General features: G+C 39.1%; 3 protein-coding genes, 1 long non-coding RNA gene and 1 pseudogene across 5 annotated transcripts in view; 4 read left to right on the top strand and 1 right to left on the bottom strand.

The window, feature by feature from the left end:
• Nucleotides 1–19,797: 19,797 nt before the first annotated feature.
• On the bottom strand, nucleotides 19,798–27,674 carry LOC132654686 (uncharacterized). 2 transcript variants are annotated; one of them, XR_009592364.1, is made up of 3 exons: nucleotides 27,253–27,674; nucleotides 25,318–25,533; nucleotides 19,798–20,389 (listed from the first exon to the last, which is right to left on the bottom strand). It is a non-coding gene; the product is annotated as an uncharacterized LOC132654686 (long non-coding RNA). The 2 variants fall into 2 exon arrangements; XR_009592365.1 differs by lacking the exon at nucleotides 19,798–20,389 and adding an exon at nucleotides 21,779–22,045.
• A 3,410-nt stretch (nucleotides 27,675–31,084) lies between these two features.
• LOC110559900 (phospholipid scramblase 1) lies at nucleotides 31,085–49,852 on the top strand. Its single transcript, XM_021655544.2, has 8 exons — nucleotides 31,085–31,345; nucleotides 38,133–38,213; nucleotides 41,312–41,619; nucleotides 42,943–42,985; nucleotides 44,974–45,194; nucleotides 45,312–45,473; nucleotides 48,107–48,268; nucleotides 49,411–49,852. Exons 2-8 carry the CDS (start codon nucleotides 38,135–38,137, stop codon nucleotides 49,465–49,467), a joined length of 1,032 nt encoding a protein of 343 aa, XP_021511219.1. The 5' UTR covers nucleotides 31,085–31,345; nucleotides 38,133–38,134; the 3' UTR covers nucleotides 49,468–49,852.
• A 4,678-nt stretch (nucleotides 49,853–54,530) lies between these two features.
• Nucleotides 54,531–79,216, top strand: LOC110559897 (phospholipid scramblase 2). The gene is made up of 8 exons (XM_021655541.2): nucleotides 54,531–54,753; nucleotides 61,396–61,476; nucleotides 67,283–67,515; nucleotides 69,263–69,305; nucleotides 72,154–72,374; nucleotides 72,492–72,653; nucleotides 76,300–76,461; nucleotides 78,941–79,216. Exons 2-8 carry the CDS (start codon nucleotides 61,404–61,406, stop codon nucleotides 78,968–78,970), a joined length of 924 nt encoding a protein of 307 aa, XP_021511216.1. The 5' UTR covers nucleotides 54,531–54,753; nucleotides 61,396–61,403; the 3' UTR covers nucleotides 78,971–79,216.
• A 34,466-nt stretch (nucleotides 79,217–113,682) lies between these two features.
• Nucleotides 113,683–118,979, top strand: LOC110559898 (small ribosomal subunit protein uS2-like; annotated as a pseudogene).
• A 639-nt stretch (nucleotides 118,980–119,618) lies between these two features.
• The window catches only part of LOC110559899 (phospholipid scramblase 1-like), a 16,646-nt gene continuing 7,404 nt past the window's right edge, over nucleotides 119,619–128,860 (top strand). The window contains exons 1-2 of the mRNA XM_060385527.1: nucleotides 119,619–119,709; nucleotides 124,306–124,539. Coding sequence (XP_060241510.1) covers nucleotides 124,483–124,539 — 57 coding nt within the window. The 5' untranslated portion in view covers nucleotides 119,619–119,709; nucleotides 124,306–124,482. The remainder of the gene's footprint in view (nucleotides 119,710–124,305; nucleotides 124,540–128,860) is intronic.

Here is a 128,860-nt window from a genome sequence, read left to right as displayed (position 1 = left end):
GCCCAGATATATTTGGTTCTTGTGGAGTTCCTGTTCTCTCCAGGTCTTACTAACTCTCTCTTCTTTCATATGATTCCCTGCACTATGCCCAAAGTTTGGCCATGAGTCTCAGCATCTGCTTTGATACACTGCTAGGTAGAATCTTTCAGAGGCCCTCTATGGTAGGTTCCTATCCTGCTTCTCGGTGTCTCCTACTTCCAATGTCCATCCCACTTGTCTTTCTAAGTAAGGATTTCTTTCAGTGGCATGTTATTTAATCTCTAAGAGCTTGTATCTTTTTAAAAATTATTCTGCTACTGACTTTAGGTTTTATTCCATTGTAACTAGATAGGATTCAAAGTTATTTCAATTTCCTCAAGTTCTTGAGAATTGCTTTGTGTCCCAATATATGTGTAGTTTACTACCTAATTGTATTTGTTTTATGAAACTGGCTGCCCTTGAGTTCGGTGCACATATGTTTAAGAATGTAATGTCCTTTTAGTAGATTGTTCCTTTGATCAGAATGAAATGACCTTTACGTCTACTGATTTAATAATCAGTAACTGGGTTTTACCTTTATTGTATACGTTTTAGTATTGCAGTCAATGCCAGTTTGTTTCTTGGTTTCATTTGTTTGGAATACTTTTTCCCATTCTTTTTCTCCCAAGTAGTACCTGTTCTTGAATGTAAAATATGTTTCTTATAGACAACAAAAAGTTGGATCATATTTCTAAATCCAATTGGCTAGCCTATATCTTTTAAGAGGGGAGTTAAGGCCATTTGCCATTACTATTTGAAGTTATTGTTGAAAGTTTTATGATGATTATTGTCATTTTATTGCTTTTGTGGTGTTAGTTTTCTTCGTGCTGATTTGCACACTAGTTATTGTAGCATCATTTGTTTTCTTCCAGTTACCTCTTGGATATGGTTATACTTTCTGTTCAGTCTGAAGAATCCCTTTCAGTATTCTCTGTGGGGCTTCTTTTATGGATATGAATTCCTTTAGCTTGTTTCCAATTACAGTAATTTCTCTTTTTCCTTTAATTTTGACAGATGGTTTTGCCAAATATTACAGCCTAGTTTGATAAATGTGGTCTTAGGACTTGAAGATCATTGCTATAAGCTCTTCTGACTTTTAAAGTTTTCATTGGGACAAAAAAAAAAACCAGCTGTTATTATGATAGGTTTGCCTTTGTGCATGACTTTTGACTTTTCTCTATATAAAATGTTTTGATATGACTTGGGATTTTTTTTCCTGATCTTATAACTCTAAGGGTATCTATTTCCCTAGATTTGGAGAGTTTTCATCCATTAGCTTTTTGAAGATATGTTGAATGCATTGACCAGGACTTCCTCTTCATTTTCTAACTTTATAACTCATACCATCCCAAAGACCCTGAATATTACATTGGTGATGTTTTAAAAAAAATTGTATCTTTTTAATTGCATGATTCCATTCTTCTGCCTTATTTTTAGTCATGATATTATGTCTTCTACATAGCCCGTTCTGTTGGTGAGGCTTTCCACTGATTTTTTTAATTGGCTTACTGAATCTTTCTTTTCAAGTAAATTTCAGTTTAGGTTTTCTTCTGTGTTTCTGTAAATTGAATTCAATCTTCATATTTTAAATTCTTTATTGTATATTTACAGCCATTGTTTTGTGTTTTCTTGGACTTAAATCAGAATTTACTCTGTCCTCTTTAGGTTCATTCAGGTGATTACCCATATTCTCCTTGAACTTGAACTCTTTGAATATGTTTATAATTGTTTTTTTTTTTAATCTGCATCTTGGGATTGATCTACATTATCTGGTTGAAAAATATTGTTATAGGATTGATCATTTTTTTGAGTATATATTGTCTTGTTTTTTCATATTAGTTGTGTTATTTTTTTTTATATACAGGAACCTGGAAATCTAGAGTTAATGCTGTTGTTTCTTTTGTTATGGATTTCTTGCCTACTTATGTTGAATGGTGGTTTCATTCTCTTTTTGCTGTTACCCTAACTTGGCTGGTTTTGAAGAAGGTAGGGGGTACTTGAAAGTCAATCTTTTGATCACTCAGTGTTGTTTGTAAGTGGAGAGGCTAGGGTGATTCCAGTTCAGGGGCTAATATTCTGTTGTTATTTGAAAAAAAAAAAATCCCAATTGTTTGATTTTACCAGTAAAGACTCAGGAGTCAGACTTTGGAGTGAAAACCTACTAGCTCAGAGAGGCAGAGAAAGCCCTCAGCTGATCTTCCTACTCAGCCAATGTCCCAGAAGGAAAAGCCTTTCTACTCAGCTCACATTCCAGAAGAAAAAAGCCAAAACCCAAAAAGCCAAAAGTCCAAAGCTTGCTAGCTCAGCTGACAGCCCATAAGGAAAAGGCCTGCTAGCTCACCTAGACAGTTTTGGGGAAAAAGACCTTAGCTCATGTCCCAGGTGGAAAAGCCCAAATCTAAATCTCCTTCTTCGTCACAAAGTCTTAAATATCCTTCTCTCAAAGTCCCCTCTTTCTGTTTAATCCCTGTCAGCTGGTTACTCATTCTGCCTCTTGACCTAGCTTTATTTATTTATTTATTTATTTAACTTTATTTATTTAGCTCTTGGTTACAGACAACTCTTGGATTAAAGGTGTGTGCTAGGGTTGAGTCATATACAACCACCTGTTTAAAATAAACAGAAAGTTCTTGGTTTAGAATTGTATGTTAGAGCTGAGCCACTCCACAACTAGAAACAGATCTTTACAGTTCATAATTTCAGGGTCCAAAATGTCATCGAATATCCTGTAACAGAGTCCCAGGGATCTTACTGGCTTCGTGTATACCTGCTTGAGCAAGGTCCTGCGGGCATACAATGTCGGGTCCTGTGTAATAATATTGGTGGACCCATGAGGACTATTTGGGCAAGGTCCATGACAAGCAGTAGGAAGGGTGTGAGGTATCCAACCACTTTCAGTCTTTCGTGTAGCTTCTTGGGCTGACTTAGAACAGAAAGGATGGGTCTGGGTGGGTCCAAGAATGTCTTTCTAACCTAGAGCCACCTCTGTGGCTGTTGGACACTCTCCAGGGCAGGAGTATGTGTGTAGGAAGAACCAAAGGGTCTTAGTCTTATAATGAGTTACTGTCTGTGTAGATGCTTGGGCAAGATTCAGAATCAGGTAGCTAGTCAGAGCAGAGCAGGACCAATAATTTTTATCACCTGTTAGTGTGTTCAGCTGCTAGGGTAAGGTCCTAGGGTAAGGCCAAGGGTTTCACAACTTGTTTTTTCAGACCCTATATCTTATCTCAGAAGAAGAAGAAAAAATAACACCCTTAAATAAAAATCATTGAAAAAAAATTACATACACTTTGTGTATATGGAATTTATTTGTGCCACTGCAATCAAATGAAGATTGGACTCGGTCATGGATGTTGTGGCTGCTCCTAACTGAAGATGATGTGTGGAATTACACTTCAACTCGAGAGCACAGCACAGTGAGATGATGTGAGAAACAAGGTGGGGACAACAAAACCACTGGGTGTCACTGCCTGCTACAGGTTGTCAGCCCTTAACCCCTAGCCAGGGCTACACTACAGGGAGAGATTTTGTCTCGAACCACGCCCACCTCCAAAAACAGGTGATGTCTAGATGTTGCAGATAGACATAAGAATTAAATTGACTGAAATCCTGAAAAGTTAAATTGATTGAAAAGCAGGAAATTACAGTGGATGTTGTTTAGTGAGCCGCTGCTTTGTGACTGACCATCGCTGTTGGTGCCATAATCATATCAAAATTTAGTCTCTGGGAAGTTTCTACTTAGAAATATCCACTTTAAAAAGTTTGTCAACACTGGAAGTATAAAAGATAGGAAACTTTAAAATTTGGTATTCTGCCTGACAGAAAATTAAAACATGATTTAAAAAAAGTCTCATAAATATATAAAAGTGAGCAGTAATAAATATTATAGAATATGATACTAGGATTTTTGCACATTTCTCATGCTACTTTTGTTTACCATCACATTGCCTTTTCGAAATTAATTCAGCATGAACTAAATAATCAGCAAATATAATCTGAGTATTTTATTACCTATACTTTATTCTATTTTAGGCTACATCTTTAAGTACCTTGAATAATTGAAACAGAAAATACAGGGGAGGAGTGTAAAGAATTGAACAGTTCTTACTTTTAAAATTATGCCACGTATTTACAATCCAATAATCTAGGCAGGTAAAAGTAATTATGTTTTTAATAATTTTTCCATGCTGCAGATGGCAGCAACACTTCACATTAACATGGACACACTGTGGCTAAGCAAGAGGAATGTGGGGAAAGCACATTTCTGTTAGCAATTCACTTTGTGCTTTCTGTAATCTATGAAAGGCATACAGGTTTCGTTAGTGGGATGGTGAACTTTGATGTTCATTTTCTTATCAACAGAGAGGCAGACTTTTTCTAGCTGCAAAATAGGTTTTGTACTTTCTGCTTTCAGAGCATACACATAATGCAATTTCAATCAATTTTGTAAGCACACATGCTCCTTATTTTTCCTTGAAAACTGACTAGCATTAGTCTAACAAGTAAAGAGAGAACAACCAGAAAGATCAAGCTAAGGAACTGGGTGCGATGGCTCACCTCTGTGATCCCAGGACCAGAGAAGTTTTGGTAGGAAAATTGCAGAAAGTACAAGGCCAACCTCTTATGCATAGTGAGTAAATACCAAGGAGCTGAAATGTCACAGCAAGACTCTCTGTTTAAAATAAGAAAAATTCAAGCGTAAAAGTGAAAATAGATCCCAAAATATGATTCCTGCTTGTCACTAAGACATTTCATTTGTTTTGTTCTGTTTTGTTTGTTTTTTGAGGCATGATTACTCTGTGTAACTCATAGAAAGAAATACACACATCATAGGAAACAGAAAGACATGTCTTAAGGATTTTTGGCATAAGCCTCACTACACAGGAGAGCTAATGGCCCTCACAATCTCTCAGAATACTCTTGGCAGAACTCTGGAAATTTGGGTAATTTGTTTCAGAACACAAATTTAACCACTGTTTCTTGGTCTTCTGGGTAAGAATAAGTCTTGTTTATTTTAGTTGGTTAATGTAGTTTCAGACTGTTTTTTGTCAAAATTAATTAAAGTTAGCTAGCTGAAGCTTTTATATACATGACACAGAGGAAGAAATGAAAGAAAGTAAATAACATGAAAAGGTAAAATTTCTGTTTGCAATAGCAGAAACAGCTTCATATTTATCTGTAAGCCCCATAAAGTGTGTTTGGTGTGATTAAAAGGGTGACAGAAAAAATACCTCTACTCTCCAGGCCTGAGTCTACTCTAAAAATAATAGTTTCTTTAGCTTTGCTCCATCTAGCAGAAATACATGTATTAAAGAAAATTATATCCATAGACTTCTATTCTTAAATATCTGTAAACTAAGTACTGTTATAATATCTATGCACACACATTCATATACATACACATGCATACACATATATACATTTAAATACATGTCGTGATGGCTAATTTTTTATTGCCAGTCTGGCTATATCTGAAATTAATTAAAACCCAAGCATCTGGACACACTGGTGAAGGACTCTTCTTTTTTGGATTATTTGAAATATAAGACTTACCCTAGCTGGGCTGGTGGTGGTGCAGCATGTGGGTGGCAGACGCAGGTGGATATCTGTGAGTTTGAGGTCAGCCTGGTCCACAGAGCCAGGAGAGTCAGCAGGGCTGCATAAAGAAACCCTGTCTTAAAAACAAAACAAATGAACAAACAAACAAAACCTACCCTAAATGTGGATCATTTTAGATCAGAAGACACACTCTAGATCTGGTCCATACCCCTTGGTGGCAGCCAACATAGATGGCGGCCCACACAAAAGAACCTGAAAGAAGGAAGGCTTTTCTTTCTGCACACTTCCCCTCCCTTACGCTGGAGGGTCCACCTATCCTGTTCCTGGACTCCCCTTTGCTTGTGACAGAACCTACTTCTTCAGAATTCCACCATGGACTGCAAATAGGGAGTTTTCTAGGACATTCCTGGAACCTCAGCACCAGATTGTGACAGCTACGACATCTATTGTCTCACAGACTGAACAATTTCAAGATCCTTGGCCATCAGGATCCATCAGGAGACAGTCATTGTTGGACTACTTTGTTCACAGCCTTATAAGCCACTGTAATAAGTCCTTTTTCTGGATATTTATGTATAGATGGCATATACATACATACAAATATATATAAATATGTATATGCATGCATCTATAAATACATATATAAAGATGTGATAATATATATATGCATATACAAATATGTATAATATACACATGCAGAGAGAGAGAACCAAGATCCAATAGATTCCAGATCATGTACAACTAGATCTTTATTTCTTGATCTGTTGTTGCAATAAGAAACAAATAATAAGCTGGGGTACTGCAGACAATAAAACCCTTAAAAACATCAATCACCTGTAAAGTGAAAAAAATAGAGACATTTGTACATTCATTAAGGTATACCAGAAGGTTGTAAAAAGTGAAAGAAAAGAAAGAACTCATGGAAACAAACTCACTATGCTACATACTTATGACTGTGATAATTTAAGATCAAACCTCAAATAAAATTGAAATAGTGTCTTGAATTTAGAGTTTGGGCTCAATTTCTTAAGAAATGGTCTACAGAATGAGCAAAGTCTACATATTCATTGTTTAGTTATTTTTCTAAGATTAACTTTATTTTAAATTTGTGTGTGTGTGTATGTTTGTGGTGTCTGTGTCTGTCTGTCTGTGGATATGCGCATATGAATGCATGTACTTCAGATAGCCAGAGATGTGAATCCCCTGGACAGAACAGGCTGTTGTGAGCCACCCAAAAAGAATGCCGAAAATTGAACTCCAGTTCTCTGCAAAAGCAGTATATACTGTTAGTGCTGAGATGGTTCTCCAACACAATTTTCCAAACTTTAGTTGAATTTAATGTAAATATAATGAAGGGCTGGGCCTGGTAGAGTACACCTTTAATCCCAGCACTCAGGGAGGCAGAAGCAGGCAGATCACTGTGAGTTCAAGGCCAACCTGGTCTACAAAATGAGTCCAGGACATCCAAGGCTACACAGAAAAACCCTGTCTTGAAAAAATTGTAATAACAATAATAATAAAAATTTCTCCCTTCCTCTTCTCTCAGCAACATCTCCCACAGTTCTTCATCACCCTCTCAAAATTATATGTGTATATATAATATATTTTTTCTCATATATATTTAATATATATAGTATATATTATGATATAGTATATATGATATAGTATATATTATGATATATAATATATACTATATATATTAACATATTATATACTCAACCTTCTGAGTCTGTACAACCTTTGAGTCCTTTTAGTGTTCTTGTACATATATGTCTTTATGGTTGACCGCTTGGTAGGACCTAGAAACGATCATACTGAGTGAGGTATCCCAAAAGCAGAAAGACACACATGGTATATACTCACTTATATAAACCTATAAGATAGGATAAATATACTGAAATCTATCCACCTAAAAAAGATAAACAAGAAAGAGGACCCAGGGTAAGATAATAAATCCTCACTTAGAAAGACAAATGGGATGGACATTGGATGTAGGAGCAAACAAGAAACAGGACAGGAGCCTACTAAAGAGGGCCTCTGAAAGACTCTACCTAGCAGTGTATCAAAGCAGATACTAAGACTCATAACCAAACCTCCTGCAGAGTGCAGAGAATAAAAAAAAAAAGTGTGGGGGGGGGAGTTAATACCACCTGGAGAGGACAGGAGTTCCACAAGGACCAAATATATCTGGGCACAGGGGGTCTTTTATGAGACTGTTTCTCCAAACAAGGACCATGTATAGATGCAACCTAGAGCCCCTGCCCAGATGTAGCCCTTGGTAGCTCAGTATCCAAGTGGGTACCCTAATAACGGGAACAGGGACTGTTTCTGACATGAACTCGATGGCAGACTCTTTGACACCCCTCCCCCCCAGGGAGGAGCAGCCTTGCTAGGCCACAGAGGAGGAATTTGCAACCAGTCCTGAAGACACCTGATAAACCAGTATCAGATGTAAGGGGAGGAGGTTCTCCCTTATCAGTGGACTTGGAAAGGGGCAGGGAGGAGATGAAGGTGGGAGGGTGGGCTTGGGAGGGAAAGAGGGAGTGGGATACAGCAGGGATACAAAGTTAACAAACTGTAACTAATATTAAAAAAATAAAAATTAAAAAAAAATAAGAAAAACCTTGTCATGCTGATCACTGCTGTGATTCATAGGCAGCAAAGCTGGGTAGGACTATTTAATGGCTTCCTCCTTTGGCAACTTGTATAGCACCTTCCAGTGCTATTAAAACCAGTCCTCATGAAGGAGACTTTGGATCAGATTCATGTGAATTGTTCCAAATCCCACATCTAAAGTACATGGGAACTTTTCTTCAGCTTCTGGAAGGCAACCAAGGGCAACAGGAATTGCCTGTATTGTCTTGGAATGTCTCTTGGACCACCTTGATCAGCAACTCAAAAGGAAGTTTCTCAAGCCTAATGTTACTTTTGTTAGATAGTCTATGACTCTCAAGGTAAGCATCATCATGCCAAGTGCTATAACATAAGTGTGTGTATAATTTTAGAGATAAATATAAAATAATGATTCCTTCTGTCTTTTACAAACATTGTAAGTATTATTTATTCCCCTCCTCTTCCTGTCCAATCTTCCAATTCTTAAACAGAGGTAAACAGTAGCAATAAGATAACAATAACAAAACAGAAAGGAGAGATTGACCAAAGGCATATGGATTAGACATTCATTATATTATTCCTTGCTGATGTGTTTCCTTAGTAAATGTCCCAAAAGCAAGAAACAGGAGCCAGATTTGTGTATTAGAAAAAGAAATGTCAGAGGCTATGCTTTTCCCATTTTATTTTATGAAACTATAAATATTTTAAAGGTATAATCCATATGATTCAAAGGGTATAAAAATTGACAAAGACTATTAATTATTTACTTAAGTAGTGTTACTCTTTCTGAAACAAATGAAAATATGATAACATTTATATGCATTGAAAGTGTCATCAACAGAGAAACAGATAAAGATGGTATATATACATATAGAGAGAGCATTGTTTGCTGGGAAATTAGTGTATTAGAAACATTTTAACTATTTATTTTATTTGTGATGTGTGCATGTAAACCACATAAGTTGTGAGTACCCTCAGAGACCAGAAGAGGGCATCTGTGGGTCCCCTGGACCTGCATTAACAGGAGTTGTGGTAAGTAGGACCTATGTATTCCTATGAAGGGAGCTTGAGTTATTGGAAAAACAGGAAGAATCCTTTTGCTATGGGTCATCAACCCAGCCCTGAAATACAGAATTTAAATGAAATGAGTAGGGCACAGAAAGGTGAATATTACATGTTTTCTCTTATTTGTGGGTCCTATAATTTTTCATATATGTAAGCCACACATACACAATTTGACATGAATGCAGAAGAGGGACTAAAAAAGAGAAGGAGACTACTGGGAAGATGAAAAGAGAAAAGCATGCTAGAGAAGCATATGGTCAAGGTATGCTTAAAAGAAATGTCTCTATGGAATCCCACAGTAAGAATGACGGGCATATGCCAAAAATAATTCAACCTGGATACTTGGCTTCCTGTCTCACCTTCTGACCTATCTCGAATAACTTGGCTATTGCAATTTACTCTGTCTTCACCAGGAATTAGAAGCTAGTTTCAATGCAAGCTTAGCTTCCCAAAAAGGAAAGAAAAGCTATGACCGATGGGAGTGTTCCAGCGCCACCACAGGACTTCTAGGAACAATGGCGCAAGGCTACTCCTCTGCCAGGCCACAGACACACAAAAGGAGCAACAATCTAGACTAGGAATACCTAAAGCAACCGTCTCATCAAACAAATACAAAAGAAGCATAGACAGTCTCAATTTGGGAATAGTATCCCAGAGGGGAGAAACATGTCTTAGTGAACCATGGCTTGTTCAAAGAAGCAAAGGCTGAAGAAGGTCTTGAAAACAAAAAGGAAGATGATAACACATGGCATTTTGAAACAATATCCTGGCCACAAAGGTTAGGAAACGTAGAATAAGTCCAAGGTTGGACAGACAGTGGCCTGCTGATGTCTTATCTAAGACTTTATATAAGGCTGAGGTGGCCTCTCTAAAACCCAGTGCTTCCAGTGCTCTTGCGACAGCTGCCATTAGGCACTTATAACCATGAACTCTCTTTTCAAAACTCAAATTCCTTTTTACCTGTTCACTTTTTAAAGAAGTTGACAGCATTGCCAGCACTTTGATCCTGACAACATTCCCATTTCTTTCAGATTCTCTAGAAAAGCAAAATGCAAAACAAAAAATGTTTTAAATGAATGTGTGGAGAATTATCAGGGGATTGGACAACAAGACTTGTGAAAACATTACGTGTTCCTGCATTGAAAAAATAAATCACACAGACATCCCCCAACCAAAAGTTCTCTTTACCTCCATTAGTAAATGGATTCAAAACCCCAAAGTCCCAGAAAAGTTAAAGTACATATCCAAATAGGTAATAGGTCATCTGTCCTATCAAAAAGTCCTGTAAAGTAGATAAGAACTAGATAACCCTGGAAGGTGAGAGGAGAGAAAGACTCCATGCTAGTGGGATGCTGGGACTGCAGAGACCTCAGGCTCAAGCCTGAGGTTTATAAGCTTTCCCTGAAGACCTTCAAGGCAGATATTTTCTTAGAGCAATGCTGAAACTCACAGACATCTTGTTACCTGTGCACCTCTCTGCCACTCGCAGAGCCCCTGGACAGCTCCAGTAGCATCAGTAGGATAGCCATAGCCATAGAAGCTCCCGGAGTAATGCAAAGACAAATCAAGGAAATCAAGGCCAAACTGAAGAACACAGACTGGTTCCCTGGCAAGCATGGAGATCCCGCCGTGGCTACAGTCAGAGCTGGTTATCCAAAGGCCTGACAAGAGTGAACTCAGGAACTATTCCAGAAGCTATCATCTTTCACATTTTTTTCCCACACCCATCAAATTGTTCTGGGCCTTCGAAATTTCTGTTAATGTAGCTGGTAACACTCAGCAAACTAGGGTTATCTAATCATGTAATCACCCTTCACAGAGGAGTTGAAAAGAGGGACACCTCACATCTGATACATTCCAGGGATGCACCCTCCCTTTCAAAACCATTCAATTCCTGCTCTTCAACTGACAGAAGCATCTCCATTCTTGGCTTTGTAGTCCAACACTCCATTCAGTAACTCAGTTTTGTTCACCACTCCAGGAAATGTGACATCAAGTACTGACTGGCTTTATGCCACAGAACATTCTCCTTCATCGAACTCATCTTCCACTTAGATCTGGCTGCTGTCACGAGGAAGACCCAAAACTCATGGTAGATTTGGAGTATCACAACTTGATGAAGATGGCCTTACCAGTGTCTCTATGGTAACTCCCTCATGAAAATGAAAACTGGGTTGAGGGGGCAGTCTTGAGACATATTTTAAAGTTGCTTCCTGTTTCCTGACTGCCACAGCTTTGAAAACCAGATTCACACGGGGAAAGTCTTTAAACATTTCTTTTATAGCTACGATAACATGACATTTCACTCTATATTTAAGAGAAATATCTAGACTCAGCTACAAATTCTAGTTTGACCTGATTTCTAAGCATTGTTTTACACTGCCACAAGTGTTTTCTTCCATGACTCCTTCCTCTGTATGCACCAGATTTGCAATTAAGAAATTAATTTCCATTGATACAGAACTTTTGGTATGTGACATTTTCATTGAATGATCAAGCTTGGTTGTTAAAAAATAAAAATAAAAAATATTTCGAGGGCCTTATGCTCCAAATGCAGATATTTTAAGAGCAAAGTTGTCAAATATTAAACACAGATTGCAGAAATGTTAGCTGCATTAATGGGGCATCTCCCAGGAAGACCACAGTGCCCACTGGGTTGGTAAAGAGCACAGAGATAAACCATTCCAGAGATGGTTTTAGGGAACATCTGAATGATTTCAGTTGAGTAACCACATATATAGGGGAAGCCTATTGGTTATCATACTACCTCAGATTGGATAGTGAGTGCTCTTACCACCAGGAGCTCTGCAGAATCAGAGAAAAGGAGCCATAATGAATGTAGACAGGCCCGCTACAGGTTACTTCAGAATTCAGTGTTCTGACTTCTGGGAATCCTCAGGAGTATAGTGTTGTATGCTTCTTATTTAGAAGCATGCCAGGCAGGCTGACCACTAGGTCACATCGGCATTTTCTACTTTAATAGACCTTGGACCATTCAGCAAGTAGGAAAGCATTAGGTTAAAATGTTAAGTATTTTCTGTGCTTTTTGAAATATATAATACTTTTATACCCAGACTAATTTCTTTTGCTTTTCTTTTTTTGTTTGTTTTTGTTTTACTTTGTTTTGTTTTATTGTTTTCCGAGACAGGGTTTCTCTGTGTAGCCTTGGCTATTCTAGACTCACTTTGTACACCAGGCTGGCCGCAAAATCACGGAGATCCACCTGCCTCTGCCTCCCTGATTAATTTTTAGATGTGAGCTGAGATGCACCTAGCCACGCCTTAAGACTGCAGTATTTCTAAATAAATACAACATTGTGTTGTACTTTGAAATAAATTATTTTTCTTAAAAATAAACATTTAGTCCATCAGAACCATTACCAACAATAAAATGATACAAGTCAAATGTACGAAACATGTTATTGTTTTGTAATATAATGAAAGTACATTTTAATATGTTTAATTATATTGCATTATATATAATATATTTATTTCATTTAACATTGTTTAAATATAATTTAATTATTTTAGATTATATACACATAATATATATACCATATATAAACTGAATGTAAAGAATAAAGTATAATGGATAAAAACATGTAAGCAATAACTATAAAAAGTTATACTTGGCATATTCTGCAAATAAATTGCTACATGAGGAAGTAAAACACATTTCTGTTTGCAAAGTGATAAGCCTGTTATAATTCTATCCACATGACCTAACAACACAGGACTCACTGTGTGCATCTACTAATGCACAAACCCCTTTCACAAACGCGTCACATTTTCCCACCTGTCCAGACAGGCTTTGCCACTTAATTATGAAAGGCTTTCTGTTTCAAAGTTAGTTTCTCCTTTTCATTCAAACTACATTACCATCCTCATTCTCGTAAGCTTCTTGTGAAAACAACCGTGCTCTCATTCCCCTTTACTAGCCTGAGCTGACTCTGGGCAGGCTCTGACACAGGACTGTTGTTTTGTTTCTGTTTCTGCTTGTTTTTAATCTGTTCCCGTTGGACCTGGAACACTTTGTCTTACATATAGTTAATTTCAGTAAGGAATTTTTTTGGTTTGTTTTTTGTAATTTTTTTTTTAAATTAAGCAAGAATTTAGTGAAATCGTCTAAAATAATCTTCAGCACTTTAATAGCAGGTGTGTGAACAGTCTTTGTAAAAGAAGAAAAGAAGGCTTTCACTTAAGTAAAAGTTCCAGTGATGATTTCTGTCGATGACAAAGGGGTGGCTGTGATACTATGTGTGTCAAGGATCCTGTTTCCCGTAAGTGACAAATAATGCTACAGTTATAAATTCAAACTTTAGTATAGCACGGAATGTCGGGAGCTGTGACTCAGCGGCCTGCTTTGATATTTAAATCTCGGCGGAGAGATGGCTTTTGGAGGCCTTTTACTAATGGCAGAGGAGAACTTGCAAGTCCATCTCCTTTTGTTTGTGACAACAGGTGGGATAGCTTGTGAGGGTTACACCTCTTCCTCAGGCTCCTTGTGCAAATTAACCTATTGTTCTGAGATGTTTTACTGGCTAAAGTAACTCCTCAAATAATAAAGTGGTCAGAAGGCTGGAGGCAGAGGATGAGGCAGCACTTGAGACTTGCTGCCTGCTGCAGCAGTCTGCCTTTTGCTATGGCTGTCGAGTCTGGACCTTTTAAAAGTTTCCTGTGTGCTGTGTGTTTATTTTATTAATTTTAATCCTCACACCCAACTCAAGAACCGTTCGACTCTGCCCCGCTGGCCCCGGCAACGGAAGCTGAGGTCATCTAGAAAAGAATGACTAAGAGTATAGAGTCCACCTTCCCTGAGAAATCAGTAACAAGAGATAAGCATGTTCAGGAGGGCTGCTCTTTTTTTTTTTTTTTTTTTTTTTCCTTAGGGAAAAGGAATGAATCTGGGGAAAGGGGAGATGGAGGAGAAATGGAAAGAGTGGAGGAAGGGGAAACCATGGTTAGGATGTAATGTATGAGAACTGAAACAAGAAAGAAAAAGAATTAACAATCTATGTCACCACAAAGGAAATGTGACCTGTATTGAGTCACTCAGTGCCTCAGTGCATTGACCTTAACACTAAATGACACAATGGCTGTAAATTTCTCTTAGGACTTTCCTGAAGGTTAAGTAAACCACCAAAATAGTTCTGTGCTTAGAGTAATTCATGAAACACAATTAAAACTAAGAACATACAAGCTTCTACTTTTGTTTTTGGGTTTTTGGTGTGGTTTTTAATTTTTTTACTTTTTTGGTTTTGTTTGTTTGTTTGTTGTTTTGGTTTTGGTTTTTTGAGACAGGATTTCTCTGGGTAGCCTAGGCTGTCCTCGAACTAGCTCAGTAGACCAGGCTGGCCTTGAACTCACAGAGATCTACCTACCTACGCCTTCCAAATGCTGGGATTAAAGGAGTGCACCACCACCACTCAGCAGCTTCTACTTTCTTTATCCTTCCAAAGTGGGCAAACTGATAAAACAAAACAAAACAGAAGGATCATTTCTTCAGTAAGAAAAAGTTTGTGATAATTAGAATTCTCTTGCCTCCTAAGAATGAAGTAGTTTAACTTCCAGCTTAGAGGCCCTCAATGTGGAGTTTTCAGGGGACATATTCTAATCTCGGGAAGAAGTCAGGCTGTCATCTTCTAGGTGACAAGCAGAAAGCTGATGCTTGGAATGTGGTTGTCACCAAGGATGGCAGAGTGCCAGCAAGGTCCTGCTGAACATTCTGTCACTCTCTTGGGTAGGAACAGTCCTTACCTCCTTCCCACGTGGAAAGGTTGGGATGACTCATATCTGAGATCTGCATGCTGGGAGCTGGCCACGGGAAGTCTCAGGCTCTCTCAAACCCAGAGTTCATTCACTTCATAAAGTGCCTAAAACCTACCTCGTAGTAGAAAGGCAAAGGCAGGGAACAACCAGGCAGGAAATAATGAGGACAGCTATTGAAAGCATGAAATGTTTTAAACCTCTGCAACAGAAAAACAGCATGTATAGTAAACTAATGATGTTTTTTTTTTCCTTGCTTAGAAATAAATCTACCAGAGAAGCTTAGAGAAAACCGTGTGCCTCATTTTGTGTTGTGTACACTTATCTTAGAAGAAAAAATGTGGAGAATGTGCTGAAGAACACAGAAATACCAGCACTCTACACAGCGCTAAGAAAGTAAGCCCAAACAATTCTCTGGGAAGGGAAGGACTGTGTCACTAGTTATAAGCACATGGGAAAATGTCAAAGTACGGGATGTAGTGTCACATTCCATATTTAGCAAACGCCACAGGCTTTTAAACTAATTGTTAGTGTTGACACATAATATCCATAAATGTATACTGAGCTATGTGGCATACTTATATTGAATTAAAAGCAAACTACCCTGGATAACTGAACGTAATGCGCAAAAGGTAGGTTTCAGGTTTAGAGATGGAGGCTAATGGGAGGGGAGGGCATGGAGTAATGCCATGCTGAGCCCATCTTGGACCTCTCATGAAAACAAATATGGTAATAAGAAGAAAGATGGAAAAGAAGAAATTAAGAATTCATGAAAAACATAAGAAGAAAGGAAATTTCCTGAAAAATTAAAGCATTAATGTAATCTGTTCTGATTTTCTCCTTCCATATTTTTGATTTATCAACTCGAGGTAAGCTGCGTATATTGGAAATAATTACAGTGAAAATATGAACACATATTCTAAAAGTAAAATGTAAAGCCCGGAAGATAGAGAATGCAGATTGACAATCTGACCAGTGGTGGGACACACCTAAATCCTAGCACTCGGGAGTTTGAGTACAGCTTTGTCTACAGAGTGAGTTCCAGGACAGCCAAGGCTGTTACACAGAAAGTCCCTGTGTCAAAAACCAAGAGAGAGAACGAGGGGAGGAGGGGAGGGGAAGGAAGGGGAGGAGAGAGAAAGGGAGGAAACGGAAGGGGTGAGGTGGGGTGAGGCAGGGCATGGCGGGGCCAGGTGAGGCAAGAATGCAGATAGTTTTCTGAAGACTTCAAACTCTATTCAATCCAGTTAATTAGACATGGTTATCCTGAATTATAATTACACTTTTGGAGACTAAATAAAACTGGCTTATGGAAACTGCAGAAGTTTTGCTCTAGTCGCTGAGATGCTGGGACAATTTAACAGGTGAACAAGAGTTTCTAGAGCATAGGATAGAGGCTTTTAGGACCAGCCTAAGCAAACCCCTTAGTAAGATGGGTGATATGAAAAGATGTGGAGACAATCTGCCTTCACACATATGATGATGACGACAGAGGAAGTCTTACCAGCCTCTCCCTTCTGCTTATCATGTTTCTACACAATAAAATGAATTCAAATGAAATAAAGTTTGAAAAGAAAACTGAAGTCATAAGCTCTATGTTGCTTCATTAGAAACCATGGGACTAATTTAATATGTTGTTTGCTAAAGGAATAAAATCTTCTTTCACAACTTACTGTTTCTTCTGGCTGATTTGGTGTGTCGACTTGACACAAGCTAGAGTCATCAGAGAGGAAGGAGCCTCAATTGAGGAAATGTCTCTGTGAGATCCAGCCATAAGACATTTTCTCAATTAGTGATCAATGTGGGGGGACCCAGCCTATTATGGGTGGGACCATCTCTGGGGCGGTGGTTCTGGATTCTATAAGAACACGGGCTGAGCAAGCCACATGCAGTAAGCCAGTCAGCAGTACCTTTTTTTCAAGGCCTCTGAATCAGTTCTTGCCTCCAGGTTCCAGCCCTGCTTGAGTTCCTGTCCTGACATCCCCCAATGATCTGAAATGTAAGCCAAAAAAACCCTTTCCTCCCCAACTTGCTTTTTTTGGTCATGGTGTTTCATCATACAATAGAAACTCTAAGACATCGCTTGAGAATGTGTTATGCCAGGTTCACGGGACCCTCAGAGACCACCAGGAGATGACTCGATGCAATTGCAAGAGAGCTTTATTATGAGAGCGATCGAACTCCGGACCCAAGTCTCATTGGCACAGCAGTAGAGAAGTAGGACCCCGAGCTCTGGGTGAACAGGATTTTTAAAGGGAAAGTCTGTGAGCGGAGGGTTTCCATGGCAGCAAGCAGGGGGGCACAAGCCTTGGCGTTACAGAATTGGGTGAAGTTTAGCAGGGCGGGGTGACCTTTTCTGAGGCACATAATCACAATGGCTAAGGCATATAATCACAATGGCTATTTTTCTAAACCACATGTGAAACATTGGGGAGAATTTTCCCACCCAATTCTCAACCAATTCCCATTGATTATTGCCAGGGAGTTTGTCTCTATTTTCTATGAAGCATTTCTTCTGTTATACTTTCTGGAGGCTGTTGCTAGGAGAGTTAACTTTGTTTTCTGCCAGTGTACATTCTGTGATATTTCCTGGTGCCTGAATTCAGTTCCCAGTCAAGATCTTTATTTCAAAATGGAGTTATATTCAGGCTATCTTATGCTCTTCAAATGTTATTTATGAAGAGTGTGTTTTGATCAAATCCACGTCCCACTCTAATCCCTCCAACTTTCCCCATAAATCCTCCATCACTTTCTTCTCCCAATTTTCTGTATTCCTTCTTCCAGCCACTGAGTTCACTTAGTCGGGAATGTCATCAAACAACCAGGGACTGCAGCCCTGAAGAAAATTAACCCTCCCTTCTCCAGCAGCCACAAACCACAGTAACTCCTCAGTTAGAGGTATGACATGTCTCATCCCCCAACCTTGCTGGATTTTTGCCTGACTGGATCTTGTACAGGCCTTATGTGTTCAGTCAAAGCCATTTTGGGTTCATGTGTGCGATGGTCCTTTCATACCCAGAAAACACTTATTCACAGCTGTTATCCACTATTTCTTGCCTTTACAAACTTTCTGCCCCATCTTCTCTGATGATCTTTAAAGCTTAGTAAATGGGGGTGTGATACAAATGGCCCATTTAGACTAAGTAATCCAGTTTCTTCATACTGACTAATTATGAATCTCTGTGTTAAGTGTCATCTACTTCAAAACTAAGCTTCTCTGATGAGGGTTGAGGTAAGCACCAATCGACAAGTGTAGAGTTAAGTATTTAGGGAATGGTTTAATCTATGTACATTTAGCCAAGTAATAATAGTTGGTTCTCCTTTGGGGCTAAGAATCTACTCAGCCATGGGTTCATAGGCCAATTAACAACACCAACCATGGTTCTGTTTTGTGAACAGACTTTAAAATTCAATCAGAAAGTGGTGGCTTACTCTGTACCATTCCTGCCACTACTGAATCAGGCTGGCTGTTATTGTGGCTCACAGGGGTCATGGCTGAGTGAGAATGTTGATGACTTCCTATCAAGAGAAAAAGAGTATTTTATCCCGAGACAACAACAAACAGTTTTAAAGTTCAATGACAACATAGCCCATTTAAAAATCGCCACAAACAATCAAAGCGGTGGACACCTTTAACCCCAGCACTCGGGAGGCAGAGGCAGGCAGATTGCTGTGAGTTCGAGGCCAGCCTGGTCTACAAAGTGAGTCCAGGACAGCCAAGGCTACATAGAGAAACCCTTTCTCGAAAACCGAAAGAAAGAAAGAAAGAAAGAAAGAAAGAAAGAAAGAAAGAAAGAAGGAAAGAAAGTAAAATGTTACCACAAAACTATAAACTGAAAAACAATATAGTTTTTAAATGCACAAGCAGTAAGCTTTAAAAACATAAAACCATAAAGAAGGTCATTTAAAAAGGTGTGGCTATGTGTAGACTGTATTAAGTATCTTGAACTTTGTATTATAATTATGCTTGTATTATCTAGTTATAATAGTTATCTTGATGAATACATGGGATAGATATAACTGTAAAACGAAGAGTGAGGGAGCAGAGAGAAGGCTTAGGGATGGAGAATATAGAACAATATTACAGAAGACCCCAGTTCAGTCTTCAGCGTCCCTGTCAGGTGGCTCACAATCACCAGTAACTCCAGCCCCAGGGAACCTGACACAACTATACACATATGTAGATCTCCCACAGGCATAGGCACATATACATAGTTAAAAATAAAATAAACCCTTTGAAAATAAAAGTAAAATAGAACTTCAGAGTAAGTACTATAAAGCCAAACAATTAAAATACAGAAGTATTGGACTGACATATTGTGCTTAAGGAATAAAGTTAAATATGAGGCAAATTACACAGCTCATACATATATAAGGAGATTTCACTTTTGTGTTGTCAGCTTAAATCAATGAAGATAATTAAGTAGCATTACTATAATTAGACAATAAGTGAACAAAGAAAGAAGCAGCCAGAATCCTCCTGAATGTACAAATTAAATATTGCACAAAATGGAAAATGGACTGCAATGAACACAGTTTAAAAAACAAAAAGGATATATATATATATATATATATATATATATATATATATATATATAATGTATTATATTATATATATGGAAGCTAACAATGAAAGACAGAAAGGATATATATTATATAACCTATAATAAAATATATACATAATATAATAAATTAAATAAAAATTATATATATAAAATTTTATTTTATATATAATATACATGAAAGCTACCAATGAAAAACTTGGAAAACGCCAGCTATCAAACAACAGCCCAAAAGTTTAGACCAATTTTCACATTTGTAGGATGATAAAGTCTTAAAATAAAATTTTAAAGTATCAAAAAATTACTAGTGCCTTTAAAAAATATTTTCAGTCAGTCATAAAATCCTTCAAGTGATCGAAATAAGTGAATAATTGGCCATCCAGGATGTTGAATTTCAGTGGAAGTCACAGTCATCAATAATGATAGTGGATTTTACCTTCTCAGCAAGGAGGCTATTTTAGCTGTGATACCAATGACTGCAGATGTGCAGTTGAGAGGGAGGAACACAGATGGTTTCCGTAACGACCCCTACCTCTCCATCCCAGCCAAAGAAAAATCAAAAGCCTAGACAGGAAGCTACCATAGGGAACTATTAAGAAGTGTGATGAGGATGATGAAGAGGGGCTCTCCACAGCTGACGGCTTCTGGCAGAGGCGCAGGAGAGGAAGGACTCTATTCTGTTTAAGGGGCAGGCCACTGAGAGCTTGCCTCTTCTTCCTCCTCCTTCATTTTTTTTTTCTTTTTCACTTCTTTTTGGGAGAAGGGTGGGGGTCAGGTCACAGTGGGGCAGGACTGGAGCTAGAAGGGCTGCGAAGAGATTGTGATGGGGAGCATTATGTGAAAGTTCCAGAGACTCTCTAAAAGGTTTATGTGGGAGGAAAAAAAAGAATTTCACCTCCTCAAGGAGAATTAAAGGCATACTAAAATGGTTTGTTGGCTTTCAACTTAGCAATACAAGCTTTATCTGCTTATTCAAGTGCCTTAGCTGTCTGATTTTCATAGTGTATATCACTGTGAAAAGCTCAGCAGTTATAAACATTTAAAGTTCAACCGTGTTTAAAGCAATATCAGTCCTCTAAAAGTAGTTTAGAAAGCTCTGGTATTAAAAAGAAATAAGCAAAAAGATAATCTTTCCTGAAGTTTTTGTAAGTTAGTAAGAATTGAAAATGGGAATGTATGTGTGTGTATTGGTGGTGGTGGTGGTGGGGGTTTGTGTGTGATGTGTGTGAAATCATCATAGAACAAAAGATTTAGAAAGCTGTGGGTCCCTGCCACTAGCCCAGGCTCTGCTCAACAGTCTCTGCCTGCCTTGAGTTGCAGTACAGGGCATTCCCAGAGCCTCTAACAACCTGCATCCACCCACACATCACACAATTCTTGATACAACAGAAGAGCCATAATCAGTGTTTGGTTAGTGAAAGTCAATCTTAACTTCCTCAGAACAACATATGCCCGTGTTCTCTTTTATCTTTATCTCAGTGAGTGTAAATAAAAATACCTCACACGTACATTTGATCTGAATGACTCACTAGTGAGCATTATGATTAAAATTGTTGGGTGATTCAGAATACCAGGAAGTTAATACTGCCTTTGGGATTCGATGTGGATACACGCCCTGGGAGTTACAAAGATAGCTGGTTATGTACAGGTAACACAGAAGAGCAATTTGAAAATTTTATGGATTCCATTAAAAACAACAACAACAGCCACATATGGACTAGGCACGTAGCACAATCAGTAGTTGTTTCATGGTACGCATTAGGCCTCGGGTTTGAGCCCCAGTGCCGCAAAAACAAACTCAGGGCTGTAATCCCAGCACTGGGACGTGCAGGCAGAAGGATTAGAGAAATTTAAAGTTTGGCTATGTAGGGAGTTTGAGGCCATTCTAGTTCTAAAATCTTACAGAAAAACAATGCCAAAAACACCCAAACAAACACAAATAAAGCCAAATTTGCTGATTTTTCCTGTGGCTACAATTAAAAGATCTAAAAGTGGAACGATAAAAGAACAAAAAACAAAATAAACAACTAAACCAACCAAACAAACAACATTTGGCTCACTTAAAGGTAACATATCTTGTAGTACATGATTTCTAAATAATATCTATTACATGAAAAAATATAAAGGTCATTGTTATGATCTAAATCAGACACTGTGCAACAGTCTGTGGTTACAAAGAGGTTTATTATGGGAAAGGTGAAACTGAGGCAGTGGAAGAGCTTAGAAGAGAGAGAATACAGTGGGGAGGGAGACAGACTGAGAATCAGAGGGACAAACAGAGGAAGAGGCAAAGAGAAGAGGAGGAGAGAGAGAGAGAGAGAGAGAGGGAGGGAGAAGGGATGGCAGGATGGCGGGCAGATTATATACTGAGCACCTGGTGCAGGTGATGACATAGATCACAGGTGGTGACATCAGACCTTGCCGGAATCCTAGCAGTCCCTAAGGGCAGGTCAGTTGAATTGCCTGCAGGACAACATAACAGGCATGAAGTTGGGTGGGGGAGAGGAGTAGATCTGGGATGAGTGAGATATTAATATGATCAAAATATATCATCTGCATGTACAAAATTATAAATAAAGAAATAGATAACATTTTAAAAGTAAATTAGAAAGAAAGGAAGAAAGAAGAAACAAAGGAAGGAAGGACAGAAGGAAGGAGAAACAAATAAGGAAGGAAGGAAGGAAGAAGGAAAGAAGGAAAGAAGGAAGGAAGGAAGGAAGGAAGGAAGGAAGGAAGGAAGGAAGGAAGGAAGGAAAGAAGGAAGGAAGGAAGGAAAGAAGGAAGGAAGGAAGGAAAGAAGGAAGGAAGGAAGGAAGGAAGGAAGGAAGGAAGGAAGGAAGGAAGGAAAGAGAAACAAGAAAAGGAAGGAAGGAAGTCTCAGTCACCCACTGCCTACCCCTGTGCCTAGCCTAACATCCTATAACTCTCAAAACTTTAAACTGTATTCTTAGTAGACCCATACCTTTACTCAAACAAAAGCTAAGAATGTCATCTTAAGCTAGGAGAACCTTCCCCCACTCTTCTGGAACCTCCTAAGCTGTGGTATCTAGCAACACATTTGCTGGACACTTAGTTTTTTAACATTCTTTGTTTTGTCTAATAAAATCTCCTGCAAGCACATTCACAGTGGACCGCTGTATTTGGGGAAACCTAATCTGTTTACCCGGGCCCTGGCTACTCTGCTTTTGTCTCCAGAACAAACTATCTCTACTTCATTTGAGGTGAGGACTGTGTGTTTTTCTCACAAAAGCATGTGGGAACTCAAGTCAATGGAATTAACTTTTCATAACTGGATGTGTTTATGCTAGCAGAGCAGAAAGCAAGATATTATCGCTGTAAGAGCACTGGCCCCGAGAGTAATAAACAACTTCAACTCCTTCAGCTGTGGTCACATCTTCAACTCTGCCCTAATATCAGAACAAAATGTAACCTAAAGCACGTAGAATTGCTTTCGTTTGTTGCTTGCTTTCGTTCCTTGCTTGCCACGAACATTCGGAGCAAAGAATTTCTCATAAATACTGCCTAGGAAATCTAACAAAAAGTATACAACCAAAGACCAAATATCTGTTTAGACATTATACATATTTTAAGGTAATACAGACACATTTTGTTTTCATATCTTCACCATTGCCTTCTTTCCCAGCATTATCCTCTGGAGTATCTCTGTCCACACAGCAGTGTGGCAAAATAAGAAAGTTCCTAATTATGACATATCAGTGACCTGTAGCATCTGGGTTTCCATTGTTGTTGAGAAAATATTCACATTTAAAGTTTTAAGTGTTTACATCTAACAGATTCTTTATGTGAAACTAACCTGATTCTTGAGCCCAATTGTAAAATTGTAAAATGGTCAAATTAAAATGTGGAGTGGAAGAAGTGATGGAAGCAGTGCTCAGGGCTGTCCAAAGAGAACATCTGCTGAGGATCTGATGTTATCAAGGCTCTGAAGTACACAGAGGCTTGAGCAATGTCCACAAAACACGCCTTAAAAGCTTTCAGATTAAACTATTGAAGCTAATGATCTCACGTTGGCCTATCTCTAATAGTGCTTTAAAAATTTTAGAAGTATATAAAAATATACTCTCTTTTATTTAATAAAGTAGCATCACCTTATAATATTTTAAATACTTTTCGCTAAAAACAAAACAAATAAAAACAAGATTTGGGCTACGGATGTAGCTCAGTGGAAGAGAGCCTGCCTTGCATTCACAGATACATGCAGGAGAATGCAAGCTGGAGAAAAATGCTAAGCCCTGGAAATTTTCAACATTCAAATAATGTCCCAAATATATATATATCCCAGCACTCTCCCGCCCTGAGTGCTAGATTCAAAGACGTGTGCCACCAGGTCCACTCCCAATTTTTTTTTTTTTTACAAAAATTTTACTCCAATACAAAAATGTCTAAATTTTGGTTTTAGAATTAAAAACACAGATAACCCATGTATCATTCAATATAAAATGGGATTGGATACTACTAAATTACGAATATGAATCTGTTGGGTTTGGAGTGGAAGCCGAGAAAACTCACTTCAGAGAAAGAAGCTTAAGATGCTAGTTCAGGATCTGAACCATGTCCCCAAAGGGAGATTGCACGACATTTTTAAAGGCTACGAACACAAAGCGAGAGGGAGCAGGGTGGGCTGTTGCGTTGATCAGTCATACTTTGATACAAGGGGTTGAGCAAGGAAGTTAACTGTGTGACTGGGTCTTTCCAGACCACTGGAAACTCCGTTATGAACTGTTTTGATCCTGCATCAAGACGGAACTTGTTTCTGAGATGGCTAGACATAGAAAATTATCTTCCAACATATCTTATATTTAAAGCTAATCTTAAGCACACATTTGTTTTTTTATCTAATAGAGGAATAAGTTATTGATTGCCAGAAATGTGGAAGTGCTAAACTATACTGACTAACTATTTTGTTGAGGTGACAATACTCTCTTCTAACAAGTGAGTAGCAAGGCTTCAATGAGTTTTTTTCCCTCTAGTTAAAGAAAAAAAAAAAAGAATTGAATTGGAGCATTACATAGGAGGACATGTCTTAACTTTGCTAGCTATACTAGGGATCTTGACCTGGCTAGATGCTCAGGCATGCTTTTCTGCTCAGTAGTTAATATTTCTAGAGACAAAAGTAGATTATCTCCAGGATATTCTAGTTTGATGTAGACTCTTCCAATCTGAAATCAGACAGGAGCCTCCTTTCCAGATTTCTCTGTGATTTGATTATGTCTGAATACTGGTGCTGTTTATTATACCTGACAGATATGGGGCTCTTAACCTTCCTAGAGGTTGTCCTTAAAAGGCATGAATTTCTTTGCTTGGAATTTCTAAGATGGAAGAGCGTTCCCTAGCTAAATTCTGTTGTGTTCAAGCCAAGGACACTGGAGGTGCTGAGGAGTCATTTAACTGGGCTGCCTAGTTCCAAGTCTAAAAAGTTTTAAGAAATAGACAGCACTTAGTGCATCTCAGTTCACCCTACATTGGTTTACTGAACTGTATAACTAAAGAGGTAGAATTGGACCAGCATAGGATTTAAAGATCCGAGCATTGGTTGCTCTTCCAAAGGTACTGAGTTCAATTCCCAGTCACCACTTGGTGGCTACAACGATCTATAATGAGATCTGGTGCTCTCTTCTGGAGTGCAGGTATACACGCAAGCAGAACATTGTATACATAATAAATAAATAAATAAATCTTAAAAAAATGTTTAAAACATTAGAGATCTTCCTTACCAACATGGAGATGCATGAATGTTGGCCTGGACAGAACACACACGCAGGGAAAGACAAAGCCACTGTCCTGGTTACTTGTGGTTTCTTTCCATCCAGGTTCTCAGTCTTTTGGACTAACCCGTTGGTTCTCCTGGGGCCTCCAGACAACAGTGAGCAAAGGATGAAACTTCTCAGTCTCCATAATCACAGGTAACAATCACTTACATTGGATCTGTCCTGTAGAAATGCATACATGTATCCTAGTGAGTATAATTTTCTGGAGAATCCTGACACATATATCTAAATATTCGATTCTGCAGCTGGGAGATCACAAATTGCCCATAGGACTTTAACAAGTCTAAAAATTGGGCACAAGAGAGATGACTAAGAGATTAAGTCCATGTACTGCAAATTGCAGATGGCCCAGGCTTGGCTCACTGTGCCCACATCAGGCAGCTCACCATCACCTTTAATAAACATAAGCATACTTTAACAATTAATAAATATTTTATAAATGTTTAGTTCAATGCCATATTAAAGCGCTCCTCTGTTGCAGGATATTTGATCCCATTGTGAACCCCAAAACTGTGAACTGTAAAACCCTGTTTTTTTGGTGTGGTTCAACCTTAACACACACCTTTAATCCAAGAACATCCTGTTTATTGTAAACTGGTGATTATGGTGTGGCTCAGCCAGCCCTAGCACACAACTTTAATCCAAGAGCTTTCTGTACACAGGATTTAATAAAGTTAACACTAGGTCAAGAGGCAGCGCAAGACACCAGCTGACACGGATTGAAGAGTAGGAGGGATTTTGAGTTGAGATTTATTTAAGACAGTATGGAGAAGGAAAAAGCTCTGGCTTTAGCTTAGGCTTCAGCTCCTTGGATCCCTGGCATTTTGGGCTTTGACCTAGCAAACCTTTGTCTTACTACTGGGCTGTCAGCTAAGCTAGTGAAATTTGGGGGTTTTTGCATTCAGAATGAGCTGAGAAAGAAGGTCATCTAGATGCTTTCTCTGCCTCTCTGAGCTAGCAAGTTTTCACCCCAGCATCTGGCTCCTGAGTCTTTATTGGTAAAATAGAGCGGTTGGGATTTTCCTTCTTTTAAACAACACTCCTCTTTTAAGGAGTTTTGCTATATAATTCTGGTTAATGGCCTGAAAATAGTTATCATTGCTTTTAAGTAAACAACAGTATTTATATTTTCTGAATTGTTTATAGTTAGACATTTTTCTCTAAACAACTGAGACAGACTATATCTTAGCATTCCAGTAAAATTGTGTGTAGCCTTTTCACTTTTAGAATCTCTGGCAGCTATTAAACATAAGTATAATTTTGAGAAAATCTGTTCAAAAAAAAATCTTGTTCATTTTCAGAATTTTTTGCTTTCCTCCAAACCTAATGTTAATTATATTTCAGGTAGCCATTTGGCTGTTTTTCTATCTTAAATAAGTAGGAAACTTTAGGCCTTAGATTCATTGTGTTTGATTTTGTGATTTGCATTGCGAGTGAATGTCAATGGGCACAAGCAAAGTAAAACACTAAAACAGTTAAACTCTCCGGTGGTGTGTGATAAAATCACAACAGGCTCCGGTTGGCAAAAAAATGCAACTCCTGTCTCCACCAGAGCAACCAGATAAAGCAACACGCCTCTCCCACCACCTCTGAGGACTAGGAGGAGTGTTTTGCCTGAAGGAAAAAAGAAAAAAAGAGCACTGAGGCCTTGAGGTAGAAACTACGCGGTGAGGTTCTATCCTCTTTGCACTTGTGATGTCCAGTCACAAGGGTTTGGTCACGACATAGGATTATACCGAATGATTTCTTATTGTTCCTTTTTCTTCTACGCAATTGGAGAGGAAGAGTGCAAAATAAACTAGACATTGTGGTTCACGCTGAGCTTTGTGCGGGCCTCTTTCATTGTTTCTAGGTGTAGCTTATGTAACTAGGTACTATTACCTTAGGAGAAAAGCGGGTCCACCTCAGATCAACCACATTCTTTTTGTTTCCCTCCAGCTTACAAATCGTCGTCATCATCATCATCATGTGGATCACTTCCTCATGAAGAGTCTCAGCTTTTCTACTTTCCGCATCCCTTTGTCCACACCTCCCCTCTTACAGGAAGAAGTAAAAGATCCATGATTTTTAAACATGAGTGTGTGCCATATTCCAATTCTTGACCCATCTCCCCACTGCTGTAACATCTTAGAGTGTTGATTAGTCTGTGAGTTCGGCTGGTCTTGAAATCAGAGAACTGTCTCTGCCTGCCAAGCTCTGGGATTAAGCACCACCCTGCCCAATACCTGACTCTGTAACATTTTAGAGTGCTGATTAGTCTATTAGGCAGGCTCAATTCTGTGTCACGTGCTGGTTCCTCACTCCAAAAAAAAAAAAAAAAAAAAGGCTAGTAGTATCTTAAGAACAAAGTTGTCCTCACTTTGACATCCTGAAAGATTACAAATTTCATCAATCTAGGTCTACCCAAAATCTCTTTTGTAATGTCTTCTGAATTTGAGCATGGTTCATTGTTTAAGTTAGAACCAGACCTGTGACAATTCTTTTTCCCTCTCAGAAGTTATTTAGTTACCAAGAATGGCTTATTCCTTTTATTCAGTGTATACTAATTTTACAAGATGAATTGTCATTGTGACATTTTCATATATGCACGTACTGTGTCTGGATTGTATTCACGTTTGCCAGCTCCTCTTTTTTCAAATTTACTAAGTATCATCTCAGTATCTCAGTTTAGTATTGCACTCTTTTGGTCTTGAAATATCAATAAAATAATCTCCTTTGCTTGTTTCTCTATTCCTACAAATCGCTCTTCACCTAAACTAGTCTTTATAAACTAGAACCTAATAGTGTCTCTCTTGTTCTTAAAGTTACATCACACCTTCTAACACCTTCTACAATAAACTGGAATGTCTCCTTTCCAAGCCCTTAGACATAATAGCCCCCTTTCAACTTCTGTGAGTTAGGTTAGATGATGCTAGTAGCTGTAACATATTTTCCCCACACACATGGGTATCAAGGTGGGCTCTTTCTGACTGATGAGCAGCTCTTAGCACTGAATAGAAGAGAATATGAGCAAGTATTTCAGAATGGAGAGATCCTTCTGCTTTGCCAAAACATGAGAGGTCTTACCATCTGCAAAAGGATAATGAAAGAACAATGGGACCATGAAGGTACATCTAGTTTTCAGATTGCTGGCTTGAAGGTAACAAATTAGTTTCTGTTTTCTTAGATGACACTATTTCAGTCACATCTGGAAACAAAGAAATATATCTCTATGCAAACAGTCACTGCTCAGTAACAATTACATTCCAGTAGAGGAAGGAAATCAAGTTTTAAACTCTGTTGCAAACTGAGGAATCTCTGTTGATTCTGTCCATACCTTCTGCTGACACTATGCATATTTGTGTTCTTGAAATACACCAGTGCCTGTCTTTGCATTAGTTCTGCCTTCTGCTCTGCTCATGGCAACTTCCTCCTTTTTCCTTTAAAATTTACTTGAACTATTTATTATAGAAAGTTATCATTACTCTTCTTTCTTAAAAAAAAACTTTTGTGTAATCTACATGATTTTGTTGTAATAACTGTTTGGATAATCTTGATATACTTCTATACATTATTATTTTTAAATGTCAAATTTCTATTTTGCAATGGGACCTGAGAAGCACTGGACTAAAGTATCCGGCTTATTTGGAAAAAGAAATTTTTACAAGCTTCAGGAAATAGTTCTGTTAAGTAAAAAAACTTAAGATTTATAAATACATATGCTTAAATACTTGATTGCTCATTTATTCAATTTTGTTTTAATTTTAGTGGAAATTCCCAGATGTTAGTACTTCTCCCCACCCCCAGGAAAGTTAGTCCTTTCTCTTTCCAGGAAGATTACACCCTGCATTTCCAAGCTTTTCTTGAAACTGATGACCCTTTAACCTACTTCAGACTGTGTAATATGAACAGAAGTGATATGTGGTATCAATTCATTGCAGGGCTCCCAAAACCTCTATATGTGGATAAGCTCTTTCTCTTTCTTTGCGATGGATCCTATGTTAAAGCCTCAAATAACCTGTAGTGCTATATAGTAAAGATTATAGAGCCTGGGCTTAGAATACTGCTAGGAAGCAGAATTCCTCCTCCATCACCCCTGCCCCCACGCACACACACACCACCACCAGCACCAGTGCCAGCACCAGCACCAGCAGCACCCAGGAACATCTCCATTCAGTAGCTACCTATTTAATATTATATTGTATTATTATCTTCATTATGCTACTAAAGTTTGGAAGGTGTTATTACCCAAATATTACCAAAAATAATTTGACCTCCTTACTAATAAGGAATTAGTGCTAGCGATAAGACGTTTAAATCATTTGCTAAGGTTAGTTTTTCTAAATTGAAAACGTAGGCGCAGCTGAGGTAGCAAGCCATCAGGAGGGGAAACAAACACAAAGTAACTACCCTGCAGCTGCTTCCCAGGAAGCCCTGTGTCACTTATTCCCCTATGACCAGGACAGTCTTGGAGCTCCTGGCAACAGCAGTCAGCCTAGGAAACAGAACAGAGGTGAAAACAGTACGAAGACTCTTTCTTAGGCTGCATTTGTTTTCAGCTCTACAAACTTCTACCTATAAATAAACTTCAGCTGCTTAAGGTTTGTTTTTGGGTGGGTGTTTGTTTCAGGACTCACAGGTAGCTGTAACTACACTGTAAAATCCAAATGAAATGAACCCTTCCACGCAGAAGGAGACAGTAGCAAGGAGCCTTGCTCGGACTGAGAGTGAAATCAGGTGAAGGATAATGATAAATATCCTGAGTTGCTAACAGCAAGCCTGTTGAAGTGACACATCGCGTTGAGCTGTGTGAGCTCAGAGTCCGTTTCTCCAGCACTGGAGGGCTGTGCTCCCAGGCTCTCTTCATACACAACCTTCACTTTTCTCAAGACTTGCTCTCCTGTGGCTAAAAATACCATGCGAATTCCATGCAGGGTTGCTTTCTATGGAAGAACAGTATATTCTATGCACGCCTGTGTTTATGTGTGTCCAGAAATGCATACACTTATGCAAGTAGTTATTCCTTCCTGCGATGCTCTCCAGACTTTCTGTACTTAGAAACGCACCGGTCAGAGGGAGAGGAGAATGGCTCTCACTAATCAAAATTCACCTGTGACCCTTCCATCATCCTTTCATAAACACAGCTCCCCAAGGAATACCAAGGGATTCATAAAACGCAAGGCAGGAAAAAAATTACCTTCCGTGTCATAGGGAAATTTCTTAGAAATGTCCCCACCAGGCATACTAAATCAGAAACTCTGAAGGCATGACCTTCAAACGTCGTTTTAGCTGGGTGATTCTTCTCCGGCTGTAATTTGAGAGCCACCTTTGTACCATACACAAGCAGATGCTGATTTTCTGGTGAGCCGGCAACGGTTCGAAGCGAACGAGAATGTTTTCTAGTTAAGATGGTACTTTTCTACAGACCGTAATGAGAAAATGAAGACTGCTAACAGCAAAAGGCACCAAAAGATTACACAAAAGCCGTAAGATTTTCTCAAAAAGAGAAAAATGCGGCAAGGGAAAGCTTTCAACAAACTTGAGAGTGCAAACAGGGCGGATGGAACAGATGTGGTAACCGATTTTACCACTTAAGAAAGTATGCAGAGCAGGAAAATAATCTTGGGGAAGCCCAAAAGCGGAGAAGTTGAGTTCGGGCAAGGTAAGGGAAGTTCCCAACAGAGGCCACTCCCCAGGTAATGAATAACCTCCCCTCCCAAGGCCTTGAAAGCCCCACTTCCTTTTTCTGATAGTCCGAGAGCTACTGGCAGGCGGGGCGGGGAAGGTGGACTGCGTGGCCTGGCCTCCGGGCGCAGCTGGAGGCTTCTGGAGCTCAGGCTGAGGTCGCCTCACTCAGGGTCCCTCTGCGAAGCTCCGGGGAAAGCTGTGCTGCCGCTGCGCCTCCACAAGGGATTGGGACTCAGGACTGGTCGGAGCCCGCTGTCCACAGTCCCGACTTGAGCTCAGCACCGCTGCTAAGCAGGAGGAACATCAGGTGAGCACCGCGGTGTGTGTGCGCACCGGGGCAGGGTACAGGGATGGGGCGCCGGCTGGGGGGGGAGTGGGGGGGTGGATGGGGATGATTGGGGATGCCGGAGGTGGGGTGGGGAAGGCGAACAGGAGCAAGGGCTGCGGACGCTTTGCTCAGGCGGCGGAGGTTTGGGTCTGGAGACGGGGGAAAGTGGCCGAAAGACCTGCGCTGGCGACCCCGGAAGTGGACAGGGAACCCAGCCAGAAGCCCGGCTGTCCCCGCTGCTGCTCAGAGATCCGTGCTGGTGTCACTGGTGTCCCCGTGGGCTCTTCGGTTCAGCACACTGTTTCACAGCCTAGAGCAGCCTTGAATCATGCCAGAAGCTGCGCTCGCTTTGTAACCTCAGTGGTAGTAGTACCCATGTCAAAGGTGCAGAGCCCAAGCCGGACTCCCGGTTCAGGAAAAGGGAAGCGAAAAAAAACAAAGGGGAATCTTTCAAGGCGTTCTTTAGCCCAAGTGTGCCCTGGGATTGTGGCTGGAATCCAAACTGTGCTTAGCGTTCGAGAAAACGAAAGTAGGGATTAGAAAGTAGGTGAAGGACAAATGGCTAAGACCACCCTAACTGCGGATTTGGGCTTCTGTTTTTACTTTAGCGTCGGACTCTGACCTTGTTTTTTCATATACGTTCATCTTTGCCCCGAAATTGTTCACTAGTACAAGACTTAAAGATTTAGGTCACCTTTAAAAATACTGTCACTTGGGAGGAAGAGGGAGTCGATCTCCGAGTTCGAGGCCAGCCTAGTCTACTGAGCAAGTTCCAGGACTACTTAGAGAAACCCCGTCTCTCGACAAAAACACAGAAAGAGTTAAGTAAGTCACTTTTGCATAAGTTAATATAAGTTGCTAAAGGAACCAAGTGAAAACTGGCTTTTATTATATCAACTACTTCAAAAAGTCCCCATGCCCACGTCTACACCCCCCCCCCGCCCCCGGTTCCTGTGTGGCTTGATTTGTATAATCTCATTCCTGGAAGTTGGATCTGGCCACCTCCCTATTTAGTAATTGGAGCTAACAAGTGAAGTTTACTGGAAAGTGAAGCAATTCGGGGGCGTTTCCTTCTCAAGTTCTCCTTACAATAGCGGCTCTCCACCTGGGTACATACAACAATTGTGCCGCTTTGAATAATGAACTAAGAAATGGTGGGGCGGTGGAGTGGACAGAGTCCCTGCATCTGGACAGAGGCTTGAGGGAGTTCAGTGTCAGGTGGAGACACTTCCTGTGTGAGTGTCTACAGTGCCCCTGTTCTCCGCTAAGGAGCTCTCATTTCAATGTTCTACATTATATATTTAGTTTTCTTATTAGCCCTGGGTCTCCAGGTTTACTGAGGAAGTGATTGTATAGAGCTTTGCATGGTCGATAAATATAGAAATACAGATTTTATTCCATCTATATAGATCATATAGACAGTATATATATATGCACATACATATGTATATTATAGTATAGACTCTATACTGCGCATGAATACCTCCTTGAAAAAACAGGGTGTTCACAAAGTGTCTGTCTCTTTAGGAAATATTTATAGAATATTTAGTACAGCCTTAAATAAGCAGGGCCCAATAGAACCAACTCTAGTTAATGTGTGCTAACAAGTGTGGTGTGTTTTTTTTTTAATTTTTATTTTTCAAATTAAATTTTGGCAAACAAAACAAAACAAAAAAAGCCTTACCTAGCCACTAAACTATTGACCAGAAGAATAAACTGGAATCCTAGGCTTTGCTGTCTGAAATAACTGAGATCCCTTTTGAAATACTTGCTAACAAAAGTCAGAAGCCTTTTTATTTTTTTTTTTCTTCCAGTGAACCAGAGATAAGAATATAAAGACGTGAAAATGAGCATCTTAATTCAGCTAGCTAGTGAACTGAGTGGCATTAAACAACAGCTTTGGTTCTGTTTGTTTAGGTGCTTCATTTATAAGTAAGGAAAAAACAAAACAAGCAAGCAAACAAACAAACAAACAAAAACACAACTCCTCAAATTAATGAGCGAGCATTGGGCTTCCCCGAACACCATTTTGAAATCATGCAGGAACCCAGCAAAAGCAACTGGGCTTTGAGAGGTATTTTTGCTTCTTTAAGTTTACGTCTTATATCTGTCGAACACTTGACCACTATATTTTCAGTGGATTTTAGTTGCTGTATAATCTATTTTCATTCAGTGCTTACATGTTTCATTTGCAGTTTTAAGGTTTTTTTTTTTTTTTCCTTTTTGTGAGCATGAAAAAGTGATGTGGATTTTTTGAAGGAAACTTTCTATCACAAGGGTCATACTTCTTGTACAAGTTTACAGTCAGGGGTGTTGGTTCCCCAGATGCTCACCAATGCCTTGAAGCACCCATTTGTGGAAATATATTTGCATATCTATCTGCCTCAGTTTGACTGTCGCCCAACTCACAGTTTGACAGGTGAAATGTGTTTTATTTGAAATACTTTTCAGACTTTTCCCAATGCGCAAGTCGACCTAAAAACATAAATGAAAGTACCTAAAATTTATTGGATTTTTGACTAACGCACAGCCAAGAGTACCTGAAAATTATTTGATATGTGACCTTACTATAAGGATTTTGCCTTACCACTTGACCTACTGCAATTTTGTTTTTCTTTAGCCACCATGAAATCTCTCGTTCAATTGCTCAGCAGTTTTAAAGCTATGAGGTGTTTCTGAACTGTGTCAGGGCTTATATTGACATTTGGGCAGTGAAGAGAAATGTGAGCTGGTTTGTCTTTTGCACTGGATGACTTATAGAGAGGCATTTGTTTTCATGCATTAACAGCAAATTCTAGTTAAATAGCCTCAACTAGTTTGTACTTATTTTATAAGCACAGGTAATTTTGTAAGATTCCAAAAATGCTTTTAAAAGCAATAGACATTTCAAGATCTCCAGAGACAGGTGTTCACTGGACCTCATGTGAATTGTGAAGACATGATCATCGTCACTCATGGTTTTTCCCTGCCCCAGATAGGAATGTTTTACAGTTAAGAAACAAAACAAAACAAAACAAAACAAAACAAAACAAAAAAACAGAAAAGAACGGAGAAGATAGCTCAATAGCTCAGCAGATAAAGTACATGTTATACAAGCACGAAGATTGCAGGTTGGAATCCTAAGACTCTCTACATAGACTCCCAATGGGTGTGGCTACTACCTACAACTCCAGCTTGCAGGAATCAGAGACCATGGCTCTTGCCAGCGTCAAGCTGATTAGATAGACTAGGTAAAATTGGCAGGCTTTACCTCTGTAAATAAAATGAAATGCGATGGAGGAAGAGGCCAGATGTCAACTTTGGGACTGTAAGCGATAGTCCATGTCTACACAATTCAAACATACATGTACAAATGCATGAATGTCTCATGCACACTTAAAAGAAAAAGAAATGTCTTAATTAAAATTGTTAAGTTGAAAAAAAAACTAGAAAAGAAATGGGGTTTGTGGTTATAATAACAAAAACATTATACATAGTTGTATTTTATAAATACTTTCATGTATATGGTGTCTCAATTTCCTCTAAATGTGTCACATAATCTAGTTACAAAGAAGAAAGTAGTAATCAGGGTATTTCTTGAAGTTCCTCATTTGTTCTGGGTAATTGTAAATCACTTGTGCAGTTTACGTATGTTTATTACATACTTTTCTCCCTTTGGGTACATCAGAAGTACTCCTTTTTTATACAAACCTGAAACTTACGAATAAAACAACAGCAGAAAACATTGATTAACAATCAGCACATGCTTCAACTAGGAACACAATTCCAAGTTATTTTCAAAGCTGGGCTGTGGTTCTCCTTTGCCTGGGGGGCGGGAGGGGGGCTGTTGGCCACCAGCCCAGGAAGCAGGAGGAGCAGAAGGTGAGATGAAGGACTCTGAGATGACCCCTCTCCCCCCAGCACCATGAGCATGACAGAACAGCCTCTGGGAATCACTTCTACGGGGTAGTTCAGCTTCATTTGGGGATAACAAAGGCTGTTTCCTCCTTGGAGGATGGGTAGGGGGCTCCAGGGATAGCTGTACATAATTGGTTTCGGACTAGGCACTTCAAGGATGCTTGATTTGCATTTGACAGCAGGATCCTATCAGATGAACGGGAACACAGTACCTAATTATCCTTTAGGCGCAAGGAGGTGAACGCTAGCAAGAAACTGTGTGAAAGGCCTTATACCAGACATGGTTAGAGGCATCTGTGCCTAAAGACACTGTCCAGATGATGTCAGGCGGAGAGATAGGAGGCCCTGCCGGGGGAGAGGGAGTCCTCCATCTAGTGCCAAGTTCAGAATGGCTTTCCGGACTGGGAGGACTGCAACCTCAAACAGCAGGGTCCTCCCAACACTGGGGTGACTTGTGTAATGACAAAGCTCAACCAAGGAGTTATTTCTAGAGCTAAGGAGAGAAGTCTGAGTAGGCACCCATGTGATGAATGTCTTCATTTGTTTGACACATGGGGCTCTGTTTTAAGTGACACGTGTACAGGCTTAGTGGCAACCAAATGATTTTGCTCTGTATCCCACACATACGGTTTTAAAGCTTGAGATGTTGTTCACAGTCCAGATGAAGGAGAACCCAAATTTTCTTCTGCAGCAATTTTTCCAGTGGTTGCCTCTCCTCACAAGCATAGATAAGACCTCAATATTTTGGAATAGAGTAGTAAGAAAACATCAAAGACAGATCAACGAGTGCTGTTTGGGAATTTCTGTGCAATGAGGAAGTGTTCTTTAGCCCCGAGACAAATGAACCCAGTGTAACCTTAGTTGGTTACAGCTTGAAGACAGAACATTACGCCACCAAATTCTTAAGGTCCACCTGACATGGCTTAGGAATTCCCCTCCTCTTTCTCATATGTCCTTCATTCCTGGCTTCACAGAAATTCCTAGACTAAAGCAACGGCATTCTATGAAGAAATATTTGTAAAACAAAGCTCCCGTAGACAAGCTGACTAGAGAAACCGGCAGGAATTTGCAAGCTCTAGGTTCAGTGAAATACCTGCCTCAGTAAATAGAGTGAAATGCAATTGAGGGAGATACCAGAGTCAACTTCAACCCTCTACAGATAGTCCATGTCTACACACATGTAGTCATACAATAGCCATATGTAAGCATACATGTACACATTATTTTCTTTTCTCTGTAAGTGGTATGTATGCATGTGTAGATGTATGTTTACACATGGGTATTGTATAGTTTGCATGTATACCACACAGTGAAAAGAAAAAAAAATGTTTTAACTAAAATAGTTTAAAGCTTGAGATGTTGAGCTGGCTTATCTTGAACACTGAATGAGTTAGGGAGAGGGATCTGTTCTTATTTTATAGTTAAAAATTCAGTAACTATGAAAGGATTTTTCCCCCAGTTCTAAGCAAGAAATATAGAGTTGTCTGAGTGGATGCAAGATAAAAATAGCCGAAAATATAATCCCTTAAAACTTTTGTGTAGTTGAGCCCATAGCCTTTTGTATGCTAAGTGTATTAAAAGGTAGTATAAGAATGGGGACACGGGGCTAGAGGGATGGGTCAGTGGTTAAGAATACCTACTTATCTTGCAGAGGACCAAAGTCTGGGACCCAGCACCTACTACTGCTAACTCCAGAGCATGCAGAGCCCTTTGCTGGCCTCCTCATGTAGCAGGCACACACAATGCACATACATGCATATATGTAAGAAAAACCACTCAAACACAAACAACAAAAATAAATCATTCTTAAAAACATGAAAGGTGCAGATAGAAACTTGAAGGACACTTAGCACACATATTAAATAATGAATACCACCTATTTCTACACCAAGGTTTGTCTTTCAGTTTGTTGCATCTGTTAAGGTATTCTTGGCATATTTTACAAAACTGATACTTCTTTCATAATAAAAATTTGATGTTAAGAAAAGTGACCATGGGATTCTGTATGTGTAAACTTTCTAATATGTATTCACATAATGGATTCTGAAGGATCTTTCTTTCTTTCTTTCTTTCTTTCTTTCTTTCTTTCTTTCTTTCTTCCTTTCTTTCTCTTTCTCTTTCTTTGTCTCTCTCTCTCTCTTTCTTTCTTTTCTGACAGGGTTTCTCTGTGTAGCCCTGGCTGTCCTGGACTCACTTTGTAAACCAGGCTGGCCCCAAACTCACAGATATCCTCCTGTCTCTGCCTCCCTGAGTGCTGGGATTACAGGCATGTGCCACTGTGCCCAGCTCACTTAGTTTTCTTAATGACTTTTATATCAATCAAAACAATCAATCAAACTTTTGTATCAGTCAAACAAAATTAAAGCCATTGGAATATTAGTTTGTGTAGACTTGAGCTATTTACCTGCTAGCAGTTCATTTAGCTTAGAAAAATTCATTTCACTACTGTGACACAATCACTTTTTTTATTATTATATTCATATAGGTATGTTTGTGCCTAATGAGAAATAAAATGTGTATATGAGTAAGTGTACATACAAGTATATATGTGTCTGTATGTATACATAAAAGTAAGATAAAATATTCTCAAGTTATAGTTATCTGATAGGCCTATGATTTTTCTAAGATACTCATGCTAAATTTCCAAACCATAAAACACTTGTCATTCTTTGAACTGTATGAATCAATTTTCACAGTATGTTTAAAACAAGAGTCTTTCATGTCAGCTTTTTTACAGGCAGCACTCATGTGTTGAATCTACTTTGCCTGCTTCCTTTCAGCATCACACATGATCTGGGTACTGTGTCCTTGTCTTCCCTGATGAACATCTCATTTAAGCTGACATATACTTTCCCTCTCTGAATTGCAGGCATGCAACCTGAGGCTCCTTACCCAGGAACACATTTGCCAGCTGGATATGGCCCTCAGTATCCACCAGCAGCATACCAAGGTAAAATTCCTTGTTGCAGAAGGAAAAAATAACACATCAGTTGACATTTGGAAGGGAGAGAAAGAAAAAAGAGTGGGGGCACAGGTGTCTTTATTTTACTAATTCTTCTTCAAGAAATTACATTAAAGGAATTTTGACAGTTTAACTTTTTTGATTTTCTTTTGTTCCATGTGTTTTCCATGAGTCTTTTTTTTTTTTTTAATAGAGGGCAGGAAGGGTTGCAAAGGAGAGCTGTGACATCTGGAGTATGTTTATATTGAGCAAACATGTTTCGCTTAGAACACATAATTAAGAGTCAATTTTGTCAACTGCTCGTCTGTCTGTGTTCATGTCTTGAGAGCTAGGGAAATTTTCCCTGAGTGTTTTTGGGTCATGTAGGACTGGGAAGTCACTGTAAAGCAACAAACAAATGAGGAGACTGCTCATCACCGGAAGCTACCTAGGGTTCTTGTTTTCACTTTGTGACACGTATGATAGACAGCTTTCTTCTTAGCCAAGCCTAGAGGTGCCAGTCTGTAATCCCAGAAGCATAGCAAGCTGAAGCAAGAAGGTGGTGAGTTCAAGGCCAGCCAGACATTTAGCAAAAGCCTGACTCAACATGAAAAACACAGATGAGACTTGGATGAAGCAAATTTGTAGAATGCTTACCTTGCATGGCTGAGAACGTAAGTTCAATCCCCACTACTAAAAAAGAAAAAGAAAAAAGAAAAAAATCCTTTCATGCTGTAATTATGATGATTCTTGGTGTTCATGTCTCAGAAAAGTAGATGAATCCTATCATTATATGTCTTATTTTGAACCAATGCATAAAGTAATTGAAAGATTTTCATTTCGCAAATGCAGTTCTCAGGATTATTCGACCTTTGCAAATGCCCAGGTAGATGGTTTACTCAGATTTTCCAATAGCAGGTTTTCCATATCTTAAAACAAACAAACAAGCAAACAAACAAAACAGCTTGGGGGTTAGTATGTTCTTATTGCATGGAAGGGTGTATGCATTCTGGTTTGATTTTTTTTTTTTTTTTTTTTTTTTCTGAGCAAACAGAATGTCCTAGAAACTGCTCTGTGGGGCCTAGATCTTATCCAGATGTTTGTAATATATTAAGGACTATGATCCGGCTAAGGGCCAAGGCTCTAACTTGTAATTATCAACCATGACTTCACGTAAGAGTGACTTAAATGTATCAGGAACAGGATACTAGCAGACCTGTGAGCTCAGGAACATTTACCAGGTACTTCCACTCTGAAGACAAGGCTTGAAAACCTCTGCTCTGAGTTCATAAAGAACTGGTGTTGGGTAAATTTCCAGCAAGTTATAAAATGCAAGGTGGAGGGAAAATGGTTCAGTTCATGTCATAGTTAGAGTAGGTAAACTTGTCTCCCTATTTTCTCATTGTGAGGGGTTTGACATTCTCTTTCATTCCTCCTCAATCACCTCTCATCAGGCCTTCACACTGAGAACTTCCTTTCTTAGGTGTCAGCATAAAGTAATCTGTATGAAGTAACCACCTTCTTTGCCGCCCTCTTGCCCATAGATGTTATCCTTCACATCAGTGCACATTTTTGTTTGTTAATGTACCAAAAGTTGACTGTAAGCCTCATGAGACAGTTTTCCTTCTTGTACCCCTGAATTCTACACAAGAACCTGCCATATATTTATCTTTAATGACCCTTTGCTATGACAGAAATTGTGAGGGCAATTAAAGTTCTTTGTGAGGCATAGTAATTTTTCTAAGCCTTGTTTTGAATGAGGCATGAATTTGTCAGAAGTCTTCTATTTATCCATTGTGGATTCTCAGTATTAAACTTTACTCTTTCAGTGTGAAATCATTGATGCACATAGCACAGTATCAATATATTATATTGATAAACATATCAATATATCAATAAAATATATTCTGTTTCTATGTAGCAAATACTCTGTAGATAGACTTAGGAAACTCATTGTAATCATTCCTTCATAGAAAATATGAAACATACATGCATTAATTCCCTCCTGTTCTCTAGCTTTTAATCATTTAAGCATTTCTATGGAGCTGAAGAGTTGGCTTAGTGGTTAAAAGCATTTGTTGCTCTTGCAGGGGACCTGGGTTTGATTCCCAGTGCCCAAATGTTGTCTCACAATGGTCTGTATGTCCAGCCTCAGGGATCTGATGCCCTCCTCTGAGTGCCACAGGCAACATGCATGGACCTGGTGCACATACATGTATGCAGGCAGAAATCCCATACACATAAGTAAAATGATAATGCTACTGGAAAATTGTCTCATAATTTTTACATTGCTTGGTTAATCACCTAAATTTTCTAAAGCTTATATGGTGCTAAATTGTGAGATTTAAATGTAAAACCTTAAGAAAATGGAGATGAGATCTGTTATTTTTTTCAATGTGCATAAGTGCAGAGGAATACACTGGATTACACTTGTCTCTTGGCAGACAGGTATCTGGGTGTACTAGAAAGAACGATTTGTCTTTAATTATGTATTAGGATTTCATTTATATATTTAGTTTATACTAGGAAATTCTCAGCAGTGGCATGGAATATTTAGGTTAAGCAATTCTTTCTTTCCTGGAACCTATTGTTCTTCCTGGGTGATGTTTAGTAACAGCCTTGGATTCCAGCCAGGGGATCACAGCACCATCCGTCTCCCCAATTCAAGCAGATAAACAATAGTCCATGTATTCCTAGTTCTCTGCCAGGGAGAGTTCATGTCATAGTTAGAGTAGGTAAACTTGTCTCCCTATTTTCTCATTGTGAGGGGTGTGTGTATGTAGATATGTGCTTTCTGAAACACTAGAATTATGTTCTCTATTCAGGGTGCTTTGGGTCCTTGAAACCCTTGCTTAGAGCCTTCGCTTGGGGTGTGCTATCCCCGAATGCCAGAAGGTTTATGCCGTGGCTATAGGACTGAGCTTATTTTATTTTCCATTCTCAGTCATTAGAACACAGTTTCTGACAGATAAAAAGTTGCAGCATGACGTAGGTCCTGTATCTATAGGGTTTCTGATATGAGAATTCAGTTTGTAGATAATTGGAGTACTTTTAGTGAACTGGTTTTTCTGTGCAATTATGATCTATTTCACTTGCTTTTATTTCAGGACCTCCAGGCCAGAACGGCTATCCCACACCTCAGGGTGGCTACCAAGGGCCCCAGGGTCCCTACCCAGGGCCCCAAGCTCCCTACCCAGGGCCCCAAGCTCCCTACCCAGGGCCCCAGGGTCCCTACCCAGGACCACAAGATGGCTACCCAGTCCCGCCAGGAGGTTATGCAGGTGCTGGCCCAAGTGGCTTTCCTGTCCAAAATCAGCCCGCATATAACCATCCCGGTGGGCCTGGAGGGACCCCATGGATGCCGGCACCACCTCCTCCACTGAACTGCCCACCTGGGCTGGAATACTTAACTCAGGCAAGTGTAAATGCACAAACTGCTCATGGGAAAAAAAAATCCAAACAAACAAATGTATGCTTCAAGTTTTTAAGGTGGTGTATAGACCAAATAAAATAAAATTACGAAAGTATGAAAAAAGTTTTCTACTAGCAGATACTTCTAATTTTTATAGAACAGATTCACTTTTTAAGAAAAATATTAATGTCCAAAGTAATTGTGTATTCCGTAATTTTGGGTTTACCTAGACGATAGTTATTAAGCACCATTTTCAATTCAGTTTCCTAATCAGTTCCTGTATTATTTAATCATTATAGAAAAATCTCTGAAATACAGATATTATAATTGTTTCTCAGAAGAAAACAAATATTGTACAAAAACTTATATACCCCTTTTCATGGTAGTGGTCCTGGCCTTCTAATCTGGACTTTGGTACTAAACTCAGTGTTTTTTCATGTTGACCCCAATTCATGCCCTCATAATATGACTTATTTTTTTTTAAGATTTATTTATTTATTATGTATACAATGTTCTGCCTGCATGTAGATCTGCAGGCCCGTAGAGGGCACCAGACCTCATTATAGATGATTGTGAGCCATTATGTGGTTGCTGGGAATTGAACTCATGACCTCTGGAAGAGCAGCCATTGCTCTTACCCTCCGAGCCATTTCTCCAGCCCAATGACTTATATTTTTAACACCAATAAAGCTCTTATATATGCTGTTGCTTATAACCTTTGAATGATGGAGTTTTTTAAATCCTACCAATAAAGATAATAGGCTAAGAATATGCTTCACTACATGATCATGAGTTATAGGAGGATGACTTTTAGCATTTATTTGATGAAGGAAATTAGATGAATTAGTAGCCGTTAATATGTTCAGTTGATAAACATGTAAACAAATGGCCTGTGATAACCACCCAGTTCCCAGTCAATGGGGCATCTCGGTGGATACTCTGTGTGAACTTAATTTTCCATAGGGCACTCAAAAGAATAGGACGGAGAAAATTTTAGCAATTATCTGACCATGGAATGACTTCAAGATAGATTTTTATGAAATTAGGGCCCTTTACGAACCAGAAAAAAAAAATGTAGCTGTACTACAAATGATGACATCAGTCACCCATGAATATTCCTTGAAAAACTTTTCTTTTAGAAAGAATGTTGCTTTATACACACAGGAATTTGCTGTTAATCAGTTTTGGCCAAAATGCTATCTTGTAGTAAATGATTTCCACAAATGTCTTGCAATTTTTAGAATATTATCTTTTATATAAAGAAAAAAAACAATACAAATATGAGACATTGAAAACTGATTTCAAGCACATTCTTTTCTTTAACAGATTGATCAGATTCTGGTTCATCAGCAAGTTGAACTTCTGGAAGGTTTGTATCAGTACTTGTAGAAACAGAAGCAGATCACACAAAAACAGGCCTGTCAGGTGTCTCTCCTACCGCACACTCTGGTGGGAGGTTCAGCCAGGCCATCACAGCTGTCTCTCTTGCAGTGGTTCTCAACTGTTCTAATGCTGCAACCCTTTAATACAGTTTTTCTTACATTTATATTGCTTTAAGATATTGTGGACTGCATTTGTAAATCACAAAATATAAGTCATTCTAAAGTACACTCTTTTCCAGTGTTTACTTCTTTTTAAAATCAAGGCTGTCCTTGATTTTCTTATTTTTTTTACAAAATGAATTTTTAATTTAGTTTTTCATATTATGTGTAACACAAAAATAATGAAATTACTCAGGTTTTACATTTTGAGTATACATCACTGGTTACTGAGTTTGCTGTATTCAAATCTAAATATGCAAGAAAGATATAAACATAAAATTGTTTTGGTGGTTTCAGTTTTCTTTTTTTTTTTTCAGTAATCACAAGGAAAATTAGAGATTCAAGATTTTTGAGGTTAAGATAGTAAAAGAGGAGCCCTGCCCATTCCTGTAATCCCAGCACTCCAGGAGGCAGAGGCCGGTGAATTGCTGTGAGTTTGAGGCCAACCTGGTCTACAAAGTGAGTTCAGCCAGGACAGCCAAGGCTACACAGACCCCATCTCAAAAGAAAAAAAAAAAAAAAACAACAACAAAAAACAAAAACCACCTAAAACAGCGGTAGATTGGATAATGATTGTCTGGAAACTCTGCTGCTAATGAAAAGCCCTGAGCTTGGTGCAAAATGGCCGACTCCCTTTGTCAGCAAGACTTCCTCTTCACTCCCTTGGGGTGATCCCTGACCCCCTACCCTCACCTGAGGAAAGTCACGTAGTCATTAGGGAAATCATAGGTTCAACTCTCTTTCTTCCAGTAGAGCCTATTCAGAAATAGGCTGGGATTTCCCCCTTTGTAAATGAGGCATCTCAGTACCCTAGCCCCTCAGCCAATGACCTTTGGCCTCTCCGGATTTCTCTACCTCCTCCCCAAAGTTCTGTATATTCCCCTCACCCCTGGAATAAAGTTGATCTGCCTCCCTGCAGCTGGTCCCAGATCATTACATAGTGCTCATGGTCCTCAAAGTCCCTGCTCCACCTCATGCCTTTGCTCCCTTTTGTCTTCACGGACCAATGGCCACAATTTCTGGCAGTGGGGTGGGGGTGGAAGGCAGGAGACCAACAAACAATTATCTTCTAAAAATGATTTGAGTGGCAGATAGTGTTGAAAGAAAAGAAGTTCTCATGAATGTTGAACTCGGAGACTGTCTCAGCCCCACCAAAGGTACTTCACTGAGTTCATCAGGACAGAGAACATCTCCAGATTACCAGAACTTGCACGTAGATAGTGTGGGGTACTTTGAGCTTCTACAAATTTTAAATAATTACCCGTGATTTTGGACAGTCTTCTGATGAACCATGACCCCAGCATAAATGTCCATAGCTCAAGGAAGGACATTTATTCTGTCTTTCCTGGCTGAACCAAAATAAAAGATTCCAATGTCAAAGCCAATGTGGCGAGACGCAGCATTTGAAACTGGGTGACAGGACTTAGCACTGTGCTATCGGCCCATGGTGTCATAGCCTTTGTAGGCTGTGATTTGAAGATAGGGCTGCTAAGAGCCTCCTGTATACATCTAGCTCCACCTTCCCACTCAGCCCTGCACCACCCCCAGACACTGAAGGCCCTCTTGTGCCAGAGTCTGTGGGGGTAGAGATTCAGCTTCCACTCTTTCAAGGTCTCCCATATGTACTTCATTGATTCCTACCTGACTAGTCTTCCTCCTTTCCCTCTGCCATTTTCTGCGTCCAGATCATCTAGGCACTGCTTGCCTCCCCTCTCCTGCTGCTCCTTGTAATGTCATGCACAGCAACCCACTGCTATCTTAGGAGAGTCGTTATTCCTAACAAACTAGTGAATGTGATTTCCCTGTATGCTTTCAGCCTTAATTGGCTTTGAGACAAATAACAAATACGAAATCAAGAACAGCCTCGGGCAGAGAGTTTACTTTGCCGTGGAAGATACTGACTGCTGCACTCGAAACTGCTGCGGAGCAGCCAGGCCTTTCACCATGAGGATCCTGGATAACCTGGGCCGAGAAGTCATGACTCTGGAGAGACCCCTGAGATGCAGTAGCTGTTGCTTCCCCTGCTGCCTGCAGGAGGTCAGTGTGACGCTCCCATAGCAGCTTGAGAAGAAGTTCAACAAGAGTTTTCAAGCACGCATTAAACCTGGACTGTGTGGCTATGGTTACACTCAACATGCACTCTTGCTTTTGTAGATAGAGATTCAAGCTCCTCCTGGTGTGCCAGTTGGTTATGTGACTCAGACCTGGCACCCGTGTCTGCCAAAGTTCACTCTCCAAAATGAGAAAAGGCAGGATATTCTAAAAATTGTTGGTCCGTGTATTGTGTGTAGCTGCTGCTCCGACATTGACTTTGAGGTAAGAAGCATCACAATGTGTTTTCCTGATATAAAAAAGAATATAGGATGTTACTATTGCATTACCTAAACATTGTGAACCCATGTGTGCTCATCTGATGAAGGATTAACCATTACTCTGAATAACGGTCAGTGTAGATAAAAAGCAGAGGTCTGTAGAGAGGGTGGAAAAAAAGGAAAGAAAGGTTAAAACCTTTGTATGTTTTACTGAGGAGATAGCCCGGTTGATAAAGTGTTTGCTCTCCAGGTAAAATAATCTGTATTTGGATCTCTAGCATCTATGTAAAAAGCATGGCATAGCAGCAAATGCCCAGTTCAGTACTGGCAAGATGGGGACAAAAGGTTGTCTGAGGCTAGCAGCCTTGCTGCATCATCCAGTGAGAGACCCTGTCTCAAAAATACAGTGGAAAGCAACAAACCAGTATGTCTAATGACTTGGCTTCCACACAGTGTATGCTGACATGCACATACATAAACACCTGCAGTCATACACACATAAACAGACATTACACACGTAAACACACTAACGTCTGTTTGTTTATACTTTGTATTGCACATTTCAAATAGAAGCATTTACCAAGCCACAGAAGGGGGCTTCCTGGTTCCTTTCTTCTGCACCCCTTGTTCTGCATTATGAGCTCCAGCTATGCTGGGGAAAGTGTGTGCTTTCGGTTTTTAGACCCAGTGTATACTTTCCCTAGAAGAGATAGAACACAGGCATTTACTTATCTTTTCACATGGATGGTGGTGATCCAAACACTGATGATCATACCTTACTAATGGCAATTTCAACACGATTGTTTTAAAAGTCTTACCTTTTCAAGCTCTTACTTTTCACAGGCTCCATTACCCCATAGTAAACAGCGGCTTGAAAATATGCAATAGAAGGTTCCAGAAAGAATACTCTATGAGTTGTAAATTTCATCTACTAACCCCAGGCTGTGCTCCATTCTGCTTGGATGTGAGTCATCTTCCTGCATCCACTCAACTAGGTCCTACACATAAGCATCCTACGTGTCAGTCAAGAAGCCTGCTCGTGTGCTCTCTTACTGCAGTGATCAAGCAGCCTTTCCTCTGTGGCCTTAAAGCTGCCACATGACCTTTGCAGCCTTTATCTCATTGCCTGTGTCTGTTCAATTCCTTCATCAAGGGAAGGACTAATAGAGAATAAGATCTTGTGAGGGAGACAACCGGTCCCATACTTTCATCATAGAGTGTTATCATATTTTTCTGCTTTACCGATGTCTTTTCTAAGAACATTTTCGTTGTCCTGATTTATACAGTAAACACTGCAACAGGAATGTATGAGTGGAAAGCCACTTGGCCCTTCACTCAGTACTGTTTGTCTCATCTTCAGCCCTGTATCAGTCTCGGCTCACGTGTCCCTTTATGACTATCTATAAGTGCTTGAATGGCAGCTATTGCACGTAAAATACTAAGATATTACAAAGCAGGGTCTGTTTTGGACCAGCTTATCACAGCGTCATATCTGGCACAACTTTAATGGTTCATGGCTTCAAACAGACAGTCCTGGGTTCACATGATGGCCTTTAGGTCAGCTGAGTTTCTGTGCATCGATGACAGCTCATGTAAATGGGCTGGGACCACACTTTGACCTTCCATCGGCTCACATCTAGGCCAAGCCATAGTGAACACCCAAGTCCTCTGTCACACCCTGTCATAAAATTAGACGCGTGACAAAACGCAAAGTGCACTAGGCCTACCCTGTGTGTGGAATGCAATTGCTATTGTCTGAGCAATAACCTGTGAGTTCGCTCATGATAGAGGTGCAGTCCTCCTCCAGCCATGTCACAGTGTGAATACCTCTAATGTCCATGTCCACTCGGTGGATCCTGTTTGGAGCAAGGGCTGTAAAGGGAGCTGTTCCCACCTTTGGTGCCCTTGGCATGTGTGGAAAGGGCAGGTCTCCTCCTCACGGCGTGCAAGCCTATGTGTTCCTACTTCAGTGAGCATCCATGTGCCCTCTATGGAGTGGCTTTAGCTTGGGGCCAATCTGTTCTGCTGTATAACAGGGCCCTGGGCTTTCCTGTCACAGAGCCCCCAAATCAGGATCTTTTTACATTGGAAGTCTGACCTCACATGCCTTTCTTCTTGTGTTCTTTATACTCCACTAATTATCAAGTCCTACCCCATCTCTGCCCAGGCAGCCTCTCATGGAGCTTCTTCTTGGTTCTTTCCACTCACTAGCTGATCATTAGCTCTTTCTAGGTTTTTTCATTTCATCAGCCCCCCCCCCCATCCCATGGTTGACAATGAGCTTCTGCAACACTTAGCAACTGTCTTCCTACAATAAATTAAGCTTCTTGGTTGCATTTATTATCTTCCCAATGGCTCTAGACAGGGTATCAGTAAAACATTAAAATTTTTTTTCTATTAAATTTGCATTGAGTGTAAGAATTTATATTTTTTATACTAGCAGGAACAAATGTAAGTTTTTTGTTAGTACACAATAAATAGTTGTAGGGATCTACTTAAATCTGTTGATGCATATCACTTTATATAATTTAATGCAAATATGATTTTCATTGAATTTCAGTTTTGAAAATATGTTTGCCATTTAGTTTTCAGAATGTTTATGACTTTATTTTACTTTTTTATTTTATTGCTACCCAGCTTAAGTCCCTAGATGAAGAATCTGTAGTTGGCAAAATTTCCAAGCAGTGGTCTGGTTTGGTGAAAGAGGCCTTCACAGACGCAGATAACTTTGGGATCCAGTTCCCTCTTGATCTTGATGTGAAGATGAAAGCTGTAATGCTCGGAGCCTGTTTCCTCATAGTAAGTCTGTTCCTGCTAATGTTCTTTCTTTGTCAGTGGCTCTTGTAGTGTCATTCTGAAGTCATTCACCAAACTTGGTGCTCCAAAATGCCTTATGAAATGACTAGGTTTTTATGCTAGTATTTACAGTTTAACTTGGTCTGAAATTTCATTTAACATGACACTGTGGACACAATCTAGGACAGTTTATTGAGAAGACTGTAAACATGCATAAGCCAAAGAAAGTCTTAGGGCTTGGAGTGATTGTCAGATAATCAATTGGTGCTTTGGGGAAGTTGGCAGCCTTTTAGGGCACAGAGTAGATTATTTAGAATTAGTTGCAGGGTTCAGTGGTGCATGCCTGTAATCCCAGTACTTGGGGAGTCAGAGGCAGGTAGAGCTCTGTGAGTTTGTGGCCAGCCTGGTCTACAAAAGTGGCTGCAGGATAGCCAAGGATACACAGAGAAACCCTGTCTCAAAACAAATAAGCAAGCAAATGAAAAGAATTTAGTTAACTTGCTCATTCAAAATTAGGTAGAACTGTTGGTAAACCAAATTTTCAAGTATTAGTCCTGGCGATCGTGTGACAATTGTGTTGAAAAGAAGCAACACTGTGATTGTTCAAGCCAAGGGAAGAGCAAATGGGAGAGACGGGGGAAAAGGAAATAAGAGATCAAAGAATTAAAGTCTATAAGATTGGATAGAAATCAAAGAGGAAAGTTCTAGTTAGACTTTCATAGGCCAAACCGTTCGGGAGGAACAGTAAGCCCATTCAGAAGAAAATTCCTGACCCAGGGCCAGCAAACTTTACCTGTAAAGTTTTCTGACTGAGAAGGCTCCATCAGCTCCAAGTGGAAAGCTGAATCTGGAACTCTTGTCACTAGTAACATTTAGTTACTAGAAAGGACTAGCAAAATTTCAGGAAGTGAGATGGAAAGATTTGAAGGTGTGGGTATAAAAAAGTGGTATCCAGAGAATTGGTAGAGACTGGTAGAGAACAGGGGAGGGGGGAAGTGTTTAACTCAGTGCTATCAGGATGGGAAGGGGGAGGGAGAGCTTACAGAACTACAGTTTCGAATTGTTCCAGTGGTGCTTGGTTTTTGTAACTTTGCTTTGTCTCTGTGGTTGTTGTTGAAACACGTTTCTTTTCTTTTTTTATTCAGGATTTCATGTTTTTTGAAAAAACTGGAAATGAGGAGCAAAGATCAGGAGTATGGTAGTAGTTTCCTGAGATTCCTCATGAGATTTAACAACTACGTACTAATGGACACTAAAGGAACTAAAAGGAACACATAATGACTTCTTTTTTTTCTTTCATTCCACTGAAATAACTTTATTTCAAGTAACCTGTGATGCTATATGTCCTGTTGTACAATGTGCTTTCCAATTTTGTTTGTTTTCTATAATTCTGTCATGTATTTGTTTAAAGTAATTACTGTGAATTTGTGAAAAATGTATTAATTTTTACACATAGAAATGAGCTTGTCTAAGAGAAGATGTTTTGACTTACAATCTTTTATTCATTTTTCATTTTTTATAAAAACTTAAGTGTTATTGTAATTTAATATGAAATAACATATTAAATGTAATTATAATTTACACAAAGACCTGCTATTATTTTACAAATACTACCTTTTTAAGACCTTTAAAAACTGGTCCTATTTTTTTTCCTTAGGGTAATATAGTCACTTGTCAATACACAGAGATACTCCGTCTCAAAAAACCAAAAGTAACAGTAAATGTGTTTTCTTTCTCTCATTAGAAAATCAGAATAGTTATTGTTAGGGTCCAGAATATGCTAAAAGAATGACCCCAAACTCAAGTGGCGTGCAAACAATAAAAGGCATTTATTCTGCAGAAGTTCAGCATGCAGGGATCACTGGCCAGGCAGAATGCCTACCCCAAGATGGGCACTCAGGCTCTATTTAAGTCAACTAGGGGAATTTCAGGGACAGTTACGTCATCTTTATTTTGATTGTTGCAGGCCAAAAGCAAGGGTTTGAGGGCATTGAGGATTGGCTAGAGCTTGATTAGGGGTTGGGACCTCTGTAGAGTGGTTCAAACCGTCCCAAAATTGTAGGTGCCTATTGGGGCAACTTGACTTCCATCAGGCTTGGCCTGTGCTCTGTAGGCTATGTGACTCTGATCATGCATTAGGGGTCTCTCAAGCGGGTAGCTAAACAACCTTATCTCCCTAGGCCAAATGTCTCAGCCGAACCCATTTCTGCAGGTTTTTTTGTTTTGTTTTGTTTTGGTTTGGTTTTTTCCTGTAACTGAAGTTTCTTTTTCGGAGGAACATAAAACTCAGACTTGTTCTATCTCATTAAGAAAATGAAACCTGTTAAAAAGTCGGTCAGGCTCATTATGTAAATCTGCTTATTTTTCATACCATAATATATAGTAATGTATTACAAAATACATAATATAATTTGATATATAATACAATAGTTATGTGTAATATATTTTCATATACATATACAATTATTTTCTCATGTACTGTTTAGCTCCTGTATTCTAACATTTTAGAATAACTAGTCAGGCCTTTTGTCAGTGATTGTTATCTGAGATTTTTAATGGGTTGTTTTTTTGAAGGATTCTCAGAGCCTTTGCTTAACTTAGTCACAAGACACACAGGCACACCCAATGGGCAAACTAGGAATTCTCATATTGTTGAGATTTGCTTAAGGTGATGAGTCTTTCAAGACAACTCTATCAGATAACTGACTTGCTAAAGGTGTCTTTTGTGTAACAAAAAGGAGACTCTGCAAAAAGGGCTTAGGGTTCAGTCCGGGAGAGGCTGATGCCCCTGCCGCTTGAGAAGCCTAAATTCTTCCTCTCCCATCACTAGTCCCGTGTAATGTGGACATCTGACATAGGATTGCTAGTGGAGAAACACATAAATGCAGCATTCCTTAGAAATCTTATGAAGGTCGTGCGTTTTCCTTGACAGGAAAATCAATTACTTCTTTTTCATTTACACCCCCCCTCATTGGTCATCTAGTTCCTGATTAACCCAAACAAACCTACAAATGATCAAAGTCCCCTTCTAGGGCTCCCTTGCCGCTCTGCCCTGCCCTAACTCCCAGGCTGCTCTGGCTCATGTGCCTCATCCAGCTGCTACCTGTCCTTTCAAAACTGGTAAGGCTCATTCTGCCATTTGCTGTTCCAATACTCCCAGAGACACACCCCAACAAACCTTTCTACCTGCAAAGTGATTTAGTTTTGTGCTTTCAATGTGCCCTTGCCTACAGTTTTCCCCACCTCTGAGGTGTTGAGGGTGAAATCGAGGTCCTTTGGAAGAGCTAAGCACTCTCAGTTCAGCTACGTCCTTGGCTATACTTTTATTTTTAGGTGAAATGTGGTGTAGTGAGAGTTTTGGCTTGTTTAAAAACCCAGTTATGTGAATATGGTTTTGTTTTAATCCCAGGTGTGGGATGAGAGGCTGCCTCACAGCAGGTGATTATGGTGTGCCTCCGGCATGATTTTTGCCAGCTGCAGATAGTTACATTTGGAATTCTGGGGACTCTTGAGAGGGCATGACTGCTAGAGCTCGGAGACGGGCAGGGGCTCTCTGAAGAGAAGGCTGCTCCCTCTGCTATTCCCGGCTGCTGTCGTCGTGGTTTGACAACAGCAAGAAGAAGAAGTTGGAGATGTCTTGACAAGATCGGACTTGCTCTTAGGAAACTGACAACCCTAATCAATAGCAAATTGTCTTTAGAGGTATATTCCCCCTTTCCAACCTTCTTTCTCTCCTACCTAGTGTTGAGGGGTGGAAAGGGATTAGGGTGGAATGAGGGTTGGAAGGGAGTTAGAAGTGTATGTACCAGTGTCCTTTAGGCCTGGGACAAACAGCTCCATGTTCTAGCATTCCTTAGTCCCTGTCTGCTGCTGGACATGGCTGGCAAACCCTGTCCTCTACCCTGAACTTTCCAGGGCAGAAACTTCCCTTCCTCCTCACCATGTAATCCAGACATTTTATTGTTGTTTGTCTGTTTGTCTGTCTGTCTCTCTCTCTCTCATCTCCTTGTAGCCAAGAGCTGCATCCAATGAACCTTCATTTTTATGCTTTAAATTCTCTTGCATGAGAAGCAGTCTAACATCCTCCCTTCCTCCCTCACCACTCCTTCCTAGATCTTCTTTTTTATTTAATTAGAGGAACAGGGAGGAATGTGAGTTCCCACGTCTTGATGCACTAGTCCACTGCTAGGTTGCTTAGGAACCTGTGATGTCATCACTGACTGCCACCAGGGACCCGGGATAAAAGAACCCCTGCTTCTTACTTTCCTCTCTCTCTTCTCCTGGGAGGGGGAGCACCATTTCTCTCTCTCTTTCTCTTTCTTTCCACCTCCATCCAATACATCTCTCAAGAAAAATGTATGTGGCATTTTAAAATATATCATTACAAGTACTAAAATAAAATGCCAACAATGTAGTCTATCCATTTAGTGAAGAGTTTAATTACTACTTATGCAATAACATCTGTACCTCTGTTACAGACCAGTGTTACTTACCATCTAGGGGCCTTGATGGGGTTCGTTTTCTATGCCAGTTACGGAACTAAAAGGCAGGAAAAATCTCAAGCCTGACAGCCAGAAAAGGAGAAATCTCAAACATAGCAGCTAGAAACACCTTTGAAGAAAGACTTTTGTTGGGGGGGAGGGGGGAGGAAAACACAGGGTCGGAGCAGAAACACGGAGGAAAAGACCCTACGAAAAGCAGAGAGGAGGGGATCCTGAAGCTGGAAATCCTCTCTCAAGGGCTGGCTTTTGTCTTCTGTTTTTTTCCTGAGGAGCCTTCCTCCCCTAACCCAGGGTTTGTCAGTTTGAAGGAGGACGGGATGGCTTACAGGCCCACAACTGCATGTTCTGATCTGGCCTCATGAACTTGTTAAGCAAGTCCGTCAGCAGGGGGCCTAAGGATAGGCGTGAAGAGGCCACCAGGCCCTTGTTTTAGGCTGCCAGGTTTGTTTTGTTTTGTCTCTGAGCAAAGGTGAGAAAGAAGCTAGCCTTTGGAAGTTTGTCGCCTTTATTAATGTAGCACGGCCCCGCTGCTCCTTCTCTGTCTGCCTATGAGGGAATCTAACCAGTCCCTCACTGGAATTTCTAGCTGTTAAGAAATTTAACAAATTCTGCAATCATTTTGTGCGGGAGAGGGAAGGGAGACAGGGGAAACAGCCCATAATTACGTTGTGCACTAAGAAAATGAACTTTGGAAATAAGGTCTGTGATGACTAACAATCACGTTTAAAGTTTAGACCTAACTATGGTTAAGAGATCAAAAAGCATAGACAGAGGTATCTGGGAGAGTCCAGAGTAAGCGGGCGTGAGTCGAGGGGAGAGGGGGAGGAAGAGGGGCTGACTGCCAACCAAGAGGGTTGGCCTGAGAGAAGAGACTGGCCAAGAGAGGAAAGGATAGACGAAAAAAATGGTTGGATCAGATGGGGAAGAGCAGGCAGCCCATCTGCTGGGCTGGAGAAGTTTAGGGTAGGGGACAGAGTATATCATCGTACCCCCTAACAGATAGGGACTGAGGGAGAACCTGGCACCCTGCATTGGCTTTGATATCTTAATGGCACCTCAGCCTCTTGTCCTGGATTTGAGACCCAATGCTAAGACTAACTGCTGTCAAACTTGCTTACCCAGCTCAATGATTTCTGCAATGCCATTAAAGACTGTTAAGGTTAGATAGGACTAGATGCCGCATTCGGGAAGCTCTCTCTGTTGCAGTTTTAGCGCCATGTATACTGATGCCAGTATTTAATAAAGACATTTCTTATTAAAATTTACTCATGGTCGTGGGGAATCTTTGAGTGACCCCAGACCATTACAGATCATGCGAGACTCCAACTCAGAGGCCTATTCACCAGAATGTGAACAACAGCCGTCCCATGTTTATGACAAAAAAGAAAAAAGAAAAATAATATAGGCTGGTCATGCTGGCTTCTGCCGGTACTCTGTAGAAGTTAGAAATCTGAAGACTACTGGGAAATAGGCTCAGACTCTCCCAACCCCAAACAAAACAAAAAATAAAAATAAAACTGGAATCTAAAGAAAAAGAGGGGGAGGAAGGGCAAGCATTCCTGAATCTTGTTTGTAAATCAGTCCCAGCGTCTTAAGAATGCAGTGGAGGTCAGAGGCAAGAAAATTCCGGTAAGAGTTCCCAGAAGGATGCATAGCTCACATCATTTCTACCCTTGAGCCTCTGCCAGGATCAGGTGAGGGCCGGAGAGATCCGCCTGCAGCTTGGTTGGGTTCAATTAAGGTGCAGGGGCGTGCCTTTCCGGTGGGGGGGGGGAGGAGAGGAAATGTTTTTCTATGTAAAACGCAAAACTCTGGAAACAAAACCTAACGCCCCAGCGACTGCTGCAAAGTCACTTCGGGGTGCTTTTCTCGCTAACTTTAGCGGACTGTAGCACCTGTGCCTTTCGCCGAGCGGTCTGGAGAGCGGGAGTCACTGTTGGGGCCACGATCCCAGGAACTCAGCTCACGTGGAGCCGCTTAAGAACGGTAAGCCAGCTGCCCTGTCTGTCTCTAGAGGATCTGCGGCTCTCGAGCGACCCAGAAAGCACAGAAACCCTGGGAAAGGGAGTCTGAGAAGGCGGAGGTGGGCACACGCGCCAGATTCTGCCTGCTCAGGTAAAGTGTAGCTCCGTCAGGTTTGCCTATCAAGGCAGGGAAGGAGTTGAGGGTTGTTTTCATGCACCTTTTTAACAAGGAGACAGTTATTTCTTGGAGTCCACATCTTGCCTTTAGATGTGTCCTTTGTCTTTCATTTTCAGGCTGGTCTTTAGGTTGTAAACAGGATTTTCTGTTTTATTGGGGGGAGGAGTAACAGTGAGGGGTCAGCAGCCTTGTCCCCCTGCAGGAGGCGCCTACTGTTTACTTTTGTAAACAATGTTACCTATAGAGACAAAAAGGCCAAATTCCACATTCCCATCCCCGACAGGCATCTGAATAATCAGATGTTGACTATTAGTAGCTGGACCGCGAGTCTTGTGAGGTCTCACCCAAATGTTAGAGATTAACTTCTAATGGTCCAGACATCTCACCTGCAAAGGAGGATAGTTCTAGAAAATGTACTGTTTAGCAAGACAATGGGGTGCCCACATATCTGTCCCCATGTGGACTGTAACGCGCGGAGCACATGAGTTAAGACCAACCAATTGTTCCTACCTGTTTTAGACACCCGTGGCCACTCAGGAGGGTCATTGTATCTGAGAATCTGCTTGCTTCTGTCTCTCTTGCAGCCTGTTTTATTAAACTTTTTTTTTGTAATATATCAATTATGGTCCGGTGACTGCTTTTGCCTCATACTTCTGTTTGTCATCCCTCTGACCAAAGGCTATACCGTTTGGACAGGGTGTTTTCAGGCATTTGGGATACAGAATGCGAAGACGTGGATGTTCATACATAGTAAATCCTGCCTGGGAAGTAGTGGATGGCTGCAGATGGCTCTCTCCTACTCATTTTTCTCCTGCCTAGCCTTCTGCATCACATCCTGTCTGAAGAGATCCCAGGAGGCCCCAGTTCAACTTCATAACACTGTTTCACAGTTCAGTGCAGCCCTCAATCAAGGCCAACACGGAGAGCTTTTAGAGGAACAAGTCACAAAGCCTGCTAGCTAGTGAAGGGTAAATATTAACCGGAGCCCAGACTATTCTTGGCATTCTAGAATGGCAGATGCACAGAAAAGAGCAGGTAGAAGGCAGAGTGGGTTTGCTCTCTATTACTCAGGTTGCCTGAGTGTGACCCTCTCTCTTGCTTTGGGTCTGTGGACCGTGAGCCCGTTTCTTCATGTGTTCTCCTGCAGCTAGTCTCAGAAATTGTGCAACAAGACATTAACTAGTATAAGTTGTTAGAGGACTGAGTGACAGTTGACTTTCATTATGTCAAATATTTAAATACGTGAATAGGAAATGTTTGTATGAATATGTGTGTGTGCCCATTCTCTACAGCTTATATTAAATTTCAAAGTCTGGATGTTATGTGATTAAACCTAACGATTATTTTTATTTTCGGAATTTTGTTTTATTAAGTATTTAAAATACTTCCTACCTTAGGAAAACCTGCATGGCCAGGACAGTAGATTGAAAAGGAAAGGTTCTGTCCTTTGTATGAAAGGCGTCTTAATGGCAGTTACTAAGAAATTTCCTTCGGTTTAGTTTGTTTGGTTTGTTGATTTTCTGCTGTGAAATAAGGACATGAGTGCACAGGATATGAACCATTAATCATCTTAATCCGGGTGATTAGTGAGCTACATGGTATTAAGTAACTACTTTCACCTGATGGGTTTAGTTGTTTCATTTGTGTGGAGGGAAAGAAACAATACCCAAGAGTGAGGGAGCACAGGCTTGTCCAGAAAATGTTTACAGGTATAATCAAATGAAAACAGCTAAGTCAGTTCTTGTTTCTCTTTTTTTAACTTGTTTTTTTTTTTTTTAGGCCCATTTGTCCTAGCTGATATATAATCTACATTCAAAGTTTATGAATAAAATTCTCTAATATCCAGTCCTTAATTGTTTCAAAGCATGTTTGCTTTATCCCCCCCTGCCCCCTTAAGCCTAGAATTTGATAAAAAGTCTTACAGTTTCAAAGAATACATTGCATTTAGCCAGCTCTCTCCACTACAGCACTTCTGGCTTGCACTGTGTCCCCAACAGCTCACTGGTGCTTTTCTAGCCCACGTGTGTTCAAATACAACTGTTCTGGCTCCATAGAACAGCCACCCAAACCACAGTTCTTTTTAGATGTTAATCTTTCAAATGCATAGAATGTATCCACAGAATTGCCAGAAATGCATGAACATTATTTGATTTGCAACATAGTTTCATTATTTTTGCCTCAGTCTCTACTTCTCTTTTCCACAATATAGTAAGACTGAGAAGTCTAACTTATTGGTAGGACATTAGAGACTTAGAATTCTGGGATGGCCTCTAGAACAGAAGAATATTGCAAACTAACCTGTAACACAGGTTACAAATTTGGGACCCTAATCATGTAAACTGGCTTATTTTGTATGTTGAATGACTTGTAATGAGAAATTTGTTCTTAGGAATTCCTCATTAAGTAACTCAGAACTAAATTTTTGTTTTGTTTTATTTTACTTATTTGATTGCCATAACAGTTTTATGATATTCCAAAAGTACTTTCTGAGAGCTGTAAGAGGATTTTCCAAATTCTGAAGAGTAAGTTAAAAAGTTTTTACTAAAGCATAAACTATGAAACATCCCTACACCATTCTCCCTCTCCTTGCTGGGAGAGTGCAGTAATTATCAGACTGCTCAGAACATGAGTTTGGCCTTAAGATTTTCAACAGAACAGAGGCTCAGCTTACGCCCAAACATCTCCCATAATTCAGAAGATGTGTGTGATCATCAAATTGTGCCTAAAATCATGGCTTATTCTACCAGAAACTTCAGAAACACATCATGAAGAGTTCTTCCTAATGTCTCTTTGTAATTCTTTTCTTACATAAGAGTTATTTCACAATGGTGATATATAAATTATTAACCAATTAATTAAACCAGGGATATGCCCAATTCCTTTCAAAACTGAGTGTCATGCCTGAGAAGATCCATTAGGGTTAAGAAGACCAAAAGATCATTGTAATAGCACACAGGAAATAATATAATAGCATAGAAAGAAAGTGTTGTCTGATTCCCTGGCTTTGGTCATCAGCCACAGAGTTGCTTATTTTAATTGGCACAAATACAGGTACATTTACAAAAGCACCTAACCCTTTGAGCCACAGCTCCCAGCATACCATTTAATGCTTGTGATGTCCTATTATTGCTGCATCTAAAGTCCATAGTACAGTGAAGACACTCAAACTTTTTTTCTTCAGCCTTTTTTTCTTCAGCCTTTTTGTAGCATATGCTCCTCTTCACTATCTTATCTGTTAAGACTCATAGAAATGTGACAGTATAGGAAGAAGGAAAAGAGGAATGTGAACAAATGAACATTTTTAGAGTCTATCCTGATCCTTGCCTTGGAAAAGTAAACACCGCTTATTCTCATTTGGAGTGTTTAAGGCCTAGACCAGCAACTGTGTAAGGTCCACCTGACACAGCATGTGTTTATGGATTCCCATCCTTCCAGAGCATGTCCTAAGTTTCCAACTTGCTCTAGACTTCTCAATTTAACATAGCTAAGATGTAAGATGAAACGGTTTTTAAAACTAGAAGAGAAATATTTTCATCTCATAGATATGGATCTATAATCAAAAAATTATAATCCTAATTCAACTGTTAATTAAAAATATATAATTAAAATTTTTAATATAAAACAAGGAAAATTTTCTACATCTCTTCTCATAAAAGCCATTGATAATTTACCTTTAGATATACTTTGGTACTTTTCTGACGTGGAGGCAAGCTGAGACCAACAGGCAGTAATCTTTAAAATTTCTGTTAAAAGTTTTTGTTGAAGTTTACAAACCCTTCATAGCTAAGCATTATCAATAAAGAAAGCTATCTTATAAAAAAAATTGGGGAAGATTAACACTTTACAGACAGGATAAATATGTCACATTCAGAGGGGGCACTACCCATTTCTACCTCTGGTTTTACTGCACTCAGCCCAAAGCTTTCAGAAAATTGTTAATTGTCATGGGCCAGCCACCGATTTCCTAGCCTTTCTGAAAAATGCAGGGCGGGATCAGAGTCAAACGCAAAGCTTTGACTGGCTCGATGAGATGGCTGAAGAACACCAGCTCACGAGTCTGGAATGTGTAGTTCCAGGGCATCTTGTTTGGACCGATCAGTCTGGCGGTGATGTGTTAACGGAAGGGCCTGTTCTGTGCCCATTTAAATCATGGGCACACAGGGAAAGTGTTTTCCGTATTCTCCCTGTTAAGTCTGTTTACCTGTTTTCTGCTACAGTGTTTTATCCTTTAGTCTTTGTTTTGTGGTTTCATTTTTTGATTTTGGTTCGTTTGTTGGTTTGTCTTGGTTTTTCGAGACAGGGTTTCTCTGTGTAGCCCTGGATGTTCTGGAATTCACTCTGTAGAACAGGCTGGCCTCAAACCCAGATTCACCTGCCTTTGCCTCCTAAATTCTGGTATTAAAGGCATATCCTGTCACTGCCTGACTTGTTTTGTGTTTTTGTTTTTTTTTTTTTCTTCTACAGAATCCATACATAATAAATAAGAGAGCTGAGTGATCTTTAAAGGTCCAAAAAAGTGTTACATGCCAAAAATACCAGTTTAAAAGTCAAAATGTATCCTCCTAGGTTTTGTTCTTTTAATTTCATGTCTATTGGTGTTTGGCCTATCTGTATGTCTATGTAAGGGTATCAAATCCTCTAGAACTGGATTTACAGATAGTTGTGAGCTGCTCTATGGTTGCTGGGAATTGAACCAGGGTCCTCTGAAAGTGCAGCTAGTGCTCTTAACTTCTGAGCCATCTCTCCGGGCCCTGTTTTCCTCCCTATTCAATAAGTAAATATAATGTCTACTAGATCCTAATGTCTGTAATGACAGAACCGTCGTCACCCAGAGTATAACCTTTAGTAGCACAGGAAGACGTTCACCACATATTTATTGACAACTTGAGATGGGTAAATGACCCGCCAGAAAGACATGACTATGAAGAAGCAATAGGTTGAAACATTTGTGCATATAGTAAGATGATTCCGGCCATAATATATAGAAGATAACATTCTAATATGTTAGTTGATTATAGCTGGCTAGTGCAGTGTTTAGAAGTCAGTCAGTTATAATTTAGAAACTTTGTACAGTTCAGTAGTGCAGATCCAGAGCAAGCATGAAAATGGCGATATACTGAAGTGTTTACTTTGTTTTCTTGTTTATATGCATGTATGTGTGTGTGACTGTATGTGTATTTACACGTGTTCAGTACCACCAGAGGCCAAAAGAGGGTGTCAGATCCACTGGAGCTGGAATTATAGGCAGTTATTTACTCCCCAATGGGGCTATTGGGAGCAGAACTTGAACAAGCAACAAATACTCTTTAACAGTAGAGGCATCAAAACCCTAAAATTCTGAAAGCAGTGATTACAGACACTTAATTCTTAGTTTAATAAACCATTGACTCCAATTTGTACTCTCCTGGGAAGAGTTAAGGCAGGAACTGGAGTGAATCTAACAAAAATACATTGTGTGAAATTCTCAAAGAATTAATGAAAGTAGTTTATTAAAAAACAATCCACACTTCTACCAGTCCCATCACCACATACAGAGAGTTTTAGTACTTTCTGCTAAATGTCTTATCTATCTGTATGTGCTTTTAAAATTATCTTTGTTCTAAAGTGACCAATGGAAGCATGGGATGGACATTCCAGAAGCAAATTTGTTTCCCTGGAGTTCAGCCCCAGTAACTGAGCGGCTGTTGTGGGGTTCACTTAAGTTCATTGTAAATCAAACACCAGGTAATGCAGGTGACAAAAATATATTACATTCAAGCCACAACTGATTAATAGTTCAGGGCTGCAAAACACAATCAGGAGCTGAATTACAACCCTGGAGGGCTGTCGTACAACACAGTTAAAGGATGAAACCATAGTTTCATAAAGTGAGTGAGAGCGGGGTTAGCTGTAGCATTGTCCAATCGTATTTTGACATAAGGGGTTGAGCAAGGGAGTTTCCATCAGTCAAGATAGGAGTAGGGTCTCAGGCATGAGGACATGAATTTAGTTGCTCTTGCCAGAAAGATGGAGAAGTTGTCCTTGAAATGGCTGGATTCAGACAATTGTCTCCTTACTAGTTGTCCCTGAGATGGCTGGATTCAGACAGTTGTCTCCTTACAAGTTGTCCCTGAGATGTCTGCATTCAGACAGCTGTTTCCTTACAACTGAAGCTGTTCAGCTATTAGGAAGTCCCCAGTTCTCCTAGGGCCTGGAACCCTGAACTTAGTTTTTCCATGAGATTAAGTGGAGCCTGAAAATGAAATGGTAGCACTTAGAATACCTTTCTTTTGCGTGTTCAGCACTACCTCAAGCTACCTAGAAGAGGAGTTGCTGCGGACAGGATTCTGTTACATCTTGGCTCTTTCACAGGCACAGCTCAGTGTGTTGTGTTTACCTTGCATGCTTCACTTCAGCACTGCCCTTGGTCCTGGCACTGCGCACAGTGTTCCTCCTGATGCACACCCCATTTAAGCTGATATGCATGTACCTCTCCCTGAATTGCAGACATCCAAATGGAGGCTCGTCACCCAGGAACACATTTGCCATCGGGATATGTCCCTCAGTATCCACCAGCAGCATTGCAAGGTAATGTACTTGTGGAAGAAGGAAAAAAATAACACTAAACAGTTGATGTTCCTGAGAAGAGAATGAAAAAGGTGGCGACTATGTCTTTATTTTAGTAATTCTTTCTTTTTTCTTAAAATTACATTGAAGAAATGTTAGTGGCCTAACATTTGTTTTGTTTAAGACTCTACATTTTTTTTTCCAAAGAAGTAATTTGTATTAACAAAGGACAGTAAACAATACAAAGAACTAATGGAGTCCATGAATTTATATTTACTTATGAAATATACAGTTGAAAATAAATTAAATCTTGATACAGATAGTAAGTAAAGTGTTTTGACTGGCCGTTCACCTGTCCTGAAAATTGCTTGATGTAATAGTATTTCAAAGATCTAACTGTGGGTGTTTTTGAGCCATGAAGTATTTAGAATTAACTGTACCCAGTGAAAAATAAAAGAAACTTAAAACTGTAGGCTGAGTACAACAGAAATGTCACTACCCCATAGAAACCTCCCATATGCATGCTGCCTACTCTTTTGTCATAAGAAGAGGAAGTTAGTCAGATATCATAATAATAGGATGTTCATTTATCTTTTCAAACAGTAAACTGTTTCAGAGATCTAGACAACCAAATGCGATGGTCAGCATTACTGGACCTTTGTAAATGCAAGTATTGATGGTGTGCCCAGATTTACCAGTAGCAGACTATTTAGATCCTCTGAGAGTACCCTGGGGATTAATATCAAAGGTATTCCAGTGGGCAGAAGGGTACACATGCTTTGTTTTCTTTTCTGAGTAAACAGATTGGCTTGGATGTTGAATGGCCTGTGTAATTGTCTTGGAAAACTCCCTGTGGGTCCCAGATCTTATCCAGATGTTTGCAATTAAAGGAATATGAGCTGGCTAGGCTCCAGAGCTCTAAGGCAGCAGTTCTCAGCCATGGCTGTCATTAATTTTCACTTAAAAATAGTAATACACAGAGTCTTCCCAGGGAAATTAAATCACACCGCTAAACAATGGCTGGTAATATCCGAATAGCCAAGTGGTTCTAATATAGGGCCTGGGTTGAGAACGTCTGTTCTGAGTTCTTATAGATAAAGAACTTCAAGAATTCCTAGCATCTCCCTAATTTAACCCAGGCAACCATAGAACATTTTAATTAACCTTATAGGTAATTTAAACTAGGCATACATGTTAAATTCAGTCACTCTCAGGCTTGCAGCTTAGTTGAAAAAGTAGCGTGTTTTGGTTCCTAAAGTCCAAGACCGTATACAGTGTACATCTTCAGATAACGATGTGTGAAAGTGGTGATGACTTAAAATTTAAAGGTATTTGTGCCACACGCATTGTCCTAAGTGAGGACTTCCCACAGTTAGGCTGGTTAATCTAAGAATTCTCTTAGGATCTAGGAAACAATGCTTTGCGCCTGTGTCTGCTGATTCAACCCAAAACAATCAAAACTGTTTTGGGGAAAAGAACAGTATTTGTATTGAATTTGTACACAAATTTCTTGGCATTATTCCCTACGCAATGAGATGGGGAAATTGTTTAATTCTTTGACATTTCATAGAATTAGTATTTTAAGCAGTGCAGTAGTGATTTCAGGTATGCGTGGTTCATACGTACCGAACATTGGATTTCCTGTCTAAACCGTCTTTCTAGAACCTTTAACCAGACCACTGCACAATTACCATCTCCCTTACACTGGAAAATTAGGTACAGAGAGTTTGGATGAGGCTTCAAACTCTGAATTTTCTGCTCCATAGCTGCCTGGTGTCATGGAATATATTCTCCTATCTTGGGTCTTCCTCTGCCCAAGAGAGGAGATAAGGAGTCTGTGAGCCGGGGTGGGAGGGAAGGGAGTTTGGGGGAGGGAGGAGGAAGGAGTGAGTCAGGCAGGTTGGTCAGGGGACCCTCACAGCTATGACTAGCAGTCAGACTGCTTCTGCAGCTCTGACTTGCCCTAGCCAACCAGGCGCGTCTTTATTTATCCAGGTTTCACAGAACAAAGACACATTAGTGATCACCCAAGATGTACAGATTATGTGTCTGATTTTTCATTACACATCCAAGGTTACAAGTTCAGTCACAATTAGAAAATACAAACAGAACAGGTTTTATTTTTATTATCAGCCCTCTAATTCCAATTTAAAGAATCTAAAGAATATGTCCCCCTGCTTTTAGGCTGGCAGTGTTTGCAGTTTGAAAGTACTCTCTCTAGATAAACAGAAAATATCTGAACCACTCTTTTTATGAATCACAAATATTAATACCTAACTCCTTATACTGTATCTACACTATTAAGTAGGAAAAGTTTTACTTTAGTCAATCTGTCTTATTTACTGAGCTCTATTTTTCCAGGGGTACACTCTGTATGACTCCCTATCTTTAAACTTCATTTTCAGAGAGTTCTAAGCATATGGTAAAAGGAGGCCTTGAATCTGTAACCTATTTTTCTGGCCAGTCAGAGCTGTCCATTGTCTGTTTACCTAGCACCAATTACACTGTTTGAGTTGTTTAGGGGCGGATACCCCGAGAAGACTCCTGGAGTAGTGGGGCCTCATCTAGCTGTGTGCTTAATGATCTCCAGGGCATGAGGAAGACTTCCAAATAGGGCCAGATAAAGTAATGTTTAGAACGCTCCTAAAAAAAAAAAGGCTAAGCCATAATTTTCTTGGGAAAAAGACATAAAACGAGTCACAATGCAGAAAGTCCCCAAGAATGCAACACTCTGAGACCAAATTACAAAAGTGAAAGATAGAATGACAGTGGTTGCAGCATTCGGCTCAGCTTTGCCAGAAATGTGCTGGCTTTATGGCTTTGTTTCCAGTGGATATATATGGCTGTGCTACTCTCCCTAAACTCCTCCATATCTGCTGGTGTATGCTGGAATAACGCGCCAGCTCTTTAGTAAGGAACCAGGTGAACTGTTTCCTGTTGTCTTACTTAGCCATTCCCAGTTGTCATGAAAGACGTCCCCCTCTTTAAGAGTCAGGCCAACTTCGTGTGCAGTCATGGTTTTGACATTCTCTTTCTGTATGGAACATTTCTTACAGACTGTCTCATCAAGTACTTCCACTCCCCTGTCTTAGTTATCAGCATAAACATAATCCATGTAAAGTAACTGACTCATCTACTGCCATACCTCTCATAACTTTCTGTCACATCAGTATGAAATCTCCGCTGTGTTTTAGTGAACTAGAAGTTGTCTGTACGTCTCTCATTCCTACAACAGCACCTGTCATGTATTCAGCCTCTGTAAAGCTTACTTGCTGTGGAAGTTATAAATTGAAAGTGCTACAGCTTGCTTATTTGAATTCAGTAGTCCCTAGTCATTGGAGAAATGAAAATTAAAACTACATCAAATCTCATCTCACCCCATTCTAAATAGTTCACTTCAAAGAGCAGCAATATAGTTGGGATAGGGACTTATGTTTTACTGGTTAATTAATGCTGCTAATAAGAAAATTGGTATTGAAGATCTTTCCAAAAATTAAAAGTGGAACTATCATGTGCCATTCTAAAGGAATCTAAGTCAGCATACCACAAGCATTTACCCATGGTTCTTTCTATACTATTTGTAATATCCAAAATATGGAGCCAGTTTAGATACTTATCAACAGATGAATGGAACACACACACACACACACACACACACACACACACACAATCTTATTCTGTCAGAAAGAAAAGTGAAATTATGTCATTTGTAGACTGTGGATGAAATTAGACAACACTGTATTTAGAGATACAGTCCAGGTTTGGGATTCAGAGACAGGCAGATCTCTGAGTTTGGTGCCAGTTTGACCCACACAGAAAGTTAAAAAGACCTGCCAGTCAGGGCAATATAGTAAGACCATCTCACAAAAGAGTATCAAAAAACAAACAAAACAGACACACACACACAGACACACACACACACACACACACACAGAGAGAGAGAGAGAGAAAGTCAGACTCCTGAAGACAGATAAACCTATTTTTATTATTTTTGTGTGTAGACTCTAGATTTAAGAAACACTACTATAAAAGATGTGCAGAAGTAGACTCGGATATTCTAGGGACTAGTTAGAACTAGTGGGAAGAGGGTGGGTAGTGACAGATGAATTGGGAGCAAAGGATATGATATGTAAGTATGTCATTGTCTCTCACACACACAGAGTCGGGGGGTACAAAATTAGAAGCTACAAAAATGAGAACACAGTACAGTTCATTTATCACAGTTCAGATTTTTAAAAAATCATTTAAAAACCCAATAGTCAGATAGAAAATCACTATGACCCAGAGTAACAGAGAGAAACACTGACTGTTAGACCAAAAAAATGAAGACCCTGATCCAGCTATTCAAGTTAAAAAGGTCTTGGGGTGGGGTACGGGTGTGGTAATCCTAGAATGCCTCTGGGTAGTGTCTCCTAGACCTACACATGTCGACCTAAGACTGGGTTTTGCCTGCTGCTTCTTGAAGATATTTGGGAAGATTTAGAACAGTATTTACTAAAACTGGAGGGAAGGGCACTACTCACAACTAGTGGATAGAACCCATGGTTGCCATTAAACATCAAGGGCCCAGAACATTTCCCTGAAAACAAAGCATCACTCAGCCATGAACATTACCTTACTACTTTTACAATGCCTTGGAATACAAGCAAAGACAGTCTAGTTCATTCTAGTATAAGCCCATTATTTATGTGGATTGACAGATTGCCTAGAGATTTTTGTTTTGTTTTATTAATTCTCATTTCACTTATACATATTCATTTTATTGGGAGATTAAAAAATTCAAAGGACGTTATATACATGTATGAAAACATCATAATAAAATGCATCATTTTGCTACATACTCCACAGAATGAATTTCTAGGTCTGTTTATTACAAATAAAAAAAACCTGAAAAAACTCCATTGGGTGTCAAGATAGTTAAATTTTATAATTTAGCAACCATATGTTATTTGGAAGATATTTTGATTTACAAAAAAGAAAGTAAACGCTGTAAGAGGTAAAATGAATTTATGTAGCTGAGCGGTAGAATAGAGGAAAACGTTAATAAGCTTATACCTTATATATTATACCTTATAATATAGCTTATACCTTATAAGATATAATAAGCTTATGCCTTATACCTGTGAGCATGTGTGACAGTGGTGTCACATGATTGTTCACTGCACTCAGCAACAGGAATGGAACACAGTACAATGAGACACTCAAATTCAACACTTAGAGTGAGCATCTTAGAAAAACTTAACTGTAGCATAGTAACAATTCATATATATCTTAAAGGACACACTCATAAACATGCATACACATATATGTTTCTTAAATTTAGGTTCTACAAAAGATAGAAAATGGAGGCATTTGCCTTTGTGCAGCTGGCTTTTGTCTCAGATGGTGATGTCTTGTTTCATACAGCTTCTTCCAAATGATTTCATGCTACTTTATGGCTGAATAAGCCTCCATTATTTATATCCATAATTCATATCTATGTATATATCTGTATCCATATCAACATATCTATATCTAAATTCATATCTATATCTATGTCTATATGTGTGTGTGTATAACATTTCCTTAATTCCTCTGTTGGTAGGTATCTATGCTGATTCCACATCTTGGCAATTGTGAATAATATAACAAACATGGCTGTGCATTCTTCATCCCTTTTAATTAGAAGCAGGTAAAAATCACAGACACTGCATTGAGAAGTCTTGAATATCACAGACACAGACCGTCCGAGCAGAGACACCTAGTAAATGTCTCGGGTTATTCTCTATGAACTGCTGATACCTTTTCTCTGTGAAGTTGCACATTGTTATTCTTGCTCCTATTTCAGGACCTCCAGAACATACTGGACGCTCCACAGTCCAGACTAACTACCAGGTTTCCCATTCTGCTTATCCGGGGCCTCAGGCTGGCTACGCGGTCTCACCAGCTGGCTGTGAAGGTTATTATGCAACACAGTTTCATAATAAAAATAACCAGTCTATAGTTCTTGTAAATACCCAATGGATGCCAGCACCTCCACCTCTTCTGAACTGCCCGCCTGGGCTAGAATACTTAAATCAGGTAAGTCAACTCACCAAAGAAAGATGGTATTTCTACTTCTAATTTGCTTCAACAACAAATGATTAATTCACTAAAACATGACATGCCTTCTGGTTACTCATAATTCCCCTGGATGAAGTTCACCTTTTAAGCAAATTCTCAATGTGTGAGATAATTGTGTTTTCTATTCCTGTGAATTCAGCCTGTGATAACAGCCAACAGCAGGACCAATTAAACATTATTCTATTCATTGTCCCTAGTACAATCCTTAGAGAAAATATGTGGTGAGGGGGCAAGGTAATTATCACCATTTTTTTTTTTCTTTTCAGAAGTGGAAACTAGTGTCAAAAGATGTTAACTGCTTGGTTCAGGCTCAAAAACCAAGGAACAGTCAGTCATTGTGATTTACTTTTGAAATGTGGACACTGGTACTGAGCAGAAACACTTTTTACTCCAAGACTGACCCAGATCCTTGAAATTTGAGGGAAAAAAAAAACAGTGTAAAAAATGTATTAGTTATTATCATTAAGTGATGCCTAACAGAGTAGTTTTTTTCATGCATATAATATTATAGACTATAGGACTGCTTTGACTCTTCAGAAAATACAGTATTATAAATGCCTCCAGGGAGAGAAGAAAGTGTGGGTTTTGCTGACCTACTAAATTCAGTGATAATGAGTTTTAACAACATGAAGTTTAATAATAACTCTGTGTGAAAAATCAGTGAGATAAAGGAGGGCTGTGAGGTGCTCCCATGAGGAGCCTGTGATATCCAAGCCATCTCCAGCTTGTCTGGTACATACAGCCCCAACATGTCCCCTAGGCGCTCAAACAACAGCCATTGTAAATGTCCATCCCTAAAGAGGACATCATTATCAACACACCAATCAAGCCTCAGGGTCCAGAGGAGGCAGAGGGCATGTAGGAGAATAAGGATGGGGGCAATGGAATGCTGTCTTCTGGGTGTGAATCGTCTGCTGAGCTCGTGAATCACAGCAGCGGTGCTTACCTGCAAAGGCCTGGAGGAGGTGAAACCAGGCAAGACTCCTCCACTGAAGCCAGAAGAGGGAGAGTGTGGCCACTGTTAGCCCCATACCTCTGTACAATTGGGTAGCACTGATTGAACTTATCAGAACATTCAAATAGAAGAAGAAAGAAAACTTTTAATCTTTTTTTTTAATACCCTGGAATATAGTATAATCTGGGCAAGTAAAATATTAAGGAAAGTTATCACTTATTTTAAGTGATAGCATCCTATAAAAATTACTTAAATGGATAAGTAAGTTATCAATCAATCGATCTTGTCTTTTGGAGAGAACATTGATTTGTAATGTTATGGGGATTGCATTATAAATCAACTTCATATGAGGTAAAGACTCTCATTTTGAAATGAACCCTTTAAGCAAAACTAGTGCTGCGTCTGGAGAAATGGCCCAGGAGAATTAAGAACAGTTCCTGTTCTTGCAGAGGACCCAGTTTGGAGTCCCAACAAACACATGGCCACTTACAGCCATCTTTAACTGCAGTTCTCATGAATCTGTCTCCTACTTTTAGCCTCTGTAGGTACTGCATTACAAGTAGCACACTTACTTACATGTAGGCAAAACATTCATACCCAGAGAAAGAAATACATCTTTAAATAAATGCTCCCCCACAAAATATAAAATTTAATGGTATACAAAAAGTAATGCAAAATACGGAATGTTAATAATATTAAGGATTGATAACTGATTTTTAAGCACATGTCATCCTTTTTTTTCTGTAACAGATTGATCAGATTCTGGTTCACCAGCAAGTTGAACTACTGGAAGGTACGTATTGGTTGTGATGACGGTACTTGTAGGAATAGAAGCAGTTCAGGCCTGTCAGTGGTCCCTCTTACAGCACTGTCCTCTGGGAGGTTCCTCCATGAGGTCACAGATGCCTCTCTTCACAACATAGACATTTCAGATATTATCTCCTGTCTATTTCCGAGAACTAGGAGCCAAAGCTTCCTGTGCTGGACGTGCGGAAGTTCCACTGAGCTCTCACTAGGTTAGAACGGAAACAGCTGTACTCCCTTCCTTTGTGCACGCAGCCCTTCCCGACTTTTGCCTCTGAGCTACTCTCTTCCGGTGTGTGGCCAGAGCCTCAGGCAATGGCTTGGCTCCCAGAGGGAATGGTCCATGGTGGGACAGGGACGCTTTACACAGTCCTTGTCAGTACCCTCAGCTTCTGCTGACAGTGCAGAGGAGGCCTATGGAGTCTGCACGCCGTGGGCTGTGGGTTCCCTACTGAAGGGCAAGGCCCTGTTGTGTCGGAGAGGCTGAGCACAGGCCCAGGAGCCTTCTCCTCACACAATGTTCTCAGTGAGCCGAGTGCCTTCAGATACCTCCTCGGATCCAGTCACGCCAGCTGGAAAGAGAAACTTAGGAAAGTAGCTACAGCACCACACCTACAGGGAAAAGGAACCAGCAAAGGTGTATGAACCAGTGTCCTCGTCTAGATGCTCAGGCATTATGGAAACTTCTTCACTGGTATCTAGAAATAACCTCACCGCTTTGCTAAATTCTTTCTCACTGGTGGAAATTAGAGCATAAGTGTTACAAAGTCATGGATTTTAAAAAAAAATACATGCATCACTAAAGTACATTTTTATAATATAAATTATTGGATATTCTCAGAACTCTTAATTTTCTCAACTAATTTCTCTGAAATGGAACTCACTATGGCTTTATAACTTTTTTCAGGTTTTAAAATGTTTTATTATATATGATATTTATTCTTTGCAAAATAAGTGGCAGATATTATATATTATGTAATGTAACCCATCTCTTTTTAGAGTTTTAAGTCTCAATGTATTTGTGACTATATATATATATATATAATCACTAAATATATTCACAACAGACAAGGTAAGTTTCAAATCTATTAGCATTAATATGAAGTATGTTTACATGTATCGGAAAATTTCTTATTCTTCTTCCTCAGAACTTAACATACAATTTTTGATGTTATAAATACTATGAAGGAAATGAAAATTAACAAGGCTTGATATGATCTGAACTCATGACTGAGGGTTGGCTCCTTGGGAAAATGTTAGATGTGGAAGCTTGAGGACCTGTTTTTAGATCCCTGATATCTACCAGAGAACACCTGGAGTCGCAGACAGAGGCATGAAGATCCTAAGGACTCATTGGCCAGCCAGAATAGCCAAAAGGGTGGGCTTCCATTTAAAAAAAAAAAATTAAAAAACAAAAAGGTGGAAACCAACATACTCGGGGATCTAATGCCAGTCTGTGACCTCCACGTATGTTCCCAAGGGTGGCACCCCTGTGAACCTGTGCACCCTGTGCTTGTGAACATGTGACTATACACTTAAACAGAGGCCCAGGCATACACACACAAATACAAACACACTCTCAATAAACAAAAGATTAACGCATGCAATTGGTTTGTTTTTATTTGATAGTAAGGAGGATTAAATGTTTTTATTTGATAGTAAGAAGGAGCACTCAGGATTTCTGAGGTTAAGCTACTAAAATGGCAGTAGATTGGATAAGTGCCGCTCAAAATCAGCTGACTGACTGACAGTTGAATGCTGAGGGAAAGGTGTCCCATGAGGGCAGAGCTCAGGGACTGTGTCAGCCCCACAAAAGGCACTTTAGTGAGCTCAGGATGATAAAGCACAGCTCCGGAGGACCAGCAGTCCTTCACATAGATGGCATAGAGTGGGCTGCTGCAGATTTGAAATGATCAAGATTTTGGCAGACTTCTAACAACCTGAGACTGGAGTCTCAGAAGGTTATAGACAAGGAAGGGCATTTGTTTTGTCTTGGCTTTAAAAAAAAGAGGATTGCAAAATGAGGGTAAATATGGTAAAGGCCATGGTTTGAAGATCTCTGGGTGTCAGCACTTAGCTTTATTCTGTTTGCCCATGACGTGATGGGAAAGGTCATTTAGAATGCTCTTGGTCATAGACGGGAGGTGAATTCAAAGTTCACATCCTGTTAAATACTTCACCTCTTGTCAAAAGCCCCCTCCCTACTGTGAAATATCTTCTTCTAAGCTAAATATGGATTCCCTGGCCTAATGTCCTGTTCTATTTCCACATTTGTTTTTTTCAAAAGAAATCCCTTTTATTGCTTTTGGTCAAATGGTGTGGAAAGGTGTACGTGTGTATGTGTGTGTACATAGATACACACACATATATACACATGTATATGTATGTATTCCTCCAACTATTGATTGCATATTATATATATATATATTTGTGTTAAAATATCCATGGACTATAAACATAACAATCACCGTGTAAGCCCTTAAAGGTATGTTTTGCTAGATTAGATGACAGGACATTTATCCTCATGCCTAGCCCCATGTTCCTCCTCATCAATTGCATGCCATGGACACTTGAGTCCCCTAGTGACAGAGTCCATGGAGGTGAAGGTTCAGCGTGTTCACTTAGGAAGTTTCACATATGGCTGTTGTTCCTTCCTACCTGACTAGTCTTTCTCCTTTCCCACTGCCATTTCCTGAGTCCAGATCACCTCGGCACACTGCCTGCCTCCCATCTCCTGCTGATTCTGGCAGTATCATGCACACCAACCCACTGCTACCTTAGGAGAGAGTCACTATCCCTAACAAAGTGGTAAATGCGATTTCCCTGTATGTTTTCAGTCTTAACAGGTTTTGAAACAAATAATAAATTTGAAATCAAGAACAGCCTCGGGCAGATGGTTTATGTTGCTGTGGAAGATACTGACTGCTGCACTCGAAATTGCTGTGAAGCAGCCAGGCCTTTCACCATGAGGATCCTGGATAACGTGGGCCGAGAAGTCATGACTTTGGAGAGACCTCTGAGATGCAGTAGCTGTTGCTTCCCCTGCTGCCTGCAGGAGGTCAGTGTGACGTTCCCATAGCAGCTTGAGAAGAAGTTCAACAAGAGTTTTCAAGCACGCATTAAACCTGGACTGTATGGCTATGGTTACACTCAACATGCACTCTTGCTTTTGTAGATAGAGATCCAAGCTCCTCCTGGTGTGCCGATAGGCTATGTGATTCAGACCTGGCACCCGTGTCTGCCAAAGCTCACCCTTCAAAATGAAAGGAAGGAGGATGTTCTAAAAATTGTTGGCCCTTGTGTTGCATGTACCTGCTGTTCAGATATTGACTTTGAGGTAAGGAATATCAATCCCCAAAGGACATGTTTTCTTGACTTGGAGAGAATATGTTCCTATATGATGTTATTAATGCATTACTTAAATAGTGGGAGTTGATGTGTGCCCATCTAATTAATGACCTTTTAATTACTCAGAGCACAGGTTATTACTCTATTAAACGTTAGTATAGAGTATCCTCAGTGTCATAGAAATAGGTCAGAGCAAACAAACAAATAAGAAGGAAAAGAAAAAATGTCCAGCATTTTAAAATTCTGTATGTTTTGCTAGTGATTTGGTTGCATGGCCAGACTGTTTGCTGTGTAAATATAAGCACCTGAATTTTTATCATGCCACTGATAGAAAAACCCTAGCGTGAAGATATGCCAAATTCCAGGGCATGGGGGAGTGAGGCTGCCTAGGGCTTTCTGGCCAGCCAGTCTACGTCTATAGGAAGCAGCCAGGCTCAGGCAGGAGCAACCTGGTCTCAAATGATAGGATGGAGAGTGATAAAAGGCATGTAACTTTGACCTCTGGCCTCCATCATACCCAATGTGTCATACATACCATCCCCACCCATGCACAAACATAAATGAATAAATACACACATGTAAACATATATAGACACACAGAGAGAGAGAGAGAGAGAGAGAGAGAGAGAGAGAGAACAAGGGAGAGACTATTCTGTTAACATGGTATTAATTATTTTATACTTAACAGTAACCAAGAAACTTAGAGTAATTCTTGGGCTCGTATTCTTTCTGCTCTTATTCTGCATGTAAACCTCATCAGCTCTTGGGCAAGTCCACAAATTTCGTTATTAGGAATTCCTATCAAAACCCCACTGATGTAATGTTGGTTTCTGTGTGGTGAGTACAGAAGCCACATCTTTTCTCTTCTCTGGTGTTTCATTTTCCAACTTTTCCATTACCCAGAGTGAACCGTGGCTTGGAAATCTGAAATAGAAGATTCCTGAAATAAACAGGGGTTAGGTAGTAAATCACACCCTATTCCCAGTCATGTGAACTAACCCCTGGTTGTGCTCCATCCTGGCTGGATGTGAGTCATCTTCCTGCACACCCTCCACAGTGTCCCTCACCAAAACCCCTTGGGGGTAAGTCAAGAGTCCTGCCCGTGTGCTCTCTCACTGCAGTGATCAAACAGCCCTTTCACCATAGCCTAAAGCAGACACATGACCTGTGCAGCCTTTATCTCACTTCGTCTCATTACCTGCCACTGTTTGATTCACCTCATCAAAGCAAGGATAGACAGGAAGATCCTTTGAGGGAGACAACCGTTCTCATAACTTTCATCATAGAATATTACCATATTTTTTATGTTTTACTAATAGGTTTTTTTTTAACAGTTCCCAGATTCATCAAATAAACTCTGTAACCAAAATACATTAATAAGACTTGATTTCACATACACAGAACACAGTGCCGTTTGCATCTGTAGGCAAGGGTCTTGGCCCATGTAGCCCTTGCATAAAGCACAGTTCTGCTCCTCTGGTCGCTGATAAACCCTTGCAGTAAATTAAACCATTGGAATTTGACTATGTCTGACATTATAAGATTTCAACAACAAATGGTCTAGGTAGCCCCATTGCTCTACTTTTACTGACAAGTATTTAAACATGGGGAGGTTTAAAAACTTTTTTTTTTTTTTTTTTTGCTTATTTATTATTTATTACAATCTATTCACATTCTATCCCGGCTGTAGGAATAATACTAAGGGAAATTTTGCTGGCATGGGCTTAATTAATATTAAAAAAAAACAAAAGCTGGAGTTTCATGATATTCTTAATGATTTTCAGTTTAGTTGTGCCATCTGTTTGTACGGATGGCTTCAAATAGCCTTGAGTGGCTTACACCCCTATTGCTTATTTAGAATGATGCTATCTAGGTCTTCTCTTTGACAGAACTAAGAAACGCCCTCTTGTTCCATTTCCTGTAGGAGCCAGGATAGCAGTGTTCATGTTCTAAAAAATGGGAAATACTTGTATGAGTCACTAACAATAACATGAGGACTCTGAGCAGAGCAATTACAATTATTGATATGCTGGGTCGTTTACTTTGAGATGAAGTTTTCTGGTTCAGATGCCCTGTTTAAAATCCTACCTGGGGTCTGCATAGGTGGCTTAGCAACCAAAGACTCGCTTGTAACCTTGCCGGAGGATCAGAGTTCTAGCCATAGGACTAATGAACGTGGTGGAAGGAGAAAAAGGAAAACAGCCAAGTTGTTCACTTTCACCAAGGTGTACAGGTTTACACACACACAAACATTTCTTAAATTTAGCTAAAAATCCTCTTACTTTGGTTACTCTTGAGTGTAGTTTACAGTTCACATTTCTGATCTTCACCCCCATAAAATTACATCTGAAATAATTGAGTTAATTTTAACTTTTTGCTTTGTAAAAAAAAAAAAAAGGTAAGTAATCATGTGTTTATCTGTGTGGTATTGGGTTTGTGATGTTGGAAAATTGCCACTTTGCTTTTATAATATCTTTCACACTTCAAAACATATGAAGGTTTATTTATTTATGACTGACTAACTATAAAATCTTAACTGACAGCTATTACACATAAAATAGTAAGATATTAAAAAAGAGGATGTTGTTTACGACCAGCTTATCACAACACCATATCTAGCACAACTGTAATGGTTCATGCCGTCAAACAGACAGCACTGTGTTTGCATCACAGCCTTTAGGTCTGCTGAGTTTCTGTGCATCAATGGAAGCCCATGTAGATGGTTCTAACATGGACCACACACGACCTCCCTTTTGCTCATATCCAGGCCAAGCCAGTTAGCCCATGGTGAGCACTCAAGGGCTCTGCCACATGCTTTCGTCAAGTTTGACACACATCAAAACCTAATTTGAAGGAAACAGAAAGTGCACTAGGCCTATCCTTTGCGTGGGATGCAAGCACTATTCTCGGAGCAATGATCTGTGAGTTTTCATGTTAGAGGCAGACTGCAGTACATTTAAGGTGCAGTCCTCCTCCAGCCACATCGAGGTGTGAATACCTCTAATGTCCATGCCCACTTGGTGGATCCTGTCTGGGGCAAGGGCTCTAAGGGAAACTATTCCCACGTTTGGTACCCTTTGCAGGTTTGGAAAGGGCACGTCTCCTTCTTGTTGCATGCAAGCCTATGTGTTCCTACTTCAGTGAGCATCCATGTGCCCTCTATGGAGTGGCTTTAGCTTGGGTCCAATCTGTTCTACTGTATAACAGCCCTGGGCTTTCCTCCCACAGAGCCCCCAAATCAGAATCTTTTTACATGCCTTTCTTCTCGTGTTCTTTATACCCCACTAATTGTCAAGCCCTACCCCATCTGGAAGCCTCCCATGAAGCTTCGTGTTGGTTCTTTCCACTCACTAGCTGATCTTTAGGTCTTTGTGGGCTTTTGCACTTCATGCCTCTCACCCACAGTACTCTACTCCCTAGGTGACAAGGAGCCCCTACCATGTTTAAACTGTCAGCCTATGAAAGCTAAGCTTCTAAAAGCAGATAGCCTAACAGGAGTTTCATTTATCATCTTCCCAATAGCCTCTAGAAATTTAATAAGAAAAACATTTTGAACTTATTTTTAATAAAATATTTGTCTGATTTTATCCCATCTTTGAAAGCAGGTTTGCTTATGATTGCATTTTCATATGTAGATCAAGTCTCTGGATGAGGTGTCCAGAATTGGCAAGATTACCAAGGAGTGGTCTGGATGTATGAAGGAGGCTTTCACGGATTCAGATAACTTTGGGATCCAGTTCCCACTAGATCTTGATGTGAAGATGAAAGCTGTGTCACTTGGGGCCTGTTTCCTCCTGGTAAGTCTCTTCCTGCTAATCCTCATTAGAATTGTTTCATAATTTTGAGCAAACTGTGTATCCCTAACACATTTTACATGACATTTCCACTTTGTTAATAGCTCGTTAAATTGCATTTAATCCTGAAAATAGACCCTGATGACTGCTTTCTCTCTGAGGAGTTTCTACCTTGTCAGAAGACAAAACAAACTTTATTTTTCAGTTTCTTGTCTTTTCTACAGAAGTACAGATTTGGGGCAAGTGTTGAATCTCTATTTAAGTGCAAAAAGTCTGATTGAAATGTAGATGTTCAGTCATTAAATTTATCTAATATATAACTATAAATTTCAGTAACGTTATATATCCAGGCATTTAACATTCATATTTACACATTCATATTTCCACATTCATATTTCTAAGTATCTGGGCAGTTCAAATAAATCAGAAATTCCTGGTCAGTATTTCTATAGTACCATAGCAGATTCCATTGTGCAGGCAATAATAAACGTTACTTAGAAGAAAGCAGCAGTCCTCAGCCTCAGCTACACAACAGAAATACTTAGGAGACATCAAACTCTCCCTAACCAGATTATACCCAAATCTACTAAATTAAACTTTTTGAAGATTTGTTTGTGCTTTTTAGTCTGTGTGTACTTCCCAGCTGGTGCCATTATGTAGCAAGGTTTGAGATGAGATATTTTAAACATTGATTTGTAAATGCAATCTGAAAAAAAATAAAATAAGCGCTTGTGCAGCCCTAAAATTTGTATTCTTTTAGCAAATAGAAAGTAAAATGAAGCTAAAAATAAAACAGGAGGCTTTAAAGGCTGTCATCATAATACCGACTGTGGGTCATGTTTGGACATCAATTCAAGAAAAACTATATTAAAAGTCATTTATGAGATGTTCAAGTAAATATCAACAATGACTGGCTATTTGATAATGTAAAGAATTTGGTATGGTGTCTTAGTAAAAACAATTACCATATCTGTGTCTCTTTAATGTGAACTGGTGTGATCAAGTTTTTTTGTTTGTTTGTTTGTTTGTTTTTGTTTTTGTTTTTAAATAATGTGAGTAGGAGAACAAGGCTGCATGGTGGAGAAACAGATAGACACAGATCACTCAAATTAGTCATTATTACTTAAGCCAAAGGAGCAGGTCCCGAGACTGCTAGTCTTTGACGCTCTGCTAGTCTTTGAGTTATGCTTCTCTTTTTGTAAAAAGGATAAAACCAACATTTTATGGAAAGAGAGTGTTTGTGTTTTGAGTAAGTATTCTTTACACTTAAAAAGTAAATTTAGGGGGCTGGAGAGATGGCTCAGTGGCTAAGAGCACTGTCTGCTTTTCCAGAGTTCCTGAATTCAATTCCCAGCAACCACATTGTAGCTCACAACCATCTATACTGGAATTTGATGCCCTCGTCTGGCATGCAAGTGTACATGCAGATAGAGTACTCATACTACACATATTGAAACATGTTCCATAAATACAAAAATTGACATTTTTGTGTCAGTTTAAAGAAAATGTTTTTTCAGAACCTTTTGAACATCAGGAAACTTTTTTAAAATACAAAGTTATTTAAAACTGGGTATGGGTTGGTTCAAAGCTAGGTAGAATAAAATGCTTGTGAAAACAAGTTTGGAGAGAACTATTAAGTGAACTATGAGAGATGGATTGAAAAAGTAACACAAACATTATAGTATGTAAGTGATCAGCAAAAGAGCTGAGTTATTGCTGTCAGTGGAATAAAAACACATAAGAAATAGGAAATAAATATTTCCATGGGATTTATTGGTTATAGAAGGATGTGACATGGGAATCAGTAGGCAGGTTTAGAAGAGAATTTCCAACAATAAAGCAGAAAGCTTGATGTACATTTCATTCTGAATGAGAAGGCTGTATCAATCCCAAGTCTAGAGTCAGTCTCCTCTTACATCATTAGAAAGAAACTAGAAAAAGTTAAGGATTGGGCAGAAGATTATGACCGCTGGCTGCTTTTCCAGAGGATCTGGGTTCGACTCCCACTGTCCACATAGCAATTCACAGTCTATGCCAACTGCAAATCCAGTTCCTGGGGATCCAATACCATCTTTTGCCCTCCGTGGGCACTACATGCACGCACACACACACACACACACACACACACACACACATATAGACAAAATAGCCATATGTAGACATTAAATCATTGAAAAAGAAAATTTTTAAACTTAAAAAAGATTTCAAGGGAAATATGAGAAGTATTTAGAAAAGATATGAGGGGATTAATTAAACCTGTGCAGACATGAAGTGAAAATAGAACTCTAGAATCTAATTGCTGTTGTATTCAGAAGGGGAGGGTTGAGCTTATTTATAGACTTTTCAACATTTAATCATCACATTTAGTTCATCTTGGATGACATTATATCATCGGGCATTAAATGCCCTTAACTTTCTATTTCTGAGAATAGGTCATCATTTGTCTCCTTAAAACTGTCTCTGTGTTTTTGTTTCTGTGTAGGATTACATGTTTTTTGAAGGCTGTGAGTAGGAACAAAAACCAGCAGTGTGGTGGGGACTAAGGAAAGAAGACGAAGAAGACCTGAAGGCTACACCATGAGACTATGTAAATGGGAAAGCCAGTGCTTTTATGTTTCTTCATTGAAAAGTTTCAGAATTAAGCTGTAATATAATACACGAGGCATAGTGTGATATCTTTATACACTTCAACATATTTACTGAATTCATATTAAAAAACAAAAAAATAGTTTATAAATAAAATATCATGGAAAAGTAAGTTGAGTCATAACCTGTGGTTTGTTTTCTATCTTCTGTTCAATTTAACCCTTGTGACTGTTGATTTTATTATATAATTATGTCTAATTCCATCAAATCTAGTTAGTTTATTTCTTTATAAAAAACAGTCTGATATTGAAAATAAATATTTTGAAAACTTTTTAAAAGTTATTTTTTTTGTTGGCTAGGAAATACTACTGAGTAAAATGCTAATAAGATAAAAATAACATTTTTTATGTCTTGAGGAAATAATATTGTTTTTTTAAGATTTATTTATTTATGTATTTGGGTGTTGGGTCTGCATGTATGCCTGCATGCCTGCATGCCTGCATCCCATTAGAGATGGCTGTGAACTGCCATACGGGCGCTGGGAATTGGACTCAGGACCTCCGGAAGAGAAGTAATGTTCTTAACCACTGAGCCAGCTCTCCAGCCCCGAGTTGAATATTTTTATTAAAATTTCTACTGTTATAAATTTTTATCTCAAAAAGTCCATAACTTGCCAATTTTAAATGTTTTTCAGTGAACAACAATAACAAAAAAGCATGTTTTTCTGCCAAGAACCGGTAACTGTTAAGACTCTCCCTAGTGGCTACAGAGGAAGACCATCTAGACAGTCCTGATGAGACCTGATAAGGGTAGAGTCAAACAATAGGGGAGGAGGACCTGTGCTATCAGTGGACTAGGGGAGAGGCATAGGGAAGGAAGACGGAGGAAGGGTGGGACTGGGAGAAGATGAGGGAGGGGTCTACAACTAGGATACAAAGTGAACAAATTGTAAAAAATAATAAAAAGAAAAATGACAAGAAAAAGACTCACTCATCCTCCTGCTTTTCTATTGGTATAGTGTTTGTCATCGCCATTTACTTTCAATTAATCAAGAGAACCTATCATGGTTATAGTTAGGGAACAATTTGATCTTGGCTATTTCTCAGCTGAGGTTCCCTGGTGACTTCCCAGCTCACTCTAGGTTCATGTCAACTTTGCAATGAAAACTACCCATGACATCAGGGTGTTTTTAATCCCTACAGCAGGGGGAAAAAAAACCAACTAATACAATGTTTATACCAAGATTTGGGGCTGTTCCTTTAATAAACTTTATCATGAACTTCCTAAGTCTTTGGAACTTTGAGCTAAAAAACTCTAAAATGCTGTTAGCAGAGCTTACCTGGTAGAACTTTGAAAGATCAAAAAGCAGTGAAAAATTTGGACTGTTGAGGCCTAGTTTCATAGGGGAACATGGACACATAAGAACAAGGCTAAGGCATTCTTGTTCTATTCTGGCAAAGAGCCTGGCTTTATTGTGACCTCGTCCTGGTTAAGTTTATCCAAATTCAAATGTATTGGCCTAATTTGTATAGAAAAGGAAATTTGAAAGTAGGATGTCATTGAGACTATGAACAACCATTCAGATCACAGCCACTCAGATCTTCAGTGAGAGAAAGCAACAGGTTCAGTAAAAAGACAACAAATGTGAAGTTTGGTGAGGAAAGGTGTATAACAGGGAACAAGAGAGAACAAGTAAAGCATTTACAGTTATTAAAGACATTAATATCAGCTTGGTGCGGTGGCTCACACCTGTAATCCCAGCACCCGGCAGGTAGAAGCAGGTGTATGTATCTCCATGAGGAGTTCGAGGCCAGCCCAAAAGCCACTCCAGGACCGCCAAGGCTACACAGAGGAAACTGCCTTCAAAAACTGGAAACCCCTTCCTCTACACTATGGCAATAATAAAGGTGACACAAGGGCAAGATCTTCAACTTGTAAGAGTGAAAACTTAGAAACCGAGAGAGCCTGAACTGAGGATGTAACATGGGGAATGGGTGTCTCTATTTCTCTAAAGCTACTGCCTAAAAAAGTAAATAAAATACAATTCCAGTGCCAACACACAGACGCTGATAGAGGTGTGGGGAAGGGGAGGGCAGGTTACATGTCCTACTTGTAGCAGAACTTGGCAGTGTCATCCATGTGCTAGTAGTTTGGAAGGCATGGAAGATAAAAGATCTCTCTAGAGTGTAACGGGAAAACAGCTCAGGCTAACCAATATGGAACAATCAGAGTATCTGGAAGGAAGGCTTGATAGACTCATCCATGAAGCTTAAACTGTGAAGCTTAAGTTCCTAGTGGAAAACCCGTCATATTGAAAGTTCCAGGAAAATGGGAGGTGTACAAAGGAGAGTCACAGGCATAGAATGACGCCAGTCCAGGCTAGATGTATGGAAGGCAGGAGAGAGAGATGTGTGAGCCATCCTACCCTTTGGGGTCCAGTTTAGTATACCATAAGCCCTGGTGCCAGATGCTAAAACTTGGGAATGGGTCATTTTTTTTCTGGTGAATTTTGGTTTTGTTTAGTGTGACTGTTCCTAACTAGGACCTAGGTCTTTCATTTTCTAACAGAAATGTTCTCTCTGCCATTGTGTAGGCTGAAAATTTGTAACTGGCTTTTGGTTTTGTGAGAGCTCCAGGTTAAGAGGCCTCAGAGTTTCAAAGTGTTGAAACTATTAATGACGATGGACACTCTGTATAGGAACGAATACATTTGCCTATGAATTTTTGGAGAGAAGAGGTTGTGGGTTAATGGGTTAAGTGTGATTTGTTTGAGGTTCATGTTGACAAGGGGTAGAGCTGGGATTGTTACTGTTAATTGTCAGTGTCACAGAATTTAGAATCACCTGGGAGATGGGCCTTCAAGCATGCCTACAGGGGATTTTCCTCACTGTGTTAACTGATGTGCCAAGAACCGTCTTGACCAGGGACAGACCATGACCTCTTCACGGATCCTGGACTGTGCAAAAGTGAGCTGGGTACTGGGAAACACTCACCGCTCTGTTTCTTGTTCACATATTCAAGTTAATCTTCAACCTCCTTTCCATATTTATATGACTTTAAATGCCCCTGCTTGTGCCAAATGTAGTTTAAAAATTTACCCAGCTTGGAAACTAAGCTCTGGAAAACCAATGCTTAATTCTGTTTCTCTACTAACGAAAATGTGATTTTACCCGTGGATTCTGAGTTTATATCATTAAGGTATTGATGTTTTCTCTGTCTGGCAGGGCTAGAGAATAAACAGGGGCATATTTGTGAGATAAAATTTTGTCTGGTTATGGTGTGTGTGCGCACTTGTTTGAGAATCAGTGGTTGATAACATTTCAGCTTTAATTACACATTGCCAGTAAAATGAGTCATGTAGGAAAAATGCAGAGAAATTTCTTCTTACCCGAACTTTACAGAATAAGTTGGATCTCAGCTGATTTCGTATCCTCTTCAGTCGCTGCTCTCATAACAGAGGGTATTAGTCTATGTAATAACAGGTATTTATTTCTTACAGTTTTAAGTACTGAAGGCCACAGCTCATTCAGTGTCCTGAGAATCCCCATTCTCTGACATTATTGCCACCTTATTGCTACATGATTCTATGCTGGTCACCACAGAAGGGCTCATTAGTTCCCCGGAATACTTTTATAGAGCTATTAATCCCATTCATAAGAGTGGTACCCTCATCACTTAATCCTTTCCTAAATATTCCACCTCCCCATACTTCAGGCTTTAACATACAAACTCATACGGGACATATGTAAGCTGCAACACATTGCCACATACACCTAAAAATTCATGTATAAAAATATACATTCCATCTTTATAATTAGAAAATTCTCATTCCCCACCATCAACTTTAAAATCTGTGTGTATCTCTCACTTAAGTGTCCCCTGAAGCAGGTGGGGATAATAACTTTAGCTGTGGTTCTCAAAGAAGCAAATTCCCTTATGTGAACCCAAGAGGTCAAACAAATTCTATACTTCCAAAGAAAGTGGGGGCGGGGAGGAGGAGGGCAGAGAGTTAACATGGTTCTCAGTAAGTCCAAACACTGAATTTTAAGATTTGAGAGTAATCTTTAAACCATTCTGCCTTCTGCATAGCCTTGGAAAAGACTGGGTGTCCAAGGCTCCAGGAAAGCATGCCCCGTGGGTTTTAATGGAAACATCTCGGGCTGCAGTGTTTATATGATTTTTTTTCAATTACAGCTTATACTTGTGGTTCACCTTAGATGAAGTTGCTGGCTTTAGACTTCTGGGTGTTCGGAGGGCATACCAGCTCTTAGGACTTGATTTCTATGTGGTGGTACCAACTTTATAGCTCGAAGTAACAATATCCTAATGTGAAAGCCTCACAGAGGTCTCCACAGGGCATTGCCCCCAGTCTGCCCATATTTCGTTTGGAGTCTAGATAAAGATGGCTATACCTCCATAGCTGTGCAGTAGAGGAAACAGCAGAATTGGCCCCATGTAAAGATCATCCGTAGTTATGTTTATGCTATGTGCAGTGGCATTCTAGGATACCTAGTCAGTCCTACTTGAGCCGCATGTAGCACATTCAGAGAGCAGTGCAGCGGCATGTAGCAGCTGAGACCAGCAGCAACACTGGGTCAATAGCCCCAAGTTTCCATAATCATGTCAGGCCCTCTGTTGACAATGTCATGCTCTCAGGGGCTTGGCACAGTGAGTGTCTAATGCAAGAGGCAGCAATGGATGTCTCTGAAGTGGGACTTTCTTCTACTCTCTTGTCCAGAGAGCATGTGGCTTTATTAGAGTTTAATCAGTCTGTGTGCCACACCCTCTGTTTTTTTTTCTCTAGCCACACGTCTTAGTTTTTACAAGCTTATACATTTCCAACCCTTTACATTATGCTTCTCTTTTATTATACCACCTATCGTTAAAGCGTTTCTTCATTTACATGATTCTGCTATAATCCATCCAAAAAAGCCATGCCACACTCTCAACGCTTTGCTAACATGTTTTTCTTCTATTAAATATTGTACTGCTTTATGCCAAAGGTCTGCCGTTTATGACATCAGACACAAACATAACTCAGGCAGTTTCTTTATTGCTTTCTGAGAAGCTGGACTTTTCTCCAGGTGCCAATATCTAGTTCCTCATTTTTGTTTAAGATACTTTGTCCTTCATCCTAATTTTCCTTTACTGTTCAATTCCTTTTACTGTTCGGTTTTCTAAAAACATAGTGATCATATCCACTAAGAAATTTTCACTCTAGCTCCTCTCTTCTCCTCACCCTTACCAGATCACTGTGCAGACAACACTTTACCTACCAGGCAGTTGCAAAGTGACTTTATTGTCTCTTAAGCACTGATTATAGCAGCACCAGCTTCTTCAGTGCAACCGTGAGGGCAAGCTTTTATTGCTAACTCGATACAACCAAGAATCACATGGTCAGAGATTCTCAATGAGAAACTGTGCATTTGATTGGCCTGTGGGTACGTCTGTGAAGGGGATTGGCTTTGATGGTTGTTATTATAATTACATTTTTATTTTTAATATTTTCCATACACCACACTGCACACCTAACTTTGTGTTCTCTCTCTCTTTCAAAGAAATGTACATACAAGTGTTTTTTAGGAGAATTGTTTTAAGTTGGGAGAAGATAAGCCCACTGTGGGTGGCACCATTCATTAGGCAAAGGGTACTGACCTGTATGAGTAGAAAATTTGAGCTGAGCACAAACAAGCAACCAGTGAGCTTGCATGCTTTTTTTTCTTCCCTTGACTGTAAATGTGAGCAGCTGTTTAAAATTCCTGCTACTGTAACTTCCCTGTAAGGATGGACTCTGTCTTGGAGCTGTGAGCTGAAAAAACAAACAAACACACAAACAAAAACCCTCTTTCTCTCCTAAGTTGTTTTTTTGTCAGGGTGTTTATCATAGCAGCACAGATGAAACTAGAACTCCAACATTTGTTTCTGTTCTACCAGTGAAGCTGCAGCCGCATGCAACAGATTAAGTCATTTATAAACAGAAAAACAAAATCTGCTCAACAGACTTGGAAATGTAAGCTCCTTCTGTGACAACGTTTTCCTCCTCCTCCTCCTCCTCCTCCTCCTCCTCCTCCTCCTCCTCCTCTTCTCCTTCTTCTTCTTCTTCTTCTAGATGTATTTTCACATAGCAGAAAGACCAATAACAGGGAAACACTGTATCTCACATGGCAGAATAGAGCCTCACTAACCCCCATTCTTAAAGGCAGAACCCCCATGATTTAATTACTTTCTAAATGTTCTCTCTCATTTCTTTTCCTTAGTTTTGAGATTATAATATTACTACTTTTTTTTTCCTTTTCCATTCCTCCCTCCAAACCTTCCCATATACTCCTCCCAGCGCTTCAGATTCACGAATTAAATTTAAATTTTAATCCATGAATTAACTTAAATTTAAATTTTTATTGCACGCATATATGTATCTGTATATATAGTGACTATTTGTCACTAGACAAACTCATTTATGTGCTCTTCCCTGGGGCAGACCACCTCTTGCTTTCCTCTGTTGCCTGTGGTTCTTTGTATAAGTTTGAGGCTTCTATGGGTTTTTCATTTGCATGCTTTGACATGTCCGTTGGAGCCTTCCTTGTTCATTTCACACTTGGGCAGTCATATCAGTGAGACTTATAGGTGTAGTTTCTGATATTAGTAGAAGACACAATAACAACAAACTCTATGACCCTCTGGTTCTTATATTCTTTCCATCCCTCCACCTATGATAGCCCTTGAGCTTTCTGTGTGGAAATGCAGATGCATCCATTAGGACTGAGCTCCATAACACGCAGTAAATGCCCTCCCTTAAAAATGTCAAATTTGGTCCTAGATTAAAAATACAAACTTTGTGTGACACAGATACCTTCCCCTCCAAAAAAAAAAAAAAAAAAAAAACCTAGAAAGCATATTTATCTATCTCTATCTTAAGTAATTCTGCTATTTTCCTTTCTCCCTTCTCATTTGCTTTGTTAATCTGTTATTTGCAAAGAAATTAGATGCACTTATATAAATGCAGTTGTGGTATCCATTCACTAGAACTTAAAAAAAAAAAACAGATAAAAACATAAAAGTTAATTGCCTTATGAGGCAAAATCACTAATAAATGGTCCCATAAAAAGATTATGTATCTTGCCAGAGTTTGCAAAACTGGCACTTACACTTATTAGTTTGTGGGACTAATAAAGGTTCTTTCCCAGGAGATACTGACAGTTATGAAAAAAGTTTATTGCTGAATCAGGAATTTTATTTATTGCTGGTAACTTAAACTAGTGAATTTTGCCATACAGAGAAGATTTCACGTGTTTACTCTTCCTTTACAGCCCACTGCTTTCAATACCCAGGATATCCTGGTGCCAGGTTTTGTTCCAGATGACATGTTAATGGGAGTTTCACTTTCCCTTTTAGTTCCGTTTCTGAAATATCCAGTGAAACCGAGCATACGCTCACTTCTTACTTTGATGTGCTAGATTACAAACTCGAATGTTCAAATAATATGAACAATCTTTTACATAGTAAATAATTTTTTTCTCCTGGTTTGCTTTATTCTTGCTAGTTGTAGGATTTCTTTTCTGGTTAGCAAACTGTTAATATGTTATACATACTGCAATTATTTTCTCAGGTATGTCTTATTGTATCTGCCTTGTAGATGGCCCTCTAGTACAGAAATTATAGTCATGAATACTAATTATTATTGAGTGTTTTACAGTTTGTTTTTGTTTTGGTTTCTTTTTCCTATGTAGGTCATTAATTTGCTTTTTATATAATGTTCATAGACACTGACTTTTCTTTTATACGATGGTTAATTTCCTCAATCTTAGTAGGAGCCCATCTTTGCCATTGATCTGTAATGGTGTTTCTGCCAGTATCTGTGTGCTCATAAGGTATTTTGGGGTGGTATAGGGATTGGTGTGTTTCTAGGTTTCTTCTCTTGTTGTCTTACAGAGCTATAAATATGGATGATACAACAGGCAAAGAGGAAGGACAAGACAGTGGTAATTCGATATCTTGCTAGAAATAACTTGTTCTTAAGACTGTGCTAAGTTACCTACTTCTATAGTACCATTGGTTTTGTTCTATAAACAATTAAATTACATTACAGTAAGAAATAACTATAGAAGGCCGCTCAAACTTAAGTCATCAGTGTTATTATTAAAATAAATTACCTACTCCAGTTTTAGTCTTAACCTGAAATGGAAAGCTAAAGGAAAAGTGATGTATAGATTAAACTGGGATAAGTGACATATACATGCTTTGTAGACTGTACAAATGGAGGCTCGGTATGATTTGTAAGGCAGTTTTATTTTACAGACCGTAGTTAATGTAAGTGGCTCCTTAAGTGTTATTATGTGTTACAGATGGCATTGATGTAAGACCAACCCTTGTAGTATTAATGTAGGTTATCTGTTTTATATGCAAGTAAATTAAAATAAGACTTAATTAAATGCAGTTCACTGACGTTAAACTATATTACATGTATATCAAAAAGAATATTCCCAGGAATAGGGAGACATACATTGTACATTCGTATTTCATGGTGTGTTAATCACATATGCACTGTAAACATCTCAGTATAGTTACACAGCTGATAATGTGACGCTTCTTCTGAGTTAACCTTTAACCTACATGATGTCTTGGTAGTGATGTGAGGCTCAGCAGCTTTGGTAGTATATGTGAACCCCACTATAAGAGAAACCATTCTGAGGGAAAGAGTATAGGGAAGCAAGGCAGCACGGATCTCAAAAAAAAAAAAAAATGGCTGACTACCTGACTCAGGACAAAAATAAACTTTTAATGATTGGTTGCCCGTGTTCCAAAGTCCTTCCAAAGTGTGCTACCAGGGGAGAAAGAAGAAAGGCCAAATCTGCGGAATATTAATCCATCTTCCGAGATCGTTGGCTCTACAACTAAAGTACAGCTTAGACTTCAATCCCTGTTACTGCTCAGCAGTGTTTGTGATTACAGGCATCACAAACTCCAGTCTCCTCTGACAGTCCTATCTCTTAACAGCAAACGGAGACGGTTGGAGTTTATCTCCTGATGACATCTGTAAATTGGCCTGCAGTGAGAGTACCCCAAATATCCTTTACTCTTAGCCTTGTTTCTGTTCTGAGGGTAACGGTGCTTTGGGTGAGCAGGAAACAGGGAGTTTAATAGAATGGGTAACTGGAGCATTTAAAAATACAAGCAGTAACAAAACAGTCTTCCTGTAAGACAACATAAACTGAACTCACCGCCTCACGCTCCAGCTGTGACTCATATTGGCAATGTGTGCCCCAGAACCTGAATTCTAAAGCAACTCATGCCAGCTCCTGTTTGCATTTTCATCACTGTTACTCAGGCCAGTGTACACATTGACTTATTGGAAGAAACAATGAAATTCCCACAGAGAAAGTCCTGCGGATAGGATTCAGACCCAATCAAAGTAATTATGAGGCCAATGGAATAACAGAGGCAAAATGACTTTCTGTGTCATGCATGGCTTTAAGACCTTTCATTGGGGCTTGTTTTGACTGATGTCCTGAACCTGCTAATTAGGGCTCGTTAGTCAGTTAAGTGACCAGGGCTGCCAGAGGATCATACTTAAGATTGGGAAGGCAAAAGCCACAAGCAGCCTGCGTTGGAGCCTCCATCACTACAGCAAGCCCCCTCCCCTGCAGACTGCTTGAACGGGTTATTGTCCTTACCTACCTGCCAAAGTGTGAGGTCCAAGTTCTCCAATGCCAGGAACAGGGTAGGGTCTGGCGGGTTGAAAGGAGTGGAAGGAGTCTTAACAGAGAAGACATGCTTCATTCACCAGCTCAGAGACCACCGGACAGGTGCACAACACCCTGAAAAAGCTCTCTCCCCTAGAAAGGAATGCTTCAGGGAGCTAATAGGCAACCCTACTGTGATCCTGAAGTCCTACAAGCAAGCATGGGCTGCCGAAGGCTTTCAGCCACGTGGAAAGGGACTTTCCCTCACCTCTGAAACCCATGCAATTGGAAATCCTGCTTTGTCTTGTTGGACTGCGTCCTCCTCTAAATCCCCTACCATCCTCTATGGTATTAATACCTTGTCCAGTAAATCTCCTACCCTGAAGGACTATGCCTCCACGGCTTACTCTCAAAACGTCTCCATTTTCTCTGACATTCTGACTGCCATATTTACGATGCTCAGCTAGAGAAGACTTCAGAACTTTTATGTTACCATGGAATCTAATGGTTTTAGGGGAAGACATTTGAAAGTATACACAATAGACTCATTTTTTTTCTGAATATATATACATACACACATGTATCTACATGCGTAAATATAATTTTGCTATATATATAACTACTACACAGTTAAAGGTAACATTTATTAAAGGATCTGCTGTACTGTTAGATTTTTCTTCCCTGAATTAAATACCTTAGAGAAATAGCTTAATCAAAGACAGATTTATTTTGGCTTGATATTTTAGAACTTCCCATATATGCTTGACTGGTTCCAGTGTTTCTGAGCACATGTTCTAGCAGAGCATCATAGCAGAAACACATAGAGGAGAAAGTGGCTCATTGCATGGTAACTGGAAAACAGGGAGGAGCCAGTGACAGGTCACTCTTTGTAGGAGTACCCCAATGACTCACTTCTTCCAACTCTGTACAACCTCCCACCTTCTCTTGGTAATGCCATCAAATTATGAACCCATTAACAAATTCAGAGCCCCCCAAATTAATTACTTCTCAATAAATAGATTCAGCATCTGGGGAAAGCCTTTTCAACACTTGACCCCTTTGGGGGAACACTTAATACTCAAACCATAACAAACAGCACGTTTAACATTCATGTCTCATTCAATCTGAAGTTCTATGATTTATTTTATATATATGGAATTTTTATTTTGTTAAAACTATTTGGTAGTCTATTCCTCTTCTACAAATCTGTATATAGTAGTTACTGTTTGTTCATTGAGAAATCCTTTCTAGATATTACACAGATGCCTACCTTCATCATCCCTATCCCTTTGGTAATGCTCTGTCTGGTGAAATAAAAAGCTTTAAATCAACAAATAAGCAAATGTTTTCATCCTTCCAGACATTTGATTTGTGTAGTTGAGATTCCTTTTTTAAGAGTAGCCTTTTAAGGAGACTATAAAGTGTGTTAATCTATAATTTTGACTATCAGTAAGTATAATCAGCAAAGGACCGTAAATATTTTAAAGCCCAAATGAAAGAGAGGTGGAAAAAGGGAAGAGGAGGAGGCTCTAGATAATGCAGGACAGCTGCACATCAGAATTTACAGCAGCTGTGACAGCATGCGCAAAACCTGTGTAAGCAAAAGCCAGACAAAATTCCACCAGGCGGAAAAAGAAGGGTACACAATTCTTTATCTTAGCCACTGAGCTATTGGCAATTATTAGCTTCTGGTGAGAGGGAAAGACGTTTTTATCTGAGACTGTAGGCCCTGGTAAATTGATCTTGCCCTAGTAGAAGACCACACATCCAAGAATATCATAAAATAATATTATCTCACAAACACAGGTTAGTATGTTCCTTTAGACATTAGATCTTTAGAAGAATAATGGTCTGGTCAGTCTTGAAAGGATACACCTAATCCAGCGTGTTCTTTCTTTAAGAATTCAGCACTCTCCTATGGGTATACAGTACTCTCTTATAAGTACACAGCACTCGTCACTAATATGGGTAGACATTTCTCAGTTAGTTTCAGGTTTTGGTGTGTTGTGGAAATGGTCAGAATAATTAATATTTTGTAGAATTATATTTACAATACGTATTTCTGTTTTGTTTTCTAATTTTAGTTTGTCTATTTTCTGAAATGTTTTAAATTGTAAGTTAATACTTTTAATTCTGCTTGATTAGTTATTTATGCAAATGTAAGTATTTTATTGTGAATCAAATTTTTTTGTTTGTTTTTTTTTTAATTTTAATTTTTTTTAACATTAGTTAAAAAAAATAGGGGAGGACCTCCCCTATCAGTGGACTTGGGGAGGGGCATGCGTGAAGAAGGGGGTGGGAGGCTGGGATTGGGAGGAGAGGAGGGAGGGGCTTATGGGGGGATACAAAGTGAATAAAGTGTAATTAATAAAAAAAAGAAGCGTTGATCTGAAGAGAAGGTACGATGCTAGTTTTGAAATAGTTCGTTCAGTTAGGAATATTAGAAATAAATAATCACATGTTCTTTCATATTGGCAGGTCATTACTTATTATTGTAGCATGCAGGGTTCACAGCTGGGTAAGACTGATGGTCACTGTCATACTCTAGTAGCCTGCATAGCATCTTTCAACACTATGAAAGCTAGATGGTTGGGAAGAAGCTTCCTGGTCAGTAGTAGCCCATATTTCCCATGTTCTATGACTTAAGCATGAAGTGTCTTTGGCAACAAATAAAATAAAAACATGATGAACTTTTGAGCAAAAAAACATTAGTTACAGTTTAACTTTGTATTCCTGCTGTATCCTACTCCTTCTTTCCCCCCCAATCCCACCCTCTCTTCCTCCCTCATCTCCTTCCTGCCCCTTTCCAAGTCCACTGATAAGGGAGAATCTCCTCCCCTTCCATCTGATACTGGTTTATCAGGTGTCTTCAGGACTAGCTGCAAAGTCCTCTTCTGTGGCCTAGCAAGGCTGCTCTTCCCTTGGCGGGGGGGTCAAAGAGCCCACCATCGAATTCATGTCAGAAACAGTCCCTGTTCCCGTTATTAGGGTACCCACTTGGATACTGAGCTACCAAGGGCTACATCTGAGCAGGGGCTCTAGGTTGCATCCATACATGGTCCTTGTTTGGAGAAACAGTCTCATAAAAGCCCCCTGTGCCCAGATATATTTGGTCCTTGTGGAACTCCTGTCCTCTCCAGGTTGTATTAACTCCTCTCTTTTTTTTTTTTTTTTTGAGACAGGGTTTCTCTGTGTAGCCTTTGTTGTCTTGGACTCACTTTGTGGATCAGGCTGGTTTTGAACTCACAAAGATCCACCTGCCTCTGTCTCCCTGAGTGCTGGTATTACAGCCGTGCATCACTGCACCTGGCAAATCCAAAATTATTAACCTGAGAAAAAGGCACTACCATATAACTTTATAACTAGAATGGAGCTTTATTCATAGATGACAAAATTGAGGGTTCACTATTACTAGGATAGTTCATGGTAAAGCTCATTGTAGGAGATTTCTTCTGAATCATTTAAGGGTCTTATTTTTGTGTGTGTAACTTCATGATTCTGTAAAATGTGGAAAATGTGTCATATTTTCATTTACTCTCATGCAAGGAAATTAAAGGAGAAGTTCTAGGTGAAGAACCAAACATCTAGACTTTGGAGTGACCCAATGCATCCATATTGGTTTTAAGAAATGATTTCCGTCAGTTACTTGCAACATATAGCCCATGTTTTTGAAAACCAAGAGGGCGAATCTCTACAATGTTAATTTGCTACATTCATGAGCACAGAGAAAGAGTTCAATATGTTGGTCTGGTTAGGAGGTTTACAAGACTATTAATTGCATGCAGCACGTGCAGCCAGCCTTCTCTAAAGAGGAGTCAGATACTCAAGGACATGAATACTTTGGGACAGGATGAACTCATCTTGCATAATGGCAACTTGCTCTGGCCTATATTCTTTATCTCTATTAATGCCAATTCCTTTTGTTTCTCCTGATTGCGCATGCTGTGGGCTCTTGAGCTTCTCCCTCACCCACATAAAGAGCCCCATAAGCACTTCACTGTCCTTATGGGAAACATGGAGGTTACCCTTCAGGCTCATTTCATGACACAGGCATTCTGGCCCCTTTTCCTGGTCCAGAGGAGAGGACAAGTGCTGTGGTGTCACATTATGCATGAAGTTGGCAAAGGGCTCTACAGGGAGAGTAACTCACTCCACTGTCTCAGTACTGTTCCTTGAGATGCCCCAATCCTTATGTTTCAAAGTTACTCCATCTTTCTTACAATTACCTTTTTTTTTTTCTTTTTCATTTCTTGAGACAAGGTTAAGGTTACTTTTTTTTTAGAATGTGAAAGTTTTGCATCATTTCCACAACACAGTCTCTGCTTTCCATAATGTAATGTTCTATTTACATTCAACAATGCCTTCGTCTTTTTCATTTGTGATTGGGGCCACTTTTCAATAATATCCCCTCATAAATAATTGCTAAAATGGAAGACAACAAAGGCAGGCCCTTTAAATCATGTCATGGGCTAAATATTTCTATGGTGCCTGACCTACAATAGTGGTAATGTCTACAGCAATCACAAACTTCATGGAGATATAACAAAAAGTTGTTCAGTTATTTGGAAGTAAATCATTCTAAGATCATAAAACATTGTCACGTGTACATCCCTATGTGACTCCGAGTGTCCATAGAACTCCTTAGCTTCTAGGTTCTGAAGAGAATGTTAATTGTTGTAGCTGCCCAACCTGGACTCTTCCAAATAGCAACTTGGAAAGACTGGAATATGAGCCTCAGGAAGACCCAGTCTTCTCTCACTGACTTCTAAGGTAGTCATTTCATATCTGTCTTTCAGAGACTGTTGTGTTTTGGGACTTTGATAATCATAATTGACTATAACTATCTTTATGCCTAGGATCTCATTCCTATCAGCCTGTATTACTCATACCAGGTGTATTGGGTGAATTAGACCATTATAAAAAGATCATATCTGGATGGTTTTAAGAGTAGAAAACTACTTCTCATAGTCTGAAAGTTGAGATTTGATATCTGATGAGACCCTCATAGTCTCTGACTTCTCCTGAAGCCTCATATGGCTTAAGGGCAAAGATCTCTCAGAGATCTATTTTGTAACATCCCTAATCCCATTCCTAAAAGTTCCTTCCTTAGAACTTAATCATTTCTTCATAAATCTATCACTTTGTGGATTTTATTTCATGCTATTTAGCAGACATGTATTCAGACCATTGAACTAAGAAACTAGTCTTCAGACAAAAAGTTCAAGCTTTTGTTGAGGCTTCACTGATGTTGCTGTGCTATTGGTGAAAATTTTTGACAATTTTGCATACACTGCCTAAGATTCTGAGCTCTTTAGCTTCTGCTTTGGAATTTACTCTCTTAATTACAAATCTGGCTTTTATGTTTCTGTCTAGAATTAAAAACAAACAAACAAACAAACAAACAAATCTTCTAGCTGGATTATGAGAAATGCCTCTAAACTCATTTTACTTCTGACATCTAAATAATAATGTGTATGAAACTAATGTCGCTGAAGAGCCTTTTTGCTTTCCTACCCTCTTTCCCTAGTATTCACACTCATTCCAAGAGCTAAGTCAAATACCTGCACTTTTTCTTTCTTCCTTGGGATATGAAGATTTATCTCATATCTGTTCCGTCTGTAAATCTAAGTGAAAAGATGTTTCTGAAAGTCATGCTTTAATATTCAGAACTAGGGTGATGTGTGACCTAGAAATAAACTGGAAATTCTCACCTTGAACCAACAATGAATCTTTTCAGAGATAAGACACTTTGCAGGTATGGGATCATATAACCAGAACCTAAGCCACAGGCACAATTCTAGGGATTCCAACATGGAAAGTCTAGGCATTGGTTGCAAAGAAAGCCAACAAAGAGTAATGATAAAGACTCAGGAAAGGACTTTATGCAAAAGGCACACATTGGAAAGGAGAAAATTAAAAACTGAGTGCATCTTTGGGAAAATGGTGAGCTTTAGCATTAAAGAGGGGAAGAACTGAGCAGGCGGCGGAAGTGTAGATAATTAAGCAGTCTTGATCAAACTGTGGTCTGGGATGATTATCACATTTCAGTTCTGTAAAATGGCCCTAATGGGGTATTTTAGCGGGACAAGCTGGCTCTCAGGAGATTATTGCTTCTTCTGGGGATAGAAGAGAGTCTCTCATCATAGGGGAATCTCAAGAATATAATGTTTGTAGAATCTAGGGAGGCTGTAGGTTTAGGACAGTGGCAGGTTGCTTTTAGGGGACAGTTCTACAATTTGAGCTAGGTAACACTAAAGCCAAATCAAAACACCTGAGATACTACTGTCTTTGGACTTTAAACCTTGAAGAAAGATGGAATAGGTTAGATTTCGCAAGTGTTGAGCATATGTATAAATTAGCATATTTTCGTACAGAATGCAATAAGCTTATTCCAAATTAAAGATATAAATGAAATTAGAAATATCAGTGTTTTGTCCTGCTACTATGGGTTAAGTGAGAAGTGAGTGATTTTTTTTTCCATAATAGCAATTTCTAGACATCTATTAATAATATCATGGGATAACATCCCTCTTTTTTTTTCAAAATTAGGAAAATGTTTTCTCTGGCTGAGAGATAATGTGAAACCCACATTCTTTCCAGTAACTCAAGAGAATATTTTAATTGAAATAATTGTGTGGTTGTTGCTCTTCTTTAAGTAAGGACTAGGTCTTTGAAGGAATAAAAAATAAGAATGTTTTGGAATTAAATATAAAAAGAAAACATAACATCTACGGGACAAGAGGAAGGAAGTGTTCATGGGAAAGTTGGTTGTAACGTGGTGGTTTGAGTGAGAATGGTGCACACAGATTTACATTTAAATGTTTGGTCTCAAGTTAGTGGAACTATTTGGGAAAGATGAAGGGGTGTGGCCTTGTTGGAGGAGGTGTGCCACTGGGGGGTTGGATTGAAGCTTAAGAAACCCATGCCATTTTCACTCATCTCTTTCTTGTGCTGAAGGATCAGATCTAAGTCCTCAGCTACTGCTCTAGCACCATGCTCCTCCACCTTCATGGTCACGGACTTAACCTCCAAAACTATAAACCCGCAATAAGTTTTCCCTTTTAAGTTTTTCTCAGTTAATGGTGGTTTGTAATGGAAAAAGAAAAAAAAGAAACTAAGACAAACACTAAATGCCGTCACTAAATTGTCAGAGAGGTCTCAAATAAATAATGTGTTGATGCCACTTACTGTACTGGAAGAAACAGCATCAAACCAAATACGAATGTAAACAGCGAAAAATAAAAAAACAGGGCAGAAATCGGTGAAATCAAAACAAAACAAAGAGCAAGAAAAACAATCAACAAGAAGAGTCTTTTTAATGAGTAGTTTCTATAAAAAGTAAATTAGGGTTGGAGAGTGGGCTCAGTGATTATAAGGACTCGCTGTTCTTTCAGAGGACGCAGGTTTGGTTCTCATCACCTGCATAATAGCTCGCAACCATCCTTAACTCTGTTCCAGCGTATCTGAGACTCTCTTCTAATCTCAGACACCAGACATGTACATGGTACACATACATATATGTGTTAAAACACTCATACACATAAAATAAAACAAATCCAAATAAACATTATGATCAATAAGACTGAAATACCTTTATTCAAATTAAACTAGAAAAATATATCCAAATAAATAAGATCAGAGAATTAAAAGGAGACATTGCAATAGATATCATTTAAGCTCAAAAAATCATAATGACATACCACAAAAAGCTTTATTGTTGAACGAATATACATACAAATATGTATAAATGCAACTTTGGGTTTAAAAAAATTCTAATAAAAATCACCAGTACTAGTCATGGGAAATTCCCTTTTGACTCATTCATCAGAAAAATTCAAGAGACTCTCCAAACAATATAGGCTTTTCTTCTTGTCTTTGGTTGCCTCCAAGAGGATAAGAAGCAAATTCTTACTGCTGAAGACATCATCCTCTGTGCACATAGGACTAGGAGTATCCAAGCTGTATTTGTCCAGAAAGCCTTCTCCCTGAGGACTGATACTTATAATCCCTAAGGATGCCATGTAAACTGCCAAGGGAGAGATGAAACCAATAATCCTACTTAGTTGAGAAGTTTATGAACTGCAACAACAACCAGAATGACAAGATATACTTAAAGGTGCAACAGTGGCACTCGTATTTTGGTGATAACCAAGAGCTGTCTAAGTGGACTTAAGAAAAGAACTCATGCCTGGGATTAAAAGTGGAGCCAGCTTAACTAAGACTCAGGTATGTTAAAAGCAACAAAATTAGAACTGTAATAAATAATTTTCCAATTAGTAAAGGCCCCAGTTCAGATGGAATCATTATTGAGCTTTATCAGACCTTTAATGATAACTTCAAACAGTTTAAGCCAGTGTTTCTCAAATTATTCTGTGAAATAAACAAGTAGGGATGCTTCAAAATTTTTCTACAGAGAAGTATCATAGTGACAATCAGCTAGGAACACAACAACAACAAACAGAACTGTAGACCAATCTTTACTTCCCCTGACAACTTGAAAAGAGATTTTTCAGGTCTGCTCCTGCAGCTTTTGTTTAAACAGTCTATAGTTCTGGGGGAAGCAATATCACCCCAAGTAACATTATTTAATTTGAAATATACATATGTATGTACATATTTATATGTATTGTATGTAATTTCAGGTAAATATAAAATTATACGATTTCTTCTGGCATTTTTAAATGTCTGTAGTCTTACAACGTATCACTCTTTCCTTCTTCTGCTGCTGTACTGACCTATTTCTCTCAGTTAAAACCGCAGTCCATTTTCCTATTTCCCCATTCATATCATCTCTTTCCTTCTTATTTTCCTTTATTCTCTGGTTGTTCCAGGGTATATAATCACATCCAAAGATCTGGAGATAGGAACCGCAAATGAGAGAGCACATGCGATATTTACTTCTATGGGTCTGGGTTACCTCATTCAATATATTTTACAGTTAGATCCACTTACCTGAGAGCTTTATTATTCTTCATAGCTGAATAGTATTCCATTATTCGTATGTGTCGTATTTTTGCTGTCTCTTCACTAGTTGAAGGTCGTTTGCTTCATTTCCATTTCCTTGCTATTATGAGTAGAATGTCGATGCACATGGCTGAGTATTATCTGCGGAGTAGGATGCATATTCTACTGCATATTTGCTGGATTACATGGTTGTTTAATTTTAGCTTTTGAGAATTCTCTACTGGTGTCCAGACTGATTTTTCAGACTGTACACAATGATTTACAACCCAAAAATAAAGAATGAAGATTTCTCTCTTCCTCATGTCCTTTTCACCTTTGGTTGTTTGTTGTCATAGCTCTTCTAACTGGTGTATGATGAAATCTCAAAGTTGTTCTAGTTTTCATTTCTCTAATTACTAAGGACAATATACACTTTTTGAAATATTTTCTTAGTTATTTTATTTCTTCATTTGAAAACTCATTATTCAAATTTATAACTATTTTTTATTTGGGTCATTTGTCTTCTTGACTTTTATGTTTTTTTAAAAACTCTTTATATAAAATGAATGTTAATCCACTGTCACTTGTTAAGCTGCCAAAAAAATCTTTTCCATTCTGTGGCTTTGCTCTTCAGTTGGTTAGTTGTTTTCTGAGTTGTGTAAAGGGTTTTCTGTTCCTTCCTTCTTTCTCTCTTCTTTTTTTCTTTTTCTTTTCTTTCTTTTTTTTTTTTTAATGAGGTTTCACTTATTTCTTGGCCTTAAGTCCTGGGCAAATGCAGTCATATTGAGGAAGTCTTTTCCTATACCTGTGTATTTCAGGGCCCTGTCAGGGCAGTTTCAGTAGTTCAGGTTTTACACTGAGGTCTTTGATCCATTTGAAATTAACTTTTGTGCAGTGTGATAGACGTGCCCCTATTTTATTCTACATGTGGACACATAGTATTCACAGTAACTATTTGTGTTTGTTAACATTGCTGTCTTCATTAGTATATCATTTTGGAATCATTGTCAATAATCATGTGGCTGTACTTAGGTTTATTACTGATCTACTGCTTGAGGTTTCTATTTTGTTCCAATGATCTTTATTTCTGATTTTGATCCCATATCATATTGTTTTTATTACTAGTTCTGTAATATATCTAGAAATCTGAAATAGTAATTTTCTCTCTCTCTCTCTCTCTCTCTCTCTTTCTTCCTCCCTCCTTCCCTTCTTTCCTTTCTGTTTCCCTCTCTTTCTCTCTCCCCTTAGGATTACTGTGACTAACAAGAATTTTGTGTGTGTGATACTAAATGAATTTTAGGATTTTTCCTATTTCTGTGAAAACTGTGGAAATTTTGACTGGGATTTCATGGAATCTGTAAATTGCTTTGGTAGAAATGACAATTTTTACAGTATTAATTTATGAGATTTGGAGGTCTTACCTTTTTCTACTGACTACTGCAATCTCATTCCTTAAAGGTGTGACATTTTCATTTCACCTGTCTGGTTAGTCTTCTTCCTAGATATTTATTTTATTTTAGGCTATTGTCACTGAGGATGCATCCATGAACTCCTTCTTAGCATATTTATGTTGGGTGTATAGAAGGACTATTGCTCTTGAGGGTCAATTTCGCTTCCTGCCACCCCTGGAAGTTTTCTGGTGGAATTCTTTGGATGTCTTATGCGTAATAGCATGTCTTCTGCAAGTTTAGACTAATTTGAGTTCTTCTTTCTCTTACTTGTATTCCTCTATTTTCCTTTTCCTTCCTTTATTGCTCCAGGTAGTACCTTCATCACTGTATTAAAAAAAAGAGTAGGAATAGCGTACAGCCCTGTTATGCTTCTGGTTTTAATGCAATTGCTTCAAGTTTTTCTCCATTTAGGATGGTGTTGGCTGAGAGTTTTCAAATGTAGCCTTTATTATGTTGGGGTGTGTTCTTTTCGTCCTACTTTCTCTGGGATTTTCATCCTGAAGGTGTGTTAGATTTTGCTATTTTCTGCATTTATTGTGATGATCATGTGACTTGTTCATTATGGTGCTTATTTACATATGTTTCATTGTCCCTACATATCTTGGATAAGCTAATGTGGACATGGTGAATGTGCATTTTGATATAAACCCGTATTCATTTCACAAATATTTTATTGTGGATCATTATGTCTATGTTAATCAGAGATATTGGCCTGTGGCCTTCTTTTTATTACTGTTTTGTCTTTCATTGATTTGCTATTGCAGCAATACAGGTTTCAAAAAGGGATATGGAAGTTCTCCCTTTGTTTTTGTTTGTTTGGTTGGTTTCTTTTTGAATAATTTAAGCACTATTAGCTGTGGATCTTCTGTGGATGTCTGGCAGAATTCTGCTGTGACTCCATCTCAGCCTGAGTATTATTTAGAAGGCTTTTTAAAAAATTACTATTTTAATCTCATTTGTTCTGGTTCTGTTAAGGTTGTTAATATCTTCATTTAACACTGGTGGTATCTGATGAATCTAGAAATTCTTCCATTTCTTTTAGATTTTTTGATACAAAGAAGTACTGGTTTTAAGATTATTCCCTTATAATATTCTGAATTTCTTTAGCATCTGTTGTAATAGTTTTTTATCATTTCTGATTCTGTCAATTTGATCATCTCTTCCTTTTTGGTAAGTTCAGCCCAATGTCTGTGAATATTCTTTTACTTCTCAAAGAACCAGCTCTTAGATTCATTGATTCTATGTATTAGTTTCTTTGTTTCTATTTCATTATTTACTGCTCTGATTTTCTTCTTTCTGGCTATCAACTGGAATTAGATTTGATTTTTTTTTCACGTCTTTCCAAGTTCTTGAGTTGTATGTCAAATCATTGATTTGTGGACCTTTTGATTTTTTTTTTTTTGACATTTGCCTACTGTTCAATTTTAATGTGTATTTTAACTTCAGTATTATTAACCCATAGACTTTATCAACTAATTAACAGTTCAAGTGAAGGCAGAACAAAGTTTCTCTGCTCTTTAAATGTACAGACTACATTCATTTACAAAAGTACTTAAGCAACTTTTTAAGCAGTCCCTTCTGTGAGACAGAGGAGGCTAAAATGCATACAATTATATACATATGTATACATATATTTGATATTCAACATTTTAAATTGCAGTCCTTTGGCCTTTCATATCATTGATAAAGCGCTGCAGAATGTTAATATCATCACAATATAATACATATTAATTTCACCATACAAGCATTATCCTTTATTTATTTATTTATTTATTTTTTGGAGTCTACTGAGCGCATCTGAAAGACTCTAACTAGCAGTGTTTTCAAAGCAAAGACTCATGACCAAACCTTTGGCAGAGTACAGGGAATCATAAGAAAGAAGGGGAGTTAGTCTGTTGGGGAAAGGATAGGAGCTCCACAAGGACCAAATATATCTGGGCACAGGGTCTTTTCTGAGACTGACATTCAACCAAGGACCATGTATGGATATAACCTAGAACCTCCACTCAGATGTAGCCTGTAGTAGCTCAGTAACCAATTGGTTTCCCAAAGTGAGGGGAACAAGGACTATTTCTAACAGGAACTCAATGACTGGCTCTTTGGTCTCCCCACCCCCGAAGGGAGGAGCAGTCCTGTTAGGCCACAGAGGAGGGCTTTGCAGCCAGTCCTGAAGATACCTGATTAAACAGGATCAGATGAATGGGGAGGAGGTCCCCCCTATCAGTGGACTTGGAAAGGGGCACGGTGGAGATGAGGGAGGGAGGGAGGGACTGGGAGGGAATGAGGGATGGGGACACAGCTGGGATACAGAGTTAATAAAATGTAACTGATAAAAAAAAATAATAATAAAATTAAAAAAAGACCTTTTGATTTTTTAATGTAATCTCCTAGAGCTATGAATTTCCCTAGTAGGACTACTGTTAGTGTGAGACAGGGTTTGTGTGTGTGTATGTGTGTGTGTGTGTATGTGTTATCTCTTCATTTTCATTTAATTCTAAAAGTTTTTCTTAATTTTTTGATTGATTTTTATCTTTTACCTATTCATCATTTCCTAATGAAATGTTTAATCTCCATGAATTTATGTTTACTATGGATTTTTATTATTTGTATTTGCTATGGATTTATTTGCTGTTTATTTAAATTCTTCTTGAACTATAATCAGATAAGATACATAGAGTTAGTTCAACCTTTCTGAATTTGTTAAGCTTTGTTTTGTGTCCCAGAATATGGTCTATTTTAGAGGTACTTTTCCTGGAATGCTGAATACAAAGTACATCTTTTTGGTGTTTGGGTGAAATATTCTGTAGGTATGTTAGGTCTATTTGAAGTATGACATCATTTCATTTTAATGTTTCTCTGTTAGCTTTTCTTCAGATGACCTACCTACTTGAGTCAGTAGGTTAGTAAAATCATCTACTACTGTTGGGTGTCTATCTATGTCTGCATAGCCAGTCAATTTGAAATTACTGCATACCCAGTAATTTTTAAAAGAAACACTATGCATCAGAATATGGTTCATGTTTATGACTTTAATGTCTTCTTGGTTAGTTGTTCCCTTAATTAGGATGAAGCATCCTTTATTATGTCTTGCCAGGGAGAAGGGAAGGGCTTCCTCAGGGCAGTTGGTCATTGCTGTCAGGATGGCCAGCAGAGGAGATAGAAGTCATCGAGGGGAGGGAGGAGGAAGTCAGGTGATGGGTAGGGGAATCTGGCAGTCTGAGTGACTAGTAATCAGGTGCTTCTTTATTTATACAGGTTTCAGAGAACAAAAACACACTAATGATTATCCAAGAAGTACAGGCTCTATGCTTATGTTTTATTACATGTCCAGGGCTATAACTTCAGCCACAACTAGAAAATACAGACAAAACAGATTTTATTTTTATTATCAGCCATATAACTCCAATTTAAAGAATCTAAGAAATGGCTTTTCCAAAACAAACACATTTGTTATATGACAGACTGCTTTTAGGCTGGCGGTGTTTGCGTTTTGAAAGCACTCCAGACAAAGAAAAAAATATCTGAACCGGTCTTTTTATGAATAGCAGATGCTAATACCTAACTCCCTTTTTCTATAAGTTTCATCGTCTACTTTCTAGAGTAGGAAAACTGTATCTTAGTCAATCTATCATGTTGACCAAGTCCTATTCCTCCAGGGGTTATACCCTGTATGACCCACTGTTGTTAAGCTACATTTGTAAAGGGCTCTAAGAATATTGTTAAAAGAGACTGTTATTCTATAACCTATTCTCTTGTCTAGTCAGTTTGTCAATTGTCTCTGTTTACCCTGCACCAATTATACTGTTTAAGTTTTCTCTGGAACAGACACACCAAGAAGATTCCTGGAATAATGGCCCCATTAGCTCCGTGTTTATTTGTACTAAATGTTCTCCAGGGCGTAAGGAAGAATTCCAAATAGTGGCCAGATAAAGTTAATTTTAGGATTTTTTTTTTCTAAAAAGACTCAGACATAGTTTTAAAAAAGTTATAAAACATATGATATTTCAGAAAGTCTCCAATAATGCAACATTCAGAGACCAAATCCCCAAAGTTAGAGATAGGACAGTGATGGTAGCAATCCACTCAACTTTGCTGGAACTGTGGCAGGCAGCAATGCTGGCTTCATGACTCTCACCATTTCCAGTGGATATGGCTGTGCCAATCTCTTCTGATTAGTTTTAGTCAAGTTTATTTTGTTAAGTATTAGGCTAACATTCCTGATTGCTTCATGGTCCATTTGCTTTGTATACATTTTTTTCACCCTTTTACTTTAAGGTGGATAATGTTTTGAAACTTAATATAAGTTTCTTCTGTATAACAGAAAAATAGCTTTTGTTTCTTAACTCTTTCAGCCAGCCTGTGCCTTTTTATTGGAGAGTTGAAGTCATTAACCACTTAAAGTTATTACCTGAAGGTGACTTTTAATTACAGTCATTTTATTGATTTGATTTTTTTGTTATTGTTCTTCATGATGCCTTACATTTCAGTAATAATAGCTTCTTCTGTTTTCTTTTTTTCAAAACAGATTTATTTATGTGTGTATTTAATGTATATGAATGCTTTGTCTTCATGCACACTACAGAAGGTCATTGGATCTCATGGGACAACAATTATAGACAGTTGAGTGCTGGGAATTGAACTCAGGACCTATGGAAGAGCAGCTAATGCTCTGAACCCTTGAGTCATCTCTCCAGGCCCAATTTATATTTTTCGTATGGTATCTTTGCTACGTTTATTCCTGCCATCAGTTAGAAGTATTGCTTCTAATATTTTCTGTCTACCTAGTTTTGTGAACATATATTCTTTTAGTCTGTTGTATCATGAAAAACTTTTCTTTTTCCTTCAATGGTGGTAGATAGTTTTGCTGGGTTTGGTAATCTAGGTTTGTCATCCTTGATCTTTCATAACTTGGAATCATCACGTTAGGTTCTTTTGTCTTTCAATGTTTCTATTGAAAAATGAGCTACTATACACAAGGCTTTTCATTTGTATGTAATTAATTTTTTTCTCTTGAAGCTTTCAAATCTCTATTTGTGGACTTAGTGTTTTAACTACAATATATCATGGGGAATTTCTTTTATGATCTTTTCTACTTGGTGTTCTGTATGCATCTTGTAGCAGAATTTGGTATGTCTTTCTTTTAGTTTTGGGAAATTTCCTTCTATGTATTATTGAAGATATTGCCTGTTTATTGACCTGGAATTATTATCCTTCATCTCTAGTTATAATCTAAATAATTGTAGTTTTTTTCAACCTGTTGTCGCATAGCTCCTGAATGTTTCTTCCCTTTGATTTGAAAAACATTATTTTCTTTGCTTGTGTCATCTAACTCTTGTAATTTGTGTTTGAGTTTTAAATTCTGCCTTTACTAGATCCATTTTACTTGTAAGGCTTTACACTGAGTTTTCTCATTCTGTTATTGAGGTGTTTTGTTTTTTTTTTCCTTTTTCTAATTCCATCTTTATTTCAGCTTGAGATTGCTTCAATATTCATAACTTTTCATTGAGGTTTTTTTCTCCTTGAACACTGTATTTTCTTTGCCACTTCATTCAACCTTATGTTCACATTTTCTTGGGCATCACCCAGGTGGTTTACAGCTCTCAGGTCATATTCCATTACTATGGAAATTAGGTCAATAAGTGCAGTAGAAGCCATGGAGAAATACTACTTGGTCAGCATTGAGATGGCTTGTTCAGTTTTCTTTCTTGTAAACCCTACAAGTCCAGGGGTGACACAACCAATAGAGGGCCACCACAGACTTGTGTGTAGGCGCTCTGGATGGAGGCATTTCTTGTTATCACACTGACAAAAAAAGCAAAAAACAAACAAACAAACAAAAAAAAAACAGAACCTGCTTCAGTGTCTTAGGACAGATACATATGGAATCAGAACTAGCAGGGAAAGTATGGAGGAAGATATCACACATTCATGAGGAGCTTAAAAGGATGAAGAATGCCATGTGGAGGAAATTAACGTACAAATGCGGAGAAAACTGCAAGCTATTTTAAATTTGTTCTCCTTATATCTGTTTCATTTTTAATCTCATCTGGTAAAGTTGGAGCTTTGGGGAATAATTAAGTTGGAAGGAAATCGTGAACATAAAATGTAAAGAGACAAGATAGAGCTCGAGTGTTGCAGATGCAGCCAATCTTATGAAAGCACCTGAAGACTCCAAGCTCAGTTCTATCCAGAGTTAATTAGAAATGGCTGTAAACACCAGGTACGTTTGTTTGGATGGCAATTTACACTTTTATTGGGGTTTAAAGGATCCAAGCTATATAGAGACTGTAGCATTGTTGTTGCTAGTGTAACTGACATATTGACAAACTAAGAGGTGGACAAATGTTGCCAGAGCACGGAGCTTGAGGGCTGCAGGACCAAGGTCCATAAATGCACTAATGGCATGAATGATGTAAAGGTGAGAGAATACAGAGCTAAATTTCCTTCCGTTGTGTCACACCAAGGATGAGGAAAGCCATGCTAGCAGCATTTCATCAGCCCTTTCCCAGTTTCCAGTACGATTGTTTTAAAGCAAAGTGCAAAAATACTTAATAATAAAATTAAAGTCCTAACTTTTTGAAGTCTTTCATCAGAAACCATGTATTCTTTGTCATGATAGTTTCAAGAAATAGTCATAATTTCCTTCTATAAAATAAATATCCTTTCTAGAATAGTATTAGAAAAATGAATTATTTAATATATTTTAAGTATCTTTTAACTAGGATCACTATAAAGAGTACAGAAAGTATTATAAGAGAGAAATTACTTAAAATTAAGTGCAAATAATTGTGTGTTGAAAAGGAGAATTTCAAGACTGGCACAATGGCACATGCCTGTAAACCCAGAACTCAGGAAGGTAGAAGCAGGCGGAGCTCTGTGATCTACAAAATGAGTCCAGGACAGCCAAGACTATACAAGAGAAACGCTGTCTGGAGAAAACCAAAAAAGAAAGAAAAAAAAAGGGAGGGGGGAATTTCACTGTTTACTCCTGTTTTTCTTAGTAGAATACTTCCTGTTCAAGTTAAACTCTATTACAAAATGAAAAAACTGACAGGCCTATATTTGGAGATAGCAGGAATTTTCCACTCAGAGTTAAAACAATAAGGAACATGTTTTTATTTCAGAAGGTTGTCATCTGCTAATTATATATCTCTTCTATATAATATTTCTAAGAAAGCAACATTAGATTTTGATGAAATTCAGAGAAAAATATTATACATACTTATGTCAGAATCACTTTCCTTAAATAAAATACAAAAGCATATTCAAAGATAATAATATTTTATGAATATCAAGTTTTTGAAGTTCTAAACAATAAACAATAGGAATAAAAACTAAACAGGAATATTTGAGAGGTGACTGGTTGTTATGGCTTACTATTACTGCTTTACTTTTAGAAAAGAGCAAATAATTATAATACAATTAGATTTTTGATAGACTCTGAACTATTATTTATGGAAAGTAATATATTGTTGAAAGTTCAACATCAATGATTCATTAAAAAATTTCCAGTACCACTAAAAAAAATGCTACAGGATAGATATCAAAAGAAATATTTAAAAGGTCCACATATAAAGTATGATTGATAAAGCTGTGGAGATTCAAGTTGGCTAACAGATAAAAAAAATACACAAAAATATTCCTAGAGATATATGTATGATGTATCTTGAGATGAGTGGCCATGGAAAAACACTGGAAATCACCGAGTGAGTCACTGTAACCTTGTCAAAGGTAGTAACCTATGACAACAGAGAAAGCACAGATACAGAGAAGAAAAAAATTCTGCCATTTGCACCGCATGGCCAAAGAAGTTAAAGACCTCCTTTGTTTCAGAATTAAGGATAAAAGAGAGTTCTAGAAACATTAGCTGTGCAGCTACTGGCCCGTTTGGTTGCTGTAACCACTCTCATCTCCATCATCCTTTGTCCACACCACAGTTGCCTGAGTTGCTGTTATTTCCAGTGCCACATGGTCTATGGAGACAGTGAATAACTACACTAAAGTTTTCACAGTTTTGGAGAATACGAGAAGGATGTCACGCTAGCACTATATAACAGTTGATATGCCAAATCACATGTTCAAGATAGAGTTATTACTAAGAATGCTACCCTATACAATAGTGGAGATGATCAATCCATCACCATATATAAAAGTCACAATAAAGGCCTTTGGAAGTGTGGAAAAGCAAGTAGTGTGAAGAACCCTCGTTTGTTCTCAGTGATTGGTTTATTCAATGTGGCAGGGCGACTTGCCTAACATTCATGTCTCACTTGCCAACCAGGATGTTAGTTAATCATACCCATCTCTCTCTCTCTCTCTCTCTCTCTCTCTCTCTCTCTCTCTCTCTCTCTCTCTCTCCTCTCTCTCTCTCTCTCTCTGCTAAAGAGGAGGTCAGTTACCCTGGAAGGTCTTGGGCACTAACTTTATTTGACCCTTATTCAAAATGGAAGTTTTATTCAAAGTGGTTTCAGTTTGGTTCCTTCTTACAGAATGATTGTAAGAAGAAAATAATCAATCTGAATTAAGAGGATTCAGATGGACAGTAAAATTAGGAAGGCAGTACGTGCTAGATTGGAATGAGAAACAGAGCAGAGATGACAAAGAGCAAATTGGTGACAATAAACAGACATCAACAAGCAGAAGCAAGAATAGCGAAACTTAAAGGCAGGTCCTTTACAGTAGTCTAGATAGACTGTGGTGTTCTGAGTGAGAATGCCCTCTACAGACTGACTTGTTGGAGCACTTAGGCCACTGTAGATGACGTTGTTTGGATAGGTTTAAGAAGTTTAGAAGTTCATGAAACCAAATGCTGCGTGGCATTTCCAACTCATGATTGCTGCTTTCTGCTTGTGGTTTAAGATGTACATTCTCAGCTTGCTAATCCAGACACCATGCCACCCGCTGCTATGCTTCCCACTGGGCTGATGGTGGACTCCTCTCTGGACCTGTAAGCCCAAAGCAACTCTTTCTTCTGTACGTTATATTGGCCATATCTTATCACAGCAATATGAAAGTAACTAATACTGTGACCAAAAAGAAGAGGAGAAGGAGAAGGAGGAAGAGGAGGGGGGGGGAGAAGAAGAAGAAAAAAGGAGAAGAATAAAAAAGATCCTTCAAAACGTTTGGCACACCATTAAATGAGATTGTCTGCATTTTTGGAATGCTGAAGGAAAAGATTTAAAGATTAAAGACATATAAAACTTATGCAATGAAATAACAGAACCATTTTTATTTGGGAAGAAAAACATGGATATTCTTATCCAAGAAGCCCATAGAACCTCAAAATGACAAGAATGGAAAAAACCTTCATCACATCAAATGATAGTCAATCATCAAAATACAAGAAAAAAAAAAAGAAAGCATTCTCAACGTTAAAAAAAAAATGTCACATATAAGGATATCCCTATTAGATTAACACCAGAAAGAGTACAAAGGTTTTGAAATTTTAACGTTTCTTAGGGAAAGTAACTGCCATGTAAGGATACTATTCTGGGCAAGACTATACTTCAAGTATAATTCTCAAATAAAGACCTTTCAAAACAAAAACTGAGAATTCATGATCAGCAAAGCAAATGTAGAAAAGGTACTTGAAAAAATCCTATATCTTGAAGCCAAAGGAAGTTAAATAACATCTCAAAAGCGCTTGAAAAATCACACTAGGAGATCAGATGCATAAACTATAAATACAAAGGATCAAATGTTATCAACAAAACCATCAAGATACATGTTACCATAAAAGAAGGGGGGAAGAGTATTTCCATAATTAGAAGAAAATTATCAAGAACATGTCTTTACATATAACTAATGCGTTGAATGTACAGATTAAACTCTGAGGTAGAAAGATTCACACTGGATTAACAGATTGAAAAAAAAGACTAACAATGTGATAGAATCCTACAATCAGTCAGAAAAACCACATACAGAAAGCGCAAGGACGGGAAATGATGTTCTAAGAGAGTGTAACCCTGAAGACACTAGCAATAGTGACATTTATCTTTAGTTTCTAGGTACACTTAGGATCAAACTTCAAGAAACAAACCAAGAGCACTGTATAATGCTCAATGGATTATTTCAACAGAAAGATAGAATGACATGAACCTATGTCCATCTAATGTGGAAGTACTCAACTTTATAAAATATTGCCCTTAAATCTAAGGGAAACATACACTTCAATGTTATATTACTGATGGCTCTCAGGATCTTTATTTGATCAATATAAAGATCAGAACATTTCAGAATAAAAAAGGCTAAACTGTATTGTGAATGGATAACGCAGTCATTTATTATAGCCAGCAGCTTTCATGTAACTTCTTCCAGACTAGAGCATATATTCGGTCATAAATAGGCCTTAAGACGGTCACCAATTTTTTTTAACATATTCAAAATATTTTCTGTTTCCAATGCGTAAAACTAAAATGAACAGTTTGAAATTACACAGACACATGGGAACTGAGCACCATATTTTTGAAAGTACAATTGGTCATGAAAAAAACAAATCAAAATTTAATGCTTAAAAAAGTTCTCAAAATAAATGAAAATACATTTCAAAACTTACAGGATATAGCACATTCTACTGAGTGGGGTGTGTAGTAGTAACTTCTAAATCAAATCCCAAGTTATTAACAGAAAAGAAATAACAGACAGAAGTTGAAATGTGAGAAGCAGACACTAAAAATAGAACACAAATTTAAAGTTAGGTTTTTGTAAAAACAAATAAAAGTGACGAAACTTTAGCCAGACTCACCAAGATGAAAGAAGAGAAACTTCATGGTGGACACATGCCCCATCCCTAACCCAAAAACCATGTCCAACTGAAAGCCACTTGCCAATGAAAATCTAAGCATCTCCAGAGAATCTCACTGGGAAACAAACTGCTCTTCAAGGTAGGCTGTATGCCAAGCAGGAGATGGTCAACAGAAAGTAAACTCAATGGTCACTTATCTTGTCCCGTAATAATTGTGTCAGGACTTTCAAAGAAATTTTATCTTAGTTTTTTGTATTGTTTTGATATGACATATGTAACATAAATACATATTCATATGTTTCTCTCTTTTTACCCTACAAGTGCTTTGGATATGCATTATGACTTCTAGTTTATTGTTTTTATGGGATTCCTGAGTGTGTGATAAAGTGAGTCCCTGTGTCTATTTCTTGTGCCTTTTCTTGAGCTCTTTCCCCTTTGTATATTTGTTTGGTCCTATTCCCCTGTATTTTTTGTTTTGTTTTGTATCTTGTTTTATTTTATTGTTATCCCTTAGAAGCCTGTTTGTTTTCTAATGAGACACAGAAAGGGTGTGGATCCAGATGAAAGGAGAGGTAGGGAGGAAGTGGGAGGGGTAGAGAGAGAGAGAGGAAACCATTATAAATGGAAGAAGAAGAAGAAGAAGAAGAAGAAGAAGAAGAAGAAGAAGGAAAGAGAGAAAGAAAGAAAGAAAGAAAGAAAGAAAGAAAGAAAGAAAGAAAAGAAAGAGAGAAAGAGAAGGGTCTCAAATAAATGAAATTAAGTATGAAAATGTAGACATTGAGGCAGGTGTGGTGGTGCACACTTTTAACCCCAGCACTCTGGAAGGCAAAGGTGGGCAGACAGTTGTGAGTTCAAGGCCAGCCTAGTCTACAAAGTGAATCCAGGACAGCTAAGGCTACATAGAGAAACTCTGACTCAAAAACACCAAAAGAAAAAAAATGTAGACATTGAAACCAATACCACAGAAATATAAACGATCAATCATAGGTATTGGTACAAACAGCTGTGTGCCAACAAATGGGAAAAAGTAAAAGTAATGAATAAAATTCTAGACATATTTGACTTATACAAATTAAATGAGGACATAAACATTTGAATAGATTTGTAGCAAATGGTAGATTGAATCAATTCCTTGGTTATGACAAACTGAGGACCAGATGATTCCAAGGCAATTTTTCTAAACTAACAAACAAACAACCCCCAACAACAACAACAACAAAACCCCTTTATTTTTGGCAATTTTAAGGGAGAAATAACAGCAGCTCTTCCTAAATCTAAGAAGCATGAACCTCATAGCAGTTCTGTGGGGCTAGCATCACTCCCAGCAAAGCTAATCCAAACCACACCGAGATGCTGTCACACCAGGACAGGAGGGGTTCTCGGCTGAGAGCTGAAGATGACAGGTGTGGTGAGGAGGTACAGAGACAGGAAACCTTGCTCACTGTATATGTGAACATATTTGAGTATAGTCACTGTGGAAAACAAGAAAGAAGTTTCTTAACATTTTTCAAAATACACGTAGCAAATTTCAAAAGCTGATTTCCTCACATTTAACCACAAACAAGGGACCAAACGTTTAACTTGCACACAATTTTTAAATGTCACCACAAGTTTAAAATGGTAATGTATGGGTTGCCTAAGTAAACACACCATTTTTCATTCAGGTCAGTGTGTTTATTCAAGCACAAGGATTTCCAGTTCTTATTTCTTACCATTAGACAAGCAGTCCTTCTAAACTGGTTCCTGAAGCATTTCATAGTTCTTGCTTATGAAGGAAACGTGGAAATTTCTTTACTACTGAAAGCCAACTTTGCTGTGCTACCCAGGGAAAAAATATATTTATATCTGGTAATTTCTTATTTACATCTATTCCCTGGATATAACTGAAATAAACACCACAGAAATATGAATTGCTTAATTCTGAATAATGTATTTTATAACCCCCATCTAAATCTGAATAATAATGACTCATTTCTGAAATAATTAACATGCTTTCAACTCTTAAGGTTTGTGTTAAATATGGACTCAAAAATCCTTAAGGAGTTCATTTAACAGAAAAGGACATTTGAAAATGTCTAAGCTTGATTTTTTTTTCTGACTTGATTAAAGCCAGTTCTTTTTCACAACCACTGAATTCTAGGCCACACAACGAAGTAGAGCACAAAAATAAATTAATAATTACAAAGGAAAGGGGAGAGTGCCCACATCTGTCCTCCTCCATGGGAGGAGTTAATGAATTCACTGATGACAGAAACATCAGAAAGAACAGGCAGCCTCTAAAAGGAAGCCTGTTATTAGGGAAGGCCAAGCAGCTTTCACGTGGTAATTGTTTAGATTATAATAAGTGAAACTATATAAGCATTTCAAATTCTAACCAGTGTATTTTTTTTACCTAAAAGAAAGATTGTAGATAGTGCCATTCAAATTGACATGGAGCGAAGTTTCTGGGTAGTGAATGCACATTGTGCATCTTTCCAAAGCTATAAGCACAGTTCTTAAGATGCCATATAATTGAGTTTTTCTGTAGAAAAGAATCTGACTCAATGCAAAACTAATGCGCCTTATTTGAAAATATGCCTGAGTGAAAAATAGGAAGGAAATAAAACAACAAAGCCCCAAGCACATTTTCCGGTAATATTTATGACTATAATGACAGTCGGCAAGTACTTCTGATGTATCAGGAAATACACTAAACACTCTCTCTTAATTCTAATAGATGTATATTTTGTTATCAGTGCTAAAGAGATGAGATCACGGTGAAAGAAAGTGAGGTAGAATGGTGGAGCCAATACAAACCAGCACAAAATGGAGAGAGTATAATGTAGTTTACACTGAGCCATCTGGTGGTCAGGAATCATATCCATTTATAAGAACAGTGAGTCCTCTGTCACTTAAAACATCATGGTGTCTGTGTGTGTGTGTATGTGTGTGTGTGTGTGTGTGTGTGTGTGTGTCTGCAAATGTGAATGTATGGGAGTGAAGATGGCCTGCAGAAATCGAGAGGATGTCGTATCTCTTAGATCGCACTTGAGGGCTGCCTTACATAAATGCTGGAAATTGCACTCAGATCTTCTGCAAAAGCAATATGACCTGTTAACCAAGAAGCATTCAGGCAGAGGCTGGGGCCCTGCCTGCGGAAGCTGAAAAAGGGGAATTCTGGTAGGTAGCTAAAAGAGAGAATGTGCATGGGTGAGCTTCACCGTCCTTTCCAGCTACATTTTCGAGGTTCTCTCTGTCACTCCAGAGCCAGCTTCGCAAAGGGATTCATAAGCCATATAAGACGTGAACTCCAAAGAGCCCACCATAGGAAAGCGAAGACCCTGAATGCCAGAAACAGCATACCCATGACAGGGCGGTGTCCGGTTTCATCGTGGGAATTAGTCTGAGAATCTTGCAAAACTGTCTCAGATTCACTTTCCTTGAAACACGAAGATGCTCCTGAGGGAGCAGGTTGGAGAGTCTCCTCACCCTCGTCCTCATACACAAAATGTTCCACCTCAAGATGGTCGTGGGGGTGGGGGTGGGTGAAGGCTAAATGCTGCCGTATTCAAGGAGAGCCTTAAGAGCTAACAGACACCACATGATCGAATTAATTTTTTTTTAAAAGCGTTGCTCAATGTCTGACTGAGCTCAAGAGTTCTGAAACAGCTACAAATTTGAATCTCCCAATAGTTTTCCACAACTGGCTGGTGACAGGTTCCAAGGTGGGGACGGGGAGACATTATTGCATAGAGGTCTTGGCAAGCTCCAGGGAAAGAGTCTGGGTTCAGGCAAGCTCCGGAGCTTCTCAGTCAGTCTGCTCCAACTCCGGAACACAGTCATGGGTTGTGTGTACAGCAAGAGTGAGGGTTACGGGAAAGAAAAGAAACTCTCGGCCAGAGAAACCACAGCAGCAAGTGGAGCCTTCAAAGACGAGTTCAAAGATGGCAGGTCTGTCTCCCCAACCCATTGCCACCTTGCTAAAAATGCCACTGTGCGTCCTGCTTCCTCTCCCACTCAAATGTTCAAGTTCACTACACCTGCCCAGGTGAGACGCCCATACCCTTCCATCAGCTTCAAAACATGGGCACCCTCCTATGCGACCCTGGGACAGTCATGACGGCTCATCGAGAAGGGAACGCCTCCGCAGAGCAGCTAATCTGAGGGTGTGCTACTCAAATCAAGTCACTCAGCCCAGAGAGGTGTCACCATACTGAGACCCACAGGGATAATTATGCTCCGTCCCCAAATCTGGCTGGCACCATGTAAGAGGGCCTGCCTATCGTTAGAAATGGAAATGCCATGTGTGAGAATTATGAGGTTTCTGAGGTTTGGGGGGGGGGAGATATGGGAGGATTAGCAGAAGAAGGAACTAATGTCACTGTCCTCCTGGTACTCGGGAACGATCTGGTCTGAAGTTCCTATTTCTGAGTCAACATAGCCCGGTTCCAAGACATATTCGGACCAGGGATGGGAGTAAGATCTCAAGAGCTGTGAGTCTCTCGGAAGGTTCTCCTCTCGGGAGGCTGCGGATGAGGCACCTGGCTTCGGGGGAAACGTGCTCAGAATGCAGAACTGTCCACGGTGGATTTTGGAGAAAAGGGCACTCGAGTCTGAGTCATGAGTCATGAAAGGGGTATTGACCAACCAAGAGAGTGTAGAGCATCACCCCAAGGCTCCAAACGTCTCACGGGAGATCTTGTAGACAACCATGCCCTGGAGGACACAGCGCATTGTAAGTCAAAAGTGCTGTGATGGGTTATAAAGGAGGTGTAGCTTGTAAAGCAGCATGCTTGCAAAAATAAACAAATCAATACATCTATATTTTAGGTACAAAAAAAACCCAACACAAATATGGTAAGCACCAGTTGCAGACTGCATCAAATATTATTTTTACCCAACTTTGAGGAAAAGAGTAGGTCATGAGTTAATTCACTAAATTCTTTACAAAACTAACAAGCAAACCCAAGACAGTAGACAAACAGGTGCTCTTCAAAGTCTCTTACCCTTTCACCTCCTCGTTGTGGGGTCACTGTGCTCTCTCACTTATCTGAGTTGCTCCCTCTCATTGATGTAGAAGCAAGCAAAGGCTGTGAGAACAAGAAAGTCACTTGACACCAAAGTGTCTTAGGGTTTCTATTGCTGGGAAGAGACACCATGACCATAGCAACTCTTATTAAAGAAAACATTTAGTTGGGGTTGGTGTACAGATCAGAGGTTTTGTCCGTTATCATAATGGGAAGCATGGCGGCACACAGGCAGACATGGTGCTGGAGAAGTAGCTGAGAGTTCTACATCTGGGTGCACAAGCAGCAGGAAGTGAATGCCACACCGAGTGTGGCTTTAGTACCTGGGACTTCAAAGCCCAAACCCTAGTGACACATTTCCTCCAACAAAGCCACACCTACTCCAACACCTACTCTAACTCACACCTCCTAATAGAGCAATTCCCTATGGATGTATGGGGGCCTATTTTATTCAAACCACCACAGCAAATAACCCTCTAACCAAACTGAATGAAGATGACTCATGTACTCATAGTCACTGGAAAAATAAACCTCTCAACCTACCCACTTTCCTGGAAGTTTATTAATCTCTCTCCTTAAGATAATCATTGTACTGTTTGTGTTAGAAACGATGTTTATTCATGTCTCTCTTTAAGGAACTTTATTTATTGTTTGTGTTGGAGGCAAGCCTTGAACTCAGAATCCTCTGGCTTCAGCAGCTCAGGTGCCAGGACTGTCTTTTTGCATAAGACTCAATCTCTTGAATTTCAGTTCACTCTTCTGTCCACATTAATTTTACTCTAAGAAACAAAACTTTTTCTAAGCATTTGCAAAATATAAAACATGAAAATATAATTTTGCTAGTTAACTGAAGTAAGCTCTTAGATTTTTCTGTCACTTGATATAGTCCTACAGAAACTGCACATGCATAATGCACACATACATCATTATATGTTGTGTGTTTGCATAAATGCTAACCTTGTGTTGTGGTATAATTGTGAAATACTTTTCATAGATGCATGTGTTTGAACACTTGGTACCAGGCAGGTAGGACTGTTTCGGAATGTTCTAGAACCTCTAAGAGACAAAGCTTTGCTGAAGGAAGTGCATGACTTTGAAATTTATAGTCTGGACCCTCCTTCTAGTCCCCATCTCTCTCTCCACTTCCTGTGTGCTGATGAAATGTCAACACTTGGTCTCTCACTGCCAGATTGGCCTCTTGCTCTTGCTCTTCCTTCCATGTTGGGCTGGATCCCCTCTGAAACTCTAAGCCAAAATTAACACTTTCTCCCCTAAGTTTCTTTTGGTTACGGTATTTATCGAGAATGACTGTGGTGATGTTCCTGGACAATTGTAAAGTTCTGGAGAAGCAGCGGAGGAGGGAGCTGTTAACAACTTCATTGTGTTCAAATTCCTACTGTCTCAGCTGGAAAGAGGTGCCAACCAGAATCTATACATCGAAAACCTCCTTCCCATAATGAAATCCCCATAATTTTTTCTGTGTTTCAAAATCCTGCCTTGATATAATTTGTGAAGTCAACCTTGCCTGCCTCCTGTACAGTTCCTTCTCCCCTCCCCCACCTATTGTGAAGGGACATAGAGATTAAATGGCCCAGCAAGAAAGGGGACTTGTGATTTCTGATGGAATGGTTTTGACAAAGATCTCCATAAATGATAAATGTATAAGAAGTGTTATGGTTTTCTTTCCTAGAACTTCACTGTTAGAAAGGAGCATGGGCTAATCAAATTGTGATATGAGATTCTGTGTAATTATGATTCTTTTTATTGTTTTTTTTTTGTTTGTTTTGTTTTGCTTTATATATTTCGAGACAGTTTCTCTGTGTAACTTTGGCTGTCCTGGATTCACTTTGTAGATCAGGCTGGCTTAGAACTCGAAGAGATCTGTCTACCTCTGTCTCCTGGAGTGCTGGGATTACAGCTACCATGCCTGGCTGTAATTATGATTCTTATGCAAATTATATAGCATGAATTTGTTAACATGGCTTTGCTTCATGCTCTTTTTAGTTTTTTTTTATTTTTAGCAAAATATAAATCCTTTTATCTTTCTTCTGTATATTTTTGGCATTTTTAAAATTATAAGAACAGAGAAGCAATTGTCTGGTTATGTTTAGTTAATTCAGCCAGAGCACTGCCCAGTCATTTCTCCAAGTATGTGATGCTATGTCTTGGAATAGAACCATTAAATTAGTCAGAGTCCTCTCGACGAAAAGAGCAACAGGACATACATAGCTAGAGATATGAGGTTGGGCTGGTGAAATGGTTCAGCATTTGGGTTGCATGGCGCCAAAACTGATGACCTAGGTTTGGTCACTAGGGCACACAGGCTAACAGGAGAGAAATGATTATGAGAACCTGTCCTCTGATATACACATATGTTCCTTTGCAAGTGTGCCTGTTCACACATGCACACATACACATGTGTACTCCAAGCAAATGCATGCATGCACGTATGCACGCACAGACACTACACTAAAAATGAGTAAATGCAAATTTTAAAAGATATATAAAGTAATAAATTGTCTTTACACAAAGTCCGAGACTCAAAGTCAATTATGAAGTAGAAATCAAAAACCATCCTATTTTGTAGTTCAATCTGAGAATCAGGGAAACCAGTGAAAGAGATGCCAGTTTGGGTCTAAAGGCTTGAAAGCCAAAACTGTTAAGAGCAGAACACTAGTGTTCTAACCCAAAGAAGCCGCAGAGATTTCTCTTCTTCGCTATTTACACTCTTGAAAGAGTAGAGAGAGCCTACCTGCCTAAGACGGGGAAATCTAGTTATTCAGTCCACAGATTCAAATGCTAAACTCGATTCAAAATACCTTCTAGACACACCCAGACTTAAGTTTGGTTTGAGTATGCTATGGCCAGGTTTAAGTTGACACATAAAATTAACCGCCATAGATGTACTCATTGTCAACCAGGAAGTCACATATCTCCTTGTAACTATACCTAATTTTTAAAAAGTTATTTTTTAAATCTCCTTGACACAATCTAGAATCACCTGAAAATAGAGCCTTAAGGAGTTAAATCTATTCTGTGTCAAGTTTCCAAAGGGCTAATTGTACTAGCAAGATTGTGTCAACTTGCTTTGCTTTTCCATGCTGCCAGGGGATGGGTCCATACAGCGTTTTTCTTGATTCCCGGCATAACTTAACAGAAAACTTACAGTGTCCGAGCCCTTAATGTCCTGAAGATGAAGGAAGAGGATGTCCTCAAATTCCTCACCGCAGGAACCCACTTAGGTTGTACCAACCTTGACTTTCAAATGGAGCAATACATCTACTAAAGGAAGAGTGATGGTATCTACATCAGAAACCTGAAGAGGACCTGGGAGAAGCTATTGCTTGCAGCTCGGGCTATTGTTGCCATTGAGAACCATGCTGATGTCAGCGTCATCTCCTCCAGGAACATCGGCCGGTGAGTCATGCTGAAGTTTGCTGCTGCCATTGGAGCCACTCCAATTGCTGGCTGCTCTACACCTGGGACCTTCACTACCAGATCCAAGCAACCTTCAGGGAGTCATGGCTTCTAGTGGTGACAGATCCCAGGGTTGACTACCAGCCCCTTATGGAGGCCTCTTATGTCAACCTGCCCACCATTGCTCTGTGCAGCACAGATTCCCCTCTGCGCTATGTGGATAGTGCCATCCCGTGCAGCAACAAGAGAGGTCTGATGTGGTGGATGCTGGCCCGGGAAGAACTGGGCATGTGTGGCACTATCTCCTGTGAGCACTCATGGGAGGTTATGCCTGATAATTACTTCTGCAGAAACCCAGAGGAGATTGAGAAGGAGGATCAGGCTGCTGCTGAGACGGCCGTGACAAAGGAGGCATTCCGGGGCGAATGGACTGCGCCAGCTCCTGAGTTCACTGTTGCTCAAGGTGGCAGACTGGTCTGAGGGTATGCAGGTTCCCACTGTACCCATCCATCAGTTCCCTACTGAAGACTGGAGTGCCCAGCCAGCCACTGAGGACTAGAATGACTAGAGTGCCCAGCCAACCACTGAAGACTGGTCAGCAGTTCCCACAGTGCAGGCCACTGAGTGAGTTGGAGCCACCACTGAGTTCCTCTGTAGGCAACTGAGCGAAGGGGAAAAGGTAGAAGGAAAATAAAGCTCCTAAAAGCTGGGGGAAAAAATGTGTCAACTTGACGCAATCAAGAGAAAACCTCCATCGAGGAACCGCTTCCATCAAATGCCTGTGAGCATGTCAGAGGGAACATGTATTAATTGCTAATTGATGCAGATCCTGAAACCACTGTGGTGGTGGCATCTATTGGCAGGGATGTCTGGGCGATAAAAGGAAGGTAGCTGAGCAAGCCAGAGAAAAACATATCATTAAGCAACTTTTTTACAGTTTTTTACAGTTCCTACTCTGCTCCTGCCTGAGTTTTTTCTCTGTCTTCTATCAATGATGGACTGTGCTCAGGACATACAAGGCAGGTAGACTCTTTCTTCCAAAAGTTGCTTCTTATCACGTTGTTTATTGCAGCAACAGAAGGAAAGCCAGAACAGTGAGTACCGAGAACAGAAAGGAGCTATACAAATACAACTGGAAACGCACTGATCCTTCTTCCCTTCAAGTGTGTAAACTCTTCACTGATTCCTACTCTACTTGATATGTGATAACCTACGGCATCCAATAGAAATGCTTCAACACTGAGATATATAATAAATGCATGATTAAAAGCTAAGAGGTTAAGAGAAATACAGAAATCACACACATACACTTAGCAAAACAAGGAGGAAGTAATTATAGCATTATAACATTCCACCATATGGTCATTACTGGTATCTGTATCTTCTACTCTGTGTTCCCATTTCCTCTGAGAAGCAACCTAAAGGTAGGTCAGTTAGCACCAGAACTTATGTCATTTTTATTTGACCAAGTCTCTGTACATAGTGACAGGTTTCATAAAGATCATTTTTTTTCATGTATAACATGTACTTTAACCATGTGTAGCCACATGTATTTTAATTATATAATATATACAATTGTTATAATTATGTAACATATAGAAAATATGTGTGTGTGTGTGTGTGTGTGTGTGGGTGGGTGGGTGGGTGGGTGGTGGTGGTGGTGGTGGTGGGTAGTAGTGTTTGTCTCTGCAAACACTAGTGCCGACAGAGTAATGATCTGTGTTAGGCAAGAAGGAAATCCAGTTCAGCACGACTCAGTAGCTGCTGTTGGTTCAAACTTGTACAGTCTGACTCCAGCAAATTTATTTTAGGCATATTTAAGCACAGCACAATTTTGGAAAAAGAGTTTCCCCATCATAATTAACTCAGTCCATGTGTTCAACAAAGCTTAAGATATGAAACATTGAAACTCTTCAAAGTACATCTGACCTCTTCCATAAAGATGGATTCTATTTACTGAGAATGCTCAAGATGAGGATCTAAGGAGAATGACTAGAGATAAAGGTTTGTGAGAGTCAGTTGTAGCCTGGACCTACAGATAGCACAGAGGTCTCCTAGACTGCTGTAAAGTAAGTGTGACTTCACCCATAAACATGTTTTTTTATTATTTTTAATTAAATTTTTATTTTTTTATATTAGTTACAGTGTATTTACTTTGTCTCTCAGTTGTAGCCCCCTCCCTCATTCCCTCCCAGTCCCACCCTCCCTCCTTCATCTCCTCCCTGCCCCTCTCAAAGTCCACTGATAGGGGAGGTCCTCCTCCCCTTCCTTCTGACCCTAGCTTATCAGGTCAGGTTGCATTGTCTTCCTCTGTGGCCTGGTAAGGCTGCTCCTACCTTGTGGGGGTAAGGGGAGAGCAAAGAGACAGCTATTGAGTTCATATCAGAAACAGTCCCTGATAAACATGGTTTTTATTGACTGAGAAACATTGCTCAAGATACCGGTGTAGGGAGGAGAAGTCTGAAATTAACATAATAGCCTGAGAGAGTCAGGGGTGGCCTAGCACCACAGATAGCACAGGTCTCCAGGCTGCTAACTATAACCATTCATAGGCTTCAGGGAGGAAAATACACCACACAACTTGTTTTGTTAAATAGACAGCCTTGTGAGTTCAACATTTCTAGTTTCCCTCGTGCTGTGCTTGCCTGTGAGCACAAGGACCTCTACAGAAGGAGAATGGAAAATGTATCCTGCAGTTGGTTTGCCAGGAGCTATTTTTCCTCATTAACCTGTCGCTTAAAGTTTAAGGGTTAAAAAGTAGGAAGCAAGCAAGCAAGCATGAATAAATGTGCACTGTTTAGAATTTACTCAGTTTTCTTCTGGGGATTTCTATGCAAAAGGGGATGTTTCCTGAGCAAAGAGCAGATAAACATTATGAGTGTTTGAGGCAGCTGTTTTATTGGACAAATCTGGATATACAGCCATGTCAGACCCTCTCAAATTGGCTGCTTCGGTTGAACAGACAGGATCCTCGCATTCCAGACACAATCAGTCCTATGCACTGGAATCTGCCAGACCATTCCAGAAGTATAATGCCAGTAGCTTGTCTTTGTTACTTTGTGGGTTCTTCTTTTTCGTATCCTTCGTTCCCCTGGTATCACCTTGTGTCGCCAGATAGGAGAAAAAGAAGGATAGAGGGGAGAGAAAGATAGACATCTCTGAATCTAATTCCTTTCCTCTTTGAGCACAATTGCTAATAAACTTCAGCCACCCCACTTGAATCAACAACTACCCATGCTGCCTTTTGGGGCTCTAGCATTTATATACCCTCTGAAAAGTTCCCAGAATTTCAAATGTCACACATTGCTGAAACTCTTTCCAGCTGGCAAAACCACGCCTCTGCTAGAACACGAGGCAAATCATAGTCAGCCCCTGCTGACAGGAAAGCAACCCCTAGCCCCAAACCTGGGATTAAAATGAAAACATATCTTTATAATATTTCTGTGGTGGTTTTTTTTTAAGCCAAAATTCCAGAATTCTCACTACAGATACCGATGCTGAGAATTCGGTCAACAGCTTCTTTCAGATGTGTAGATTGTGAAGGCTGTAGTGAGTTTTTGGCTTTGCTTCCTGCTGAGGGTCTGAGGTTCATGGCACTTCTTCCTGAATTTCTGCCCCATTGAATGTACTTGCCAAAGGTTCTTAGAAAGATGTTTCACCATCATGGGCTGGACCACAGCTTTCAAATTCCTTCTGATAAACAACGTGTGGATGATGATCAAGCCCCAAGGCTAGGCTAGGTGGGAGAAAAGTCCAGACTGGGCCATGAAGTTCTAGCACCATCATCAGGCCTTCTCTAGAACTTTTTTCAACTATGATTAGTACAGTGTTTTTCTTTGTTTTGTTTTCCTTCCCTCCCTATAATATCAAAGCTGCTGTTAACTTGTCCCTTCTTGTGTATCACTTCAATTTCTTTTTTTAGAAAGGAATTTCACTGTTCTGCATTGTTTAGATACAGTGTCATAAACTAAACCTTCTCCCCAGATTCCCTTCTTGCCTACCAAGCAAGTGCAAGCCCTTACAAAGGGGTAAACTGTGTCTTGTTGTGTTACTGACAGAGATTCCCATTCTTCTTTATATAAATTTTGACTCCCAAATCAGGGCTTTCACTTTCTATCCTTGTTCCCTCTTTCCTGTTTCTCCCTACAGCATCTCACATCTTCCTGGCAATTCCGTCTTCATTTAAGCTCTATGTGTCTAAAATAGATGCCTGTGTCTGAAAACTTTATTTTAGAGACATTTTCTTTCTTCTGGAAGTTAATTGTTCGCTGCTTAAGTGCAAATTAGCTTCTTGATAATTGTTTCTCTTCATTGTACAACAGATACAATTATATTATAGATCATCCATAACTTCATTTACTTAGAAGGAATTGACTATAAAAACTATGTTGATAAGGCATTTATGTCTTTTCCGTTTTCTAAGCCCTACTTTTTATGACATGTGGATTTCCTTCATCTGTGTTCTACTTAAACTCACTGCCTATTTTGAATATTAGGTTTCCTGTATCTATTAGTGATATTATATTATAAAGCTGAAAGACCGCTCTTCTATGAACTATAAAAATATGCATGTGAAACTTTATTGCAGCTATACATATTACTGCATATTTAGAACTATATATATACTATATACATATTTAGACCTATATATAACATATTATATATAATATAAATATAATATATAAATAGATATAAGATATAAAAGATATATTTATAGAATATAAATATAATATATAATAGTATATATACTATATACATATTTAGAACTATATATACATATATAATAGAATATATATAATATTATAGTACTATATATTATATAGATTATATAAAACTATAATATATAGTTCTATAGAGAGCCTTATATAATTCTATAAACATATAGAATTCTGTATATAATATATAATGTATATATAATTCTATATACATGTATATATTTGTAAATTTATACATACACACATATAAAGTATTTATATGTGTATATACTTATACATACATATAATTATATAAATATGCATGTATATAGAACTATATTATATAAAGCTCTCTCTATATAAAGCTATATATTATCTGGAATAGAGAATTCTTTCTTTATAAGTGAGCCATTTGGGCACTTGGGGATGGTGGTGGCATTCCTGGCTACTAACCATCACACTCCAGTACCACCCTTCTCATAATTGTGTAAAATAGACAAATGACTCCAGACCTTTACAAATAGCCATACAGTAGATGACCGTGTCCTGTTCGACACATATAGGAGAAGTTATTGTTCAGGATTCCAAGTTATTCTTTTTGGCAGGATACTTTGGTGCTAGAAATAGTCATTCACATCCTTTGTTTTGGTTTTCCCATTAAGGTCCTTTTCCATGAACTCGCCAAAATCTTCAAATAACTAACTCTAGTTATTCGTGATTTAATCTCACATATTTTACATGTCAAGTTTGAATGGTTAGTGTGCTGTGTTAACTTTTTCCAGGGAGCCAGGAGCAGCAGTTTTTGACAGGACTTGTGGGTTGAAAGGTCGCATAGAGGAGTATGGATGTCTCTTAGGCAGCTGCGTCATGAAAAATCAGCTCCTTCTGGTTGGTTTATAACTCACAAAAGCTGTATTCTTTACAGCTCTCAGCACAACTTGGAGACAGCTCAAATGTCAGGAGAGCCTCCTCTTCATAGCAGTTGATTTCTGCTCCTGGGATCTTGGGGAGGGGTCTTGTGTATGTTGTATAGTTTAGCATTCTCTGATAATCGAGGTTTGTTTATTTCCTGGGGCTTATGACTTTCCCTTTTCCCTCTAGATGGGAATGTTTTAGTTTGGGGAAAAGTGCCACAGAGCCAAAAGAGAAATTGTCTGCCACCTCTGTTCACCCTCAAAAATAGTAGATATGAAGTCTCACATACTTCACTGGTACAGCTCTAAAAAATAACAGTCACACTTTAAGGTTCATGGATACGAGAGTTGAAATGTCAACCTAGAGACAGAGTAATTCCAAAATGACTGGTCATTCCATTTTCCTGTGCAGTAAAAAAAATATTTGGCTCACTCCTGTTTCTGGAACTTCTGGACATCCTGATTCTTCAGGGCCTCAGGCTGGCTGCCCAGTCCTACCCACCACCCGCCTACACAAATGCAGGCTCAGCCTTCTTTATCTTCTGAAGTCACCAGCATCTAAGCAGCCAGGTGGACCTGCTGTGACCCCATGGCTACCGGTAGCACCACCTTTGACGTGCCTCCTGGATTGGAATATTTAATTCACGTAAGTTCAAATGAACAAAAAGTTCATAAGCAAGACCATGCTTCTAGTTTACTTATGGGTAGGTAATCACTGTTCCTTCATAAAAGTTAGAGAGAGTAAATATTCTGTGTGTGTGTGTGTGTGTGTGTGTGTGTGTGTGTGTGTGTGTGTGTATGTTTGGGTATGTAAGTAGTGACAAAGGGTACTTTCAGTGCCACAGGCTGGCCCAGAATTCCTTACTATTTACCTCAGTATCCCAAGTGTTGAGATTATTACAGAATATCATAAATTAATCACTCTGATTCTTTTTTTCTTTGTGTTATTTTATTTTATTAATTACACTTTATTCATTTTGTATCCCCCCATAAGCCCCTCCCTCCTCCCCTCCCGATCCTACCCTCCCTCCCCTTTCTGCATGCATGCCACTCCCCAGTCCACTGATAGGGGAGATTCTCCTCTCCTTTCTGATCTTAGTCTATCAGTTCACATCAAAAGTGGCTGCATTGTCCTCTCCTGTGGCCTGGTAAGGCTGCTCCCCCCCAGGGGGAGGTGATCAAAGAGCAGGCCAATCAGATTATGTCAGAGGCAGTCCCTCTTCCCATTACTATGTAACCCAATTGGACTCTGAACTGCCATGGGCTACATCTGTGCAGGGGTTCTAGGTTATCTCCATGAATAGTCCTTGGTTGGAGTATGAGTCTCTGCGAAGTTCCCTGATTCTTATGGATTTATTTCTGAAGTAAGGTTTGGATGTCTTAGGAAATTGTGTTTTTCTATTACCTTGGAGGTGATTTATGATAATGGTCAAACACCAGTGTATATTTAAAATGCATTTCTAGGCTTTGTTGTTATAAGCACAATATATAATATAGTCTTCAATTATTTATTATTTGACAGGTTCATTCATGTCTACAATAAAATTCTAGTCACATTAACCAACCTACTTCTCTTCTCTCACACTTGTCCTCACAAGTATTTCCCCCCACCCAAGCATTCATCCCATTTTTTTTGTCTTTGTGTGTGTGAGTTTGTGTGTGTGTGTGTGTGTGTGTGTATGTTTTTGATTATTTGTTTGCTTGTTTGAAATCCACTGAATTTAAAAAAAAAGGGCTATCCTTGGGCATGAGTATTGCACTATCCACAGGAGCATAGGTAAGTTACTAGTGCCTAAATCACTAAAGAACTGACTTCTTTGCCCCCCAGCAGCCTTGGGGGCAGGAGCACTGAGCCCTGTGAGCCTCTCTATTATCTGTGACTAAATGTTTACAAGCTCAGTCTTGTGGAGACCCTATGCAGGGGAACACAGCTGCTATGAGTTCATACCTGGATGACAGTATTTCATAGGCCTCTTCTCATCTTCTGCACCATCTTTTGTGAGGTTCCCTGAGCCTGGGAGTGAGCGATATGGGGACAGGGGGATTCTGGTTAAGACTAAGCACTCAACAACCACTTGTTCTCAGCACCTTGGCCATTAATTCGTCTGCATGAATTCAACATTCACTGCAAAGAGAAGTGTCTTTGATCAAGGCTGAGGGCGGCACTAGTCTGTGGATGTAAATGTAGACATTTTGGAAGCAGCTTGCTGATATGTCCACTTAGTAAAGAAGTAGATTCATCCCCAGTGCCTTCAACTTTCCAACCACAAGACTTTGACCAGGTCCCCGGTTCAAGGCATGAATTTCCTCCTGTCAGGCCTCAGATCAGTCATTTGCCTGCATAAGAGTTGTGCCACTATTTCAGCAGTAGGGGCATCTTGCCTGACAAGTTGGTTTTATATTGTATACAAGATCTGAAGCTCACAAACTGTCTGAAATCCAGCAGCAGGAAGGAAGTTTTCCTGTTAAATTGAATTCTGCAACCAAAGTGTGTAGGGGCTTCAGCAAGAGACTTACCATCTACTTCTGGTGGGCAATCAATGGCAAGGGCCGTAACCTGTTTGGGGAGTTTCTGGGATCTTCTTCATCAATAATTCCTAGGGAAATTATTCTACATTGGTCACTTGGATTTTAATCTCATACTCTATAACTTCTGGGATAAGCATGATCTACTCATGCATGGTATATCCCTTCTACACTTTAAAATTATGAAACTTATAAAGCAGTAAGTTCTGGTGTGCATTCTTCATATAGCCTTAATCTTTGTTTACACTTTCTGTGTTCTTCTCTGTGTTTCTCCCCAATCACTCACTCCTGTTTAAAACTCACAACTTCCAGTATTCCCTCAGTTTTCAAATCACATGTATGCTACCTTTCCTCAGTTTTTGTAAGGCCTTTTCCGCACTCTCAGCCCTTCCATGCCTCTTCTTCCTTTGGGGTTTCTACAGACATTACAATTTAAATAAACACATCTAAATATTCAAACCCAGCTTGGCACTGTGGCACACCCCTGTAATCCCAGCACTCAGGGAGGCAGAGGCAGGTGGCTCTCTGTGAGTTCGTGGCCAGCCTGGTCTACAACGTGAGTCTATGACAGCTAAGGCTACACAGAGAAACACTGTCTCAAAAAAACCCAAAAACCCCAAAAATAAATAAATAAAAAATAAATAAAAGATTCAAACCTATCTGCATGTGGGAGAGAACATACGGTGTTTGATTTTTCAAAGTTAGAGTTTACTTTAGTCGCTATAATATTTTCCAGTTCCATCAATTCACCTCCAAATTTTACTATTTCAAACTTTCTTTACAGATGGATAAATGGATAAAATTCTACTGTGTGTATGTACTGCATTTTCATTATGCGGTTATCAGTTGATGGACATATAGGCTGGTTCTATTTATTACCTATTTTGAATAGAGCCGCAATGACCATATGTGTGCAGGCATCTCTTCAGTAAGATTTAGAGAGCCCTTTGAGTATATGTCCATAAGTGACATAGTTAGGACATACGGAAGTTTTATTCCCAATCTTTTGCAAAAGCTTCAGGTTGATTTTCATTGTGTCTGCATTAATTTACAACCCTGATAAGAGTGTGAATCAGAGAGCATAGACCTGATGCTCTAAAAGTGCATACAGGCTTGGTGAGGAATTTCTAACTAGGACTCCAGTAGCACAGAAAAATAAGACTGGCAATCAAGCAATGGTCTATCATGAAACTAAATCTTCTTAACACAAACAAACTGTTAAATGAGTGGAGAGGCAGCCCACGGAACAGAAGAAAGCCTTTGCTACTTACACGTATGACAAGGATTAGTGTCTGGAGTACAGAAAGAACCCAAAGAACCTAATTTGCAAGAAAACAAAGCACCCAACAGAAAATGAGGCTATGGAATTGAACAGAGAGCTCTCAGAAGGAAGAAATACACTTGGTTAGTAAACATCTTTAAAAGTGTTCACTATCCTTGGATATAAAATGTAGATTAAAAATATTTTATATATTCTATCTCACCCTGTGCTGTTATCAAGAAGACAATTGACAACAAAATCTGGCATGGATGTGGAGAAAGGGAGAATATTTATTCAAAATACATGCTATTTTTTACCGAACCTTTATGATATATAACAATTATAATTATAACCATTTACACAAGAAGAAACTATGGTCCATATAGGACACATTAGTGGCTCAGAGTTATAAGCCTATGAAAGCACACCTGCGCTCTTAAAGCTTATACTCGATTCTTTATCCTGTACTCCATTTTTTGTCTCTCGTTTTTTTAAATTTTTAATTTTTTTACAATTTTTTTCATATGTATCCCAATTGAAACTTCCCTCCCTCAACTCCCCCAGTCCCACCCTCCCTCCTTTTCTCCCCTATCCACTTCCTCTAGTCCACTGAAAGGGAGAGTTATCCACCATTGCCATCTGCTCATAGCTTGCTAAGTCTCTCCAGGACTGCCTGGATCCTCTTCCTCCTTGGCCTGCTAAGGCCGCATCACCAGGGGCGAGAGATCAAAGAGCAGGCAACCGAGTTCATGACAGAGACAGCCCCTGCTCCCCTTAGTTGGGGACCCACATGGAGACTGAGCTGCCTATCTGCCACATCTGAGCATGGGGTCTAGGTCCTCTCCTTGCATGGTCCTCGGTTCATCCTGTACTTCTTAATCACAATACTGAACACATGTCTTGGTGTTTTAAATAAACATTTAGTAAATCTTAGAGGTCAGATTCAGTAACTTGTACTGAAAAAAATAAATTTATATTCTGCGTGTAGCATGATCTACTATTTACTTGCAATTAGTAAAGTAGTTATATTTTTATTCATACTACTTTTAGTATTAGACAAATACAATATCCCAAACGCCAACAGTAAGAGAAAAACTATTCTGGGTTTTGTAGCGCTGCATGTAGTTAAACATAGCACTGCTAAGTTGATACTTGCTTTGTTTTATAAATCAGGTAGGCA

This window comes from Meriones unguiculatus, chromosome 6 (assembly GCF_030254825.1).
Source record: "Meriones unguiculatus strain TT.TT164.6M chromosome 6, Bangor_MerUng_6.1, whole genome shotgun sequence".
NCBI classification, from domain to species: Eukaryota; Metazoa; Chordata; class Mammalia; order Rodentia; family Muridae; genus Meriones; species Meriones unguiculatus.
Note: the sequence above shows the minus strand (reverse complement) of the source record. Positions and strands in the feature narration are given on the sequence as shown.

Excerpts from the sequence above, each read along its gene's own strand:
- LOC110559900 (XM_021655544.2), top strand. The coding sequence starts at position 38,135 with ATGCAACCTGAGGCTCCTTACCCAGGAACACATTTGCCAGCTGGATAT. Across the intron at positions 38,214-41,311 it reads TCCACCAGCAGCATACCAAG|GACCTCCAGGCCAGAACGGC; the intron begins GTAAAATTCCTT and ends CTTTTATTTCAG. Across the intron at positions 48,269-49,410 it reads TCGGAGCCTGTTTCCTCATA|GATTTCATGTTTTTTGAAAA; the intron begins GTAAGTCTGTTC and ends TTTTTTATTCAG.
- LOC110559897 (XM_021655541.2), top strand. The coding sequence starts at position 61,404 with ATGGAGGCTCGTCACCCAGGAACACATTTGCCATCGGGATATGTCCCT. Across the intron at positions 69,306-72,153 it reads GCAAGTTGAACTACTGGAAG|TCTTAACAGGTTTTGAAACA; the intron begins GTACGTATTGGT and ends GTATGTTTTCAG. Across the intron at positions 72,654-76,299 it reads GTTCAGATATTGACTTTGAG|ATCAAGTCTCTGGATGAGGT; the intron begins GTAAGGAATATC and ends TTTCATATGTAG.